Source organism: Photinus pyralis, unplaced genomic scaffold (genome assembly GCF_008802855.1).
Source record: "Photinus pyralis isolate 1611_PpyrPB1 unplaced genomic scaffold, Ppyr1.3 Ppyr1.4_LG7, whole genome shotgun sequence".
Lineage (NCBI taxonomy): Eukaryota > Metazoa > Arthropoda > Insecta > Coleoptera > Lampyridae > Photinus > Photinus pyralis.
This window is the reverse complement of record NW_022170738.1, coordinates 19,372,770-19,516,948: the sequence shown is the minus strand read 5'-3', so window position 1 is coordinate 19,516,948 and position 144,179 is coordinate 19,372,770. Positions and strand designations below refer to the sequence as shown.

Here is a 144,179-nt window from a genome sequence, read left to right as displayed (position 1 = left end):
TTGAAAAACCTTTCGGTCACCCTTTTTGTGCACTGGAACAACTTTACTTAATTTCTTCTTAATCTCTTCCATTTATCACACTTATAAATGCAACCTGCATATATAGTCAATCAATTGTCAGCAGATTGTATTGAGCGCATCACGATGACATTAGCATAGCTATAGTGAAAATAAATTACTCCGCTATAATAATATTATAATTGTGTGGTTTGAGATGATTCATGATCATTGTGTATTACTTTGTTATAAAGTCAAATAAGTGTTGGATTGGATAGCTATGTAGGTTTTTCCCTTTAGGCTTTACTATTGGTGTTGCAGTATTGATACTTTCTCTCTTCGTAACAATTTCTTCTCTACTGCATGATGATAGTTCTTTACATATTATGTATGTTTAATTAACTGTCGTGTGTAGGTATTTTGTTATTAATTTTAAGTTGGTATGTAATGATAATGTTCGCACATTATTATTTAACACTAGATTTCACTTTCTTAGGCAGTAGAAGTAAGCAGTAGAAGATTGTTTAGCGAAAATAATATAGGAGGACACAGTTACCTGTGCAACATGGTTCACCTTCCATTCTATTTGCAAAACTCTGGTTTACGGAAGGTTAAAATCGCGCAACAGACCTCCCAATATCATCGTAAGATGACGCTCGGTGGATGGAACGATGTTGACGACAACGTCAATATCGCCGGAAATAATCTGCTAGTTCGATCGGTAATTAACCAACACTTAAAATTCCCTGGTCAATATATAACTGTTTTAGTTATCAAGTCGAAGGTTATCTACTGAAAGTACCCTAATGTCTAGCACAGAAAAGTTGAAATTTGCACGAAAGAAATCTCTCAAATTGAAAATATCAGATTCAGTTGCAAGTTCTATTGGATCCAATCTTAATAAAATTGGAGGAGCTCAAGATCTCACGAAAATGTTGCTCACTGACGATTATTTCAGCGACGTTAATCCAAGATCAATGAGACGGCTTATGAACGTTGTATACGTCACAGGGCGCCTTCTGAAGGCATTCCAGATAGATTTTAACTGGTACAGACTTGCGTCATGGATCAATATTACCGAACAGTGGCCGTTCAGGACTTCGTGGATAATTTATCATTACGACACATTTGAGGATTCGCTCGAGGACAATACACCATTAAAATCTCTATATGAAAAGTATGACTGTCCTCTTTTCCGTCATTTATTAATTATTTGTTATGCAGAGTTCGTCCATTCATACCCAGCTTGAAGGACATCGAGCCCCTATTGGAACTGGATCGGGACGAACGTAAATTCGACATATTCTTAACATACCACAGATCTAGTTTACTAGTAAGTGATCTTAAAATCTTTTTACCATTCACAATAAATTTGGATCCTTACCTGAAAAAAGTGATAAAAGGTACTGGACACTGTTTGTTTGCAAAAAATCGTTAATAAAATTATTTAGAGGAAACGCAAGGAATGGACGACGAAGGAATCATGATGGCTCCCGTCCGAAATAATCCCGTTATGTCCAATTATATGGCAACTGGGACTACCCCCTGGACCAACGATTGGTCTGCGCCGAACACTACCAGTGCTAAGAAAGTGAGAGGCTTCGGGAAGAGTTCTGTTCAAGTGCCACCCACTGTGATATACCCGCCTAATACGGGAATGATTAACTGGCAGCGGCCGTGGGAGCCTCCTACAACTTTTCATCATTTGGGACCGGTGACCGAACTATCGGTATGTACCTGGTTTATTCAATTGCGACGTCAATCGACATCCTCTTTCAGCCGGAGATATTAGAAACCAAGCTATCTCAGTTAAATGTGGACGGCGTTTGCAAGCTTCTTAGTAAAATCGAGGACTTAGATTTAAACGCGATCACAAAGTATAAGCAGGTCATCAAGGACAATAATATAAATGGAAGAGTGCTTCTACATTGCGATTTGAGTGAGCTGAAGAAGGTTTGGTACTTCATTGTTATACACGTGCGAAATTATATATTCATTTTTAGTTGTTAAACATGAATTTCGGGGATTGGGAAATGTTCAGAGTACTTATCGTTTCTTTAAGAGAACACGAAATGACTACAGTTGTTAGGCATGACGAAAATAAACATGTTAGAGCACCAGCGCCAAAGCAGCAAGCCACTGTACCACCACGCGAACGAAAAGGTAACATTACAGCATATTTATAATCCTTTATCAATGTTTGTTTCGTCTGCAGCAAGTGCGCCTAAAGTTACCGCTGGGTTGTCCGACAAAGACCTTGGGAAACTACAAGGAGAGATCAAGAACAAGCAATGTATAATCGAAAAACAGGTGAGTTCATTTTGTAATTATCAATTGCAGATACGAATCTTTAGCTTGGTGTCTTAATTTTTAGTCACATGGTCAAAAATTCACTCATGGTGAAGCTTCTTTAACTTTTCACAACCGTTAGTGATTATGTTTCCCCAAAAATTGCTGTATACATTGATCAAACAACTAACTGTGGTAATAGAGTTTGAGTTATAGACATTTGAGAATTGAGATCGTACCAAGAACTTTAACTGCAGATAGTGGAAAATAAACAGGTTCATATTTGCTGTCTGGAACCATTTTTTGGAAATTGTGATAAACTAGTATTAAAAGTGTACTGATTAAAAAACTGCTGTGTAATGAAAACCCAAGCCCTCTGACTGTGTTTTCAAATTTTTTTCTTTATAGTGTTCTAGTTAATTTCTGGGATGGCTTGAAAAATTATCCTAATTCAAGCCCAAATTGAATATAGGACAAACTCTGCTGGAAAGGAATTCTTCTTTTTTATTTTTAACTTTCGACAGAAACCCTACCATAAATTCTGTACTATATGGGCTAGCTGAAAGGAAACTAACAGCTAAGATGTTAGTAATACGGCGCTGATAAATCGATTGTTAAGTTTTCTCCTTCTACTTGGTCTCTATAAATGAGTACCCATACACTAGAAGACTAAGGAACGTAGTGCTTGCCACACTATTACAGTCTGAGTCAGATACACCTTAACCCAATCTGAAGTGGGGCCTAGGGGGAAACAAGTACCATTTTTGGTGTACACCAAAAATTCAAATTCAAAATAATTCACGAAAATTCAAATCAATTCACGTTAATTCAAATTTGTTCACGTTAATTCAAATTAATTTACGTTAATTCAAATTGAATCACGTTAATTGACATTAATTCTCGTTAATTCTAATTAATTCACGTTAATTCTAATTAATTCGGGTTAGTTCAAATTAACACAGGGGGGTGTACACCAAACATTCAAAGTTGTTTCCATTTAGAATTTTTCCAAGGCAAATTTTTACCAGGACTAGAGTTTGGGAGTAAAATATTTCAACGGCGGATTTTTTCTGGGGACAAATTTTTTACACAAGTATACCAGGGAAAAATTTTCCAAGAGCAATTTTATCAATCTTAAATTTTCAAGACGACCATTTTTCCATAGAGAATTTCCCCAGGGCGAATTTTTCGGAGACGAGATTTTAAGTGCCAAATATCCCAATGCCTATTTTGTCGCAGGCTAAATTTTCCGTATGCAAATTTTCTGGAAATGAATTTTTCGACGACAAATATTCCCAAGACGAATTTTGAGGGGACAATTTTTGTGAGTCAAATATTTCAAGGGGGATTTTTTACGTTTCTGGAGACAAGTTTTCCACGCTAGTTTCCGGGGCGAGTTTTTGAAGCGAGTATTCCAGGGCATAAACTTCCAACGCAAATTTTTCTTTGACGATTTTTTGGGGACCAAATATTCGAAAGATGATTTTTTCAACATTTTCTGTAGACAAATTTCCTTTTCTGGACGAATCTTTCAAGGGCAATTTTGGGAGCCTACATTCTCCGTAGGTAAATTTTTTGGAAGAGAATTTTTCCATAGCGAATTTTCCCAGAATAATTTTCCTTGGAGTTTTTGGGAGTCAAATATTCCAAGGACGACTTTATTCGGTAGGCGAATTTTTTAGGAAAGAAGATTTCCAGGAAGAACCCTCCCGAAAATTGTTGGGGGTGAGGGCCGGTCCGTGTGGCGCAGTTCAGTTAAAGCTGAACTGTGGTGCTAAGGGTCCCTGGTTCGAATCCGGGTTCGGGTATGGGTATTTGTAAATGTATAGTAGGTTGGGTTGGTAGAGCAGCCTTGGCTGAAACCCCGCCCATTAATAAATAAAGGCAAAATAAAATTTCACGCAAATATTACGAGAGGAAAATTCGTAGAGGCGAATATACCCTGTATGAATTTACGGGTTGAATCTTGCACGGAGGCAATTTTTTCATAGCGAATTTGTCTCGTATGTTTTTTTCGGAGCACAAGTTTTTGTGAGTCAAATATTCCAACGGAGCTTTTTCCGAGACTAAATTTTCTGGAGGCAAATTTTTCACGCAAGTATTTCAGGGAAAAGTTTTCCAAGAACGATTTTTTCGTGTTTAAATTTTCAGGACAAGAATTCCATAGCGAATTTTTCCAAGGCGAGACGTGTTTTTAATGTCAAATATTCCAAGGGCGATTTTTTCGGGGCTAAATTTCCAAGACAAAAATTTGTTATACAATTATTCCAGGAAAGAATTTTTCGGTGCGCATATCCCCAAGGCGACTTTTTCAAGCCTACATTTTCCGGAAGCGAATTTTTCCATAGGGAATTTTCCCAGAAGAAATTTTCCGGGAACAAGTCTTCGAAGATCAAATACAATAGTGATTTTTGCGAGGCTACACTTTCAGGATGAGAATTTTTCTATAGCGAATATCTCCAGTGAGAAACGTTTCCGGGAACAAGCCTTTAGGGAAGAAACATTCCAAGGGCGATTCTTAAACGCAACCAAATAAGGTCAATTTTTTCAGGAATTGATGATTTTTTAGAAACGAATTTGTCTTAAAGGGAACAAGTACCATTTTTGGCGTACACCAAATATTCAAATTCAAATTAATTAACGTTAATTCAAATTAATTCACGATAATTCAAATTAATTCACGTTAATTCAAATTAATTCACATTAATTGTAATTAATTCACGTTAATTCTAATTAATTCAGGCTAATTCAAATTAATTCAGAGGAGTGTACACCAAAAATTCAAAGTTGTTTCCCCCTAGAGCAGGGCTATGAGTAGTTTCATTAAGTACGTACAGTGTTCACAGGAGTTCATGTGCCTTTTTAAATTTGGTGAGAATACGGTTATTTAGTGATTGTCATGGAAATAAGTCCACTAACCTCTTATTTAAATAGGTACATTTGGTTTCAATGGAATTAACCGTCAGAAAGGTTTAATAATATGATGAAAGAATAATTACGATGATAAATTATTCCAATGCTTTGTGGATGGATGTCTTAAATACGCATATGTTTCATTTAGACATATTGGACAATTTTTTGGAACCTAAAAACCAGAATTGTAAATTAATTTGTTCCTAACATTGTGAAGACCCTGACACCCTGTATAGTGTATATCTGTCAGGCTGACTTTTTAAATCCAGAATTGATTTGTATATGGCATGGTTTAGTGAGAGTACTTCCAACTACAGCGTTGGATGCTGATCTCATTTTCAAGTGAGATATTTTAGTTTCGCTATACCCTACGTGTTAGGGTACCTATGCTTTAATTCCCCTCCACTGCAACACAGTTATTTTTGAATATGAGTTATTTCTTACATGACGTTATTAAGCCCCCCAGCTACGATCATGAAATTAATAAAAATGGGCAGAGGGTGCCTTAATTAAGTGTTTTTAACAAAAAAATTTGCAGGAAAAACAAACTTAATTAAAAGTTTCCTTCATTATTGTTATGTCTCTGAATTAATGATACGTATAATGCATAGTTGGCATCGCTCTAATTTTTCGAGATGTAATTTTTTTATTACGAATTGAATAGAACGAAAAAGTAACAACTTGCAACTTATTTCATTAAACGTGAATATATAAAAATGGCGACGAGGATGGGATCAAAACTCGAGAACGTTTTGGACCGAATTTGTAATGTTTTACAAGATTTACATGAAACGCAACGAAATTCCACGGGAACAGGAAATGCAATTCCAAAACGGAAGGTACATTTTCACTCCTACGATGAGACAAACGAAACGATGGAAAACTTTATCGATCGATTAGAAAACTATTTAGAAAGAAAAGAAATCGCAGAGGATAAGGAAAAGGTGGGAATGCTGCTTGAACTTATTCCGCCGTCAGTATTCCAAACGCTCACAAATTTGACAGTTGGAAAAGCCAAAGGCAAAAACCTACGACGTATTAATTAACTTGTTGAGGACACATTTGAGCCCGAAGCCGAACGTATTTGCACAGCAACATCGCTTCGCAGTGCGAATACAGAATGAGAGTCTATCATGAAGTTTATTGAAGAATTGAAACGCCTCTCCATCAATTGCTCTTTTACATGTACCGATTGTGGAAAATCGACCATCGAGACACATTTGCGAACACAATTTATTCGTGGATTACGTGACGACGATATTCGGCAGGAGTTGTTGCGTCTAAAAGAGGACACAAAGTTCGACGAAATTGTACGGGAGGCGACAGCGATTAACACATCAAAAATTGAAACTAAAAAATCAGAAGTGAGAGCTAATTTTTGTAGTAGATTATGTTAACTTCTTAGCCTACTAAATTGAAATATGCTGGGTTTAACGTGTATATTAGCAGTGAATGTAATAAAAGTAGTCAATGGAAGATGCGAGAGATGTCCCTTCCCCTTTCCAGTGATAAGGCGGTCGATGCTAGTCACCGGCTGATATGAAAAAGTATTCGAAGTTAATCGGCGGTCGATAACAAGGAGGCGGTCTATGGAGCATGCGAAAGGTATCCCTTGCCCTTTTGAGTGATGACGGTCAATGCTTGTCGTCGGCTGATACCAAAAAGGCGTTCGAAATTAATCGGCGGTCGATAACAAAGAGTGACCAGGTGGTCGATGCTAGTATCGTCGTTTTCAGGTCGCATCAACAGCCGTCTGTGTGACGACAGTTGTGGTATAGCTTCCGGGACCAACAGCTTTACATGCCCTCCGAAGCATGGTAGTCAGGTAGTCATCGGCTGATACGGAAAAGGCGTTCCAAGTTAATCGGCGGTCGATACGGCAGAATTGGTCTATGAAAGAAGCGAGAGAAGTCGATACAGAAAAGGCGATCCTTGTCAAGATGTAACCCTCTCTACGACGTTCTTCTTTTTTAAGACGTTCAAGTTGAGTCTGCCTGTGAGTGGTTTTATTAATGTGTAGCCACATGTAAAGTGACGATTATTTTGTGTATATTGAACTAAACCTAAGATTGTATTGTATATTATACTTATTATACCACTTCTATTACATTAACTGTTAATATGCACGTTAAACCCAGCATATTTTAATTTAGTAGACGAGGAAGTGAACCTTTTACAAAAACTAGCTGTCACTTCTGAAACGATCGGATTTATCAATTTCACCAACTTAAGAATGACGAAGTATAAGTAACATAACCTCAGAAATGAAGTAAACTTTTAATTAAGATTGGGAAAAATGTCGGGCTTCTCCCGCAAATTTTTATGTTGAAATCGCCATTTTTATTAATTTCATGGTCGTGGCTGGGTGGTTTAATAAGTACGTCAAGTACCCCTATTTCTTTTTGGTAAACAGACATTAGTAGAGTTAAAGGATAAATACGAAGGCGCGTTTAGACGACGCGAAACTGACTCGCGAGGTACACCGCGAATGTGATACATGGTGAGGCAAGCCTCACCCTGAGCCGCCAGTATCCGGGAGGCAACCATGGAAGTGGTACCTCCACGTGCGCCTGCAGCATTTGCCATCGTTTCGGCATGTTTAAAAAAAAGATCGAACGTCGTCGATATCGTCAACGCTGTTGGTGGACAAAATATTTCGCCAGCGCCTATTTTTTTAAACTTCTAATAATTGAACTTATTGATTTTAGCCCATTTCAATGCACCCTTGTCGCCTAGTTTACACTGCGCGAATCGGTCGTGCGGATCACCTTTGATGCGCGTTCGAGACCGACGGACCAGCCGCTCGCGGTGCATCTGACTCACGAGTCGTGATTCGCGCTCCGCAACCGTTTACACTGCACGAGGGTTGATTCGCGAGTCAAACTCGCGTCGTCTAAAAACACATGAACACTCTTCTCTAGGTCGTCAGTTTGGATTGAATCACAAAACCAATCATGTACAGATGAAACAAATTTATTGAACATAAAACAATCTGGCCTAAAAAAAATAGGCACTCAGGGCCAGAATCCTACCACGCAAACAAGCGACCGATAGACAATTAATTAAAGCAAATCTTACTTTAAAGTGCCAATAATGCAAAATCTCCGGTCGAAACTGCGATTTTCAAACAGACACAAAATGATGATACTTCGGAAGTTCACTTCTTCGATTGCACTCAAACATCGATCTAAACGACACTGGCTTCGTTCTAATTATAAGTATAGTATTGGCCCTTTGACGGAGGACAAACTCTCTTTAACATATACTTGAAGACCTTCTCTTAAGCGGCAAACGTTCGATAACCACAGCACTCTATTAGACTTTTTCGTAAACGGGAAAATACGTCTTAAAAATCGCGATTCACGTCTTCCACAAAAAAAGCCACCATCAAACAAACGCAATGACCTCGTTTAACGTCCGTCTCTCCTATTTAACAACTCTTCCTTTTCCTCAAATGCCGCCTCTCCTTCCTTAACACTACACTGCGCGTCTTCGAAAAATCAAACCAGTCTTAATCTCGACATTTAATTAGCGTGCGCAGCGAGAACAACTCTTATCGCAACGACCGGAGATAAACTTTTACCAAAAGAAAAAACTTCATCTTTTGAATGCATACTTTGAATTTACAATTAAATAAACAAGGCAGTTATTTAAACAAACTTGACAACTAATAATTCTTATTGTATGTTATAGAGTGTCTTCACAGACTCGGTCAAGACTTTTATGTTGATTAAATTGGCCGCAGCCACCAAAGTTTCATTTTTTGCAATTTTTGCTTCTGGAATGATTGAATATGGTTGAAGCAATTGTCGCTGGTTACTCGTAACACACCTACAAATTTCATACAATTCAAATCCCTGGTAAAATTACAATAAAACAATCCTGCGCATCCATTGGGCCCACATTATTCTATTAAACATCAGAAACATCAATAAAATTTTTACACACAACTAAAATCATGCATGCTATCACAATAATATACATGGCTGCCCGTTCAAAAATCGTATTTCGGTTGTTTTTCTGATTTATAATATGAAAGTTAGCTGGATTTAGTTGGAGCATACTGTATAGCAACATGATTACTGCTATCGCAATTAGGTTTACATCTGGCAAAACACATGTTTTGACATCAGCAAATGTAATTTAATGTGACAATATGTAATTCATTGGTATAGACACAGATCTACACATACAAGTATAGATAATGACTAGCTTCGCTTCCCCATACAGGGTTGACAATTTTATATCAGCGCGTATTGTAATTAAAGACAGCATTGGTTTTTCGCGTGTGTAATGAGGTGATACTAGCAGAGATAGAGATAACGAGTAGAATCACCTAATTTAAACCACTCTGTTAATCAGACTGATATGGAAAAAACCATTCAAGCTGAAGTAATGATATTTATCTGAAGATATAACAGTCTGCCTTTGATAGCAAGATGTCTGATTAGTACATGAACCCTGACTATAGCACTCAAGCATTCAAAAATCAGTAACCCGCATTCAAATTGGGTTTGCGTTTTCCAAAATTCAAAGCGCTAGGCTCTGATCACATGTTATATATTGCTGGGTGCCCCACGTTGGGCGCCAAATAATAATGCTGTGTGCACTGGTCCGTAGGCCAGAAAGACCGTACACAAAACACCTAAACAAAACCCTAGTTAGCTCTTTACTTTTGTTATTTAACACAGTACAAGACTTCTCCCCAGCACAGAGGAGAGATTTGAGTCTGCTCTCAGTTAACCTGTTAACTTCTAACAGATAGTGGGTCAATCCAAATACCTTAAACTCCAAACTGGACTGCAAAATTTTGAATAATTAAAATGGACCTTGGGCAAGCATTCAATTCAAACACAGGTGAATTCGAGGGTGACTTAGAAATGAAGTCATTAGAATGAAACACACGGAAATTAAGTGAAAATTACAAAAGTGCGATTTAATTCTAACACACACCAGGAAAATGATACAAAAACAATTATTACACAAAGACTAAAATTAAATCTTAATTACTTACTTACATTACATTACATGTCCAGAATTGTAATCCAACTAAAAGGTATCCGTACGTACACAAAACACATTCCAAATTTCAATTCAACAATTACACTTTGAACACACGTTGAAAACACACTCATGGGGGCGCCGACAACCTCTTTTCTTTGAAGCACCTTATTAGATGGTCAAAACTTTACGACACTCCTCCAGCATGAACAAACGTGAAACGTAGAATAATAATTAGCCGCGAACGCCCTGACTCTTGGCTTAAAGCTAATTTCAATGACGTAGTTCTGCTTACATTTGCATAAAGCGAATTAAATCTTCAACAAGACATAACTACGTAAACTGTGCGTACAGCGAATTTTAAATTGACCGCACTTGGGCCCTGAACTTGGCTTAAAATCTGATTTCAATGTTCCAACAAACGTAGTTCTTTGTTGACTGTGGCTAAAAGCGACGCTCTCCCTCTTCCGAATCTTGTTTAAAGCGAAACCCTTCTTCCAAAAATCAAAAATTATAACAGCCAATCATACACACTTGACAACAGAAAATATCCCCCCAATTTACGTTAAAAGACTAAAATAATAGAGGTCCAATAATTTTACTAATCAAATTCTTATCAGACAAAAATACTAGGAAAAATAAAAATTCATCTCTTTTAACTACACCGAAAAGGCGATAAATCACATCCACTTGTGCATTAAAAGCAAACAAAATTCCCGGAAATTCTACGTTAAATAAAAATAAATAAACAAAATCAACCTTGACCGTTTTCTCGTATGACAATAATAATTTCCAAGTCGTTACATACACCAACAACAAATAACAAAATTTAATTATGAAAGTTAGTTACATAAAAAAGAGACCGCCCTTGTCCGTCCTAATTATGATTTCCAAAATTTCATCCTGCCAGACAAAATAAACAGCAATATACCTACAATAGCCGGAATATATGGGGAAAAACAGAAAGAAAGGAGTGCCGACAATTTGAATAATTTAAATAAATAACAGCTCTAAAGAGTCATGGTTGCAATAGCAGTAAAACATTATCATTCTCTTTTCAAACTGTACTAATATTTCAATTGTAATATGCTAACCACTGGATTGTAGCATCAGGTACTAATAGTAATGTGTTGCGATAATTTTGCACTAAAAAGTGAAACCGTTTCAGATAACTCTGGAGGATCAAATGATATGTGGGGCGTTACAAACCTTAAACGAGGAGGCCTGCGAAGATGTTCTGGAAGAAACCGAAGATATCAAACTGGAAATTCCGCAAACGTCAGTGATACCGCCTAGTCCCGATGGTCTCCAAGGTGAATCTTTGCCTCACTTTGACTTTAGCATGTATAAGTCATGTTTAAGCATGAAACATGATGGCCATGAAAAAAGTGCAAAAAAAGTTGCTTATGTAGATGAAGAAAATCCGTACCTTGAACCCACAATCACTATTTTAGAATCACAATCATTTAAGTCTAACAGTGAAGGTTCTAATAGTGGTACGGCAAATTCTACTGTCGACACAAATGCATAGAAAAAGATCTGCTTAAACTTTCTTGTTAGTGAATATTTGTTTGATTTCACCTATTTTATGTAGTAGATTTGTGTGATCTCAGTAAATGAAACCTTTATTTATTATACTTAATTTTTCACTGTCATTTATTGGCATGGTGGAGTTTGCCCATATCCTTCAAAATCGATTTTACATATCATGTACTTAATAATGCAATCACCCACCATGCCTTAAGCTATTGCCATTTAAGTATTCAAATTATATTATTGTTATCCGATTATTGAATTCACGGATAACTTTGTATTTTATTCGAATGTAAAATATTGTAAAATATAAATTTAACGAGTATTACGTTATTTTTTTTTCCTTTTTTTTAATTATTTACCTTTGGCAAATTGTTATTGGTGAATTCAATAATATGTCTAATGTATCACCATGTAATATATATTCACAGAAAACAATTAATTTATCATAATTATAGATACAAAATTTGTTCGATCACGTTCACAAAGTACCGCTGGAGTAGAGGAAACTGATTATGTAATGTTACAATCGTCTCCTATTGGCTTTATGCATTGGCAACCTGTGAGCATATCTGTTCATGGTAATACCGAAAGTTTAAGTGATCACAGTTCGCATGGAAATTCTCAGCCTTCGTCACCAGGTTAGCTATTCTCTCTGAGTTTCACTGCACTGCAAGCATAGCACGTCTCAGTAATGCACACTAGTAACTACTCTCTGAGTTTCACTGCACTGCAAGCATAGCACGTCTCAGTAATGCACACTAGTAACTACAGTAAAAATATTTCCAGTTGGAGAAAGATCTCGAAAATATGGTCGCGCCGAATGGGACACAGTGACACAACGACGAGGTAGCAAACACGTGATTATTAATCCCGATAGTATACTTACTGCGGATAAAAAGGCCAGGCCAATTTCATTAAATTTACTAAAAGAAACTAAACCGATATATAGGCATAGATCGAAGTCGATTGACATCGATGGTCGACGACATAGCCACTCTAAAACCACATCTCTTAATAAATTAAGGGAAAAACTATTACATTCCAATCCCGACCTAAATGAAGAAAGTGATTCCGAAAGTACGCCTTTAGTGTCTCAGTTAGTCACACCGCTAACGAGTCCCGAAATGAAAGTGGAGGCCTCAAGTTCGTCGACCGATAGCGCTATTATTTCCGCTCGTTCCGATAACCAAATTCATTTACCGCCAAAGTACTGTAAATATAAGGAGAGTTTTAGCGATATATACAAGTTTAGCCCTACCAAATCGTCAAACGATGAAATCATTAGCGATAACAGTTTGAACGACGAGGCCCACACGAATTGGTACCGTGACCCGCAAATTAGACCTCGCACAATGTCAGAGTGTGCCGATTCCGTAGCATCTTATAGTTTACAACATGGCACGCCATCTGCTAGCGCTAACAGCCTATGTTCCCCGAGCATGAGTTTTCTGAGTCGACAGAACGCTTTAGATTCAGAAGAATACATTGCCGATGTGTATTGTGATCCAGAAACTAGAGTTTAATATTGTCAGTATTTCCGTTAATAGTTTATATGTCAGTATTTTTAATTTTAAGCTTAGATTTTAGTCAACAGATGCCTGCCTTTTTACCATAAAATAGTTGAGTTACCAAAATATTTTAAGGAATATAATATATTGTAAATATTTTATTTATTTACTCAACAATAAACGTTCAACAAAATATTTTGCCTATGTGTGTGTTATATTGTAGACATTTGTTTAATAATGGAAATACTAAGAAGAAAGGTCAGGAAATCTGTTTTGCTACATCTTATACCTCTAGGAAAACCATTGCCATTATTTTTCACACACAGTTTTTGCTTTCTTTGTTTATGCAGAAAAGGTTGGAAGTTTAGTTTCAAAATGATACTTAAGCTAGCGGAGGCCTATGATGTTTTTTATGAAAATCTCAATTACGTACATTTGATTGAAAACGCAGGGTATCGGAAAGGGATACAAAGAATGATAGAAGGCTAAATTTTTGAGTGAGTGCTCTTACTGCATCGTATGCAATTCGCGCTTGCGTTTCAATGATCTATTCTATTCAGATTCGTCTTGCTCCAATTATCCAATTAAATGCGCGAGATTGTATTAGATGGCAGTAACGCAAGTACGATAGAGAGAGCCTCATACCTTGCATGCAATATTGCTTTACAAACTAACCAGGTATGTCCTTTTAAATGCAATATTTTCATCAAATTTTTAATTTTCTGCAACATGTATCATTGACATACTGTCAAACGTGCTGTGTATGATACACCTACTTCAGTTTTTTATTTTTACTCTCCTTTCATCGTGCCCAAGCAAAAATTTATGTTATTCAGATTTCAATGATGCGGGAAGACATGTGGATATAGGGCAATTGGAAATCACTAATTATGTATTTGTGTGGATTATGCCGGGGTTTTTGTCCTGAAGGTTTCCCTGGTATCGCCTTGTGTGTATATAGTATATTTATCTGTTCTTGTCTTTTCTTACGGACAAAATTTTGCATTCTATTAAAATACCTTCCCGATTATGTCTCACGTCCCAACACACAACGTACCATATTGCCGACTGCTGCCGAGATTCAAAAGTGCCGCGAAACGTCGTCGTTTTGATTTGACAGTTAGGTGGTTCTGCTCGTAGATTTCTCCCGAGTTGTGAACTGTTATATAGGAGAGTCAGGATTGGAGGTACTCTTGGAGGGCCCCTAGGATCATTACAAATTCAAATTAATTTTATTGATTCTTAACTAGTAGGTATTTATATTCATGATTCATTATTATTCAAAATTCGACCGAGACATGTACCTATTTTCCTGAGGCGATTCTTTCTGAAACCATATAGTATTGTGTAAAATTGTTCCCAAATCATTATCAATTACATTGACCTTTGGTAACGTCATCATCAATCAACTAGGTTCGCGTTGAAACAAAAGCCCAATTTTGTCAAACAATTTACTGACAACAGTTGTTTCGTCACAGATATTCTTTACGTATATCTGTGGTTTCGTAAAGTCAAATCAGTTCCAGACTAGTCAGACAAATGCAATTTTCTGGTTGCGTTTGTAGTTGTATTGAACTGTAATGCAGAATCACATTTGTTTCCGTTAACCTTTTGGTCTGAAATCGTTTACGCTTTTGGTGTAAGGAACGTTGGCTTAATTTTTGTTTATGTTTTAATTACATAGTCTTTACCAGAAGAAATTTTGATCATTCTTTTAATATGAGAATTGTTTGTGTGTGCTGACATGTTGTTTGTAACTAACATTTTCTCCGCGAATGAAGCAGACACGGGGGAGGCAAAAACTGGAATCAAATTAGTTACAACACCTAATTCCGTGATTGTATTCGACATTCAACTGAAGGCTCGAAACCCCGAACGAGAGGCGAGTTACATATCTCGGGGACGAGATTATGCTAATCAAAATTCTTCGGTTTAGAATCTATGTGCGTGTATAAACATACTGTTATGGCAAGTCTCTGGCAATAAATAAGTTGCGATTCCACAATGCCATGTAATTTTCCATCTTGTTCTTGTAGTGTAAAGTGAAGCATAGAACCTGGGGGTTAAGTACACTACAAATCTAAAAAAGTTACTGGTTTGGATGGAATTTCACTATACAAGGGGCCCGAAAAGGATGGAATATTGTATATATCGATGTAAATATCCATTTCATAACAAAATGTTTCAAATAAAAGTTATTTTGTATTTCATTTTTTATCACATGTAATTTTTTATTTATTTGGAACAAAAGCGCAACAGATAAGACCATTTTTTTAAATGACATATATCTTCTGCGAAATTTTTTGATAAGAGGAATTACTTTTTTCAAACATGCAAAATATTAATTACCCTTGCTATAGTACAATTTAGAGAAAATCGCGAAAAACTGTGCGTAGATGTGTTGAAATAAATATAGATAGGGAGGTTTGTGGTCTCCCTGGGGTTTTTGGTGGGAGGTTATTTCTCTGTACCGAAATTGTTGATATGCCAGATTATTAAATCGTATGGCGTATTAAGAATGAACAAAACAGAAGACCTACCTACTTATTGCGTTTGTGGCGCTCATATTATTCAATAAAACATTGTGTGATTACTATCATTTTATTATAATTATCACAAATAATATTGTAAACACATAAATAATTTAAGCTTACTCTTTAGGACTATAATGAGTTAAGAAGTATTGGTCCCATGCCCACGTTTTTGAGTATCAAGATAATCTCCTGCATTTACTTTACACAGTGTCTGTCTTTGAACTTGCACCTTGAAAACTAGAGATGGGAACACCGGAATCGAGACTGGAATATTCATCTTTTGTTTTCCATAATTTTACCAAAAAATGCCAAAGTTCTTATATGGTCTCAGAACCCAATTTGGTGATTTCACAATAATTGCTTAAATCAATATGGGTTCTTAACCACGGAGATTAGGTAAATTCAATCCTTTTTCAAAATTAATTGGTAGTGCAAAAATCGCTTTAGCGCCCTATAATGAATAACATATTTTTTCTTATGGTCAATAGAGTTTAATAATAATAATATTTATTGGTGCTGTTTATACAGAAAATATTTCCACACGTCACAGTAGGGAAGCACAATTGCCACTTTATTGTTCGGAGTCATCAAATTTGTAGTTCAAGTACTCATCGATGCTATAGAATGCTTTGGCACCAAGGAACACTCTGATTGTTTTTCTGAATTGTTGTTCTTCCAGATCCCTGATGTAGTCAGGAAGAGCATTGTAACATTTCTTCATGTAATAGTTAATGTCTCGGCCTTTTACCGTCCGATAGCAGTCTTCCACAAGGTTGTTTTTAGTCCGTACATTGTAATGAGATTTATCACTGTTTTTACGAAGGGTTGGAAGGGCCTTCTTGGCGTGTGTTAGGCAGGTAAATATATATATACATGGGAGTGTAAGGATGTTAAGTTTGGTGAAGGATGTTCTGCAACAATCTCTATATTTGCGGTTGTCTATGATTCTTATGCACTTGCGCTGGACGGAAACACTTTAGCTGCATGGACGGAATGTCCCCAACACAGTACTGCGTAGCTTAATGTGGAGTGGATGTACCCATAATATGCTTGTAGTAAGACCTGCTTTGTTACTCTGGGCTTTAGATTTCTTATACTGTAGTTCATTTTAGACAGTTTACTGGACAGGTACAAGGCGTGCTCTGCCCACGTCAGCTTGCCATCGATATATATACCCAACAGTTTCACTGGGGGCGATTTATCTGTATTATGGAGGCCCAGTAACAGGGATTGATTTTTCAGTTCATTAATACTTAGACCATTGCTCGTGAACCACTGGGTTATTCCTGACAGTAGCTTCTTACACGATTTACTCAGAAGTTCCTTGCTGTCAGCTGTAGTAAGGGCGGTGGTATCGTCAGCAAAAAGAGTTAGGTACTGATGTGGTGCTGTTGAAAGTGATGACAGGTCATTAATGAAAACAAGAAATAGGATTGGCCCCAATACAGATCCTTGAGGAACACCCATCTTCACGGCTGCATTCTTGGATTTAAGTGAGTTAAGTGTAACATATTGGGTACGATCATTGAGGTACGAACGAATTACTGCTATACTGGTCGCATCGAATTTATACTTCGCAAGTTTCCTGATCAGTAACTCATGGCTCACACAGTCAAATGCCTTTGTTAGGTCAAAGAGAGACATTTGTGCCTCGTTTAGATTCAAACCCCTGCTTCACAAACTGTAGCAAGTAATTTATGGCTGTAGTAGTTGACCTGCCATTGCGGAAGCCAAATTGACAAGTGCTGAATAGGTTGTTCTCTTCAAAATACTGCTGTATTTGTTTTTTCATCGCCGCTTCAAAAATGTTACCAAAAATTGGGATGATGGAGATTGGTCTATAGTTTGATACCTCATCTGTCGGACCTGTTTTATGGACTGGAACCACCTTTGCAATTTTTAGGCAATCAGGAAATATGCCTTCGTTCACAGACTGGTTGATGAGTTTACAAAGGGGATAAATTATTATATTTTGCCCCGTTTTAACGATTTTTAAATTGAGGTTGTATGGGTCCCTACTCAAGGTATTTTTTAGTTTTGAAATAATCTCTCTTATTTCATTGTACGTTATTTCCCTAAATGAGAAATTTAGGTTTCCAGGAATATTGAAGTTTTCAAGGAATTTTAAAGGATTCACACTAGTTTGTGGTAAATTGTTCACTATTTAGTACCCACATCACTAAAGAAAGAGTTAAATATGTCAGCATGCAGACTGTTTGGAATTTATCTTTGTTTTACTGGGTTGTAGTTCTGTATGATGTCCCATGCAGCTTTTTGAGTGTTGGAAGATTTCTTCATGTGGTTATCATTAGCCTGTTTTTTGTACTTGTTAATTTCGGCTCTGTAGATCCTCCTGTAATCCTTTAATGTTTGATGTATGTAACAAGAGATTATGGACAAAAAAAGCATATTTCTTAAAGTGGTCATGTAAATTTTGCCACCACCATGTTCAAAATTACAAACAAAAAATTTTTTAATTCAGTTCAGTGCGAGGTTCAGTGTGAAGTTTGAGGGCAAAAATTTGGTCCCTTATTGTCCTTTCTGGTTTGGAAGAATTCATCAGCTGGAAGATCACACATTTCAAGCTGCAAATGGGATTCTTGTTTTTCAATACCAAGAGGATTGCAGTCTAAGTATGTTTTGGGTGACCGGAAGGAAAGGCAATGCGCACTCACTTATAGTTATGCAAGTTCAATTGGTGTCGCCACGTTCGCACACATGACTCGACAGGCAGGTTGCATCAAGGTAAATGATAAATGAACTTGGTTTAGAAGGATCGTGATTGCGAAGGAATTTATTGTTTGCTTTGCATGCAAGTAGAAGTACTCACACCATCTTGAGTAGGTACCTCGTTTGCAAAAATCGAGCATTTTCGATGTCTCAGGAATTCTAATTTCACTCTCTAGAATTGAGGTCACACAGTTATCTATGAACTTGCTGGTAGCAATCTTCACAGCAGTTTTTTAGTGGGCAGCTCCCATAAACTAAAATTAATAAATGAACCAAAATAATTACATAAGTTTTTTACATTCATAAAATATAACTGTTTAGTTTAGAATATTTGCTCTTAACTTGCCTATTTTCGATTGTTTTCGAAATAGTGTTTTTCCGATTTATAGCAAAAATTAAGATTCAAAAATTACTTGATTGCAGAAATTCGCGGCACCACACAAATGTGGATTATTTATGAATGCAACAAGCTGAACCGAATAAAGTGAATCTTCCCCAGTACATATTATCCTCCCTCGCATACCATTCTTCCTTTATACCCCTTTGCCCCTAGCGAGCCCCAACAGTTGTTTAATAAGTTTATTAAGGCGGCTACAGACACACAAACATTCCTTGAGATATGCACGCGCGTACATATCCTTAGGACTTAGGTGTGTAAGACTTCTCTCTAAAATATCCGCTGCTTGAATTTTCGTACGCGCGTACATGCCTCAAGGAATGTTTCTGTGTCTGTAGACTGTAGCCGCCTCACTGCTTGAATTTTTGTACGCGCGTACATATCTCAAGGAATGTTTGTGTGTCTGTAGTCGGCTTTAGCTATGACAGTTGTTGACTGAATCAAGCAGTGTTGCCAATAGGAAAATTGAAAATTTCCATTATTAGTACAAATTTCTGAATTTTGTCCGCCATGGAGTAGTTTAAAATGTTTGGAGAGATGAAAATAATGTTGTTTGGTGAGAAAAACCTTAATCATATGAAAGAGCTAAGAGAAAAAGATTTATTTCAAAACATGTAATACAGGGTGGGGCAAAGGAACTTACTGATTTGTATTCGGTGCCCTTAGGCTTGTCTCACAGTGGAAGCGTTTACGCGCGAACTGAAATACGCATGTTAACGTCAGAAATTGTACGTCCGTGTACGCACAAATCGCATTCGCACATTAGCTGCGTATGCATAGTGAGCTGAGCAATACTGTTCACAAGCACAATCGTCTACAACCTGCGAATTCGCATAAAAATCCGAACAAAATGGGATCGGTTCGCACGTCGCAATTACACGCACGTATACGGACGATTTATTAATCGCTAATGTGCGAAGGGCCGTTTGAAATCGTACGTTTGAATAGTTCGTCCGTAAACGTAAGTATTCGTACGAATCCCAGTTCGCGCGAAAACGCTTCCACTGTGAGACAAGCCTTAAGACGACGGTTGCTCCGACGAAAGTGGGGATAGGTATATTTTAGAGAAGGACATATAAAGTTTTTCCGCCGCGTGGTGTAGTTACCATTATGGAGTGGACGAAGGCGGAACGCGCGTTCGCCGTCGAGGCATACTTTTCCAACGGTCGCTCAGTCATAGCCACGCAACGTGCATTCCGTACTCATTTTAATATCGCGCCACGTGAACGTGTTCCTGGCCGGCAATCCATTGTTTCATGGGTAAACAATTTTAGGGAAACTGGTGATGTGAAGAAAAAATAATTAAAATGAGTACGGAATGCACGTTGCGTGGCTATGACTGAGCGACCGTTGGAAAAGTATGCCTCGACGGCGAACGCGCGTTCCGCCTTCGTCCACTCCATAATGGTAACTACACCACGCGGCGGAAAAATTTTATATGTTCTCTCAAATATACCTATCCCCACTTTCGTCGGAGCAACCGTCTCCTAAGGGCGCCGAATACAAATCAGCAAGTTCCTCTGCCCCACCCTGTATATATGTATTATAACCTGTATAACAGCATGAACATGTTATAAAGTGCGGGGAAAAAGGCCATAAATCTAATTCCTGTTCAAAAATAAATCTCACATGTTCCTTTTGTTCCAAAACGGGACCTATCGAAAACGTTTGCAAATGCAAGAGAACGAGGTTTTCCATGCAAACTGTGCATAATTATGGAGAATGCTCGGATATTTTCCACAGATTGCGCGTACGGGGGTGCCAAACGTAAAACCGTCGCGTTAGTACTTTCCCCCATCTGATATATTCTCCACAATAAATCCAAAGCTTGACTCAACAGAAAACTTATAGATGAAATGCAGTCTAAACGCGAGCGCAATATTTAGCGAGTACTTAAATAAAATCGCAATCGTCGCGTGGTTTACCATCCAATGGCAACGCTGTAATATATGCGCAATCTGTGGGAAATGACGAAGCCTTCGCACTTGCCTGCATGTTTAGGCATTTCGCGAAATCCCTAAAGAGAGGCAGGCAAAGTACGAACTGCAGCTCCGTTTCTCACTTTGCCTGTTGCATTCGCCATTTCGCGAAATGCCTAGGCATTTTGCAAAATGCCGGATTTCTCAAGGTAAGTTCATAGCTCTCCGTTCATACGTTTCCGTTCGTCCATTAGCCAATCAGAAGACAGCAAATTTTTAAATCGTACGTTGTCCGTTTACGACGGAAAAGTTGGTTGAAGTTGAACATTTACGTTTCCGTTGGTCCGTTTTTAACAAGAGTGAGGTTATGTTTGGTACGTTAACAGTGTTCACCTATTCGTTCTTCAGGGTAATAATCAGATAGCAACGTGTTCTTACTTTCGTACCATTTTTCAATAGATACTGAAAATCACGGAGGGTACAGTACAAAATAAAATTTAGGTTATGGTTATACGTTGCAAATGTACAATGTGGACGGATTGCTATGAACCACGGTGTAAGAATAAATGAACCTTAACGAAATGTTTCCGTTTAACAGACCAACGCAACGGATGAAGAAGGTGGGTTCATAGCTCTCTGTTCATACGTTTCCGTTTATCTGTTAGCCAATCAGAACACAATAAATTTTTTGTGTCTCCCTGCTTCAATGCTTTGTTTTCTGTAGCCAAATTAGTCCAGAAAGTTATGATTTGCTGGCCTAGGCCGGCAAAAATATCACTAAAAATTGGTTGGTGGAACTAATTTAATTTGCAAATGACATTTCTAAATTTAAATTAAATTGTTAGAATGATAGGCATATTTTTTGTGCAAATTCCATTTTAAGCACTTTATGGCTTGGTAACAGTAATACGTATATGTAAATGCGGTAGGTAAGTACCCTATTCAAGAATTGTACGTTTCACTTACAAGTTTTGGTTTAGTGCGGTTATGACACTTGTACCTACATGTTTACCAATGGGGATTTACGATAATTCAACCGGTTTAACCGGGTTGGTAGATTTTGCTATGGTTACAATTATTGAGACAATTGTTTCTATGGTGATTTCTACCAATCCGGTTAAACCGGTTGAATTATCGTAAATCCCCAATGGTAAACTTACGGTTTATGGCAAAAAACAGATAGGTAATTGAAAGTATAGGAAATTGAAGTTTACCTACTTCCACACTGGATGCCACGAATGCCAAAAAATGGTTTCGCATGTAAATTAACGCAGTCAAAAAACACAACACTAAACGGATGAAGAGTAACGACACTATATGATTTGTAATTACTATTGTTTCTGCCATTGTTAACATTAAACTGTATACATTATTCCATAAATTATATATCTACAAGCAAGTATATTTATCTGAAGATGACAGTTTCCGAAAAGGAGGTGTACGCATATGAAAACGGTTTCTTGTCGATATCTATGATGAAAATTTCCGATATCAGTTACTTCCGTATAGTAAGACCATAATAATCAAACGACACTGCATACAACAAATTGTAGATTTGCACGAAACAATCATCGGCCCTCTTGCTGCTCTCCTCGTAATCGACAGCCAACGAGAAGTAGATATCCAAACAAACTTGTTATCATTCTTATATGTAATGGAATTAATATGATAAATCAATTTGCAAATGAAAATATTGCAACCCAATTCCCAAAATAGGTGCAAGCACTAGCTGAAATTGAAATAAATTTCAAGGTTATGTTTCCCATTGAAATCAACTTACTACTTATTAGTTTTAGCGCAGCTTCTTTTAAATGTTATGAACTTCTTAAGACTGCGCTAAGCGCTTTAGAAATTTGTAATAATAATTAAATTAACGTAAATGCTTTGTTTATTCATTTAATTAAAAACTGGTAAATATCGGTTGTGAATTGACATGCTTGTGCTACCAACTGCCGACTGGTCTGTGCTACCGACATAACATCAAAATATTCGAAATTTGAATGCAAGTATGACTGCTTATAATTATACGAGGTAGAAATATAAATTTTAAAATGAACGTTGTTCCCTCAAATTTTTTACTTCGACACAAAAAATCTTGTGTATTACACGTCCATAAAAATGTTTTGCGAGTATTCGTATTGCAGGCCTCAGCTCCGCTTCGGCCTGCAAGCTTACTCACACTCGCAAACATCCATTTTCTGGACTTGTGATACAAATAACTATTTAAACCGTACGTCGTGTCGTCCATTTACAACGGAAAAGTTATTATTATCGGTGTTTCTTGTGAGAACTCAGGTCTAGCCTGGTTAACTAATCGCACGGATTAAAAATCAAGTAACGATTAGTGTCTGTGTCTGTGTCTGGTGAAGTTATGTAGGGTCCTTAAAAAAAAAAAATCACACACGTACATTGGACATCTAGGGATACTATGTAATTCGTACTTACCAACATACCTATTGATGGGCACAATAGCCAACGCTATCAGGAAAGAGGAAAACAAAACCAAACAAAAAAAATCACTATAATAATTCCTGTAATTTTAATAAATGGAGTTTATTGTGTAAGTGTTTCTTTGGCTTTGCGTTTGGGTTGAATACGAGTGGGTTGTGATAACGTGGTGTGCTTCTGTGAAGAAGGAGTTTTGTGTTTTTTAATTGTATTTATGGTGTTTCTTTGTTCCTGAGGTCGTATTTGTGTATTTTTATTTTATTATTATTATGGTCGGTGTTTCTTGTGAGAACTCAGGTCTAGCCTGGTTAACTAATCGCACGGATTAAAATCAAGTAACGATTAGTGTCCGTGTCTGTGTCTGGTGAATTTATGTAGGGTTCTAAAGAAAAATAAAAATAAAAATAAAATAAATATTCACACACTCACATTGGAAATCTAGGGATAGTATGTAATTCATACTTACCAACATAGCTATTAATGGCCACAATAGTCAACGCTATCAGGAAAGAAGATTATTATTATTATTATTATTATTATTACGTTTCCGTTGGTTCGTTTCAAGGTTATTTCTTGGGTCCGTTTTTTAACATGAGTAAGGTTATGTTTTGTTATAACAATGTTCGCCTATTACGTTCTTCGCGGTGATAATCTGATAGTAGTTTCCACGTACTGAAGATCACGGTGGATACAGTACAAAATATAATTTAGGTTATGGTCATACCTTGTAATTTGTAAACGTACGATATGGACGGATGGACACGAACCTTAACAAATTGTACCTACTATCCGTTTGACGGATCAACGCAACGGATGAACGGAGAGCTATGAACCCCCCTTTAGTTCTCAAAGATTCTCATCTCACACCATACATAAATAGACTTTAACATCTGCAACAAAGATGCAAGATTGGAATTGGATCCTGGTTCTCCAGTTACTATCATGGACTTACAGTCATTCCGAAGTATAGTGAGAGCAACATGGCCGTTGCCTCCAACATCTACGGCATTCCGCAGTTACTCAAACACGCCTATCATTCCTGTAGGAGCTACAACGGTGCCTGTTATGTACAATAACAATTCCTAGCCCAGCACTGAAGCAAGGAAGAGCCTTCGAAGCTACAAGCCATTCCCGATTCCGACTCGAATACCGTTAACCGACGCTAAATTTCTTGTAAAGGTTCGTGTCCAAAAATCCCTTTTCTCCCGCATTTGCGCAGAACGGTCCTACTCGAAGATTTCATGGTTGTTTTATACATACGTAGAGCGTTTAGTATTTTTCCCCGTACAGCATTCTTTCTCATGTGAAATGAGTTGCCTAACCATAGGGGTATTTTATCACAAGGAGGTTTATATATTGAATTATATGTAGTTCCCAAAAAACGCGATGTTTGCCCAATATTTCTGAGAACCAAATTTATTTAGATCCAGTGGGGCATTCGAAAACAAGATCGGTAAAGTAAAAACGTGCCTTTATATTGTTACAATAACTGAATTAGGTTAATTGTGGAAAAGTGTACGATGTGTTGCTTGCATCAGTTCTAGGGAGTCCTAAAATTGATCTAGGAACTTTCGGTCTATTAATACTTGTTGTTAGGAATTTTTATACCCTTACTTAGTGTTGGCAATAACTTGTGATCAACGAACATTTTCTAACGTCAAAAATTTGTCATCCTGTGGAAAAAGTTAATAAATACAATACGGTGAATTATAAATTAAAATTAAATTAAATAATTGACTCTTTAATTTGAATGTTGTGACAAGTTTTATTAATAAGAATTCGTTTTCGTTAACCTTAATAATATAATGGTGCAATTTCTAACAATTTAGCCCTTAAAGGCACTATGAAATGTCAAAATGTAAGTAATCTTTTGAATTTTAACATATAAACATTGCAAAATTGACCAAGTTGTAATCTATCAATACAGAGTTGTATATTTCTTTTCATTTGTGGAATTACATAATGATCATTGACACCAGCTTCGAATTTTACTAGGAAAAGATCCTTGTCCCAGTGGAGGATAAGTGTCTGCATTTTTGTAAATTAATGCACTAGTTGTCATGCTAGATTATTTTACTTGGAATTGTGGTTTATCATATTTGATAAGGTGTAGTACATTAGGTGTACTTTTGAATGTTGCAGACGAGAGAAATTTACTGAAATTGGTGTATTTTCAAACTGGCAGCCAAAGAAGAGGCAAGTTGCGCTTCGCGCGCACACCTCGATCGTGCCTCTTCATCTACCCAAGACCAGGGGACTATCACAGGTATGATTAATATGAAATTTCGTTTCGTGGAATCATCCTGATCATTTCTCATTTGAGCAAAGTTTAAGTATAGAACAATCCTATTTCATTACAAAAGTAACCCCGATTAGCTGTATGTAACGCTTTTATACTTACCTTCTTGTTAAATTTCAATCAAGATTGTTCGAAGGAAGCTTTAATCTTTTAATTGCGAATGTCGATCTTAGTGATTTCTCACCGAGATATTTTTATCTTTATTCCGTTGTTTTAATTAGATATGTAGAGAAGAGTTTTTGGCACGCATGTTAATCGTATGTAATTAATGAGTCTTAACACACAAAGGTCCATTATAAATAGGAAACTACTATTTCCTACGAGTAAATGTACCAATTCAATGGAAATGTTTTCATTAATGGTCATGCAGAGAGAACTTTCTTTTCAGCTTAAAAATTAAGGTTGGCTATTTGCATATATCTAATATATTAATTTGCCTGAAATTGCAATATCTTATTGTAATTTTATGGTAGTTTTGACAATTGTTAAAACATCAAACACTTTCACACTTTTGATATGGTGCCATACTATGCACTGCTGGCACGAACGCTAGTCTGTCAGCTGTACTGTGAGGAAGGTTGACAGCACAGCAAATTGAATCAGTATCGGTTGGTTTTGTAAAAAGCAAAAACACAAGAGGTGTACTGCTACCGCAACGCCGTTAGTAGATGAAAAATGACAATTGGCAACATTGCACTTTTTTGTGAATAGGAAAGGCAACACTGCGTGCGTGTGTTTGTCTCTGTCGTGTTCTGTGTTGTCGTGCCAGACGTTAGTGGCTACACTACTCCCGAGTACCTATCCACTGATATATTTTATATGTGTGGTATTAAATGTAGTTTTTAGTGTGTGTGTTTCTTTTTAATTCGTTTCTAATAACAGTGTTAGTTTTAGTTGTTAGGTTAGGTTTTTGTTTGCAAATGGCTGCTACCAACAAAAAATCCTGTTGTCATTTTTCAATAGCGAAACGAAAGTGCCTATGTCTACTATAAATGAGCCTTCCACCTCACTTGTCATGTACCAAGCTCAACATTGCAAGCTCAAAACATGTCATGTTTGGACAAGAGATGTGGGAATGAAAGAAACGTGTTTGCTTGGTTAGATTGTTGCAGTGTATAACTTGGTGCATCTGCAAGAAAGTTGATGAACTCGGAGCCTTTAAAGAAGATTGAAAAGATGACACTAAAAAAGAAATAATAGAGAGTGTAATTGATGAAGTGATCAAAAGACAACGAACACTGACTTTCGAACAGCTTACTTCATTGCCAATTCTTCTGAAAATGCAAAGGTTAATTGATGTATAAAACTCGGTATAAATAGGTTGTGTGATCCTGTTTTTCATTCCTGGTCTTGTTGAGGTATCTTAGTAAACATCGAAGACTGTATTTTATTTATTTATTTATTATCCCTCTCTTGTTCTGGGCCCAAAACAGGCTTGCGCCCAATTACAGAGTGACCCGCATAATGCTTTTTAGAGGTGCCTCTGCAGAAGGTCTTAAGTTGTTCTATACTACTCCGGTATTTACCTTACGAATTAGGAAAACTGCAGGAAAACCTAATTCGGAGTAGCCGGCAGAATGCTCGAAACTGGTCTAAGGTAATTTCTATCTCTGTAGTAGCTGACACTCTTCTCAATTAAAAAAAAAATGGTTTGACAAGATTGAGGACAAGATAGTAGGTATATTAAGGGACAAGAGTATAATCAAGTCTTTAATGCACGGGCAATGAGTTTAAACGTTGCAAGTGTTTCTTATAGTATTTTTTTATTATATCTGCAATATACTTTAAAAATAAGGGAAATGAAATGTTTATTCTTAATTCCATGATTGCCATGGAAGTGTCACCATTCAATGGTGTCACTTGACGTTTGCTTATAAAAATCACAGTCTTCGCAAATAACATGATTGTAGTTGAAAAAGATGATACAGCGTATTTAAATCTTCTATCCTTGGTGCATTCATTCAAAACTTCAAACAAATACTGCTATTAAGAAGTGGAAAGGTTTGGCAGCATACCCTAAATTGTACGCATCTATGACAGCTTCAAACGAAGGATAAGTACAAGCCAAAGGAATCTTTTGCATTTACAAAAAGCGATCTAAGACGATTCTTTAATTCACCCAGATGACGTTAATCAGTTCCAAATATTCATGGAGAAACGTCATTCCAATCGAAGAAAGGTAGCGGAATGTACCCAAGAGTTAGACCAAGAAATAAACAAAAAATGACAGTGTATATACACTTGGTATGGATGCAGTGCACTGTATAAACACCTTGAATTGCTCAAGGTTGATAAAACTAGAACTGTAGAAGTAGTTGTTGTACAGGGTGTCCCATTTTCGACGCTTTTATAGGGTAATTGTTAGTGTTATCAAAAAAGTAATATGGTGCTCTTCTTCGGTCAAATTTAAAATGGTGATATATTGAGATACGTGGGAAATAAAAAAATTGGCAATTTCGGAATGCCCCTACATTTTGTTAGTTGTTAAAAGAGATACAACAAATAATTAATACAAAAGTTGCTTTATAGTGATTGTTGAATAATCTGTTGTTTTCAAAATAAGTACACGGGGTCAAGTGAAAAAGTTATCGGACCTAACCTCTTTTTTAAATAGAACACCCTGTATATTTTAATCTAAAAGATAGCATATTAAATTCTCAAAAAATTCAATATTCGTTCAACAAGAATTAAGTTAAATTCAAGTATTTTTTTAGATTAAAATATACAGGGCGTTCCATATATTTCCGTATTTTTTTACCCGAACTCGTATACTTATTCCTTGACTTATTCTGAAAACAATTATTATAAAAAAATTTTTGTTATAAACATTTTTCTGTTTCTCTTTTAGCTCTGAAAATATAGACCCATTCGTAAATTGACAATTCGTTTGATTTTTCCCTAATTAACGTTGGTATCTTCTATGGTTTCCGATATCCTCATAGACATCCTTATCTTGGACACAGTATACACATTACATTGATATTTTAAGATATTGATATTTTATCTCAAGTTCTTCCCATTAAAACTAAAAAGAAAGCAACAACCAAACTTACAGGGTGGTTCAAATTCGTGGCTCACAACGCATTTAAAAATTGATCGAAAATAACTGAGATATCACTTTAAATATAAAAGTTGTGGGGTTTATCATAAATCGCCAAGTAAAGTAAACAAAACAAATGAATATCGTAAATTTAGTAAAAAATGCGGAACACCCTGTATATTTTTAAAAAATTGTACACATCTTTTCTTTTTAATTTCCAAAATTAATATGTTGACATTTGCTTTAGCCGTTTGTGAAATATTTGCATTTATAGTATAGCTTCAAATTGTTTTCCAAATCGCAGTTGCCATAAAAAAACAAATAGCCATTATTATTGATTGCTAATTAATATATTATGTTTATCCTGAAAATAACCTAAACCAACTTTACTTTTTAATGTTTTTTTCAATAAACAAAATGTAACAAAATTTTGCAAATGCTGGATATGGTCACCATTACTTCCAATACATTGTTTGTAGTTTGAAGCATGCTCATAAACTCAGGATGTTCATTCAAAAACGGCTAAAGCAAATACTCTCAATATCATACAGAGTGTCCAACATAAGAATGAAGAGCATGGGTAAATCGTAAACCCTCGCGTAAACAAACCATAAGTGAGTCGCTTAAATTAAGACAATTACGTGTTTTAGGGTTTAGTAAAATGGTATTTTAAAAATTCAGATATTCCGATTAGTTCAGAAGATATTGGCGAGGAAATATTGAAGTGCGAGGCCCCTTTGGGGCCGAGTACTTCAATTTCCGAGTCAGGTAATGTCATTTTACTGACGAGTTTTGTATTACATTTTACCCGAAATCGTCTTTTAATATATAATTTCAATTTTTATATAGAACTTTTGATTAATGTCAATCTCTCAGTTATGACAGGAGTCATTATAGACATTTGGAAATGTCACAAATGCGGCCGGTAAAGTGACAAGCGGCAGGAAACGTAATCTTGTCTGGAAACTAAAATTTCCTGACAGAAATTACTCATGTAAATGAAGGTTTCAGGACGATTTTGGGTAAACGAAATTAACCATATTCGTTGTTATTGTTTTCTGGCGCCGTTTGAAAAGATATAAAAAAATAAATAACACTTCCTCATAGGAACTTTTTAAGCTCTACAAGATGGTGCCCACAGATTTTCACTGCGACGTTTCGTCTTTGAGAAACCATCAACTTCATATATGGACCGAAATAAAGTACCTATATACTGCATTCAATTCAGAATCATAAAGAAAAGATCTATTCAATTTTTAAATTTTTCAAAAATATACAGTTCAAAGAAATTTTGGACGCCAATGCGGAAGCATATTATAACTGAACTGTTCAAGGAAAGCTAATATGTCGTCGCGGATTTTTGTGGGAGGTTGAATTGTTTACATTTTGTGTTAAAAGCTATTTTCGATTAGGCTACATATAAATTAAATTGTAACATGTCCTATACATAGGTTTATTTTAGTTATAGATTTGGTATGTAATAAAACACATATTTTTAGTTCGCGATGACAGATAAGTTGAATGAACATTGAAATTTTATGCAATGAAATTTGGCCTGTTGAGACTGATTTAAGAACACTGAATACGCTACGCGAGTTGGATTGCGGAATAAGTTACGTTATTGAACTCAGTTTTTGACAATTACAGCCTTATCATTCCTAAAATAAGTTAGGTGTCCCAAATTTTCAGTGATTTACAATCACTTCCAATTTATGCACTAAAAACGAAAAAAAATTGTCCAAATGGGCCCATAGTAAACAGTTTGCACGTTTCGCAACCATTTCCAGCCATGAATTTCATCTGTCAACCACGTTGTTCCTTCAAAGTGCTCGAACGCGATCAGTGGCCTACTGACAAACTTTGAGGTTTCGTAGATACCAGATATTCAAAACCTGTGTAAAACGTTCAAGTAGCAAAGATAATACTACACCTCTATCTTTGGGTGTAGGGACTACTTCTTCCAATTTCGAAACTTTCTTCTTATATCCTCAACTTGTTGATATACTTGATACTTTGACATATGCCTGGCGTCGTCTTCAAATATTTCTTTCTTCTCGAATTCTTCTTCTGTTCTTTGTCTTTAATTCCAACTTTTCGTATAGTTAGGATTTGGTTATTTTTCTCTAATTATCATCTGCTGTAAAAATGCTGTAATATAATTCTGGTTACTTCTATTTTTCTTATTAACTTTTTTTACGGATTTCGTAATTCTTCTACTTTATCAATTTCTTCTTAACTGTTGCTCTTCTTTCTTCTTTTAATCTTACTTCTTGTTCAAATGTTCTCGGTCCAAAATACCGATTTTCTCTTCTTCTTTAGTTTAAAGTTAACTCTTGCGCTCTAAGGATATCTTCTCCAGCTTTTGTTGAATGCTTCCGCTCTATTTTTCCAAATCCTATCTTCTTGTACTACTTCTATTTTCTTGGCTTTCTTCGATATTCTTCACCATTTTATCTTGACCTTATATGGGCATCGCGATCATAATAGTGGCTGCATCTCCCCTGGCACACAGTTGGTTTGTGACTTCAGCACATGGTCTTCATTATTGCTGCGTCACTTGCTCAGGGTTACTCCTGTTGCATTTCTTTATCCATTTCCCTCTCCTATCGACTTAAATCTTTATTTTTGTGTTATTTGCGACATTTTCAATTAACTACATACGAAATTAGATCACTCACTAGTAGGCGGGGGACATTTTGCCACCCGTAGGCCCAATCTTCAAATAGTATAACTTTTGTTTGAAAACTCATTTTGAAAAACTGTTCGACAATTTTGTTTCTTAAAATTTCACCACGTGTGGGGGTGGCTCCCAAACGAAACACGTTGGATCCTCCGTTTATCTGAAAAAAAATGCTTGTTTTGATCCCATCTGCCATCCAATTTTTTTTACCCTGTATAATTTTTACTGGTTCGTTTTGTGTTATATTTTTTTCAATCTCTTGTGAGTTGGGAGTCATTAGTGTTAAACATTTAATAGAATCTTGAAGAATACGAAACGGTTTACCAAAGAATACGCATATGCGAGAACGTTTTATATCTTCCATTTTGATCTCTACGATCTCCATTACATGTGTACGAGTAGCCAGGCGCAGACTGTCTGGCTTTAAATGGATCTCAGATACTACACTGCAGCATACTAGTTCAATGGATTGCGTGACGAATGTTCTTGCACTAGCTTCAGGTAGTAGAACTAGAAAGAAATAAAAGTCCATGATGAAATTAGCACCGTAATAGATCGGCTGACACGATTCCGATTTCAATGTATTAATTTCTGAAGTCATTGCCCCAGTAAACCATCGCACGTTATTGTATTACAGAAACGTTAAACCGCTTTCTTTGGTTAATTAATTAATCAAGATCTTCCCAAGTTGTAAACAATCCAACTTTCGGTACGACATTGATATCTCCTAAGAATCGAAAAGAGTGTGCGTTAAAACTACAATTTCCCATTGTTTAAATGTATCTTAATATTTAAATCATATCCCAAAGACAATGACTTTGTTTATTTCAAATTCCCTTCTTTCTTCTATTACCCCATGTCGCGACACCCAGTGGGAAGACCAATTTTAGCAGTTGGTTTCTGGTGCGGCACCTTCACTCTTGAACATCAGGAGGCAATGACTTTTACATTACCGCATTAAGTGAAAATGTAACAGATCTTAATTCTGTAATCTGTAATTATTGGATGCAGATTTAATGTGAAAGTTTTTCCACTTTTACTTTCAATAGAGTAATATTAAGTTATTAGTAGAATACCGTTGTTCGTAATTTTCGATTTTTTAATTGTTTATTTCACACTGGCGCATGAACAGACAACTTGTACTTTATAGTTATAAAAAATTTCATTTTGTAATCGCGATGATTCACAGTTTTTTTTGTAAAGCATAACAGGCAACTTCTAGTGTCAGATAAGTTTCCGAAATAAGTAGGTAGTGGACGATTGCCCAAATTTCCACAACGGAGGGCAGTTATCTGGCACTGGCAATTGACTTCTTCCTTGGACCAAGAGGAATGTATATTCTCAAGTCTATATGGATCTTTCGTTCAAAATTTGAGGCACGGAGAGACAGTGAGACGGGCAAGGGTACAATTTCAAGAAGGCCGAAATAGATCTTTATAGCTAATAGCTACAGACTACCGAGGATGGTGATAACAGGGTATGTAATAGAAAACCACCAGTTAGATAGAAAATGGTCGAAGAGGATTGTTTAAAAAAAAAGAGGTAGATGCAAATTTTTTCTTCGGTTGTAGTTTGTTTTTCTCAATTCTATGAATTCAAATTACATAGGAAATAATATGAAATGTTTTGTGGAGATATTTAATTTGCATACAATATCTAATTAGTAAAAACGTGGTTTTGTGAAGGCCGGCCATTATCAAATATTTATCTACAGTGGATAGGTGTTAGAGATTTTGAAGGGTATTAAAGTTTAAGTTCATGTTATTTGCGTACTTATTGCAACGTTGGTTTTCCATGATCGTTACACAGTCACCTCCTTAAAGTTAATCTTTTCATACTGTAAGAGTGTAAGCGTACAAAAATCCTCGAGGGTATTGCTCGTTGGGAAGCAAGTTTTTTTAGTATTCGATCAAACCTACATATTTAAATATTTCATCGGAGATTTTTAAATCGTAGGTGTGTTCGTCTTGTTAGAGTCGGTACTAAATAACGAGAAAGTACCCAGAACAAATAAATGCAAGAAGAAGTAAGGAAAACATATACGAAATACTTACAAAAGAAATAATAGAAGACTGGAGATGTGCGAGGATCTGCGACTATTCTGTACACAGGGTGTCTCAGATGCAGTGGGATCCTATGGGTAGTTTTGTTATTATACCGATAGATTAAATGGACGAAATTTTGCATTTTCATGTTTTGTTTAAAATTCTCTTTAGACTTTAGAGAATTTGAAAATTTAGGTCGTTTTAAAAGTTATTTAAACTGAATGGAAAAGCGTCGATACCTTAATGACATATACTAAAAAGACGTAGTATCATTCGAATTTGGAACCAAATACAGAGTGTTGCATTAAAAAAATTAGCTTTTTGTACCTCGGCTTTTTTAACAAAAACAGTCTATATTCATATGTCAGTAACCACCACCCTATCAAAATGAGAAACTTTCACACTAAACTTTCAACTTTTGTAATTATGGAGATCAAATTCAAAATCACAGGACCCGATTTTTAGAATTTTTGAAATTGAGTTTTGATCAGTTCACAACACGTTGCCTATTTGACTTAATCTTAGCCCTAACCTCTATTCTCGGTAATAACAAAGCTTGGAAATCGGGGAACTTCTTCTCCCTAGTTCCCTCTATGTCGCTCAGGCGCCACGAGACCAGGCATCACCCAAGGCATTGGTCTGACCATGGCGGAGCTATTATTACTTATGCTTTTGTTTGTCCTTCCCTTTCTCTGGTGCCTATTACCACATGGTAGTACTTTTCTACGACTAGCCAGTTTTTGTCGTCTCTACACACTATATTTATTGTATTACTAGAAATACCAGGCGGAGGGCCTGTGTGACATCGTACATCAGTGAGCAGCATTAGTCTGGTTAAATGTAGAAACGCTAAATAATATATAAAATTTAAAAAAATGTTACATCAACCGGGAATCGAACCCAGGCCGCCCGCGTGGGAGCTAAATTGTTAGACTCACGACGACGACGGCAAGCATCATAATAGATATGGATTTGGCGTTAGAGTTTCTTTAATGGTTTTGTTTAGCTCATTTCTCCCACTGTACCACCTCGAGCACTCGGCGCTTTGTTATCTTGTAATCAGCAATCCACGGTCTAGCCATTCTCTAACATGTGGGATGAGAGTCTTGGTCCAAGATGTTCTTTGATCCCATAATAATTGCCACTCGAGACATTTACTTTCCATCCCCACTTTCCAACTCTGGCCTTTACTATAACCTCAACCGGTGGGATACCAGCAACAAGCAATATAGATACTCACCAGCAATTTGAATTGCAAGTAGTCTTTGTATTTTATTGATCATTTTCTTGACACACCCCAACTCGAGCGCTCCCACTCAGACTTCGGCTCCGGATAGTCACCCTGAGTTTATTGGCGAGCATAGTACCCTTCTTCCTTGTTTGGCATGATTCGTAAAAGCGTCGCGTAGTGTTCCACTGCATACCTGACGTGCTCCATAATCGTCTCACTTCTCTCTATTACCACCCATAGTACTTTCATGGTAAATAAAAACCAGTTCCATAATCCGGATTACTTTTGATCCGAGTAGTAAGGATTAAATCAATTTTCTTTAAACAAAATTAAAAATTTCTAAACATTAAAAATTCATAATAAATAATAAATTTCTTCCATGGAGATCACATTTGGAAGCGTCGCCCTTACACTGACCGCGTTGCCACGTTGTATAGCAATACTTATCCTTTGGCGTAAGTAAGTGGTAGCTCGGGGTTCCCCAGTAATATTGGAAATGCTTTTTCCCGTTATTCAACAAAATTACGAGCTTCTCTACACCTCGGTCCCAATGTCTCTACGTCGAAAGTTTAAGTTAGTATTCATTGGTGCGTATTGGCCACTTCGAGATAGAGTCCTTAATTAGAGATGATTGATGGATATGATAATTACTACCCCTAATTTGACACGAAAGGACATACCTTGTGTCCCAGGCTGAACGCACCATAGGGAAAACAGGGTAATATATTTTTTCGCGAAGGATCCACGGGGCTTTTGATATAAATTTGAAATTAGCGTTCAACGTACATTATTGCGCTAGCCTGATGTTAGGAAGAGACTAGAGTAGTGCGTTGAACGCTAATTTCAAAGGCTTCGTGGATCCTTCGCGAAAAAATACATTGGTGGGTTCTACCTGGGACACACTGTATATCTCTTATTTAGTTCTTATTGGCACATTTGTTATTGCAGTTCCGTCTAGTGCGGTCTTACCTTCATTATGTGCTACACTTCAGAGAATCGAGGGACATTATTTCTGACCAAAACTGTACGTCTGTTACTTCAAATGATCCATTGTCCAACTTCAAGTGGTCCAAGGGTCACTTTAATAAAAATACATCTTGGAGGGCCGCAATCTTTGTATGCAACTTTATCAATGATATTGTACAGGGTGAGTGAACAATTGCGCGGAGTAACTTAATACCTTGAAGATAAGATTTTTCGATAGAGTGCTTTTGTATTATGATATGGTTGAATATTCTCCACATTTTATAAATATTTGGAATTATACAGGGTGCGCCTACAAAGTAGGGCGTCCAAATGGTACATTTTTTTAAATAGAACCCCCTGTATTTGAATACATTTTTGAATTCTACGTGTAATTGTACGTCTTTTTTATTATATGGTTAATATCCGAAAAGCTACTAATTTTATAGATAATTCGATTTTTAAGAAGAATTGGGCATTTGCAAGCGTCAGTATATTGTCAAAATTATTACCTACTTAAATTTTGATTCCAGGTTGTATATCTTTCATCCTGGGTTAAGTAAAAGTCATCTAGATCTACTATGAAACATTTAAAAAATAGCTTATAGGGTGTTTTTTTTGTAGATCTAAAGTTACAAAACTTCATATTAAAAATCTCTCTTTTTTTTAATGGAACACCCTATATATTTTTCTGTCAGCTTTTAGCTTCTCCAAAAACCTTCAACTTTTGATAATAATGTTCTATGCCTATCTCTGATAGTTTTCGAAATATCTTGGTTTTCCTGGTTTTTATATTCTAATCTTAAATAAGTTATATGTAATTTACATAATAGTGAGGTGGCCATGCAAAAAAAAGGCAATTTTTTTCTATCTCGTCCAAAACGAAAATCATATCGATTAATTTCTTTTTCAAGCAATTTATTTTAAGTCCAAAAACTGGAGAATAAGTAAAAACATTTTACTACAAAGCAAATTTAATTTAACTCCTAATGTCATCCAGTCAGTGGTATTAGTTTCATTTTTTTTTCATATTCATCTGGTTATTCTGTAAATTAGAACTTATTTCAGATTAAAATATAAAAAGTAGAAAAACCAAGATATTTGTTTATGTTTTTACTATCAAATTTATTCTCCAGTTTTTATAGACTTAAATGAATTATTAGAAAAATGAATTAATAAATATGATTTTAGCTTTGAACGAGGCAGATAAAAATTGCCTTCTTTTTGCATGGCTTAGAATATAAAAACCAGGAAAACCAAGATGTTTCGAAAACTATCAGAGATAGGTATAGGACCTTATTACCAAAAGTTGATGGTGTTCCATTTAAAAAAGTGAGAGTTTTTAATATGAAGTTTTGCAACTTTGGATCTACAAAAAAAAAACACCCTGTAAGCTATTTTTTTTAATGTTTTATAGTATATGTATTTATTTGACTTTTTCTTAACCGAGGATAAAAGATATAAAACCTGGAATCAACATTTAAATAATAATTTTCACAATATACTGACGCTTGCAAATGCCCAATTTTTCTTAAAAATCGAATTATCTTTAAAACTACTATCTGTTCGGATATTAACCATATAATAAAAAAGACGTATGTACAATTTACATGTAGAATTCAAATATGCATTCAAATACAGGGGGTTCTATTTAAAACAAGTTAAAAAGTAATCGTAAACGATTTACATAAAGCGCATTTTCACTTGCATTCATTTCCCATTTGTAAGATGCAACTTCTGTTAAAATCGTAAAAATCCGGCCACAAATATAAAAGATAGCGTTGCACATGGGCAATCCATTGTTGACGTGCTACTTCAATTTCAGTTTATGAGAAGAATTTCATTTCAATGCTTTTCTAAATAAGAAAGTTGGAACTGCGCATGCGCAAACCTAAATTTTAAAACTAATGTTAGATTTTCCTTTGTTCCAAGCGCCTAAGTATCACATTTCACTTAAATAGTTCCATAGATAAAAAAGTTGGCACTGCGCATGCGCAAAATAAAATTTTGAAACTGGCGCTAGATTTTCCTTTATTCCAAGAGCCTATGTATCACATTTCATTTAAATTCTTCCATAAATATAAAAGTTGGCACTGCGCATGCGCAAAGCCAAATTTTGAAACTGGCGTTTGATTTTCCTTTATCCCAAGTGCCTATGTATCAAATTTCGTTTAAATTCTTCCATAAATAAAAAAGTTGGCACTGCGCATGCGCAAAACCAAATTTTGAAATTGGCGTTTGATTTTCCTTTATTCCAAGTGCCTATGTATCAAATTTCATTCAAATACTTTTATAAGTAAAAAGTTTGCAATTCGGTTTATAAATGGTCGAGATGCGAAAAGGGCACTGTGAATTTTGAATCGATTCGATTCAACTTTTGGCATTGCGTATTATATGGCTAAATCTATGCCCATATTGAATTTCATGCAATTCAGTTCATAACTAAGGGAGATGTAAAAGCGATCGAACATTTCTAAACAAAGTTATCGTTCACACGGACAGATAGATGGACAGACAGACAAAGGAACAGACGGAGAGACCAACCGGCAGGCGACAGATAGCAATGCAAAATTATAAACGATCTCTAGGATCGTTAATAAACGGCAAAAGTGTAAAATTATGGAACATGTAAAAAACGGTTTTTTTGTTTTTTTACAATAACTTTTTTTGTAAGCGGTACAGAAAAAATTCCTTCCTTGGTACAAGACTCGACACCATAACGAACCAAATAGCGAAAAAAGTAGAACAATAGCTTTTAAGATAAAAAACTAGTAGCGTCGCAAAGTTAGCGGACGGACGGACGGACGGACGGACGGACGGACGGACAAAGTGGCCACAATAGCGCATTTTTTTTTTTTTTTTGTGGAAATGCGCTAAAAACACTACCGAAAAATCTTATCTTCAAGGCATTAAGTTACTCCGCGCAATCTTTGACTCACCCTGTACATATTTCGTATTTGAGGGAAATTATACATTTTACCCTTACTGGGCGCAGAAAACAAGGTCTCGTGGGCCTTATGTTATCTTCGACATTTGATGAAATTTTAACATGTCCAAAAACCGGGGATCACAATAGCTACCTACCTAGTTCGAGCTAGGAAGCTAAAACTTGGGCACCCAAAGTCAAAAGAGATCGTTCAAATTTTGTTGATTGATACAGCTGAAAAAACACAGAATTGCAATTTTATACGTAATGAATATTATCGGCTATCCAGAGCTTGTGAACAATACCTTCATTGTACGTGTTAAGTACCTCGGTTAGCTGATTAGTGATTAGCTCAATTAATTTTAATCGTTCATACTGCCGATTCTGTATACAGCACCAGGGGTAAGTCTAAGTAGCGTATTGAAACTAGCAGAAACTTCATTTAATTTAATTCAAAATGTAAAGTTTAAAAATACGCGGGTATTGCCCGAATGTACAAACTTGTTTTGCCGTAGTTAAAGCAGGCGCTGGAAATGTTACCTAGTGGAAAGGGAATTTGATATTTGATCTTGCAACGTAGTGACATTAAGCAAAATTTTTACTCTAAAACCTTGTGGTTTTGGTTAAAATAATTTTTAATTATTTCACGCCAGCGCCTGGTTTAGTTTGTAAAGTCAAAAATAAAGCCAACTCGTCCTGCCATCTTCTTTCACAACCCAACCCACCTACCAAGCAACCGGTGCAAAACCCCAACGAAAGGGCTTTTTACCGACTTAAAGAAGGGTAGCACTGACATAACTCAAATTTTCAAAAAGTACATGGGGGTTGTGTCTAGGGATGGGCGATAACTGTTTTCACATATCGATAAGTATCGGGTACTTACCTATCGATATATTTTACTTATCGATATTCCGATAATTATCGAAATATCGATAGTTATCGATATGTCGATAATTATCGATATATCGATAGTTATCGATATATCGATAGTTATCGATATATGATTACTATCGATAGGTATCGATATATCGATATGTCGATAGTTATCGATATGTCGATAGTTATCGATATATCGATACGTCGATAGTTATCGCTAGGGATGGGCGATAACTGTTTTCACCTATCGATATAAGTATCGGGTACTTACCTATCGATATATTTTACTTATCGATATGCCGATAATTATCGAAATATCGATGGTTATAGATACACCGATAACTATCGAAAGATCGATAACTGCCGCTATATCGATAAGTATCGGTATATCGATAGTTCTCGTTATGGCGATAGTTTTTAATATATAGGTATCGATATAATATTACCGATAATTTTTTTGAAAGCGTGTCTAAAACTGCATGAGTTTACTTTTATATTTTGGCGAAAGAGCCCGACAAGACAAGAGGGCTCTTTTAACAAAATATGAAAATAACCCAATGCAGTTCTTGCAACTTTAATGGAGTTACCATATAACTGTGCAATTATCGCAGGGCTCTTTAGCTTTCTACAATGCAATTACCGCTGTAATTAAGCGGTAATTGCACGTCTCATTTGAGAGAAATATTCGACGTATCGATAGTTATCGACAAGGATAGTTATCTTATCGAGTTTTATTAATAAAATCCATTTTCCGGTTTATTCTCGTGTAAAGTGACTATTAATAGTTACTCGACGTTTCTTTGCTACCTTTATCAAGAGTTTTTTGTTAGATTTCGTAAATGTCAATCAATTGAAACTGTATATCTAAATTTGAAGTGTTCTTAGCTTTTTCTGTTTTTTTGTGACTGGTCCTCTGTAACCATCAGTCAGATACCGATACATAGGCCATGATTACACCCTTTGATTGTCTTCTTTATTTTATCTAAAGAGTAGCCATTTTGATGCAACATTTTGTTCAAGTTTTTGAAGTGCTTCTTTTTTTGAGCAATCGTCAGTAAGACGAAAAGATCTATTTTCTAAAGATTTTATTACTGCGTTTATTTGGCATGGATGATGATGTGACGTAGCGCTTCTCTTGAGAAAGGGAGCAAAGTTAAGTTTCCGAAACTTCGAGCAACTAAAAATAGTAAATTTACACGAGAGTAAACCCGAAAATGGATTTTATTAATAAAAATAGTAGCGCTCGTTGAAATCTCAACAATAACATAATTTTATCGTACAGTTATCGACATATCGATATATCAATAGCTATCGATATATCGATAGTTATCGACATATCGATATATCGATAGTTATCGACATATCGATATATCAATCGTTATCGACATATCGATATATCAATAGTTATCGACATATCGATAGGTATCGATATATCGATAGTTATCGATCTATCGATATATCGATTTTTTTAGCTCTACCTATTGTTATTCGATATATCGATAACTATCTATCGATACCTATCGATATATCGAAAAAAATTCCCATGCCTAGTTGTGTCCCACTATTCTATTCTTTACAGTTTACACTGTACCCTGCATTTGTGAGTAGTGTACCGTTTTGAAGTAATGAAATTTACACTGATATATTTTACGAGTGGTGTTTTTCAATTGACCATGAAAAAATTCGAAAGTTAGGCCTTCTTGCTCCGTCGATTTTATGCGCGCTTGTTACAACAGTTGCTTATTATGCTCGTTCGTTAATCACATTGTTAATTCCTGTTTGTCTTTCATGAAACTGCTGCTCTGTGATATAATAAAAAAAGGCGTGGGCGTTCGTGCAAATGGAATTTTTATTTACATTTAGTCGGGTCAGAGACGTCTTTTCAAAACGTCAGAAAACGGTCGCGTCGTGTTAATTTTAGTTAATAGTACTAACTACCAAGATCTAGTATTTGTTGAGGCATTAAAAGTGGACCTCCTATTGGCCCACTGCCAAACTTGGACTTAAGGCTTTGTGGAGTTATTCTTGTACGTGAACGAACTCGCGGATATTTTTGCATTTTCCATCACTCACTCACCCATTCATCCGACCTGCGGGCATTTTTTAAATGAAGTTTACAGCATTTTATGATGTGCTTTTATAGTGACTGTTTAAGTTTTCATCAAAATGAATTTTCTTAAAGGGCGGCCGAGGGTGCGCGGCGGTCGCTCGGTCAACATTAAGGATTGGGAAAAACAAAACGAACTGCTTGCCACTTGGAACGATGGTATGTTTTCCAGAAGAGTTTCTATCAATGTGCTTGTCTTGTACCAAAGACTATCCTTGCTTGTACATAATTATATGTGTACCTTTTTGCTTTGCATTGTGTCCCGAAATCACTCGCCCCCCCATGATTCGTTTCGCACTTTCCTTAACGTGACATTGAAACGTGTGTGACTAACTTCTGTCCTGTCTGTTGATAGTTCTAATTACCTAGTAAATCTGTACCACTTTAATAATAACTTACGTAACCTAAATCTCGAAAGATTTTAATGTGGCGTCGAATTCAGAACGCCCCAGAGTGAAAATAAATACGGTGGATGCGTTAACTTTTATTTTTGAACACCTTTACAAGTTCAGTAATTATGTAATTAGTTTGTACATATTTTGTAGATAGTGTTTTAAGGTGTACAGTGTAATTTTTACAGCGATGTCACATGCTGCGAAGAAAAGTCTCTTCTTGGTTCATTGATTGGCAGGTGTTATTTACTGTGTAAGGCTATAATGTCTTGCGTTAGAACGGTCCTACGAGATCTCTTCTGATGAGTTACGTATCTGAACATCAATATAGACACAGACCTTCACCTATGCCTTCGTATAATCAAAATGGGGCACTTCACCTTTTGGTTATCGATGTTTATGTTTAGGCGTTTGATTTTGATTTCTGCATGTTAAACTCGTAGATCCCTAGAGCCAATTAGGAACGATGGCACGAAAAAGGCAACGTAAACAAAAACTGTTTAGCTTCTTGATAGGCTTCTTGGTAGATGATTAATGGATAGGGGGCCTTTTCCACAATCATTTAAAGGCCGCCTGGCACACATTCAAAATCTAAGAAGAATCAAACCCTTAGAACAATTATTTTCTGTAACATTGCGTTGAATTCCTTTCGCTGAGACCTTTCATTAGAGTACTACCGTAAAGAATAAAGCCAGTGCCTCCCCCTCCCCCTCAATTTTGGTAAGAGGGAAGGTCCCCCCCCTCCCCCCCGGCTACAAAATTTGTTGACCGTCTCGCACACTTTCAAGTTATAGGCCTACTGCAATAAATTCCAGGACCGCAGACGTGACTTCGGACGGACAGGCGTACAAAACCCAAAAACAGCACATTTTTTGTAATTCTTAAAAAAATATGGTAGGTATAGGTAATACTGACCTCCATCTCAACAACAAAAATGAAAACAATGTTTTTGTGATGGCAGAAGAAAAGTAGTAATACCCGACACTTTGAAGAACCATATTAATAATTGCTGTAAATCCTTTTTTTACACCTTTTGAAACACGCTTGGATCTGAATGTGTGCTTCCAGGATATCTTCCAGCGTACACTCGTGACCAGTGGCGTAGCGAAGGGGGGGTGGAGAGGGGCGGTCCGTGCCGGGCGCCACTTTAGTAGGGGCGGCAGGGTCATACCTGCCAATAATCCCGGGGCGCTTTTGAAAATAGCTAAAGTAGGAGACGATAAAAAAATCGTCTAAAAATATATTTAATTTTGATTTTGAAAGCAATGACGATGACCATCGACGGATTTGAAGATGCTTTATCTGAAAAGAAACTGAGGCGAAAATACATGACAAAGAGACTCCTGTTCTCAATACTCCAATCTTTTAGATGCAATGTATATCAAGCAATTCAAATATAATTATCTTTGATTCTTGCGTTTCTTTCTTCAGAAACAGTGGTGGGTATATCCTTTTTACCGCAATACAAAAAAAATTGAAAAAGTTAAAAAGTAATCGTAAACGATTTACATAAAGCGCATTTTCACTTGCATTCATTTCCTATTTGTAAGATGCAACTTTTGTTAAAATTGTAAAAATCCGCCCACAAACATGAAAGATAGCGTTGCACATGTACAATCCATTTTTGATGTGCTACTTCAGTTTCAGTTTATAAGAAGAGTTTCATTTCAATGCTTTTCTAAATAAGAAAGTTGGAACTGCGCATGCGCAAACCTAAATTTTGAAGCTAACGTTAGATTTTCCTTTGTTCCAAGTGGCTATGTATCGAATTTCATTTAAATCCCTCCATAAATAAGAAAGTTGGCACTGCGCATGCGCAAAACCAAATTTTGAAACTGGCGTTAAATTTGCTTTTATTCCAAGTGGCTATGTATCAAATTTCATTTAAATACTTTTATAATTAAAAAAGTTTGCAATTCGGTTTATAAATGGTCGAGATGCGAAAAGGGCACTGTGAATTTTGAATCGATTGGACTCAACTTTTGGCATTGCGTATTATATGGCTAAAGCTATGCCCATATTGAATTTCATGCAATTCAGTTCATAACTAATCGAGATGTAAAAGCGATCGGACATTTCTAAACAAAGTTATCGTTCACACGGACAGATAGAGGGACAGACAGACAAAGGAACAGACGGACAGACCAACAGGCAGACGACAAACAGCAATGCAAAATTATAAACGATCTCTAGGATCGTTAATAAACGGCAAAAGTGTAAAATTATGGAACATGTAAAAAACGGTTTTTTGTAAGCGGTACAGAAAAAATTCCTTCCTTGGTGCAAGACTCGAGACCATAACGAACCAAATAGTGAAAAAAGTAGAACAATAGCTCTTAAGATAAAAAACTGGTAGCGTCTCAAAACGAGCGGACGGACGGACAAAGTGGCCATAATAGCGCATTTTTTTAGCGCATTTCCACAAATATAAAAAAAACGCTATTGTGGCCACTTTGTCCGTCCGTCCGTTCGTCCGCTAACTTTGCGACGCTACTAGTTCTTTATCTTCTTAAGAGCTATTGTTCTACTTTTTTCACTATTTGGTTCGTTATGGTCTCGAGTCTTGCACCAAGGAAGGAATTTTTTCTGTACCGCTTACAAAAAACCGTTTTTTACATGTTCCATAATTTTACACTTTTGCCGTTTATTAACGATCCTAGAGATCGTTTATACTTTTGCATTGCTATCTGTCGCCTTCCGGTTGGTCTTTCCGTCTGTTCCTTTGTCTGTCTGTCCATCTATCTGTCCGTGTGAACGATAACTTTGTTTAGAAATGTTCGATCGCTTTTACATCTCCGTTAGTTATGAACTGAATTGCATGAAATTCAATATGGGCATAGCTTTAGCCATATAATACGCAATGCCAAAAGTTGAATCGAATCGATTCAAAATTCACAGTGCCCTTTTCGCATCTCGACCATTTATAAACCGAATTGCAAACTTTTTTACTTATAAAAGTATTTGAATGAAATTTGATACATAGGCACTTGGAATAAAGGAAAATCAAACACCAATTTCAAAATTTGGTTTTGCGCATGCCCAGTGCCAACTTTTTTATTTATGGAAGAATTTAAACGAAATTTGATACATAGGCACTTGGAATAAAGGAAAATCAAACGTCAGTTTCAAAATTTGGCTTTGCGCATGCGCAGTGCCAACTTTTTTATTTATGGAAGAATTTAAATGAAATGTGATACATAGGCACTTGGAATAAAGGAAAATCTAGCGCCAGTTTCAAAATTTTATTTTGCGCATGCGCAGTGCCAACTTTTTTATCTATGGAACTATTTAAGTGAAATTTGATACTTAGGCGCTTGGAACAAAGGAAAATCTAACATTAGTTTTAAAATTTAGGTTTGCGCATGCGCAGTTCCAACTTCCTTATTTAGAAAAGCATTGAAATGAAATTCTTCTCATAAACTGAAATTGAAGTAGCACGTCAACAATGGATTGCCCATGTGCAACGCAATCTTTCATATTTGTGGCCGGATTTTTACGATTTTAACAGAAGTCAAATCTGACAAATGGGAAATGAATGCAAGTGGAAATGCGCTTTATATAAATCGTTTACGATTACTTTTTAACTTGTTTTATTTTGAAATGCACTAAAAATACGTTGTTTTCTCTCTGTCTGTCTTTATTGTAGTGTGTTTTTTATCGGATGCTATACATGGATCATATAGGTATCAAACGAAAGCTTATAGACATAATGTCAAGAGGTGAGCCCCCATCCCCCCTATAGAATCGCTCGCTCTAAAGGTACTCAAGTCCAGAATACACAAAGAAATTTGAACTTTTTTTTTTAAATAAATGATATGGAACTAAAAATAGTCACCAGCTCCTAAAATATGTATATAGAGCGGAAAATCTTGATCGCGCCCCAGGCGCCAACGTGCCACTGCTAGTGACGCCAGCAAACAATTCCGGTAACGGTCTCTAAGAATAAACACTATATCAACCATTCCTGCTTGAGTTTGGAACATTTCTGCAACGTTGATTAAAAAACAATCATACACTGCCGACACTTTACTGTTAATTGTGAGAATTGAACATCTTTTGTTTTATCATGGCACACTTGGGTTCGGAAAAGACCTTTTTTTTACAAATTTGCGTTTCGACCTGGTTTCTCTCTGAAATTTTCTTATGGTATGTCTGGTTTTGTGTATATCAGGGGAAAATTTGTAGTTTTGGCTATCCAGAGGTATAATTTGGTTAGGGGGGTGCCATTTGAAATTTTAAAAAAATGACGAAGGCCAATTAAAATTTTTCCAAAAAGTCGAGGAAAAAGTACCTAACAAATATTATGTAATTGTGGCCTCAGTGAAAAAATTAGCCGCCTGCGCTATTGTTTGATACGCCACTGGTGATACAAAATATTTTAGAAACATGCCGGCGGTAATTGTGTACAATTTTGCTCTTAAGACTTTTTTCGGTATCTTTTATGGTAAATGAGTTATGATCGGAGGGATCTTAGGTGCTACACCCTGTATACTAAGGTTTGCGACATTTCAGTTGTTTTAGACAATTGACTCGTTGATGAAACATGGATTTTCCGTCACCCCCAAACTATCTTCTAATTGATTTTCTGCGCAAGTCTCCCACGTTAGAAAATGATGTGGTTCGTATTAAACCTGTCCTATCCGTTCAAAACCCTTCCTGAGGCGTTCAAAAGCTGATGGCTGTGAAAGTATAGCATATAGCACCATAATTTTTAGATCAATTAAAAAACCTCAATTCGCCGACTAATGACGGCAACATTAGAATTTGTCAGAGCGGAGACTTCCACGGCGATAGTCATTTGAGATGCGAACGACTTCCGGCATAGAATCGTGTCAATGCTGAATGAAAAGTCAACGCTTCCCCCACTTTAGTAAGGGGCTTCATCAGAACAAGAAAACAAAACTTACCAATGAGCCTCTGCAGAAGGTCTTGGAGATCTACTCCGGTATTTACCTTACGAATGAGGAAAACCTAATTCGGAGTAGCCCGCAGAATGCTCGAAACTGGTCTAAGGTAATTCCCATCTCTGCCACAGATGAAAAATTCACCTCAACCCAGGTTCGAACACCCGACCTCCGGATTTATAGCCCAACGCTTTACCAATGAACCACAAAGTCCGTTAGATGTAGTTGCAAATAAACAGACGATGTGTTACAGACTAAGGTTCCATTCTTCATATATTAACGAGTAGATATCAACATTGCGAACACGTACGCGAGTCAAAAATTGTACCTCCCTGCTCGGTACGTTATTTTGGTCACTTTGCCCGTTTTGCCTCGCGTTTTTCTGCCTTGGTCACTATCCGGCATTTGTCATCAAAATCTATTGACGTACTTTCTTCCGTATTTTATGCGCTAGGTCCCAGATGTGTCATTTTCTAGACCACTTGCACACATCAAACGATTATGTGGAGAGAAGTTTCTTTTCGAAATAGGTTAGCATGTTTGTAACTTGTCTCTTTCTTTTCACAGTGGTTTGATGAGCGCAAGATCGAGAATGAGAGGATTTTCGCGTACTAGATTATTAAAAATATATTTCCGTCATATATGAGTAAACAGTCAGAAATAGAACTTACATAATATAGCGATAGGTAAATAAGTTGTGGTAGTCGGACCTGTCTGTCGAGGTCCGTCCAAGTTCCAAACTTCTATCTATTATTATATCCTTGCCCTATGCCTCTGGGTTGACCATTCCTTTCACTTTGTACGAATATTCCACATTTTCGAAACCTGATGCTTTCAGATCGGGATGGTGCAGTAGTACTGCATGTGAGGCAACAAATGCTTCCTTTTAAGGGTTCAAGTACCTATAGATTTTAATTACCTCACTTAATACGTGCTTCTCACATTTATCTCATTTACAATTGCCTGTAGATGCGTGATTTCCGTTTACGATTGAAGGGAAATTAGTACCCTTCATTTAGTGTTGTCTTCCACACCTTAGACTGACGTGTTATTTTTAGCATTTTTGCTGGTGGGTTAGTGACCTTCTCAACGCCATAATGGCAGACGAGGAGCATTAAAATGTATTGTAAGTGTTTTATATTCGCCCTAAGGCAATATTTAAAACGGAAAATTTAATATCGTTGTATAAATAGATTTCTATAAATATTGTTGTCTTGTCAGTGTTGGAATCTTATACGTTTCGTATTTCTGTGGGTGCCCAAAACGAACTCAAATAGTTAATTTGAATTTGTCACACTTGATATTCAAGTTTAATTTAATTACGCTTAGACACGAAACAACCCTTATTTATCTATGTGAATCATTAAAAAGTTTCTTGTACGAAATGACGTTTAAATCGGGTTTTTTAAAACATTGTTTTTGCAGACTTAATTCCCAAACAGACATAAAGCACAGGCAGATTAAGAAGACATGTTTACTTTTTGAGGACATGTTGTTTCTTTTACCCAGTCACACACAGTGTGTGGCTGGCCCATCAAAAACTTTATTGTTTTTGTATATCTTATGAACCAAATCATCGAGCAAATCATTCACTTAAGTAAAATTCAGGATCTCCCCATAGAATATAATTGAAGTTCAATTGAAATTTCAATTATATTCTATGGGAATTTCAATTGAACTTCAATTGTATTCTATGGGAAGATCCTAAATTTCAAATTTCTGCTTACCTCACTCACTTTCGGAAGATTTTATACGTTACTCGCCAATTCTACCAAAGTTACACAGAGGCTCGCTAATTTGGTTAACACTGTATATCACGTTTTGGGAATCAATAAATCAACTTTGATATTTTCCCCATCAAAATTGGTTTTCCTGGAAAATTTGTCCGCGAGTGCACCGTGCACCATCCTGTTGAAACCAAAAGTTCTAACTTTTTTTTTGTGTGCCGTATATTGCTGTATTTGTAATAAAAAATGCTACTCAATATAGTGTGTCCTTTTCTTTACGGGCCATGTTAAAAAATAAAGTTGGTAATGATTTCTCCGAAACAAAACATTGTATTGAAAATCTCTCGACGGCAATGAGTTTTTCTCGCATATCTTCTGAAGTAATCAGATTTTTTTACTCTTCTTTAAATCATGATAATATATTAATAACTAATAACTATTTAATAGCGCATCTTTTCACTAATTTGACTATCGTCGTATCTTCTATGGTTTCGGAGATCCCCATGATACATAATGAATGGCTTCTTTGATTTTGAAGCTCAATCAAGTCCATTTACCTTTGAATGACAGGGTTTAATTTCGCACTGTATGCCATAATGGAGCGGATTTTCTTGTCTTTTTTTAAGAATCATTATAATAAATCTACTGCTTTACCCTATTCGTGACCGCGATCCTATCCGAGCAGCTGTCTATCTTACTTTAGCAAATCCTGAAAATAATGGGCCTGTTTCGTTTTGTAGCAAATATTCTAGACATCCAGATATACATCGAGGCGTCATAAAGGATTAGTCGCCGTTGATAATTAACAAAAGCCCATGTGAAGCGGTCTTTCCGGAAAATGCGAGAAGTCGATTTCGGAGGTATTCGGAATTCTCGAGAATGTCCGAGAACGTTCTAGAAATTTTCTATTTGCCATATAAGTGCATAACGCGTTTAGTTAGTTCCAACATCGATCCCGAAGTGAAATATTAAGTTCGCGCTCGTGTTATGTGCTAAAATGTGAGTGGTAAAATAAAAATTAACTGCTATAAATTAATCCATTTCAAGACCGTTATATAAATAAATAAATAAATAATAACCTAATTAAATTTACGCTACAGTCTGTTTTATTCAATTTGTTTTGTGACAGTGCGTACAGGGTGGTTCCAATTCGTGACTCACCATTGGCACCTCGGCGGTGAGATATACAGTGTAGGTTAAATGGGGTTAAAATGGCCTCTTTGTGTGAGTAAAAAAACGCATTTGAAATTTGTTGAAATAACTAAGATATCAACGAAAAACTAGGAGGACATAAATGAAAAATAATGGCATAAGTCTCACTCTATACTTTTACATACCTACATTTACAAGAAAAATTTCAAAATCAAATGTCTTACATTCATTTCTCAACAAAACATCTTATTCCGTAAAAATACAATATGGCGTCCATAAGAAATAAGAAAGTAGTAACCTGTAGCTTCCACATCTAACTGACAAAATAATTAATTGATTTGAGAAATAATAATCTATTATGAGCTGATTTTGAAATTTACATCATTCATATCTTGCCTATGCTAATAACATATTCAAAAAGTGAGAGGGGAGTTTTTTTCACGTAGATTTCATTGGTGCATGCAAATTTTTTATTAATGTTACCTTTTTAAGGGTTATACAATCAGTATCATTAGATCATTAAGAAATAGCCAATAGAAAGAAAGGTATGGTTCATTGGTTAGCGACGCACAATAAACCTTTGTTTCTATTGGCTATTATTAATGATTAACCGTGAACTAATAATCTATAAACCCACCATATAATACATAAAAATCTGGTGTCACGATGGTTGTGGTTGCACTCCTCCGAACCGGCTCCACTGATTTTTATTAAAACATTTTTTTTGTATATTTGGAAGCGAGTTTGGAAGGGATGAGAATGGGTCGTGAAGTATTGTTGTGCAAACAACGTCATATAGACGTTATTTCGGTCTAAACACCAAAAATAATAACGGGGCATCCTGTATATGAGAATATTTTTATTTATTAAGTGTAAATCTGAATAAGCATAAAGTTGGTTTATTTTACTTCTATTTGTGTCTCACTGCGTTTTTCATTTTTTGAATTGTTTATTTAGATTTGCGTATTTAATTGTAAAAGCGAAATTGGGTGTGAATGTAGGGACGTCTGGTCGTTTGCGGTAAGTTTTGTTATCAGAGGAAATTTAATTAACAAGTGATCGCTGATAAGAGAAAAGGTGTTTCGAAGAATTGCGCGTTATTTCACCGTAAGTGGGGACGCGTTCCTTCGAAGATGGCGTTATCAAGTCTGATTGGTTATTGACGTTTGTTTAAATACCGGAATCAACCAGAAACGAGAAATTTGTTTACGCTAATTTCTCGGTTTCGAGGATTTTTTTTATTTTTAAATATCGACCGCGTGCGTGCGGGGTATTATGTCCAAACAAGGTTTATACGCTTGTATTTCTTTCAGATATTTTGTTTTAACTGATATCATATTGGTCAGCAACGAGTTACAAAGATGCCACGTCTTTAAATAAGTTTTGGGTATACCCTAGTTCCGATTTTGCAAAACGTACTGATCCATCTAATTTCGCATGTAGTTAGTAGAAAATGTCGCATATAAAAAAATTAACGATTTAAATCTTATGATGCTTAGAAATAATTGGATCATTAAATTAATTAATTAGGTATATAACTCGGTATATAAAAAATGGTATGTGTCGATTCCAAGAAGATGTAGATTGTGCGTGACTGCGGGTAGTGGGATCTTTGTAAATGTTATTTAAGTAGAGTTCCATAACAATAAATTATTAACAAACAAAGAAATGAAAATTTCACCCCTTTTTTGAGTGTGGCTGCCAAATGAAACACGTTGGACCCTCGGTTCATTTGGAAAAAAGCGGCTTGTTTTGATCCATTCTACCACGCATTTCTTTTACATACTAATGTATAACACCGTGTATGTTTCGTAGATATGAGAATAGATCGTAAACTGTATTTCAAAGTGCGTCGGCGGCGTGCGAGGTGAGGCGGCACAGCTAGGGAAATCACGCGTATATCCCCACGGTGTTTGCGGTCGCACTCCTCCTAAACGGATCTCAAGCCAAGCGAGCATATGTCCCATCGAAGAACACGGGATTTCCCAAATGCGGTACGAGGTTCGCGGTATCTGCTAGTACAATATACAGTGAGCGGCTAAAGTATTGGACAAATTCATTTAAAAACCAGGTGTTGGGTTTTAAAAAAATGGTCGCATACGTCTATCATAATTTGTTGTTGCGCATTTTTTACACTAAAGACTAAGTGTGTGGCAAAAAGTTGATTTTTTAAACGGAACAGTATTTCTACGAAAATAGATTTAAATACTGTTCAAATCAAGTTTGGTATCAAAATCTACCTTTGGGGCACACTGTATATTTTCTCTTTAGTGGAAAAATCCGCAAGAAAAAATTATGATAAAGGTGTGGGAATATTTTTTTTAACCCAACATTTTTAAACGAATTTGTTCAATATTTTTGCCGCTCACTGTATATTTTTTTTAATTGAACACCGATTTTTTTACGTTTTATATTTTTTAAAGCATTCTAATAAATAATAATAGTAGTAGTTCAAATTATATGCATTAATGAATAATTATATGCGTAACTTAAATCGAAGCAAATTATTTGACAAATAACAATTACGTCACCAGTTGATTACCGTATCCAAGCTGTACAACTCCAACACGGCGTTCAATATTCCTAAAGCGCTGTGAAAAATCATATTTTCTTCAATTCTACAGTTATTACTTGAAAGGCCAAATGTTTTATGTTTTTGGGAAGCTTGAAAAAATGCAATTGATATAAAACATGAAAATGGATTTTCTTTTAAAAAAAATGTGCTGTATTTCTTTACTATAACTATCTATGGTTAAAAAGTTTCGGTGTACAAATGAATTCCGATGGCAATGATTTCCTATGAATACCGACTGAATACCGATGACTTCCTATGAATACCTGCGATTTCCTATTGAATTCCGACGATTTCCTACACCTACGAATACCTGCGATTTCCCATTGAATTCCGATAACTGGCGGCGACTTCCTGTTAAGTTCTGTGAATACCTACAGCTTTAAAATGGATTTGTATATTGTCCAATTAAAAGTTTCATTAAGAGTTTTTTTTTAATTGAATTTCGAGGGTTAAAATTTCAAAAAAATGTCTGCGTAAATAAGACTGTTGAGTGTACCTTTTCATTCCTAGATATTTTTAGCATTCAAAACATGCAACATTTTCAAAATATTTCCCATGATTTGCAAACTCCCTCTCTACACATTAGAATATTTTTAAAATTTGCAAAACATTTGATACTTTTAAACAATTTCATGAACAGTTTTTTTTTTCAAAATTCTCTGCTAATCTCAAAAATCTCGTGCGCATTTCACAAATTTCCGATTTTATACTTCTTCAAATTTGGTTTGAGAATGCACTCTTGGAATTTGGTACGATTAAAGGAGTGTTCTCAAAATGGGATTCTCGGTAGTAGATTCAAAACTAGGGAATGTGCTTAAGTACTACGTTCGCACCTCCAGGTGCAGTGTAGGGTCTGATGGACTAACTAAATGCATCTCTCTTACTACTTGCGTCATTCTCCAATAACGTAAGTATTAAAGCACAACATAGGCTTCGTTCATACGCGGCGATAATCGCGCGATTCCCACACCGATCCCGCACGATTTGGAACATTTTCATGGTTGACAAGCATGTACTGTATCTCCATAAGCACCATACTTGATATTTTGCCATTAAATTGTGGATATTTCTTTGGAAAAAAATTGCTGTTTATAAATACCTAATACACGTAAGGCGAAAATACACTTTATCCTGTAACTTTTGCTGAAAAACTTAGATGTTGATGTATATTAGTGGAACAATGTCTGTCCCAAAAAAGTATGGGGACTACTTCGAACGGTCGTTGACAAATAAATGAGTCAAGCCTGTATAAATAACCGTGTGAGTTACACGCCCTATTTTTACACCCCGTAATACATAGCGTTAGGTTAGTATTATTAATTTTACTGCTTGGATCACCTCAATTTCGAGCCGGCGACAACTTGTAGATATTTCAAATTAGTGTAAACATTCTAATTAAATAAAATACAGCGCGAATAAATCGCGGTACGGTTAGTCTAGTACACGAAAACTAGTATGTAATTTAACACGGTTTAAGAATTTCTTCTCGAGATGTGTACAGTTAGTTACTACCATTTCATTTATTCATTTATTACTTGAGAAAGTTAGGAAAATTACGGAATATGTAATTTTATAATGTCGTTAATTACTTGAAACGTTTTCGTGCGAACGTTTTTGTGGGACCCATTCTTCTCGCCGTTGACGCTCGCGATACTTATACCATTTCGGTTTTTAGAAACCGACCGACTACCATTTATAATTTCACGAAAAAAAGGGCCATTTATATATTGCGTAAAGGAAACAATGTAACGCTTTAATTCGAAATCGTTCTTCGAAATTCACATGATTTTAAGTAGCACGTGACCGGCAAGGTTACGTTTAGATTAACCTGTGAAGTTATTTCTGGTTTTGCTTTGTGCCTAAGTGAACTTATACTTTGTGCTAAAATGTGTGAGAAGATGGTAAGTGCAACTTAAAAAGGTGTAGGTACTTTATTAGTTTAGTGTGGAAATGCGTGTAGGTAATGGGCGCCGGCGATTAATTGGTTTTGGTATAGGAGGTGAGTGCGTTTCCTTTTTCATTGCCGAATATTCAGGAGAGAGCATTGAATCAGAACCGTTTCGTTTTTTTTAATAATCTCTGTCGATCGCACTTTTGTTTTGTAACAAGGGCGTTCCCAGTCAAGGTTGTCACCAAGAGCGCGTCGTGCCTTTCCGAGATTAGTTCACATTTTTCTGTTTTCAATAAAATTGTATGTAAACCATGGCTGAATTAAAATGTTTCAAGATTCTTAAAGAAAATCGTAAAGGTGTAGAGTTTCCACATTCGTTGTACATCCACGGATTACATTTAAGATTTTTAAATTTTAATTTAAATATGGGCCAAAGGGAACCTTAACTAGATGAATTTCACTTGGTCATAGATGCATTCGTCCTCAGCAAATCGGGGTGTACGTCAAAATTGTAATCGGTTCATAAATAAGAACGATTGGGGCACAGCGCATCGATCCGAAAATTCGAAAAAGAAGTCAAATTTTAATGTTTGCTCTAACCTCAGCCCTAACACTCAATACCCATTGAGTTTCAAGAATTTTTCCGTGCACAACACTATCATACCGTGATCAGATTTCTTCACAATCTTTGCTTAGGGCTCCAAAGGGAAAGGGTGGGAGAGAGTCAACGTGTTTGATTCCTCCGGTACCCCGATGGCTACTGGGGGCTGGTTGCTCAGGGTTTCCTGACCCCCTTCAGCAAGTGAACGGGAATATTTTAGGATGGGAACGGAGTTATGGTGCTGAGAGGGAAGAGCTCCAGCATTCGCCTCGTAGATTTCAACATCATGCTAGCATTATGCGAAGCTACGTATAGAAACTGTGGCAAAACTCCACACGGGCCGGCATTATTCACCACCACCAATAAATATATATGTCTCGCTCAGAGGATTCATTTTTCCTCTGAGTACTCTCCTCCCATAAACCGTTTTCGAGATATTCGGTCTTGGTCTTTTGGCAGCTCCAATGAATATATTTCTCCCAGACGCCCTAATCGCCCTCTGTAAGTACCCTCCTTCGACAATCCGCTCTTGAAGTATAAGGAAATATAAGCAATCACGATAAGGGGTCGATGAGGAGGAACCCGTCAGAAAGAAGGGCGATAGTTGTTAGAAAACAGTTCCTCGTTGAGACCTTTAATTAGAACACCATGTAAGATAAAATGATTTTATACCCCCCCCCCCCCCCACTACCCTTGAAAAGGAGTCGCGCGTGAAAGTTTCGTTGGGACCTTTCATTAGAGTACCATAAAGGGTAGAACGTGTGCTCCCCCCCCCCCCCCCCCCACATTTTTCAATAGTTTTACGCGTCTTGACGATCTTTCCGCCCTTTGATAGTGCCCTCCTCAGACACTCCGTTCCGCAGATATTGGCACTGAAAGTTGTGGCATCATCAGTAGATATGTCTCTTCTTGTCTTTCCGCATTTTGTATTCTTTATTTTCATCTCGAAAAGCGTCCACATACGAAATTTCGTGGAAATCAACACTTTCACATTTTGTGTCCATGCATAGTAATTTTATCCCAGAACAAGAGAAGGATAATAAATAAATAAACGACGTCATCACCAGAAGAAAATGGCATACCACTTTAAATCAAGATTTGGCGTATTTATATTCATTATTATTTAGTTACTTTTTAGGAGAGCAAGTTGGCAGATTCGGAATTTATTTTACAATGTTGCCAAACGTTATTTTGTTATTTGTTGACATTTGACACTTTGGTTCGGTTTTTGCGTGGTTTATAACTTCCGAAACATTTACATAATGCCGCAATGCCCACATTCCTCATTTTTCTGCTCACAACGGCAGCGATACGTTATAAACAAAATGCTAATAATACTACAGACTTAGTAGACTGCACATTCCTTGAACCCGTAGCAGCACAGTAGGAAGGGCTTTTATTTATGCACAGTAGGTTGGTTTCACACAGAGAGCCCAAAAAATTATCTCTGAATTTTCTTGTTCCTCTTGACGGTAGAAACATAACCTAAAAGTGTTTCCTAAATAAAAGATTAATATATCAGCATTCCTTAGAAATATTTGGCAATGCCGTGTATTGTTGACGTCATCAAATCAATGACGTGAAACCCTATATGTAACGCGCCCCTTTTTAAAACCCCACCGTTGAGCGTCAAAATGTAACAGTTACATTCTAGGGTTGAAATACCTTGTTTATACGATTTAATTTGTTGTATTTTTAAATACTGTAAAATTTGTACAGGATGGTTGAAATTCGTGGCATTGGAATCTTCGCAACGGGGAGAGATATAGTGTAGGTTAAATATGGGCAAAGTTGACCTTTTTGTGACTAAAAAAAACGCTTTTTCAAATATTTCAAATACGTTTTTTTTGTCACAAAAAGGGACAACTTTGCCCCAGTTTAACCTACACTGTATCCGTTACAGAGATCCCAATGGTGAGCCACGAATTTGAACCACCCTGTACAGGGAGAATTTTTCCGTCGGCTAGTTCACGATTTTAATTGCAATTTGCTTTTTAGGATAGTGGACCTGTTCTATTTATCTGAAAAATAAAATTACTTGCTTGCATTTCTCAAGGAAATTTAAAAACACATCCAAATAATGACATATATTAACCCAAATTCGAAAAAAATTAAAGCTACCTTCATTTACTAATTCTACTTTCTTCATTTAAAATTCTGTTATCGAGTCGTGTTCTGACTAATAAGTGGCCATCTCTTTAATTTACCCAACTCGGAGTAACAAAAAAAAAACAATCACTAGTATTTAGCAAATTGGCATTTCTACATACGCTAAACAAAAAGTCTACTTTTAAACATATGACGTATACACTCCAATACAGCACTGAATTCACTACCCTATCTTTTAAAAGACAATTCATGAGCTTAAGAAATAGAACATTTTGAACCTAACTATTATGTATGGTTTTCATTATTTTTATTTAAAATGAGTGTTCAATGCAAAATAGATTTATTTCCTACGAGGTGGGTTCAATTTAGGATCTAAATAAATAGATTTTGATAATAAAGTACCGTTCTTTAAGGACTGATCAAAATTAATTCTGTTTACCCTTAAAGGCACGTGAATGGGTTGAAATACAAATATAAACAAGTATAAATTGTACCAACTCTTGTGCAGATAAAGCGCATTTTTTAACCGAAATAGCTTTTGTTTTCACCAATGGATATATTTCTTGCAGACGTCTCAATCGCCCTTTCTGAGTACCCTCTTCCGACAATCCATTCTTAAGGTATAAGGGAATATACCCGATAAGAGGTCGAGGAGGAGGAGTATGGTTGGTAGAATTAATTCCTTTCGTTGAGACCTTTCATTAGAGTATCATGAGAGATAACATTAATGTTTAAACCCCCCCCCCCTCAGGCCACGTCGCATGAAGGATAGAGCATGTGCACCCCCAATTTCCTAAAGTTTAACTTAGTACCACTAAAGGCATGCGTATGCAAAATCTGAGACCAATTGGCTGTCGTATGTAAAAGCTAGACAGCGAAATTTGATTGCCGTCTGGCACACCTTCAAGGTATAGGCTACCGACTGCAAAAAATTCCAGGACTCTAGGACCATTCCCCTAGAAGTAGTTCAAAACGGTAGAAGTGGGTTCGGACGGACGGACAAAACGCAAACAATAGCACATTTTTTTTAATTCTTAAAAAATGCGCTAAAAATGAGAAGTATAGTATCAACTACCCCGTGCTTCTTGAGCATTTTACTCAATCACGGACTTCTTGGATAGCGTATTTCAAAAGGTAATTCCAGTACTTTTCTCGGACATTTTCAAGAAATTACACAATTTACGGCATCCAATAGAAAATTTAGCGATGAAAACTAATTGATTGAAAGCAACTGGTGAAATTTTACGCCATTTACCGTCCACATTTCTACGATTTCCGGTATCTGTATTTCGCGAGTAATTTTTATCTTACTTAAAACGTCCAAGACTTATTTCATATCCACTCGTATAGTTCGAATTCCCGCACTACATACGCTCAACTACTTGCATGAAATTTGTTCGACAAACTTGTTCCAACTATTTCACGAATGTTCTTTAGCGAGCCTGCACGCAAAGAAAATATTCCTCGACCTAACTGGATTTGTTATATCTCGTCAGAAATGATTTAATTTTTTACGCCAAAAATCAGGGATGGTCAATTTAAATTGTTTCTTCTTTTACCGCCGCACCCAACCGTTTTGCAGCGGATTTCCCTTCTTGTTTTAACTGTAATCACCCCGCGGCTGAACTATAACACAAAATACTATTACCCTGCTATACTTCTGCGGACTGTCGATTTGGTTTTTTGACCGCACAACGCGATTCTCACATGGTCTAACCCCTAATTTCTTCCGAATTTTTTTTTCGTCGCACTTTCGGGACTTGACGCCTAACTTATTTTGGACCGCGCACCTAACGGTTCGACGACCAAAAACGGAATGCCTGTAGCTATCTCCCACCACTTACTTCCCAAGTATCTTCAACTGCATGAAAATACGCTCCAAAATAGCCGCTGATCGGTTCCACCAATTGGATTCATTTCTGTTTACCATTTTGATCTTGAACCCAATATGCCAAAGCGTCTATTGCGAAAACCACGAACTCAGTGGTTCTTGTGCTTTAAATAATAGCGGATGGGAATCCGCCCTACGATCACGCATGACCCATTAATTCTGCTTTATCTCGCGACTTCCTGCCTCCACCAAATTTTCACACGCAAATACCAGTCAGCCCCGTACTCAGGAACTATTCGCCCAAAAATGTACGCAAAAAATTTTGAAGAAACAACACTTAAATTACATAAATTTCTCACCTAAAAAAATCGAACAAATATAAAAGCTTTCCCGGACTCCCGTTACATTTGCATTTTATTCGTATTCGTCATTCAAACTAGGTCTATGAACTTTTCAGATTTAAAGATGCAGTTTCTTATATTTAATTGTATATTCTATTTAATATTACTTTTCCGGTTGGGTTAGAGTGGAAGATTCCGGAAAAAGTTGGAACAGGACAGGTTAAAAAGGAGCGCGCCTTTAATACTACTTTTACAACACTGCATACGATCAATACGACCCTTGGCATATGGTGTTTGTGATTGCATATAGAATAAGAGTTGGACATTTTGTTTGGAACACTTCAAAACTACAATTTTTGCAAGTTTTTTTATTGTATCCAAAATTATAAAAAGTTTGCTGCCAATCTACGTACGTCCTATCCAAGAAAACATTGACGGACAGGGGGTATGTACTTGTAGTTGCTCGGTTTCGGCGGCTGAGCCGCCTCACCTCGCACCCCCCATCCAAGAAAACGAAATTAAACTATGTGTGTAGAACTTTATAATTTTGAATACCATTAAAAGTCTTCTTTAGAAATGTTGTTTTGAAGATATATTCAGTGTTCCAGAGAAAATTTCCACCTTGTATGTACACCCACTAGTCTGTAAACCCTTGTTAAATTTGTATTTGACATAATGTGGACACAATAACAAAAGATACAAAACTAAGTATAATTTGCGAGTCTGTTCTGTTTGTGGTATGTAACTTCGGTTTATAGCATGTGTATTGTCGTGTAAACTACGCCATGCGGACGTTTTATTAGGCACCTACAGTCATAATGGGTCACCGTGTATATGTATTTCAATTATTTTAAATGTTAAAACTTTGTTGCAATTTGAGATTGGGCACCGATCAAGTTGAATTCGAGGTCAATTTTGTTATAAATCAAGAGTTATTAGTTGATCACCTTGTATTTTATTTGTTTGTTCAAGTGTATTACGTGTGAATTTAAACATCTGGAAATAATTGCGTAGGATTTGTAAAAGTTTATCTCCGGTCATAGATAGGAAGTTTTGTTATCGCGGCGTAAGCTAATTAGTTTCCAGATAAGAAAGCACAGGTGCAGTAGATCATCGAACGAACCATTCATTCGTTAAGGAAGTGAAGACGGATGATGACCAGTTGTTTAAGTCTAGTTAAGCGTAGGCGTATATTACGTTTGCGAAGATGTTTAGTCGAACTGTTGCGTCTATCGCTTAGATAAAATATTTCCCAGTGCCAATGAGTTTTTCTGCCATCAAAAAGCCAATTTTAAATCAGTAATTACAACGAACCCAGTGTCGTCTTGTTTTTATCGATCGCTTGTTGCGTGGGGTTGGTCTTCTGTCCTTAAGTACCATTCTTTGATTAAGGTTGAATAAATTTGTTTAATCTTTAATTTATCTTTAATTACCTACATTGGGTGTTAATTAAAAATGTGTTAATTTGCTGAATTTCTTCTTGTTAGTAAACTCATTGACGCATAAAAAGTGAGCGAGACTCAATTTGGTCATTGAATTTTTACTGAATTTCCATTGAGATACTATGGAAGTCGTGTAGTCTCACTAAAATTCTTTGCAATCTGTTCTACCAACCAAGAAAAATCTGTAGTTCCAATTGAGGTTTGTTGGAATCTCACTCTTGTCACTTGAAAACAAAAACTCCAAGAATAGTATGGAAAATTCGAAGTGTTCAAATTTCTATCCCCCTTTTCCATGTGACTCCAGTCAGTCGCTGACTGACTGTCCAATTACCAAAGTAAAGTAAGTGAGAATGTTGTTGTCATTATGTCATTTCTATAGGGTTGAATTTAATGGGTTAATTAGAAGGCTATCACAAAATCCCGATGAAAGATGCCTCAAATTCTGGGGAAAGTCGTCGTCGGTGTCCCGATACAATCTCCAGACTTTTGTTCGCTCGCCTTCGATTCCCTTTCAATTTTTGTTTCGTAATGAAATCTAGCACGATTTTATTATTAGTAGAGCATTTAATTTCAGGTCAATAGATTGAACGGATCCCTTCTAAAAAAACTTTGAGGGCAGTCGTGCGCAATGAACAATGTAAAAAATGAAGATAAGTAAATAATTTAATATGATTGGCATTGCAATTGCTGTGCGCTTTCGCGATCCGTCTTCAATAATTTTTTTAAACAGCGTGTCATTGTTTACGTAATAGTAATGCTGTGAACGCACACTCGCATGCACGCGACTCGATCTGAAAACTAGTTGAGAAAGACGTCGAATTCCATTGATAACTTACCATAAACTCCTTCCCATGTGCTCGCTAGTGGAATTCGAAGCCCGTTATTCCCATGCGTTTTAACGTCCACGATATTATTAGATTACTTTGACGTTCTCTTAATTGACATGCAGACGTTATCATCGAGTGTCGCGTGGGTTATTGACGTACAAAGTGTAAGTTGTGGCTGCTAGTAAAAGGGGTTTGTTCATTACGCATTCTATTTGAGTGATATGAGTCATAAACTTAACTCGCGCGGATTACTGCCGGTGTGAGGTAAGCCTTGATTAGTAATTGTGCTTGTATGAAATGATCGACGTTACTGCAGTGGCATATCCGACCATGTACTAAAATTACAAACACGTCCTTATTAACTTAAGTGATTGTCCATGTTACAAAAGATACATAGATTTTTTTAAACAAAAAATTGACAATTCGGTGTTCCACAAGGGTCCACAATCAGGTTCGGTGCTATTACTAATTCTGTCCTTAACACACGTAAAGAAATTAAAATAAATTAAATCAATTATGTAACTGTGTAACCACAATGCATCTATAGAGAAGTTGTCCAAGTTGCGAAATTTTGAGAGCTGATCTCGGGTAAATTATCTTAATTAAAATGACAATTAAAATTAACTTTCCTTTTTGTTCAAAAAAACTGCATAAGTACAATCATTAAATATTATTAAAGATTTGGTTGACTTACGTATCTTAAGTGTATATTGTAACTTTTTTTTTTCCTGCAATAAAACCGAGAATAAAACAATCAAAATTTGATTAACAAAAATACGGTTTAAATTGTCTAACTTTTTATTCGGCATTAATTACCTCAAATAATTTGTATCGGTATTATGATTTCCTTCATTGTCTAAAAATAGACACTATTTGCCTTAATGTCCCCAACATTTCCTGTAGATTTCCCCAAAATTTCCTCAAATTTCCCCCGAATTTCCTGTAATTTCATCCATTTCCTACATGTCCTCGAAATTTCCCATATGAGGAACAAGATTACTTATTTTAGGGAACAAATATTTTCTTCATTACCAAAAAATTGCCACCACTTCCCTTTAGTTTTCCCAATATTTCTAGCATTGCCTTAAAATTTACACAAAATTTCTCCGAATTAACGTGAAATGAGTAACGAGACTTTCTTATAGAAACTTTATTTCCCTAAATTTTCTTATAGATTTTCTCAAAATTCCCTCATTCCTTTGAAATTTCCTCATATTTCCCCAAAGTTTTCCAACATTTCATTGGGGAAAATAAATTTTATGCACATTAACATAGCCGGCGGAACGGTACGGTAGTCTCGAGCGCCACCAGGAGTTGTTTCAAGGTCGGTGGTTTCGAAACGGTGCAGTTGCCACAGGTAAGCTAATCATAGAACGGTCACCCAGGCCAGGTGACAACGATAGATCACTGGCGAAACCCTAAACAAAATTACGGCACACTGAAACGGTAGCAATCTTTTTCAAGCGGGAACGGAAGCAAAATTAAGTATCGGTATCTACTGGGAAAACAACATTAAGGACAATAAATGCCCTCTATAATTAACGGAATGTAGTAACACATAGCGCGGTTGTCATATTCATTTTTTCAAGAGAAAGGAGGGATTGGAATCGGATAAATTACATTAGATATGGATTGATGGTATTTGAGGTTAGCTCCGATAATTTTACAGCCAACAATTTTCAAATATGATTCGGGCACATTGTGTAAAGGTGAAGTGAAATAACCTACCTATAGCACAATAGGAATGTCTTGTAGTGATGGGTAGCTGGGAAATTTTTACTGTCACAGCGGTAGTTCGTTCTGGGCACCTACCAAAAGAAATTCTGGTTTATTCACACCAAATATTAAATCAAAAATAAACTCCACAATGGGCTAGCGTAAATATTCAAAATTATAAATTACATTACACACAAACCTTAGCATTTTGACTATGCAATGAAATCCCCTCAATTTAGCATAACCCCCTAATCAAGAAAGATCGCTCAATTTGATTCGAATCTTAAAACAAATTTCCACAAATGAATTGATATTCCGGACAACAATTCGGCCATAGGACCAAGTACAAGTAAAAAATATAAGGCAACTCTTACCTTGCATAAATTATGCTGACGCTTAAAGGTGACCTCAGTTCTGGCATCCAAAACCTGCAAATAATCAAAAGAAACTCCAAAGCTGCAGAGCTCGGTACTTAATTAAGTAAATAATGCCCGAAGGGCCTCGCTTTACACGTATTATGGCTTCTACAACAGGTAAGATACTTAATCGGCCAACATCTCCAGGAGGAAATGGTGGACTATAATAATATTCATGTGGCAAACTCGATCATAACTTAACCGAGATGTTGTCTCTTTGTTGAGGATCAAATCTCGGTGATCCAATTGAAACCCTAAAAGAAATCGAAGGTAACCCTCTTCGTTGATATCATAAATTTGCAATTTAATGAATCCAATTGCCGGAGATTAATAAAATATGGATGATGGCAGTTACAATTCCATGCGTTCTCAACTAACACTTCAGCTGTTGGTTTTAACGAAGTGTAACTGGATAAGGGTTTCCACAGAAAGAAAGTGAAAATCGAAACGCACTGCGCGGTAAAATGGCGTTGTTAAAATTCCAACAATAGAGTTCAAAAGTTATTAGGATCTTTCAACAAGTAAATGTTGGCTGCTTTGTAATGGAAAAAATAAACCGTTACAAGTCGTCGCTGCCACCTTGATACTTTAAGGGACGACCACACGACTGATTAGTATGCGGTTTACACAATTCGAGACTAAGCTTAGTTTGAGGTTGTCGCGAGCTGCTACTACCCGACCCATACCAATTATTATAATATCGTGGACATTTTTCAATTCCCATAACCAAAATATGTCAAAATCGCAACGCCAAATTTCAACTTGGAAAAAACCGCAAGACTAACGTTGTTAGAACTAAATATTTATTTTCCTGTATCAAGTCATTGGTGTTGACGGAGAGACATCAAATATGGGCCAATTTTGTTGGGAAAACGCCAAGAGTTATGCGTGGTACAAAAAGAGGTGTCCACAATTATAAAGTACACATGGAACCGAAGTCGTTTCTAGCGTAACCCTCAAATAAATCTAATTATTGTGGTTTAGTAAGGACTAACGACACGAAAATGATAATAATCTCGTTTTTGGTGTATAACGTTTTCATGACACGTTCGACTTCTAATGGGAATGTGTAAGTGTGACAGAAATTATATGTAACTTTTCGGATTTGTACTAGTACAGTTCAAGGTCTGCGTAATTACACTGCATTCACAGTGCATCAGTTTGATATTTTACCTACTCACCTCGTGAGCATACCGTTTGTTAATACAAAACGAGTAACAATTTTCGTTCCGTCTGAGTATGCGACGCGAAAGTAGGTAAATTTAGATAACGCAAAAGGTAAAATCGCGCCGAAAATATTCCATTTATGCATCTAGTCTAATAATATGGAAACAGTACATAACTGTTAAAAATAACTTCAAATTTTAGAAGGTATGTTAACCTTAATCCTCTTATTTTGCTCATGCGACGCTGGCGAAAAACGCGTAGAGTAGGTAGTTGAAAACAACGCCATACCAGTTGCCAATACTGAAACTGTAGAAATTGTTATATAAGTTGTATATATTAAATCATTTTTATGTCGAAAGAACAATACGTTGCGGCAATTATCCTTGTAATTAATACTCATTAAGCTATCCTGTGTTTCATTTTCACCTGTACAAAGAAAGGTTCGCTTACAATGTAAGAAGTACCTACTTATTCTTTTTTTTAGGTTTGCAATTATTAAGTTTAATTTTTTTTTCTGTTCTTCCAGAGGTGTGCAGTGGAGAAACAATACCTGAGGTAGAAATAATTAGTCTACTGGAGGAACAAATTCCTAAGTATCGTCTTAGAGCTGATACACTCACTAAATTTGGCGGTAATTTTTTTTAAATATTTTTCTAATAACGTATTTTTTAAGAAAGCAATTTTTAACGCTCTGCTACTGGTTAATAATGTTGCAATTCGCTAGACTAGATACCATCTCATTGCTGACATTCGCGGTATCTGCTTGTTCATAATTGTAGAAAACTTTACTTCAAGGTGGTGGCATAATTGTTAAAAAATTTCAAGCTTAATTAATATTTTATTTGTTTTGGGCCCCATATTGAGAAAAATCTATTCCTTGTAACAACTTACCCAATTACTTTAACGATAGTTCAATTAGTTCCAGTTTAAATTACCGTTTTTTGCTTTCTATTTATTTTCTTGTCAAAAATAGATAGGTACAGCGTGTTTCCCCATTGACTTTACTATATGTGTAATTGATAAAAAATGTTTGAATCTCGTTTTGATGCTTTGGGATCCCGGCGTGCTTGGTCTGAAAATAATTTCAAGCACATTAAATCCAAGATGGCCGTGACAATTGAGAAAAAACGCAATTAAACTAAAACGTTCATAAATACATCTAGTCTTTGTGCACCAGGAGTTCTAGATGCGCTTTCGTGACCGCTTCCGTTCCGCCCCCTGGACTTGGATATGATTCGGAACGCACGGACCGACTACAGACTTCTGGGGCGGTGGCTTCTTGATAAGGTGCTCCACTGTCAAAATTTTCAATTTTTTTTCTTAATTGTAACGACCATCTTAGATTTTAAAATGTATAAAATTTGCTTGAAATTCTTTTCAGACCAAGCAGGCCGGGATTCCAAAACATCACTGTACCTATGACTCGATTTGTTCAAATCAAGTAGGTACTCTTTCAAGGATCGGAAATATTTCTTTTGCGAACCACGTTCTAAATTTGTGTTATTTTTTTTAAAGAACAACGGTTTAAGAAAATGTGTAGGTGACATCAGAGCAAGGACATGAAAACCTATAAATCGCATTGTAATTTGGGTTTATAGGATATTTTAGGACCTTTAAGGACTTTTTTAAAAAACCCAATCTTGTGTATTTATCAAGTGCATTGAATAAATTCTATTTGTCTATTCCTTTTAGTATACAATTTCCAAGATGGCGCCGCTTCCGTAAATACGTGAAGTTGACGCCATCTTGGTTTTTAAAATAGAAACATAACCATTTTCTAAATGCGCCATGTTATTCTGAATTGAACGCATTTAAGATTTGCGTCCGGGTCTGTCTTAGTTTTTGACATGTTAATTTTTCTCTCAAAAAATGTCAATAACTCGAAACTACTGCATATAGACACACAGAATGTTTAATCTGACCTTAAAAAATTGACATATCTCAAGCGGCGCCATCTTAAAATTATTATATTTCATTTCGGAATGGTTGAGTTGAGTATGGCTGTGAGCCAAATTTCAAGTTTCTACATATTTCAACTGCAAGTTTAAAAACGTCTAACGAACGAGCTACATGTATCTCCCTGTATAACATTGTCATCTGAAAACCGAAATTCGGTAATTTATTTTTTTTATTTGCAATAAATTTGAAATCAATATTATTTTTGGATAGAGAATGAAGGGACCTTTCAAACGATATATCACAAGGCCATTAAAAAATGGGGGTTGTAACTGACACTTGAAGGGGGTTGAAGGAAGGGATCACACGAGGGATCACATTATTACATTGAAAATATGAATCTTTATAATTTAAGCTTCACGTGTTTTGGGATTTTCTATAATTATGTACGGCAGGCATGTCAAACTCATTTATCGCCAAGGGCCATTAAGGGTCCCACATACAGCTGCGGGCCACATAATTAAAAAGTTCACATTAATTTTGATTTTTTATTATTAACATAAAAAGTAGGTATGCAAAATAATACAATAAAACGAAAAAATACCAATAATCATCAAATCATGAAAGTATACCCTGTGTCCTATTTTTTTGAGACTGCAGTCGTATATCTCAGCTGTTTTTAAAGCTAAGAGACGTGCGGTTTTCGGGACTCTGTGTCATTTTTTTGTTAAACTTGTCTACTTAAACAAACAGAACAAACAGAATCAATCCAACTAAATGCGTTTGTTTCTTATTAGATACATGTTGACTTTTTGGGATGTTATCAATCATATCTTACTACCGATGTATGATAGAAAAATAGGTAAAAACTACCTATATTAGATATATTTTCGTAAAATCCAGTAGTGTAGTAAAAAAATTTGAATCACCGTTTCTGAGATTGAACCCAAACTTGATATTTTTTAAATCTAACACCCTGTATTTTAACGTCAATAAATAAAAATAAATAAATAAATGAAAATAAATCATATTTTTCAAAATGACATGTTTCTACCGCCATTACCATGGATCCAATAAACAGAACAAAATCTCCATGACTCCATTGCTTACTATTTAAAAAAGTAAAAAATAAGGTTTCTATTAATTTTAATCGATAAGATTTAAAAAAATATATAGGTTGTGACACATAATAGTCATAATAATAATAAATGCCTCTATTCAATACATCAATGTAATCAGGAAAAGGCATAAAAAGCAATTGACGTTAAGATATACAGGGCGTTTTAAAAAATACCAACTTTAGATCAAATCTCAGAAACAGGGATCCAAAACTTTTTTTACTACGCCGCTGGATTCTACGTAACAATATCTAAAATAGCCAGTTTTTATCTTTTTTATATCTTAATCGGTAGTAAGGTCTGATAACATTCCAAAAGTCAAGCTTTTCGTTTTCACCCAGTATCTCAGAAAAAAACGTAGCTAGATTGGTTCTGTTTGGGGTATTATACGTTTCACCAAAAAGTGGCAGAGGGTAGCGAAAACCTTAAGTCTCTACCTTTAAAAACACTGCAGTTTTAACCAAAATAGGACACACGGTACAATTAACTTTTATAATTTGCAAACATCGTTATGGGCCGCAGGTTTCAAAACGGCGATGCGGCCCGCGTGGTTGACATGCCTGGTGTACAGTAACCGAAATAATGAATTTATTCCATTTGAATTATCCACCCTGTATATAAGTTCTGGTGTGGTACTTTCTTTGCAGATCCCACGCTGGTAATCATCCTGTATATAAACTGTAAACGTATGTCATTTAGATTGTGAAGTTCGTTAATTTATTTTACTCTGACTATCCCAAATAATTTTGAATAAAGGACCTGTCTTAATGCTGAATTTCCATGACTTGGTTGATGCGGCAATTTCTACGATGCAATGAAGAAGTGTCTGACACCTGACTACTAACGCGCTTGATGCTTTCTTATTTTTGGAGATATCACTAGATTCACAAGCCACCCGCTGATAAAAAGTATTACATTGAATCTTTAATTTTTATTTTCCCTGATGGCCTTTAATCCGCACTAACTTTTGGTTCCCAAAATATCTCTCTTCATATGTCTGATGCCTGTGACTTGACCGCTATCGTCTCTTTGTGTATACCCAACGAACACTATTTTCTAGTAACCAACGAAATTGTACCTTAGTTATTACAAAATGTTGAAATTTTAATATAGACGGTACGGAACAAAATTTAAAGAAAAACCTGCACTATGGCGCCGTCTAAATTTTTCTTGGTTCACTCAAGAAGCTTATGCTAGTGTTCACAGGAATGATATATTTTGGGACGCAAGTCCCAAAATTTTCGATTCTTCTTTAAAATATGGCACTAAGTATCAAACAATAGCAGTGAAAAGATGTCTTTCGACACTGTCGTGTGAATTTGCAGCTTTGACCCCACCAACTAAAGCACATGGCTGAGATCGACATTTTCCCTTTGTAAGTACACTTTTTGTACACTTTTTTTTATATACCGGGTGGTGCCTAGAGCGACGCAGCATAGGGATTTCAATGGTAATTTCTTTATAGCCAATTACTAGCTCCCCTAATTATTTTAGAGCAAAAGTCTAAATACGTTTTTTTTAGAGAAAAAAAATACTGCATCTGTTCATACGATTACTTATAATTTTCCGTTTTTCAAAACCGTAGAAATCCACAAAATAAAAAATTACATTTTTATAAATCAGTGATGCTTTGGAATCTTTTAACAAACTACAAGCGCATCGCATCTAAGTTATCGTTGTTTGACGTCCAACGATTTTCATATTTAATCCTGTTTCAACTATCCGACGCAAGAAAAAGCGTCTATGGGGTAATGTTTTTTTGGAGAATGTAATGCTGCATCTGCATCAGATACCATTTGTGTATCATTTTCCGGAACCAGTAGAGTACATAATCGAAGAAAAAGAAATTGATTTGAGGAAGAATTGTTCTTAAACGTATATTCGGTTTTTCCGCTACTGCAGCCAAAACAATGAATATATTGTTGTTTTCCGGATGCAGTGATTTAACACTGTTCCTGTTCTTAGAAACTTGGGCACAATTCTGTCTACTGTGGTACTGCTTGGAATCGGTCGATTGGGGTACTTCACAGTAAATAAAGACGTTATTACCTTAGTGTATTCTATTCTTACACTATGTTATTACTTGGCGGGCATAAAACAACTTTAACTTTAACTTTCCTCTTTTTCTTCAGTTAAATTGATAAACAATTTTATGATTAACTAATTTATAAAGTACAAATTTAATATACGTCAAAGGCAAATAATGAAAAGTTATCACTGTTTTTTTAGTTAATTCCAAGCCATATCTTCAGATTTATTGTAAAATGAACCTTTTTATTTTGTCGATTTCTACGGTTTTGAAAAAGGAAAATTATGAGTAATAGTATGAACAGATGCAGTATTTTTTTCTCTGAAAAAACCTAGTTAGATTTTTGCTCTAAAATAATTAGGAGAGCTAGTAATTGACTATAAAGAAATTACCATTGAAATCTCTATGCTGCGTCGCGCTAGACACCACCCTGTATATGAAAGATTATAATCAATCCCCTTTTGCGGGACGTACAGGGGGGAGATGCTGGAAGGCGTGTGCTCCCCCCCCCCCCCCCCCGACTTCTATCATACTCCGTCCGATTTTATTGGGGTATTGTTGTTGTATGTAATACCGTATTACATACGTTGCGGACTAAAAACAGTAAAATTGCGCTCTTGCATTTTTGTCTTTTTTTTTAAATTTTGACCTTGACACTTGACCTCTGGTCCTCAAGTAGTGACTCGGCATATTTTATAAACAAACGCATCATTTTACGTTAAAGGGTTCGGCTTAAAATGAAAGTACGGGCGGACAGACTTCCGACAACGCGTTTTATCGTTTCAAGAACATTTTATCAACTTGTTATCAAAAGTGCGCGGAAATCGTTTCTTTGGCATAGATAATGTGTTTCCAACTGTTGCATTTGTCTCAATGATCTTATCGTTTTCCTCGTGTTGAAATTTCCTTGAAGTTGTTTTAAAATTGATTGTTTCATTTAACGCCACCAAAATAAACATTTTTTCACAGCAACCATGACACTTAGAATGGTTGAACTATCGGCCCCACATTTTGTAACCATGCCAACGCTTGTGAATGCGAAAATCTGCCATGGATCCCGATTGTTACTGAGCATAAACAAGAAGTTACTCAAACGGAGGTACATTCTGGTATGAACAGTGGCGCACCCAGAAAAAAATTCGGTGGGGGTTATTGAAATTAGTAAATCCAAAATGTTAACATAAATTATGTTTTTAATAAACAAAAGATTACACAGTTACATGGTTGCTATGGATTAAACATGCAAATTATAGTGCGCGAATTGATCACTTTGCGCACGCGATTTGCGTACGGGAATGATTAATTCATAAACGATTGTAGGAAAAGATTATTTTTAAAAAATGTATCAGTGCTTAATTTCGGGGGGGGGGGTTAACCCCAAAACCCCCCCCTATGGGTGCGCCACTGGGTATGAAACGGTTAATTTGTGAGAGCAGATCAGGACCAAACTACATTCATTTTTTTTTTATTTAGAAAAAGCCGTTAATGGCCCATATGAATAAAATGCTTATACTTGCAAAATTCAAAGTAAGTACTCGTAAGTGATCCTTCATCCTGGGCGATTTAGCAGCGCTGCTGAGCAGCGGTACGGGACGCAGTGCAGCGCTTCTGAGCAGTCCAGTGTGAAGGGGACTTACGAGTATTTACTTTGAATTTTGCAACTTTGCACCTTTAATCATATGGGCCAATGTTCCTTGTACTTAAATCAAGCACCATCTGTATTAAATGAAAAAATGGAAATAATGTCAACCAACTATTTCTTCTTTACTGTACACCATTTTTGCCTGCGGTACTTCAGAACTGTGTGTCAATGGGGATTTTACTGCTATTCAGAATTCAGATGTGGTGGAGGTGAATGAGCAGAGGGAGACAAAAATCATTGTCAAGTATGTCTCTTTCAGTAGTCAAACATTGCATGAAAACCACATCATGATATCATATTCAGTTCTGCTGTTAATGAGCCTAATGAGGGTGGGTTGTTTCCGTTAGAAAAAAGAAAATAATCATAACAAAAAAGAATCGTTTTTATACAGGGTGTCCCATTAGTGCGATATCCGGGTGATATCTTTTGGCAGGGTGATACTCCAAAAAATACAACATTGGTTTACTGGTTTAAAGTGCATAACGCAAAAATATTTTTTTATGTACAGGATGCTCCATAAATTTGGAAATCAAAAGATTTTTAGAAAAATCATTATTGTAACACTTCTTAAACCATTCCCAAGTTTATTGTAGTAATTCTAAACTCTAAATAAACTTTTGACTGTTCCTTTGTTAATCGATGCGATTTAAGTTGCCCAAATTCTCTAATGCTTCGAACCATTTAAAAGAATCTCTCTGTATGTATTCATAGTTTCCCAAATGATCTAAATCCTTCTAGATGCTTAGAAAAAACCAAAATCTCCACAGCATGAGCAATAAATTGTTTGATTGTGTAGCAGGTTTCTTGAATGATTTTATAGTTGTTTAACTGCCAAATCGTCTTATTATTCCAATTCTGTTGTTGCAGGTTACGAAAATCAAGATTGGTTTATTCCCAGTCCCGCACTACAAGTTGAGGAGGCCGATCTGAAATTGTCCCCGGACCAAATCCGGGAAACTCTTAACTACTTTCGTAAGTATCTTGCATCTGCGTTTCAAAAATAAAGCAGAGCACATTGTGTATATTATATACAATAAAATGTATTTTATAGTAAACAAAGGTGAATTTACGGTGCAATAATAGTAAAATCATTGTAGGTTATTAGGTTAAACTTGGATGGGTAGCTTAATTGCGACTGTTACATTAGAATAGGTAAAGGAAAGATTGCGTAAAAAATAACAATTTCCTCTTCAGCTGTAGATGAAGAGAAACTGTGGGTGATTTTTATGCAGTTTGAAGTCTACTTAAGCAGTGTCTGGCGATGAGTTTTGATGAAGATAAAGTATAATTACTTAGTTGGATGAGTGTGTTGATTTACTTGTCAGTTCTACATTTGTTATCTTATCACTTTATACTCGAATTAGCGTAATTAAGGAATTGGTTCTATTTCTCACTCTTTTTCTCACATTCTCTCGCCCTATCATTATAGTATGGGAGGTAACCCGCAATTTTCTGTTGCAGTTCTATGTAGTAATCGGGTGAGCCAAATGACCAAGACCTACGATGACATAGAAGCGGTAACTAGGCTTCTGGAAGAGGTTAGTACACGAGTATGTTTTATCAAAATTAACCTTAGCTATAAATAGTGTTGTGTTAATTGCGGAAAGCTAATAAATGTGATAACTGTGCAGCTTAGTGGTACATTTCCATTTCAGAAAGAGAAAGATTTAGAACTGACTGCTAGAATCGGCAAAGAACTACTTCAGCAGAATAACAAGTTTGAAACGACAATTTCGTCTTTGGAATCTGAACTGAAGAGCGCCAATGAGAAGATCACTCAACTCACGCACGAGTCTGCGAAGAAAACAGAACTCATTCAAATTCTTACGAACGATATGGACGAATCATGTCTCGAGAGCGGCATCACTAACGGACGTATCAACTTCGAATTGATGCAGAAGAAGATCGGTTCTTTGGAGGAGGAGAATGTAGCCCTCAAATCTGAGTACTGTCGATTGGCTGAGCAAACTGACGATGTGGAGGCGAAGGAGCAAATGCTCTTAAGCGACATCACTGGCCAGCTCGGTATGTTGACCACCTTTGTTAAGTTACGCTAACGACGGGTTTATAGCTTGTGCGAATTCAAGTATGGGACTATTGGAAGATGAAGTCGATCGACAAAAGGAGGAAAATCGTTTACAGCATGAACAAATTTTGGCTTTATCTGCAAAGTTGAGAGATACTGAAATGAGGCTGCATAAGGTATGTCAATAAACTACTAGTAGGTGTGAAAGCGTCCCGGGAGTTACAGTGCTTGCAAAAGCGTGGTCACTCTGTGATAATTGTAGATTAGATCATATCACATATTATACAAGGAGAGTTAGTGACCCTTTTGGGGTGCTGCGGCAGACAATTTTACAAGGGGTTTGGAATGGTTCAATTTTCACACGCGATACCTCTTTTGAACACATCTATTAAAACTCTTTTTTCATAATTATACAGGTACTTTCCACTCCCTAATAAATCTGCATCTTAGAACAACCAAATTTAACATGACCACCCTTTGGTTTTGTTTTGGGTTTAGTTTTGGTTTCCATCACTTTAAATGAAATGAGATTACAGGTCAATATTCCAGTTGCTGCTGTTCAAAATGTGTTCCTTTGTTTGGACCAGAGATGCAAGGGCTCAGGCTACTCACTATCAACTTCCATGTTACAAGAATCTCCCACGCAGTTTGTGCAAAAGTTAATAGTGTGTTCCCTACAAATGTGTTTGAGACACTCCCTGGTCCTGAACTCGGCGGGATAGGTATGGTTGACTGTTTTGGACTATGAATGATTCATTTATGCAATTCCACAAACCTTTCGGAATGTTTAGCATTGCTGTGGTGTTATTTTCTATTCGCAGTTGCGAGAACCGCCATGTTTTGACTAAGTACACAGGATTGGTTGAAACCAAGGTAATGAATTTATCTTGTTGGACACAATAGCGAAATCTAGTAATTTGGTTAAACCAATCCGCTCAATGATAAATTGGAAAAATCATTGCCGACACAGAGCATTATGGACACTGTCTATATACAGTCACTGTAACTGGTTCTACAGTCTTACACAAGACAGTGGCGACAATAGAGTGTCTAATTTTTGATTGGTTGTTTCGATTGAGAGTCATGTTGCATCGAGTTTCTGGTACTTTTATATGGTTATTGTGTATTATGTGTATTGTGTGTTGCTTACACTACACTACAATGAATTTTGGATGCAACTTTGCGGCTGGGCGAAGCTTCTAGCCCTTATTGTCGTCACTGCCTCGTATAAAGTCACGGGTTCTACAGTGACTATACTATAAACATTGACGACAATTGATGTATCGATTTTTATTGGCCTGACTAAAGGTCCATTTCCCCAGCCCCGTCCATTGCTTCCATTTTTGAAAAAAAAATTGGTTTCGATTGTGCTGCAATTATTTTCGTTTGTACTACTCGCTTTCCCGGAGAAACGATGGGCGGAGCCAAGGAAATGCTACCCCCACTCAACCTTACTATTGTAAAACAAACTACTGGAATCGTTTGTGCTGCAATTATTTTCGTTTGTGCTACTCGCTTTCCCGGAGAACGGTGGGCTGGGCCAAGGAAATGGGACCCCGCTCAATCGTACTATTGTCAAAAAAACTACTGGAATCTTTTGGGCTTCATTTGAGCTCGTTTGTGCTGCAATTATTTTTGTTTGTGCTACTCGCTTTCCCAGAGAAACGGTGGGCGGAGTCAAGAAAATGCAACCTCCGCCAAATCTCACTATTGCAAAACAAACTACTGGAATCGTTTGTGTTGCAATTGCTTTTGTTTGTGCTAGTCTCCGTCTCAGACAAGTGGTGGGCGGGGTCAAGGAAATGTGAACCCGCCTGATTTGACTATTTTCAGAAAAACTATTGGAATCGTTTGTATTTTTTTTTGTTGTGGTTATTTTCGTTTATGCAACTTTCTCGCCCAAACAGTGGTGGTGCATTTTTCTCAATTATAAATTATAATACGGAATATTAGTAGTAGAGGAGCCACCTGAGCCAAACAGTCACATGACATGCCAGATTTGCGTGAAAGTGAGGCTCGCGGGTACGAGTATGAGACATGTCCGGGGTACGAGATAGGCAAGAATGCGAAAATATATGTCAACGGCAACAGGCCTGTTTGTCAGAAAAAAGGGCTGTTAAACTAACCCGATTGTTTTTTTGATAATAATAAGATTGGGCGGGGCGGGGCGCATTTCTTTGGCCCCGCCCACAAATTCTTTGGGAAGACGATAGAACAATCGAAAGTAGTTAACAGCACAAACGATTCCAGTAGTTTTTTTGACAATAGGACAATAGTAAGATTGGGCGGGGGTCGCATTTCCTTGGCCCCGCGTAGCACAAACGAACATAATTGTAGCACAATCATATCCAATTTTTTTTCAAAAATGAAAGCAATGGGTGGGGCTGGAGAAATGGACCTCCTGACTAATCAAGTTGTAAATGGCCGCAATTAAGAGGCAAATTTTTTTTGTTTACTTTTTATCAGCAAGAGTTTTGTATTAGGATTGACTCCTTTAATCGATTTTAAGCAAAACATTTGAAAACAATACAAATTTGCCTCCTAATGGCAAATGGGCGGAGCTGTTTGTATTATCTCGAAATATATCGCTCTCATTCTGTAGGTGTATAACTTTAAGACACTGCTAGCGCCATCTGTAATTTGCCCTCAAAATGGTAATAATCTGGACTCGAGGCATTCAGTTCTCCACCACTCTGGCAGTACGCTGTTAACATTTTGGAAATGAACCATTTTTCTAAGCAAGCTAACAACTGCGCCACGAGACAAGTTTTCTTTTTCCCCGGCAATTAGAAAGCGTACAGACGTTCTATAACAGTCAAATGACTTTTTATGCCAACCAGGGAAATTTTATTACTAATTTTTCGTAACAGATTTAAATAATAATGTAAAAAAATTGTGTGCAAATTGTTATTAAGAGTGGAGAATGGTCTGCGTCAAAGGGCAGACTCCTGGGCAATCAGGATGTTTGCCTATGGCACTTGAACTGGTACTAGAAGTCTGAAATGGTTTGCTTTTGTACTTCACAGAATGAAATTTAACTGAACTCTGACCTCCACTGGCAGCTACTCAGCTCCTCACTCCCCTTTTTGGGGTAAGCAAAGTGACAGTAAACATTTTGTAACCATTCCAAACTATTACTCATTTAATACCTGTAACTGTAAATCATGTAGTGTGTAATAATGACCAGTAAACGCTTGCCGCTTAAAAATACGCAATATTGCAAAAGATTTCAAATGTACCCATTGTAATTTTGCAACAAATTTTCAACATATTCTGAAACATCTCTTAAGACACAACTCTTCAAAGGATTTCAAATGTGCATAGTGTGATTACTACTGTACATAAGCATATTAAATGATTCTTGGTTTGAAATCCGCATTTTAGGAAAGATTACAAATTCAAAAAACTGCACTTTCTGAATGTAAACACAGCAGAATAATTTACAAATTACGGTTGTTCATAATGCATCGTGTTTCAGTTGTTTAATTTTCCAAGGTCTACCTAAAAGTGTAGGGTGCTTTTCCAAACAATCTTTCGCGCCATCAACAAATACCGGAAATACGTCAAAAATAAATTTAAGATGAAATTCAAGCATTTTTATTAATTAATAAATTAATCTCTTTTTCCCAATATTTGATGTTAGGAACGAGATTTTGAAAAACGGTTTTCACTGGCGTCTTTGGATGTTATTTCGCTACTTTGTCATAAAGAAAAAGTCATATGATTCCATATGATTTTTTTAGGATTTTAGATCACTGTCAAAAACTAGCCCCCTGGCGGAGAATGATTCAACTAAATTAACTATATTTTGGTTGATTCTTATTGCCCAAGGAATGCTCCTTTTAACGATACCAAATCGGTCAAACGGTTAAGAAGTTAAAGCAGGTTATTGCAAAAACAATTGAACGCCCCACACCATCTTTTGTTTTTCCAAAAATGATAAACTGGTTCTCTTTAAAAATGTGAAAAAAGAATTTTTAGTTTATTATGCGAAATGGAAAGAAAATTTTAACATTTAAGATGGCAGTTACGCCCTCTGGTGGTCATTTTTAAAACTTGAAAATATTTTCCAGCGATTCTTCATAACCGATTTACCCAATAATTTTTTACCCCTAAGTCATACAACGAACGGTTCCCGAGATATGGCCGAGGAAGAGTCTTATTGGGTCACCTGGTACAATAGAAAGCTAAAGATTACACCATGCGTCCCCACTATTATTCTATTATGTGCACCTATTAGTGCGCCACGGAGCGATTTGGCTCCTCCTACAGACTAAACTGCTGCTATCCTGAAAGGGGATCTCTTAACTCACAAAACGTCAAAGTGTACACACTGTAAGTAATGGCATTACATATATAAAAATGTTGGGCAATTTCAGTGTATCCGTATATTTCATATATTTTTGCAAGCATGTAACTAATAACTCCTACAATATTAATGTACGCTTTTGTAGCTTGCAACAGAAAACGATGAGGCGAATAGTTTATTGCACATCACAAAAGAAACTCAAAATTCGTTGGCGCTAGAACTTGCAGATCTGAAAGGAAAATACTTGGAAGTCGAAGGTCTATTGCGTGACGCACAAGAGCAGCTGCGCAAAGCGAGAAGACGCGCAATGCCGTCGGCGCGTAGTTCCTTTTTCCCTTCGTTGGGTTCCAACGCGCCGATTCCGTTTGACAGTCTACAGAATGAGCTGGAATTATCGATGCATTCTGAATTTAGTGCGGATTCCGGATTTTCTGCCGTAGATTCTATGTAAGTTTTGGAATTGATTTTTAATTTTCGTTTCACTCATTGTGTCTTACGTGCAGTCCCTACTTCAAGAAGGTGTTTGACACTGTTAGATGCGCATCACAAAGTTCCTTAAGTAGCGGCGATAGTATGGGTAGCTTGAACTACGGTTATGGTGGCCAGACCTCGTCGTACACGAATGGCCCTCGTATGAGTAGTCGAGCTCAAAATTACAGGTTGAGAAGATCGTCCGGATCTATTTATAGCAGTAGTTCTTTAGGCTATCCCAGCCTGGATTCGACGGGCCAGTCCGATACGGAATCCAGTCAAACCGATTCAGATGACGGCTATCCGTAAGTACATTTTCTTTCTATAGGTTTTTCAAGTTGTCAACTTGAAGCCGACTTTGATGATTCAGTTGGTGTACAGTGTGTAATTTTTGCGTTTGTGTTTTCAAGCAGTGGTCTTCCAAAGCAAGGAGTTCCTGGCGCACCCGGTGCAGCTGAATTAGAAGCGGCACTGCGCAGGTTGAGTCCAGGAGAGGTGCTGGCACGTAGAGCAAATTTACAATATGGTCCTACATATAGTGGGTAAGTCATATGGAAAACATTCCTAATTTTGACAAATTTGGTATTAAACACATATAAAATACTGCAGGTAGAATTGCTTTTAATTTAAGAATCTAATTGAATGGTTTTGATAATGAAGTGGATGATGCATATGTAGTGCAAATTTACTTACAGTTGATGATGTGCAGGATTACTCAGGGTAATTAATCATGACAACTAAAGAAACACTTTGGATCTTGACATGACGGAGTCATCTATTACACTAAATACATTACAAAAAGAATACTACAGATGTCGCTACATCCTATACATACTAATCCTGAACTTTTGATATTCATTTCCAAACCATATTCTTATATTTGGGATGTATAATTAAGAAATCCTTTTGGTTTAGCTTTTATGTAGAGTAGGTTATAATACAAGTTTCTTGGTTTACTCATCTACACTGTTCTACAGTCATTTTCATCACAGTGTCGATTGTATCATAGTTAGATGGTGGCGCCTTAAGGAACGAGAATGGTACAATTTCACTTTTTTCAGAATGAGAAATTACAGAGTTGTTCAATCCAGGTTGACGATATTTGGCGGTTGGTTTTATTTTTTCTTAACCATTTCTCTACTGCATTGAAGGTGGAAACCTGGAGTTATGGCCTTGATTCCTCCCATGCTGTGAAAAGTGTTGTGATCCATCAATGGTTGCAACATTGAATTCAGTGTTGAAGCAAATTTTCTGCTTATACATCTATACAGGGTGTCTTAAATTGAGTAGGATAACATGGCAAAGTTGAATTTGATAGACTTGTTAATCGCCAATATTACACTTACATTTTCGATTACGAAATCTTTGCCTACTTCTGAAGATAGTACTCCACATAGGAGTGGTGTGGGAGTGTCCACAATTTCCCACAAGCTTCTCGGCAAGACGGGAATAATCGTATGCTGCCATGAAAACAGATATAATATAATTTGAAGTGCTTCTATGCATGACGAAAGCTTGCTGAAATATAAGTACATTTTTAAATACTTCGTCTTATTGCCTAAGCATCGTAATGTTAATATTGGAAGCAGGCAAGGACGGATTAATAGGAATATGTGGGTGGGGGCGGGATCTCGTAACGAGAGGGGAAAGACATGGGGGGTCCGGGTTTTGAAAAAAATACCTTAAAAAGTATAAGATTTAGTGGTTCTAGACCGACAATTTATATGTAAAGAAATATTAGCTTGAACTACTGGAAATGCAAATATTTCAAAGAAAAACAATATTTTGCCAATCGCAGTCATTTATAGAAAATCAAGGAATTACCTGTTTGGGAAAATTATATCGCAAAATGCAGGGAATGAAACATACAACTCTGGAATTATGAATCAATACTACATAATTACTAAAGCCCTTTTGGATATTACATCAAAATTTCAAAATTAATATACCTACTATTTACTCGTAATTTTTGTCGTTTGCTTTATTTAAAAGAACATTTATTAGAAACTCAAACTAAAATTGAATGAGCGAGGTACATTTTTTGTGAAAATACAAATAAAATATTGCCTTGTTAAAGAAACTGGTAAACGCAGAAGAGTAGTACTTCTTGAACTCGAAAAGCACTGGTTGATACCTACTTCATTTACTGACCAACTCCGCTGAATTAGGTAAGCATTTTTGTGTCATTTTGTTCTCCCCCCCCCCCCCCCCTAATCCGTCACTGAGCAGGAGTAACCATAAAATGCTCTTGAAGGGTTACAACTGATCGTAACTTTTGAAATTGTTCATTCATTTTCCTTTTTAGCGCATTTCCACAAAAATAAAATAAAAATGCGCTATTGTGGCCACTTTGTCCGTCCGTCCGCTCGTTCGTTGAGGCGCTCTAGTTCTTCATCTTAAGAGCTATTGTTCTACTTTTTTCGCTATTTGGTTCGTTATGGTGTCGAGGTTTGCACCAAGGAAGAAAGTTTTTCTGCGTTTATTGCTAAAAAAGTTATTGTAAAAAAACCAAAAAACCGTTTTTTACATGTTCCATAATTTTACACTTTTTCCGTTTATTAACGATCCTAGAGATCGTTTATGATTTTGTATTGCTGTCTGTCGTCTGTCTGTTGGTCTGTTCCTTTGTCTGTCTGTCCATGTATCTGTCCGTGTGAACGATCTTTGTTTAGAAATGTCGGATCACTTTGACATCTCCGTTAGTTATGAACTGAATTGCATGAAATTCAATATGGGCATAGCTTCAGTCATATAATACGCAATGCCAAAAGTTGAGTCGAATCAATTCAAAATTCACAGGTGCCCTTTTCGCATCTCGACCATTTATAAGCCGAATTGCACACTTTTTTATTTAGTAAGTATTTAAACGAAATTTATACATAGGCAACCAGCCAAACGCCAGTTTCAAAATTTGGTTTTGCGCATGCGCAGTGTCAAGTTTTTTTGTTTATGGAGGCATTTAAACGAAATTTGATACATAGGCGCTTGGAATAAAGGAAAATCAAACGTCAGTTTCAAAATTTGGATTTGCGCATGCGCAATGCCAACTTTTTAATTTATGGACACATTTAAACGAAATTTGATACATAGCCACTTGGAACAAAGGAAAATCTAACGTTAGTTTCAAAATTTAGGTTTGCGTATGCGCAGTGCCAGCTTTCCTATTTATGAAAGCATTGAAATTAAATTCTTCTTATAAACTGAAATTGAAGTAGCACGTCAAAAATGGATTGCACATATGCAACGCTATCTTTGATATTTGTGGCCGGATTTTTACGAGTTTAACAGAAGTTGCATCTTACAAATCACTAATGGGAATTGAATGCAAGTGAAAATGCGCTTTTTGTAAATCGTTTACGATTACTTTTTTACTTGTTTATAAATTTGTCAATATTTACTTTTGAAATCAGAAAAAAAAAGATCTTTTCAGTTTTTGAAAAATATACAAGGCGTTTCATAAAAAATTTCCCAAACTTGCTTTGCGATATTGAGTTCTGTTTTTACTTTACATTTTCTGGCGATTTATGATAAACCCCACAACGGTTGTATTTAAAGTATTTTTCTATCTTTTATAATAAAAGCGCTGTCTAAATACAGGGTGTCTTAAATTGAGTAGGATAACATGGCTAACTTTGTTATTATTATACCTACAGATTTGGTTAAATTGGCAAAGTTGTGTAGCTTTTAGATGCTAATGGATATTCTGATGTGATATTTTGAAAAAAATAAATCGTTTCGTAGATAATTGGAAAAAAGTAAAAGTTCAAATATTTTAGTAACAAAAAGAGCTATCAAAAAAAGTTTCAAATAAAAGTTGCAAGATTCGATGGGCTCAAATCAATGGGTGTAGAACAAAAATTTTAAAAATGGCGGTTTTCGAGATAATGACATCAACTTCCTTATTTTAAATGGACGCCATATTGGATTTTTACGTCACTCGAAAAAAATTACAAAGCCAGTGATAGTCTTTCATTTGGGACTCAACCTTGCATTTTTGCGCCTCGAAGTTTACAATGTAACTCTTGCGGTAATAATTCCATGCCAGTGTCAATAGTGACTATGCGAGACAATAAACGAACGAATTTGGTTTCAATCACAATTCACAATCAGGCATGGAATTATGGCCATAAGAAATACATTGTAAACTTCAAGGCAAAAATGCAAAGTTGATTCCCAAATGAAATACTAAGTGTTTAGTATCACTGATTTTGTAATTTTTTGTGTATTGAGTGACGTAAAAATTCAAAATGGCGTCTATTTAAAAAGGACGTTGATGTCAATATCTCGAAAACCGCCTTTTTGAAAAAACATTTTTTACGTCCATTGAATTTATTCCATCGAATCTTGCAACTTTTATTTGGACTTTATAAAAATTGCGGTTTTCACTTTTTTCCACTTATTTACGAAACGAATTATTTTTTTCAAAATATCGCATCGGAATATCCATCAGCATCAAAAACTACACAACTTTGCCAATTTAACCGAATAAGTAAGTCTAATAATAACAGCCATGTTATCCTACTGAATGTAAGACACCCTGTATATCTCTCAAATGATTAAAGTTAGAACAAAACCTGTACGTTTTTTGTAGGAAATTTACTGAGCTTTCATTTCTAAATATGAGTGGTTGTGAAAAGGTTGATATTGATATTGAGGAAAAACCGAAAAAAGTAACATCAAATTCAAAATGGCGGCATGTTGTGCTGCACACCCCTAGATATAAGGGTGTTTGGATATGTTCCTGAGGACGGTCCAAAGAACATTTTAGGCCAAATTTCAAAATTAAAAGTTTTTTTATTTTTATTTGGTGAATTTGTTAATACTGGGCTACTGCTACTAACAAATTTTCTTCCAATTTTGTTTTTGTATGCGGTACAGCGTTGTATTCGTAATAAAAAATGCTTTTTTTACGGGCCATATAAAAAATAATTTAAGTCTAAAGTTTGAACTAGTGAGTTAGTCCGTAGCCTACCGATAGAACTAGCCGTGACACTCATCCCCACTATTGCGTTGACGTCACAACTGACGGCGGCCGTCATATCGACTTTTAATGTAATTAATTCCAAGTAGTTTAATGTTGTACACTTAAATTAACTGTATTCGAACAGAATAAGTAAGAAAATCCCAAATACGTGCTGCGTCTGCGTCCCTGGTTGCAAAAGCAATTATAGTTCAAGAGACAAGGTTCCTTACGGTTTTTCGTTTTTCGAAAAATGAAGACGATCAAAAAAGTGGTTAAGATGTATTCACCGGGACAATTTTGAAATTACTAGTTACTCCAGGGTTTGTATAAATGTAAATGATGAGTAACGGGAAAATATAGACGTTTGCAACTACAAATGACCGAAAACCTGTAGTCTCTAGGTGGTCCAGGGGCCGAGATCTCGATGGAACAGACAGATAGGCAGACGACGGAATAACGAGCACATAAGCGTTACCTCAACTTCGTTTTGTTATGCTAAAAAAGGCAGATGTGTGTATTAGAATGTTTAAATTTTATTTGTTTTCAGCTCAGTTTTCAGTGAGTATTTGTTGTTTATGTACGTATCTAATAAAATTTTTGCATAATAACACGTGTCTATAGTTAGGAAACAACATATAACAATCCTGCGGCTCAAAATAAGTAATTACTAAATGTTTTCGCGTTAAATGAGTACGCACGCGAATCAAATTGCATTTAAACACATAGTATCGCGTTGCAGTGGCCCATCTCCAGTTGTGACGTCACTAAATCAATGTCACGGCTGGATCTATCGGTAGGCTACGGTTAGTCCTACGATTGAGGAAGTCGCTGGGTCGAATTTGACTTTTAACATGGGAGTTTTGTAAGCATATAAGTTGACGTAGGTCGAAACTCTGCCTAACAATAGTAAAAGACTAGTGAAACAAAAATCGGTTTGCACAATGTTTTTTTTAATTACCTGTAGTATTTTATCATGTGATACTGATAATATGTGAATACTCAATGTTCACTACTATTTGGCAGTTACGAAAGCGACCATTATCTACCAATTGGGTATAGAACGCCAGACAGTCTGATGTCTACTGGCTCCAGTAACTACCCGGGATGGAAGTTACCTGAGAAGCTACAGATAGTTAAGCCATTGGAAGGTTCGCAAACTCTTCATCATTGGTCGCAGTTGGCTCAACCTACATTTAGTGGATTATTAGAGGAACGGCCAGGTGTTAAAATACGGTAAGTGGCTCTTCTTTTGTAGTTGACGGTAAATCTATTACTTGCATCCTTCACCCCATCTTATTCGAGTAGACTCATATAACCAATAATAATTAAAGGCGTGTTTATAACCACATTCTTATTTCATTAGCGGTGGAAAAGAACTGGAAGACATGGGCCTAGAATCTTACGCCTTAAGCGACTTAGAAGAGGACGACGAATACTCAAATCCGGGTAAAGGGTTCGACTCATCCACTCCCATTTATACGTTAACCAACAGTACGGTAATGCACCCTGACGATGGTACCTTCAACGTGACTAGCGTCTGCGGAAGTTGCGTACCTTCCGTATGTTCTAGTATCCAGAACTCGCCTCCACAAACGCCGAACATGCGTAGTCGTAGAAACTCAACGAGTACTTTTTCGACAACTTTTGGTCTCGCGAGGATGCTTAACGAGAGAGGTAGTTAATTTCGCCTTTGAATTGGCGCGTTTAATTGAAACAATATTGTAGGTATAAAAGCCGTAACCCCATCAGCGATTAATACACCGTGCGATGTAAATAGTTTCACTCCTACTGCAACGCCTTGCAATAGTCCAGATAGTAGTCCTCCGCTAACGCGTAGCGGCTCCCCCGAACCATACGAAGCATTTAGCATACCTCAACTGATACTTAGCTCCGTTCCATTTCTACAGCAAACTGTTACGGGAGGCGTCAAGAAGAAAAGTAGTGCGAGCAAACAACAAGGAAAGTCGGAGGTAAGCATCTGCACTTACTTTTACCTGTCTGCATAACGGTTGATTTCAGAGCATCGTTAGTAAAATTGAACGTATAGGAATTTCAAATTTGATGAGTACGCCAGGAGGATTATCTATTTCGTCGGGAATGTACGCACGGCCGGCATTAACAAGTCCAATGGCGCAACTAACCTGTCTACTTCCGAACCAGAGTAATGAAGAAGTGAGGCATAGTGAAACGAAGAAACAACTTAAGAGCCCAATACAGTCACCCTCAACAGGTGAGTTATAAATTTCTAATAAATAGATCACGAATAGTTTGATTGGGAGTCTTAAGATCTTTGAGCATTTACCAATTGTGTATATATACCGAGACATATACAGTGTGTCCCAAATCGCAAGGGATTGCTTGGGTAACTTTCTTATTATTATAGATAGAGAATTGGTTAAATGGACAATGTTTTGCAGTTTTAGATGCTTATTTAAAATTTCTTTGTGGAAATTCAAAATTTGAATAGGTTTGACGTGAATTCGAAAAAACTAAAATTGGTCATTTCTTTTAATGTCTTATCGAACGTATAAGAGATATATAAAAAAAGTTTTATATAATAGTGACTGTCTTTGATACGCTTCATTTAGAATTGATGTTTAAAAAAAATGCAAGATGGCTACTTTTGAGGAACATTTACCAACTTCCCTAAAGTTAAATAGGCGCCGAAAGTCGGGTGTTCGAACCTGGGTTGAGGTGAATTTTTCATCTGTGGCGGAGATGGAAATTACCTTAGGCCAGTTCCGAGCATTCTACCGGCTACTCCGAATTAGGTTTTGCTGCAGTTTTCCTAATTCGTAAGGTACCGGAGTAGTATAGACCATCTTAAGACCTTCTGCAGAGGCACCTCTAAATAGCATTATGCGGGTCACTCTGTAATTGGGCGTATGCCTGTTGAGGGCCCAAAACAAGAGAGGGATAATAAAATAAAATAAAATAAAAATAAAATAAAATAAGATACCAGTTATATCAACGGTTTTTATATTTTAATAAAGTAGTCTGGGATGAATTAAAAAAAACAAAAGAAAATCTATTGGACGCAACAAAACAATGAAAATAATTACATCAGATGTTTAAAATACTGGCCATTATTAGTGAAACACATTTCAAAACAGTTTATTTTAGTTAGGCAACGTGTTGCCATTGATGCTATAACACGCCTTTAGAACGCCTTCGCGCAGTTGTGTACGTTATTATTATTATTATAGTTATAGCTACTGCCATATACTTTATTCTTTAATGTACAATGTACAGACCTGGGCAGCCAGCTTAATTGTACCTACCCTTTCTGCGAACCATACGTTGTCTAGAAAATCCTTTAGGGAAGTTTATTGGAGAATTTGTAAATAATGGTGAGCAGTTAAAGTTCCATCGAAGATTACCGGTCCAATTACATGACTTTCCATTATGTCATAAAATACATTAATTTAAAACCTTGCTTGATTTCGGCGTGAAACTACCTACGACATGTAGGTTTTCCTGTGACTAGTAATGTTCATTATGTCGATTTGAACACTCCACAGTTAGAAAAATAAGACTCATCTGTCCATATACTCGGACTCGTAAAACTGCAGTTAGATTCGATATTCTTACGGATAAACCACCTACAAAATGTGACCTGGGACAATGCATCAATGATAACACATTGTGTAAAGTAAATCAAATTGTCTTGAAATGTGTTTAACTGGATAATGGCATGACATTTTGTCGAGGGGATAGTTTGTACTTATACCACCATTTTGTAGGTATGTAAGTCAATAAATGACGTCATAAAAGTCAAAATTTTTCTGGGCCTACTTATATAAAATTTTGGAGGGAGTTGTAACGGCCAAACCCCCCTCCCATGAGTGCGCCCCTGATATTTTAAACATCTGATGTAATTATTTTTATTGTTTTGTTTCCTCGAATAGATTTTGTTTTTTTTTAATTCATCACAGACTACTTGATTCAAATATAACAACCGTTGATATAACTGGTATCTTATTTTCAATCTTATGCTATGATAGCTGATAATAATAATAATAATAGAGATTTATTGCCCAACAGAACAGACCTTCCAATTACAGGACAATACATAATAGTTAACGCGCAATGATTTAATGTAATAAGAAAAAAAAAAGAAAAAGAAAGAAACACAACAAAAAACTCAAAATCTTAACATAACTAAACAACAACAAAATAATTAAATTCATATTTAAAAAAAAAACCAAATTAAATTGTCGACAAACTGCAAGTTACATTCTATGCATATAAAATAAAGAGAGCAGTAACGTGACATTTTCACTGTGACATGTAACTACGAAGCACGGCTGATATTTGAGATAAAGTGTCATGGTGAATGTCGCACAAACTGGAAATGTTATTAAAACTGTGACACATCTGCTGGATAGGTGTCCTCTTCAGTAAACTGGTGCGCGCCTTCTCACAGTAAAATGTGTCTACGTGACGAGTGTGGTACTTCGGAACCAGAAATTTTAATGAAGAAAGCAATCCTATGCAGTCCACTTCATTATGCAATAACTTGTATAGCAGCCGTAGTCCCATGATGGTTCTTCGATCTTCCAAGGTTTGAAACTGGAAACGCTCCGTTAATAACCTATTGTCACATCCTTGTGGAGGATAGACCCCATCGCACCTGAATGACATAAATTTCAGGAATCTTCTTTGTACTGACTCAATCTCAATTTTTAAATATTTATAAATCGGGTTCCAAATGATAGAAGCGTATTCAAGTTTGGAGCGAACATAAGTGACGTAAAGTAATTTTGATACATCAACTGTACTAAAAGGCTTAGTGTTACGAATTATAAAACCAAGCATTCTCATGGATTCACGTCTAATGTTAGAGATGTGGTCATTAAAGTTTAAGTGGTGATCAAACGTAATGCCTAAGTCAACCGTACTAGTATGTCGTCTCAGTGTAACATCGCCACATGTGTAGTTGTATGTAATGGGTAGCCTCTTCCTCGTAAATGTAATAACTTTACATTTAGATGAGTTTAAGCGCAGACAATTAGTATTGCACCAATCTTGTATAATGTTCAGTTGAGTTTGCAAAAATTCGCAGTCTTCCATGTTACTAATACGTGAGAAAATTTTTAGGTCGTCGGCAAATAGTAGATGGTGACAGTTTATATAATTTGATAAATCGTTAATAAAAAGCATAAAAAGTAGAGGTCCAAGGTTAGAACCTTGCGGCACACCTGATGTAGCGACAAACGTTTTTGACCGAGAATTCTCGACCTCCACATACTGGACTCTATCACATAAATAAGAACGGAAAAAGTACAACAGATTGATATGTAAACCACAGTCACTTAACTTGCTCAGGATTAGGGATTGTTTAATCGTGTCGAATGCTTTCGCAGCAGCGGTAACTTATTTAACAGTATTTTTTCCTTTTGCTCAGCCTACGTGTGGCAACCTATTAAATTAAAAAAAAACACAGCCTTCTCTGAGATCTCAAACTCTCAGACGGACGAACGGACGGAATTCATGCAGATATAAGCTATATTTGGAAACTTTAAATTCCGTGAATGTGTAATTTTTATTCGTAGATAAATTTATTTATGGTGGATGTGTAAACTGCTGATTTGGAATGTAGTATGTTCTTCGTGTACCAAAAATCAAGGAAAACACATAAATTTTACGTAATTTGATTTCACATCTGGTGATTTGACGTTGACGTCTTGGCGAACTGCCAACTTAGAGATGAAAAGTTACCAAAAACAATGTTACAATGGAACTCATTGAAACACTGTTTTTGCCGAAAACAGTTGCACAAAATTCTCATTGTAACACCGAAATAGAAAAAATATTGTATATAACGCTAGCGCGAAGTTATTTCGCGCATTTGACTGATATTTTAACTCGGCTTTGCCTCGTCAAAATACCTTCAGTCTCAATGCGCGAAATTGAACTTTGCGCTCTTGTTATATAAATAACTATTTTTGTTGACCGGTCGACCATTTTTTTAAAATTTATCGATTGACTATCCATTAATCGATAATTATCGATAAGTTATCGATTAACCATTGAGAACAAATTTCAAAGGTCAGAATTTAAAAGAAAAGAGGTTAACGACCTTTTTATTTTGTATCAAAATTGCCAGGTGTGACGTGTGATCCTAGATCAGGGGTCGGCAACCTGCGGCTCTTTTGATACCTATAAAGTTGCGGCTCTCCGTATTTATCTAAAGAAATTGGTTCATTTGTTCGAAATTCGCCTTTTTAATTAATCTTATTTTGTATCAAAAGTATACTTGCAGCAAATAATTATCTAATTTTTGACACTTGTTTACTTTCTGGTATTCTTTTGTTTTTTTTATTATAGCCAGCCTACTCCGATGTATAAACACGTAATTAATTAATGAGTAGGTACTTTTGTGAAAAATATTGAATAACCTAAACACTGCGGAGTTTAAGCACAGGGCACCCCTTATAAACATTTAAGAGAAGACAAAAGCGAATAGCGAAATAAAATAGTGGTAGTTCCATTTGAAAAAGAATAGTTATAGCACTTTGAACAAACGGCATTGAAACAACCAAATATTCAGGATGTTCTATTTAAAAAGATCAGTTATTAATTGACATCGTAAAAATGGAACACCCTGTACATTCAAAAATAATTTCTGTAGATCCGCAACCACCAATATTTTTACCAGGTATCTATCAGCTATGTAGGAAAAACCGACGGACTGTTGCAGGACCCTGTATATAGCCAAAAACTATAATATTCAATCAAAAATTATTTGTGGCTCTTTAAGAACTGGGAAATTTTGTAAATTGTAATTTTTGTCTCTTCCGTTTCAATAGGTTGCCGACCCCTGTGTTAGGTAGTTTATCCGGTGGCAACGGTTTAACCGACACACACAAAAATTAAGAATAGATAGGTAGGTACATTTAATTTCTGTTACAGTGATCAAGGATGCCTGCGTATTTTTTGCTTTCCTGTTCAAATGTAATTCAATCTTCCTTAAGGAATGTTAAGTAGGTCACGATTCATGAAAGGAAGAATGTTTATCTTACGTCATTCAACATCCTGTGTGCCACATAAATGCCTTATAAGTACGTTTCTTGGGTATCTAGAATTCTGTATACAACAATTACAAATCGAGATAGTGGGTTCATTACAGATTCCTGTATAATAATTAACAAAGGTAAAAAACTGACATTATTATTCATCTTTCTCGATGGTAGAGACATCTACGTCTTGTAATTTAAACTATTAAAAACAGTCACATATCCTGCCATTTAACCCCGCGCTTCTGATAGTTATAAATTTAATGGTATAACCATAACCTAAATTTTATTTTGTACTGTACCCACCGTGATCTTCAGTACGTAGAAACTACTATCAGATGTTCACTGTGAAGAACGTGATAGGCGAACACTGTTAAATTTGCTCTTAAATTTAAACGTAAACAATATAACAAACATAACCTTACTTTTGTTAAAAAACGGGCCAACGGAAACGTAAATGTTCAACTTCCAACTTTTCCGTCGTAAATGGACGACGTACGATTTAAAAGTTTACTGTGTTCTGATTGGCTAACGGACAAACGGAAACGTATGAACGGAGAGCTATGAACCCACCTTTAGATGCAGTTACACATGCCTCTTAAAACATCAAATCCGACAAACGTCATACCCTCGCGCAATGTTGTCGGCTCACTTCTACGTGATTGGTTGTAGGTTTGTGACGTATTTAGACTGAAGCGTTTCAAATTCGGACTAAAAACACAGCTTTTCAATAATTTATTTTGGGTTTATTTGACTCGCAAATAAAAATTGAGGACACACGGGTCTTTTTATTTTTATTTTACTTTGTAGATCAGAAATAAAAAATGAAGGCTGGATGCCACCATTGATAACAGATAAAGACCAATGCAAAGTTCTCGGAAATTTCTACGTTAAATAAAATAAAAAGGTAAACAAAAACAACCTTGACTGCTTTCTGGTATGACAATAATTTCATAGACCAATGACAAATTAATAATTTTTAATTACAAATGTTAATTACACAAAAGGAGTAGACCGCCCTTGTCCATCTTAATTAGGATTTCCGAAATTTGCATCCTGCCAGACGAAATAAACACAGCAATATGAAGCTATAAAGTTGGCTGTAACGCAAAAAAAAGACATTGGGTACATTCAGCCGACACAACTGTTGAGTATGTTGAGACGTTGAGTTACCTGAACGATGAATGGTGATTTCTGGTGGAAGTCTACGGTTGGTAATAATTGGCACCACAAATTTGTGGTGTCAACAGAACCGTTCCGGCATATGTTGACGTTTGCTACTAAAACACGTTTACGGTGTTAGTCAACAGTTGCATCGGCTGAACGTGCGCAAAGACTTTACATAACAGAACATGTTAGGTTATGATATTACGCCAAATTTGTGGTGCGAATTATTACCAACTGTTGACTTCCACCAGAAGTCACCATTCATCGTTCAGGTAAGTCAACGTCTCAACACACTCAACAGTTGTCGGCTGTACGTACCCATTATGTTCATTGGTTCTCAGAAGTGGCTGTTTAAATATCCTTTAAAAACGTTAAACAATATACAATTAAACAAAATTTTCTAATTAGAAGTCAAACTCAAGTCGACATCTCTTTTCAGTGATGTAGTATTTATTGTTGGATATGGTATCTTGGTAGCGGTGCTGTAGCGCTACAGCAAGGAAATTAGGTGTCTGTGTGCAACAAAATACTAGCGGCTCCTACTCCTAGGTGATTTTGCAGAGCAATGAAATAGTTTTCAGAACACTTCATATCCCTAAGAATAAGATAGGTCAGTTCATACATATTGCTGTGTCTCAACGTTGCCTGCCAAATAAATCATGCTGTGTGCAATAGTGTGCTGTCACTGCACCATCCACAAAACACCTGACCAGCTAGCTCAATCAAAATTTAAAACTTATTATTTGTATGATCTCTTTTCGTACATCTCCAGGATTTGCTACAAAACAAAGTCCTATTAATGACTCGTAATTAGTAATTTAGAAGACTCAGTAGCCTCAACCAACTTCCAACACAAATTTAAGATTAAATCTTGGGCATAAATAAAAACTTGAACATGAGACTCTATCTGGATCGTAAAATGGATTCAAACAAACACACAATTAATTATTTGACAATGACAACATAATTTATTTCGAAACTCAAGCGACTGAAGAAAAACCTGAAATAAAGAGGGGCACAAACCCATCACATTCACTCCACACCTCGCTCCACACGCAGGTGGTCGACATAACTAAACAAAGTAAATCTTAAAATTAAGGCGCGTTTACACGTATCCAATAGCTGGCGCTAGTTCACTGGCCGCAATTCTTGGCTGTCCATTGCATAAGCATTTCTGTTCTCTGTATATTTCAACAAGCTTAGAAGTTTTCACAATACTTTAACTTAATTGCATCTGCACAGATTATTTGAATATCGACGAAACTGCGTTTTTAAATAAACTGAAAAGCTAACCACTTCATGAATTTAGCGTACAAGACGTACACGCTCTTTAACCCGTTGTGACTTGAACAATGGTACGGCTACTCCATCTTCACCTGAACAGAGCAATGAATAAACCAAGAAGCTGTAGGTGGACCAACGGGCGCAGGAACGACATCAAAGAGGCTAGAGTAAAAAGTATTGCTCAAGAGAGTCAAGGCGAATTCAAGATTCCGGGGTAGTATAGACCAATGTGGTGGTAGCTAAGAGAGTGAAGTGGGTCCAACAAGTCACACCTAGCAGTCTATGAACCTAAGAAAGCAGCAATAAACTGCAGGGTAAGAAAGATAATTTCAAATAGATGTTGGCGGAGGAAGTCAGTATGATCTCATAGCATAAAGAGCTCAGTTTCAAGTATTGCCTAAGACTGGATTTGAGATTCTTAAGAGCCAAGCTCCAGAAGATGTAGGTGACGCCTAAGGAACTAAAGTGGTATCATAAATAAAGCTCCAGGAGACGTATAAGAAATGGTGTTGGTGTCTAAGAGAACGAAGTGGTACAGATCAGGATGCCGTAGGGAAAGAGGCCGAAAAGTTGCAGAAGGTATCAATGAATCCAGGATTCTTTTTTTGACCCTCAAAGTATATTATAAATGTGGTCAACTAAATATGGAATTGTCTTACTCTTTGCATGCAGAAACCCAAAACACCAACACTCGATAACTTGTAAGGTCTGCTTTAAAAGTACCATAAGGTCCATGATTGATCTTACCCTTTCACGAACTTTTTCATACCAAACATGGCGGACTTTGTAGTACTTTATATATCTAGGGACTTTTACTGTGCTCTGTCTATATCTCTTTAAGTTGAAAAAGGTTAGAGGACCCTCTTATTATAACTTGCACCACTGAACAATGCACAAAATAAAAATAATAATTCTATTTGTTTCAGGTCAACCTCCACCCGACTTGGGCGTTCCAGGCAGGCCGGGAAGCGATGCGCTAAAACGCCGCTTAGAACAATTAAACTCTCGCAAACAGCGACGCAGCGGCGGCGCGCAACGCTCCGATCTCGGCACTGTATCAACAAAAAAACTACCACAACCGGAACAAACGTCAACACTAGGTACACTTAGCTCGCTACTGTTCGGTCGGAAAGGAGGTCTACTTTAAAGAGGCGAGAACTTTGATTAGCAGCTGACTTTATACTGTGATAGAAGATTAGTGTGGTTGTTATTAAGTGGTGATGCCATATGTTATTATTAAGCACGATTAGTTAGGTTCAAATCGAATAACCGCAATTGGTTACCAAGGCAAGGATTTTGTGAAACCATCATTTTTTATGTAGAATTGTATATAAGCAGTATTTTTATTTATATTTAGGTATAAGAATATACATTGAAGCAAACAGTTAATCCAGTACAGTTTTCTGCTTTAGTGCAAGACCGACAAAATGGTGCTATTTCACATTTACTCTTTTAATACTTGTACTTATTTTCAGAACATGATTTTGCAGTTTAGCAAACCATGAACAACTTGACTGTTTTGCTCTGGACTTTCTTCAAATATGATTGATCGGCATACGCAGGTTGTTTCCAAGATTGTAATGGTGGCTTATTCTGAACTCAAATATAATGTCGCTTGAAATGTTTACCTAAGAATTTAATGGAGAAATTTAGAAAATTCGTTCGCATTTCCTTTTTTAGTGTGGTAAAGAGGTAGAAAATTATCCACCCTTGTAGCTCACGACAAGTTCATAAATGAAATCAAATCAGAAAGTATTCAGAAATGGAATGTTGCAATTTTAAGAGCTGGTTGAACCATTGTGATAGAAGGAGTCTGGTACAGACGGGTCAATGTTCAGGTAATTCAGAATCTGACCACAGTTGCATAGTGTCACTGAGAGTGCAAACGGTATATAAAAAATGTGTAGCACCAAAATGAAATATATTGTTGATTTTAAAAGGAATATATTTTGATAGGTACCCCAAAAGGTGCGCCATGAAACTGAGATCATTTTGCTGTTCGTTTTAGTACACAAATGCAAAGCTATGCAATAAATTTAGAAATCCAAACCTATTGTGTACGTGGTTCTAGGTAAAGGTTCAGTGCGATGAATATTTTCCTAGGATATTGGCCTAGTTTGGTGTTAGGTTATGTGCTACACAAATGCGTTCCCCGTGGACTAAGGAATTTTAATGAAAGATGCTTAATAAATTAGTTATAGCAACCTACTGTAGTACGAAGGGTGAAGATTCTGATTCTGATTTTAGCTAATAAAAACAGAAAAAGGTGTAGAGAAGAATTATTTTATTTTTTGACAATGAAGAGCAGTCTACATAAAAATTGATATGGACAAAAGGAGATAACTGTACTAACATTTATATCATGGATTAACCATAAGGCTCTAGTATGGGACTAGTCATTTTAAATTGCACTTGTTGATCTTTAAAAACGTATTACTTCCAAATGTAATCATCGTGCATGCAATGAATTTTTTCCAAATTTTTATAATATAAAATGGCTTTCCTTGTACGATTTTTGTACTTATCTAAATTGGTACAGCGCTGTACGTAGGATAATACTCGATAAATAAATAGGTTCCCTAGTGGTGACTGATCTACTGTGAGTTTGGAAACAAAGAGAGTTAAATATTTATTTTTAGACGATGTAAATTAGATTAACGTAGGCGGAAAGGTAGATATGACACTTTTTCATCATCGTTCACCCCACCTGCAAATTTGTTCATCCCATATTTGTCAAATAAATTTTGACTGTTTATTAAATTTGTGCAGGTATAAAACTTAAAGCACAGGGTATTGATGAATATCGACCCAACCCTCTGTGTATGGGAAATCATACTTTCCAAAATGCTTCAAATGCGATAGCCAAATTTTCCTTTACTTTCTATCATTGAAGCAATATTTTTGGGCAAAGCGCTATTCTTTATACAACTAGTAACCAGAAAAATTTGTTAAGGGGTTGGTATCGCCATATGGCACTTATTTAAAGTACACATTTTATCATACAATGGTTTGGAAATGTCATGATCGGCAAATTACACTGGTATATGAGATTTGCTAATTTTTATTGTATTCAACACAGCTAAACATCTAATCTGACCATATCAGTAATTATGATTTCATGATAATAGAAAGTTCATTTGGTTTTATCAATCCCCAATTTACTCACTGTTGAGGATTGGCAGTGATCGTTTCTTGACAGTAGCATTTCCTCATTTTATAAAAATGGACTTTTTTTCTTTTTGTAGTTTATAAAACAGCTTTGATTACAATAATTAAATGAAAGATAGTGAGTTTTATTTTTCATAATCCATTCCAGATATTAATACAGGGTGTCCAAAGACTAGATGAGTGAGTTTTGACTCCACCATGAATAAGATCTTGGTCGAAGGTTACCACATTCCCTTGGTCGATACTAGTGCTGAGCAATAAATTAAATTGTTATCGATAAGTCTTGATAACTATCGATTAACTTTTCATAATTATCGCTAACTTTTGATAATAATCAATAATGATCGTTAATTGTCGATAATAATAGATTATTATTGACATCTGTTGAAAATTGTCGATCTCTGAATGTTATCGATTAATCGAATAGCGATAATTATCGAGAGAAAATTATAGATACTTTTTCATAAATCCTATCGATATAAATATATTCTCAGTGCATACATTTTTGGTATTGATATTGATAATTTAAACAAAAACGGGATGTTTTGAAAAATATTAAAACAACTAGGTATTCCGTAGTTTTCTGAAATCAAAGGTGATCCACTAGACAGTAATCCTCAAAAATTTGGTACGTCCTTCAATAACCACAAAATTATTAGTTTTCAACAGAAACAGTAATTAAACATAATAGTATCTAATTCACGTCAACCAGCCTAAAGTAGATTGTGAATTGTGATCATATTTTATAAGTGTCATGCCAACTCCGGAATACTCTTACTTGATCGCTTTTGAGATAAATCGATGTAAGATTATCGATTTATCGACCAATCCTTTAAAATCACAATTAATCGATACATTTTTCAATAATTTTCGATAAATTATCGAATAGTAGACCATTTTTTAAAATTAATCCACTATCTATTAAACGATATTAACGATAAGTTATCGATTAATCGTTTTTTTGGAAAGCACTACTTTTAATTTACTAGATTTATCGATTAATCGATACATTTTTTTTTAATTTATCGGTCGTCGATTAACTAGTTATTAATAAGTTTTTTTGCACAGCACTAGTCCGTACCCACTTCCAAGATCCCATTCCCCCCCATTTGCGTTTGAAGTTTTGACTAGACGATCAGTGAGATTTACATGGACTACTAGCTACTACAACCACATTCCCTTTGTCGGTACCTATTTCCGACGTCCCATTCACCCGCAATTCGAATTTTGGTGGATTTCCCTATAAACCCTCCACAAAATAGTAAATTTTTGGGGCACTTCTCTTCTCATAGCTCAAACTTCTATTGGCGACAGGAGAAAAAGAGACAGCGATTCGAGCTCTAAGAAACTTATGAGCGCCCAAAGTCGACGACCTCGATTTTGTTTTTTTTTTTAAATATTAAAAGCTGCCTTTTCACAAATACATTTGCAAAAATGCGCCAAAAAATTTTTTGCACTCCTTCGTTCTAAATCGCGTTTTCCCAATAAAACACGAAAGTCGGGAACGTCATTTTTACAATTAATTAATTAAAATATCTACTTTCGCGCACTAGTGCCTAAAAATTCAACGAAATTATCTATTTAGTGCGGATCATAAACTAATAAGTAGTCTGATGGAAGAGTAAAAAAGAAAATATAAATACACTTTACATCATTCCCTGTAGTACAGAGGCAAAAATAAGCTTAAAGTAGTTAGAGCGCCTAGGTAAAAGTAACAAGAAGTTGGTGAAAATTTGGTCACTTATTCTCTGAAAGATGCACTTCCTAATGGTCAAAAGAAAAAAGTGTTCCTATGTGCCGTTTGTGAGATATTTGACAGTAAAAACAGGGTATTTTAACATGGGCTCTTATGGACAGACTCAGTTTTTCTGAGCTAGCGAAGGTTTTTGTATCAAGACTTAAATGAGATGGGTCTCATTAGAAGCGAAATTTTGTGACGAATCTAAATATGCACGGAAAAGTACATGTTCATGATGAAATAAGGAAGATATTTACCGCCGAAGCGGCGTCTGCTCTGACGCGGCGGCACGCTATGCAGCACGCGTTTAAATTTCATGACTTTTCCACTAGGTCTAGTATATAGCTGAGCTAGGACAATCTTTTCCTTCTTCTGCTGAGCACTTTTCTTCACAAAACGCATGGTGTCTTTCAGAAAGAACACCAAAACCACGTCTTTTTGACACACTGATCGGATCGAGATCAAGATAGCGGCTGGGGATCTCTGGCGCCAACATCGAAAAACCAAATCCACTACACCGATTTCACATAAAACGCCAAATTATTTAGTTTCCCGGCTTTTACATACGTCTCGCATACGTTTTGATTAAAAATAAACATATTCGTTTAGTTAGGATTTACCGTTTACACTGTGAATATTTAGTCGCGGTGTGTCGTCAACATTTAGTGTGCAAAAGTTTGAAACAGGGTCGAAAAGTAGGGAGACTAGTCAAGTTGACTACTTTATATACCTTTTTAAAAATCATGTATGACGTTTGCATTGTGCTGAGGTACAAAATACCACTCATACCGTATTTCTAATTATGTTTCCTTCATAACAACATTTTTTTGGGGACATTTACCGTAAGGAATAGGTAGGCCGAGTACATTGCTTGACTTCAGCCGAACGCGCTCTAACTACTTTAAACCAGAAATTTTGAACAATAAATTGACATTTTAAATTTCTAGATTTCTACTTATCGGCATAGAGGACTTGATTTTTTCAAAAGAATTATAATGTCGCAAAAAAAAGGATTTGAATTTATATACATTCGATTTAACTAATCCGTGCAAAAAATAGAATACATGTTACGTGCGTGAACAGTATTTGCTTGATTCGCGCGAGATGCGTCGCTCGTGCGCGTTGCGCACTCGCGCCGCCAAACTTCGCGCTCATCTGCAAAATAACTGTTCCCGCACTAACAATGTAAATAACTATTCTATATACTGCGAACTTAGTGGACAAACTGTATAAGGATGTACAGTTTTAGACAAACGTAATTATAGATTAAAAACAGGTTTTGCGAACTATATGGGTCTAAGTAAGCAGGTACCAAGATTCTAAGAAAGGGTGAAATACACAGGATGTGACTCGTCTTTGGTGCAATAAAGTCCTTTTTTTAAAAGCAAGATGGAAAATTACATGGCCTTGTAGGCAAATTTAATTAAAACAAAATATGTGAAAATTACGAATCATAACTCATTTATCGCACATAGATTCTAAACTGAAGAGCTTTGATTAGTGTAATCCCGCTCCTGCAAGATAGGTAACCCGTCCCTGGTTTCGGGGTTTCGAGCCTACAGTTGAATGTCGAAGACAATCGTGGAATTAGGTGTCGTAACTCAATTTGATTACAGCTTTTACCACCCTCGTGACTGCTTCATTCACGGAGAAAATGTTAGTTACAAACAACAAGTCAGTACATATATCAAACGAATCGGTAATTTCAACATACTAAAATAAAATGATTAATATGAATGTCACTTCATGGACAAGACCAAGTAATCAACATCAATAAACATAAATTAAGGAAGCATTACACAAAAAACGTAAGCAATTACAAACAATAGCATAACGGTATCACATATGTGATTCTGCACTGCGGTTAAACCAAGTAAATTTCAAAAACAAAGAGTCAAACATACAAAAAATATAAAAAAATACAAATCACAAATACGATATAAAGAAATGCAAAGATTACTACCTGCATTAAATAACACGAAATAACAACAAACATTTATGGAGTGACGCATTCACGACCGCTATTCAAGACAAGATGCCAAACGTAACCCACATTCGTGCTTTCTCGGGACCGGGCATTAGGCCGCCAGACAAAGGACGCAGACATTCGGACGCGGGCATTAAGACGCAGACATTGGGACGCGGACATGAAGACGCAGACATTGGGATGCGGACATTAGGACGCAGATATTGGGATGCGGGCATTAGGACCCAGGTACGTAGTTTCATCCCTTGGTGCACTTAAAATAAAGCAAGGAGCCATCAAATTGGCGTTCTCCCCCTCCTCCCCTCGATTCCCTTCTTTTTCGCGTTTCAGGATAAGTCCGCGTTAGTGTCGCGAAGGGAGGAGAAGGCGCGGAGCGACGCTCCGATTCCGGACTCGGAAGGGACCGATCCTTCATCTGAGACCGCTTCGGCGATCCCCGAACCCCCCGTTGGCGGTCGAAGTTGATACTAATCATTTTACACGGATTATTTGTATTGAGGAATCAAAAGTATATGTAATAAAATGACATTAAAACCTTTTTACACAGATGAAATAAGTAAAATAACATTGGTTTAATTTCATTATACCTTTTATTGTCCTACCTGCAACCTGATGTCTGCTTTGTAAAGTAACCTGTATGATGTTTGCGTTCTAATGTCAGCAACACAATATCCGCATCCCTATGTCTGCGTCCTCATGTCCGCGTCCTAATGTCCGCATCCAAATGTCCGCGTCCCAGTGTCTGCGTCCTAATGCCCGCGTCCCAATGTCTGCGTCCTAAAGTCTTGCGGCCTATTACCATAGCGCCGTGCTTTCTAGATCACAGACCATCAACGGTTCTAGATGGTGTGTTACTGGCTAGAAATTGCATGGTTGCCAACTCTCAAAAATGTATGTATCGTCGTAAGTTGAATATACAGGGTGGAACCTCTCAGATGTATGTTGGTTATGTGTATTGTTGGCTGCCTTTCTCAATATGGAAGCGAAACACGTTATGTGGAGTGCACATTTTGGTCATATGGTCATTACGAATAAAGAGTTCAACAATCATTGTAATTATATGTTATGACATACCGTGTGTCCCAGGGAGAACGCACCATAGGGAAACGGAATTAATGTATTTTTTCGCGAAGGATCCACGAAGCCTTTGATATATATTTGCAGTTATGTTATTGCGCTTGCCTGGTGCTGGAAAGAGAGTAGTAAGGTGAACACTAATTTCAAAGGCAAATGGCAGTTTCCCTATTGTTGCCAATTTTTTTTTGAAATATTTAATTGTTACACTCTGTACGTTACCAAAATTGCACAAACGAACATGCACTTTGCGTTTATGAGTCAATTCGTCGCAATGATTAACGAACTATTCGCTACCCTATGGTGCGTCTGTGCCGGACTTCGCCGTGATATCGGTTTTAGGGCGAATATCTAAGCAAAATTATCTTTGATCAAAGGAAAATTGAACGAAATCGACGATTTGGTCACAAAAGCGAAGTGAATCAACGCATAATGAGTAAGAAGTAATGAGTCAATTCGTCGATAGGTGTTTCGCATCAAAGCATAACGAGTACCGGCCTTTATGCACCTTAACAAGCAAAGTAGTATTGCGGGTAGAATAACGTCGATTTTCGTTTGTTTTTACTACGAGTTCGTTGCATCGTATAAACTCGAGAGGCGAGAAATAAAAATAAAACAGTTTCGGTGAGTAGTTGAGTGACAGTAGCAGAAAATTAATTCCGAATTTTAATTAAAAGTGGGTTTTATATGAAGAATAAATGTAAGTATGATAAGTGGATCTTTTAGTCGCTATTGGATGCGCTTTTGAAGATGTTATGTAAGTTTTGTTTTTATTTTGTTTCAGATTACACCTGTTGCTTGTAAACTTAACCACACCACTTGCTCTTGTTTTGGTTTCACCTTTAAAAACATTCTCACGCTTCTTCTTTCTTTCAAAAGTAATGAAGTAACATTTAGTTCTTCATCTTAAGTGATCAATTTAAGTGCATAATTAGGTATAGGTACCTATCTTCCAACATGTAAGGACAATGTATAAACCTCCCGAAAACTCAAATCGTGTAAAAGCCATCACAAGTAAATTTGAGAATAATGTCAACGAAACCAAAATACAAACCAAACCCCCATTACGAAAATCGAGAACGTTACAAGACTTTAAAGTCACCAAACGAGAAAATCAAGGAGAAAAAATAACGCTAAGACATATAGAAACAAAAAATTCTCAGCAAACATTATCGAGACAATTAAGCGATCCTACAAAACGAAACATTAAGCGTTCACCGGCCTTTCGATTGGATAAAACCCCAGATTCTTCCAATCGTATTGTTCAAAACAAAACACTGTATCTGGAAAAGATTGTCAAAGCCAACAACAATCGTGACGACACGGCTAAAACACAACCAAAGTTGGAAGAAACTACAGTCTCTGAACTCCGGAAGAAATTTAATGTCACTTCGCCAACTAACAAACCCGATAATCTGCCATTTCTCTACTCTGAACCCGTGCCTAAATCGCAAAGAAATAAACAGTTTCATAATGCTTCCACTTTAAAAATTTCCGACCATTGCAAGAATGGTAACAATACAGAAAACAAAGTGCCAAATTATGGTAGTTTAAATGTTAAAAAGAATATCGATAACTTAACAGATACCTTAAAGAACGCATTAAAAAAACCACTCCCACCGGGACCAGCACCAAAAAAGCCACCACGCACATTTTTGCATACGCCGACCAAGTCACATGACGATCACCAACCCATCTCACGTGCAGATTTTACCAAGAAGTTAAGTTTAGAATTGCAAAAACCTCCCTTGGAAAATAAAAAGTTGAAAGGCGATCCGAAGTACATGCTAGATAAACTCGAAACTGCGTTAAAAAGTCGGGGGGTATTATTAAGACGACAAGTAAAAAGCGACTATACATCGGAAGACGACAGCGATAGCGAAAAGCAAAAGTTGATTAATTCGCGCGAATTGCCGACATTACCGTACACTCCCGCCGAGACTTCGCCCAAATTTAACTTCAATTGCTTACCTTCGCTCAGCTGCAGTGGTAGTAATTACGCGACGGTTAAGGAATCTAACTCTTCATTTTTTGTTACTTGTAAGAAAGAAGAACCAGTGTACGCGGAACCGTTCGAGTACCAGCCGGATCTCGATGAGAGGCAGAGTGACGACAATAGTAGTGCCATAGAAAGCCCCACGGGAGAATCCGCGGGTAGGAGAACTATTCGACGTAGTGTGCATTATGCAGTAAGTACACATTGTCAATTATTTGATTTATTAGTAGTACTTGGAATTACATCTGCATTCAATATGATTCTGAAACAAATCCACAATGTTTTGTGCCAAGTAAGTAATGCGTAATTCCTATCTTCCACCAAAGTTACGGTCAGAAACATAAGTGGAAACTTGGTGGGAGAGCGGGATTCTTACTAAAATGTTTGAAGAGAAGCTCTACATTTTTTAATCGCGTAAAGTATTGATTTCTTTACCTAACCTTCGGTGCCAATGTAGGTATCATGAGCGGAGATTTATAGATCCGCTCGTAGATCCCGTAAGATGAAATTCTTCCTCAAGCTGTCAAGACGAATATTGTGAATTTTGTAGATCGCGTAAATTTAATTGTTAATTTAAAGTTCGAACCGAAAGCCATATAGTCGCATGGTGTGGGAGATTTGTGCCACCTTTTTCCGACGATTTTAGTGTCTTACGTAATTTAATTGTATGTTCAGTAAGCTGCCCTTTCGCGAACAAGACAAATAATAAGATTATAAGTTGTTTTTTAAGCAACGTCGTGTATCGAAAACTAATGGTCGGCTGATATAGTTTTCAACCGCGAACAGTGCGAAGTGTTACCGTATTAATACGTAAGCGAACATGTTCGTTTCAGTGTATTGGATTGCGGTGCTCGTATTCCAATAACTTGTTACCACGAAAGCGTTGTGGTCCAAGATGCAAAAAATTGCGTTGCTTTATTTTTTGGAGTGATTAGTTAGACAAGCTTATAGGATGTCGTCTCCTTCCTTGGGCTTGTGAACCCGACAAAATACTCAAAACAGGCATCGACGCGTGCGCTGCCTTCCGAGGTCCGTGGTTGACGAGCGCTTACAAAGAGGAGCTACGATCACTTGGTCATGCGCATTTTGTGTAAATTTCGTTGTTTTGTGTAAGTTTGCTTTTAAAAAAAAATTGGGAAAACAATCTTAAACCTACAAATTGTACGAAAGAATCGAAGTCGGGCCACCCGCGTGCAAGCCGGGTGTCCTAGCCACTAGACCTTTGTGGCACACGTTGAACCGTGACTGAACTAATCGCTTGATTTGTCGAATAAAAAGACTTACATTTGTGCTATTATTGTCTTAATCCATAGGTTTTAAACCTGCATGAGAAATCCAGACGGAGATGTGATGTGCATGTAGTTGCTATGCAACTGTGGAATCCCACACTAAAAAAAACTAAAACTAACCTAATTTTTTAACGGAACACCATGTATATTTTAATTTAAAAAGATAAGATATAAAATTGTCTTTTCAAAAATATCAGGGACGAGATCAGGGATGATATTCAACAATGATTCAAGTAATTGATAAAAATTTCAGAAAAATTCAAAAAGGGCCAAAATACTCAAAAATGCTAAAGAAAAGGTCCAAATGATTAAAAAATATAGAAAAATTTTAAAAAGGTTATTGAATTTTTTAATTTTTCTAAAAACTTGTTTGAATCAATATTGAATGTTTTTCAATTTTTTTAGTGTTACATTTTTGAAAAGAGAATTTAATACGCTATCTTTTTAGATTAAAATATACAGGGTGTTCTATTTAAAAATTAGTTTTATAGTTTTACTAATTTGATCATGATTTTATCTATCATATTTAAAAAAGTTCATACTTTAATAATACCTCACGTGAAAGAGTGCTTTTCATTATAAAAGCGACGCTCTGAGTTCTGTAGACGCACGCCACTGTAAATAATTTTTATGCATGTCGATATACTTAAAACTTTTTAATGATTTTTGATACCTACAGTAGGTCTAACAAAAGAATATCGTTTTTTTTCAACGCAAACTAGTGAACTTATAAAATTAATTAATACAATTATTATTTTCCTTAATTTGAGACTTTCAGTTTTTCTCTTAGTAAGTTTTTTTTGCTGCTATATCCAAAAAAATGTACTAATATGCCGGCCCGTGTGGCGCAGTTCAGTTGAAACTGGACTGTGGTGCTAAGAGTCCTTGGTTCGAATCCAGGTTCGGGCATGGATGTTTGTAAATGTATAGTGGGTTCGGTTAGTAGAGCAGCCTTGGCTGAAACCCCGCCCACTCAAAAATAAAGGCAAATAAATTTAAGAAAATATGTAATGAAAAGTAGTAGGTAGTTGCCATTAAATATGCCCCCCACCGGCCCAAAATAAAAAACCGAAAATTGGAGATTCTGATTTGATTGGCAATATTACGCAAATAGAGTATTTCATTGCACTATGTCATTGATCAAGAAAGTTAGAGAATAAATTTCTTACTGCAGCGAATATTCTAGAAATCACAATCGACATCGAGGCGCCATTAAAGATTAGCCATCGGCGATGTTAGTAAATAAAGGGTGCTGCAACAGTGCGTCGGTCTTTCCTAGCTCTGTACAGGTAAAAAATTATTTCGATTTGTTCATTTCATTTGTTAACATCTACATGGAAACCTTATTGACTTTTTGGTTTTTTGTCAACGTTGTCATCTTAATAAATTTTTTTCCGAATTATTCTTCAAAAGCAAGCCTAACTTTGATGAATCGTAGCTACCTTGATTTTGAAGTAAGGAAATACATTTGATGTTAATCCGAGCAACACTTTTGAGAACGAGATTGGACTTAATGATACAGAGTGTGCATAAGGAGATGGTAAAATCGAGGGTAACATTTTCAAACTTTAAAGTGCCATAGCCAAAGCGCACTATCACAGGACCCTGTATAACTGGTTTTTAGCGCATTTCCACAAAAATAAAAAAATGCGCTATTGTGGCCACTTTGTCCGTCCGTCCGTCCGTCCGTCTGTCCAATCGTTTTGCGACGCTACTAGTTCTTTATCTTAAGAGCTATTTCTACTTTTTCCGCTATTTGGTTCGTTATGGTGTCGAGTCTTGTACCAAGGAAGGAATTTTTTCTGTACCGCTTACAAAAAAAGTTATTGTAAAAAAAACAAAAAACCATTTTTTACATGTTCTATAATTTTACACTTTTGCCGTTTATTAACGATCCTAGAGATCGTTTATAATTTTGCATTGCTATCTGTCGTCTGCATGCTGGTCTGTCCGTCTGTTCCTTTGTCTGTCTGTCCATCTATCTGTCCGTGTGAACCATAACTTTGTTTAGAAATGTTCGATCGCTTTTACATCTCCGTTAGTTATGAACTGAATTGCATGAAATTCAATATGAGCATAGATTTAGCCATATAATACGCAACGCCAAAAGTTGAATCGAATCGATTCAAAATTCACAGTGCCCTTTTCGCATCTCGACCATTTATAAACCGAATTGCAATTTTTTACTTATAAAAGTATTTGAATAAATTTGATACATAGGCACTTGGATAAAGGAAAATCAAACGCCAATTTCAAAATTTGGTTTTGCGCATGCGCAGTGCCAACTTTTTTATTTATGGAAGAATTTAAACGAAATTTGATACATAGGCACTTGGGATAAAGGAAAATCAAACGCCAATTTCAAAATTTGGTTTTGCGCATGCGCAGTGCCAACTTTTTTATTTATGGAAGAATTTAAACGAAATTTGATACATAGGCACTTGGGATAAAGGAAAATCAAACGCCAATTTCAAAATTTGGTTTTGCGCATGCGCAGTGCCAACTTTTTTATTTATGGAAGAATTTAAACGAAATTTGATACATAGGCACTTGGGATAAAGGAAAATCAAACGCCAATTTCAAAATTTGGTTTTGCGCATGCGCAGTGCCAACTTTTTTATTTATGGAAGAATTTAAACGAAATTTGATACATAGGCACTTGGAATAAAGGAAAATCAAACGCCAATTTCAAAATTTGGTTTTGCGCATGCGCAGTGCCAACTTTTTTATTTATGGAAGAATTTAAATGAAATGTGATACATAGGCACTTGGAATAAAGGATCATCGAGCGCCAGTCTCAAAATTTTCTTTTGCGCATGCGCAGTGCCAACTTTTTTATCTATGGCACCATTTAAGTGAAATTTGATACTTAGGCGCTTGGAACAAAGGAAAATCTAACATTAGTTTTTAAATTTAGGTTTGCGCATGCGCAGTTCCAACTTTCTTATTTAGAAAAGCATTGAAATGAAATTCTTCTCATAAACTGAAATTGAAGTAACACGTCAAAAAATGGATTGCCCATGTGCAACGCTATCTTTCATATTTGTGGCCGGATTTTTACGATTTTAACAGAAGTTGCATCTTATAATAATGGGAAATGAATGCAAGTGGAAATGCGCTTTATGTAAATCGTTTACGATTACTTTTTAACTTGTTTAAAGTAGACGCACCTAGAACGGCAATGGACGGACGGTACGGATCGAAAAAAATAGTTTTAATGGAATTTGTTTCGGCGATTCCGATAACTTATGTGCGATATCCTACCAACAAATGCGTAGAATACCGTCCGTAACTAACCGTACCGTTCGTCCGATGCCGTTCTATGTACCTTTAGCAAGATTAGCAAGTAGGAGTCCATGTAAGTTTAATATTATGATTAAAGTCACTAGATATAGAAAGTACTACAATCATCCGCCATTTTTGGGCAAATTTGCTGCCAACTTAAAAAAATTGACAAATAAAATCTGAATGGCTGTAATTTGTAAACCTAACTTCATAGTAGTCATGTTTTATAAAAATATATACAATATCTCCAAACAGTTGGAACAATCCCTAACATTAAAGTTACTAGAATCTGGTAACTTCCGCCATTTCTGGGCAAAAATCATGCGTTCTCTCTCTAACACACGAGCCCCATGGATTGCGGTACTTTCTATCTAGTGACTTTAATTATGATAATAGAAACACGCCATTCTATTAAATTTTCAAAAAAAGTTACATATTCACAGTAGTAAGAAAATGGCCCATTTCAGGAGTGGTTGACACTTACACAAATTATAAGTAATGCCAATATTCTACAAAATAGTAGTTGAGGCACGATGTAAAATAAGAAAACGACTAAATCTTTAAAAATGCGAGAACCGTTTATTGATTGTTTGAACACCTTTTTCGAGTGACAATTAGTTTTTTTTTTGTAGAAAATAGCAATCAAAATCATACGCTTGTGTAAAAGACAAAGTTGGCTTTGAAGATATTCTAAAATGTCGCAATAGTGATATTATTAATTTATTTAAAAAATGCTAGTTAGATCAAGATGTAAAAATCAAACGTGTTTGGGTGTGCGAACAAAAGAATTAAACAAAAAGGAATTTTATTGACTTTTTGAACACCCTATACAAATGGTAAGTTGTACTACTCTTTATAGAAATAAATAGCAAGTGAAGTGTAGAAATGAGATATGTAGCATTTATCACATATTCCTGGAATTTACTTAAAATTCGTAACATCGCCTAAAAAAGGGGGTGTATTGACGTTTTTATTTCATTCCATAAATTATATGAACTAATTTTCTTCATAAAATATATGTTGATGCAACAATCAGGTCCTTCTGGAGTAATAGTGTTCGATATTAACTGTCTCAATCCAATTTTTGCAAACCGCAAAAACTTTGATGAAAGACATTTGCAGTAAAATGCACTAAAGCTTTATAAATAGCGGCAAATTGAATGTTTTACATAATTTAATACTTAAGTATCTATTTGTGGAAAGTACAAGTTTAAAAAAAACTATGATGCCTGGAGGCGTATGCCGAATTTCCTTTTCAAATAGTAAACACAGTTCGTCAAACGGAAGGACCGGCACGGTGTCTGTACTTTCCATAAAACGTCACCACACCGCCAAGCATTGACATCTGAACTGACTGAGGCAACGTCAATAAATAATTAATTGCCAAGCTGATGTGATGAGTAATGACCTTGTGGGAATTGTTTCTTATTATAGTTTTATTCCGTTTTCTGTGTTCCGCGGTCTTAATTCGCTATTCGCACGTCTTCGGCGAACGTATCTTCGGTTTCGGTTATTTACATACCTATCACAGGAAAGTACAAAACGGAAACTACAGGAATTCCCTACTAGCCGCATAGTTGACTGACAAAAACCAGTTTCGGTCGCATCACGCACCCAGCAAGATTAATCCACTTCAAGCTAATTTATTATACCGTCCAGTGGACTGGCACAGTTTTACTGCAAATTATGTTTCATTAGTACATAAAACGTGCATGAGGAATTTAAAAAAAATCCAGTTTGTGTTTTGCCTGTGGATTGATTTTGTGAAAGTAAAAGGTAAGTGTCTTCCTTTTTTCTACTATCACCCCCTACTTCGTCTTTAAATTCGAAATTGATTTCGGAAAGTTGTTTATAGTCAACCGTGTGGAATTACTTCCATTTATTTTTTGGACTATGAATATGGGCCAAAATTCCATTGGAATCTCTGATAAAAAAAACCGCGATGCGTATAAATAGATCAGAGTAGTTCCTGCACTCCTTATCAAAATCACGTTATCAATTGTAATGGTTTCCGTTGCAGAATTTGAAAAATCATTCTTTCATTGTTCATTTTCTGATAGCATTTCCGTCTAAATTGGAGATCTCACGATCACAATTAATCGTTCACTAAAAACCAACCACTGCTCAGTGGCGGCGCGAGTTGGTGGCAAGTGGATTTTGCGAACCATTTGCGCAAAAAAGGCGCCAGAAAAAGGCCCTTAAATGGACAGGTACAATTGCATAAAAATTAGAAAAAAATGATTAAAAAACAAAAAATTATTTGCATAGTAATTTTACATTACGAGACGAGTTTTTTGGGGGTAAGGGCCAACAATTGTTTGGGGAGGCAACAGGCAAAGTTTTCATCCCAGAATCAATAGGCGCCTATTCGAGTAACTGCCAACGGCGCGAGCTCGCCACTGCCACGGCTACATGTTCGGATCAGTTTTTTTAGCGCCTTCTTCCGAAAAATGGTAAAGGTAGCTGTTATTGTGGGCCCCGTTGTGGGCATTTTATTGGCCTGTGCGTCCTTCGAAAAAAAAATTCTATGTAAAAGTTTTGGGGTTCGTCGATGTCTACTAGGCAGTAATCATTTTAATTATACAGGGTGGGTCATAAAGGCGTGGCCTCCAAAATTGCATTTTCTATTGGAACACTGTATGTCATTCGATATTTCAATTCTTCTCTCAATTTTAAACAGAATTTGTAAGAAGCATAGTGTACCTAAATTCAATTTTTTCCAGGTTATCAAATGTTGAAAATAAACGCTGATAAGTTTGGAAACGCTCAATTATCGGGGAAAATATACAATGGATCGAAAAAAGCTTTAGGTATACAATAGTTTTAGGGTTCTTCAACGTCTACTAGGCAGTAATAATTTTAATTATATAGGGTTGATCACGGTTGGTCATAAAGGCGTGGCACACCAAAATTGCATTTTTTAAAATGGACCACCATGTATATTATGCCATACTTCAATTCATTTCTTTGTAAGAAGAATACGCCAAATTCATTTGTGATTCAATGAAGAACAATAATTAATGATTCCAAACAATCATAACAACCATAGCAATCAATTCTTTTCAGCGCCACAGAATGTTTTCAAAAGAAATTCGTGATTTCTTTAATTATCGTTCTTCATTCAATAAATTTTAAAACAATGGCGTTTATTTTCAAAACTCAATAATCCGGAAACGATTGAATTTAGGTACATTATGTTTTTTTAAGAATGGAAATATCACATAATATACAGAGTGTTTCATTTAAAAAATGCAATTTTAGTTTGCCTCGCCTTTATGACTAACCCTGTATAATTAAAATTATTACTGTCTCGTAGACATTAAACCATTTGTATAACATTTTTTTAATATCTTGTATATTTTCCTCGATAATGGACGGATTCTAGAGTTATCAGCGACACTGTATATAAAATTCTTTTGTACGTGTGTTTGTGACTGAACTCCCTAAACGGCTGGCCGGAAAATTTGTTTTATGTGCCTCTGTGTGTCCCCGGATAGATTAGATTCCCAAATGGGCCAGAACGTATTGTAGGGTTTCTTTAAAAACTTTTTTCGTTGATGTCGCTCTCTGTTATTTCGAGCACCGAATAGAATAGATACATACACCAAGTCACTTGCGTCGTACGGTGCCGATGTGTTTCCATTTTTAGATTCTGTACACTGGGTTTCCGTTACTATACAACCGTCAATATCGGGCGTACGAAGTCGAGTGGGAAAATCTATATGCCCCAAATAGTTAATGCAAGAAAAACTCTTTTTATACTTTTTTTGTAGGAAATTTAATTTGTATGCTAATTCTTTCATTTTATAAGTACAAGTCAATATGAAAATGTCGATAGTTTTCAAGATATTGAGGAAAACATGAAAAAATGGTCATACAATTCAAAATTGTCTGGACTACAGTCCAGCCTCTGTGAAGTTCTCTTTTCGGTTTCGCTTATATTGCCATCACATTGTTTTTAGGTTGTTCTCAATTCTATCCTTAAACTTTTCTCGAGTTCCTCTTCACATTTCCCTAAACCGCCCTCAAAATCTCCTCATGTGCCTTTCGAGGTGCCCTTCAAGTTCTTCCCGCGTTCCCGTTATACTTACCCCTAAATTGTACTGATCGGAACTACTATAGTGGGTTGCGCTGGGAACAGAGACATTTCTTTCCTTCATTTGCCTACAAAAGTTCAAAGTCTTTAAAAGTCATTAATTATTCGCGCTACATTCCTTACCGCCGTACGGTCTAATTTTAAACAAGGATTTTGCCCTTATGAATCACCAACCTAATTAGTTCGTGCGTGTCGTCGACCAAGATGGATAAACCTATTTTCGGTGTGGCGTAACCCCCTCCCACCGTTTCGAACTGCCGGCGCGATGATGACGTTCGGAAATGTAATTGTTATCATAATGTCGCAAGTCGATTCACGTCAAATTCTTCAACCACAAAACGAAAGGTGTGTGGTGAAGGTGGTGAGTAAATCTATATATCAAAATGTATAGCTGTCCCTTCCTTTTTCGTTAAGTAAGAACGAGAGGGAGAAATGTAGTTTGATCGTTGAGTAAAGGATATTTATTACTCAATGGTTTGATGGAATAGATTCTGTGCAATCCATAAAATATCATACATGGCGTACCATAAGGATCGATCGCGGGGTCGTTACTGTTTATGACGAGGTTTATGATGTATACGTATACTACACTATTACTAATTTGTTATCGGTCTATTTTAATTTATTGCATTGTTTGGCATAAAGTTACATCGGTAACAATGCTTAAGTGGCATGAACTTAGAAGATAAAGTTTCACCTTTTTAAAGCCCCCGTGTGCCCACTATAATAGACAGCTCTGCCCCTCTGCATTTACCCGACTAAATACCTATACAACAACCTCGTCAACAACAGTTTGGAAGATATAAGACAAAATGCGTACTAAGATGATGAGTAAAATGTGTCACGTGGTCTGACAACAGATAAATATTATAATACTTAATTACCTACACCCTACTATCTTGCCCATGTTGGGGTTTCAGCGATAAATAGTGAAAATCTCGGTGAAAAAAATAATGATCTCTCAAGATGCTATGCTTCTACAGTCAAAAAAGCACCAAACGCGCCAAGAGATAGCCATCGAACTTGTTTTCCCAAAAATTCAATTCTTGACCATTGAGTTAATACGTTGGATTTTTTCCCAACCAAATTTAGTGCATAAAGTTACTGTGTCTGTAATTTGGGACGTACTGACAGAAAACATGATCTGATATAGAAGCTGTTCAACCTTAAAGCTCTCACTACTAAAACGTAAACAAAAATACGACAAATATGCGTTATAGTAAAAAAAAAGGAAACGTACTTGAAAAGGAAGTCATGTTTAAAAATGAATAGATAACGTAATCACATCAGTATCAGTATTAATATTTCGTTTAACAACATTGTCTGTTTGTAGCATGTCATGCACCGGACATATTACACAAATTAAAAGGTTATTAATTTGTTATAACAAATTTAACAAAAGAGGAAAAAAACTTAAGATCTCAGTCTTAGAGAAGGAAAGAGAGAGAAGGGATAAACGATGATCGTAAAGTGAAGCGAATTAATTTGTTTGTCACCAATAACATGGCCGCCTACAGGTCATTGGCGCAGAAATGAATGTAGTATGATCTTTGATTGGCGTAAGGTGCACAACTCTTGTGCGCGATATATTAGCCAGGTTGCGGACAGCATTTTCCGTTATGTTAGACGGCCATTTTTTCTTATAACATAAGAAATATAAATTTTTGTAGAAATAATTTACGGTATGAGGGCTTTTTGTACGATCTATTTATAAATAGCGGGACCAATGAAAATGAAGTTCTTATAATGTGTCACTGCGCAGTACGTAATCACTCATAAATAACATTTTCCTGCTAACCTACAATTGTGCAGTGTTTATGTTGGCGGTAGTTCTTTTCTTTTTGTTTAAGAGCATAGCAGTGAACTTTGGACATTTTAACACAATGTAAAATAAAAGTGAGGTTAAGACTCCTTCAAACTTATAAGCAAAATTGAACACGCCCAGCACACACCGCAACTTAACTTTGCTATAAAAATGTTTTATACTTATAAACTTATATTATAAGGAAAAATGGCCGTCTAACATAACGGAAAATGCTGTCCGCAACCTGGCTATTACATGAACCGAAACGTTATAAATTTATGCATATCTTTTCTGTTCATTGTTATATTACACGATAAGTACAATGGATGTACGCACGCCTCAAAATGCAAACAGCTGACTGAGTAAACAAGATTTTTTTTGGGCCACCAAGAATATGGCCGCCACACGAAAGTTTGCTTGAACGCGCAGCATTTCTTTTCAGTGGGCGGAGTTTTAACCAAGCCTTCTCTACCAACCCGACCCACTGTACATTTACAAATACCCATGCCCGAACCCCGATTCGAACCAGGAACCCTTAGTACAGCAGTCCAGCTTCAACCGAACTGCGTCACACTGGCATTGCCGTTGGTTTATTGGTGTTTTTGTATTACTTTTTGTAACATATAACACGTGCCCTTTCTAGCTTCAAGTGATTTCATTAAGTACTCCTTCATGTACAACGGGTCAAAATCGATACATTACCTGAATTACATCTTCAAATCAATAAATACTGTCAAATGCAGGTTAAACATCATCTGCTTTATTTGTGATGCAAACGTTATAGGTTACGCTTTCAATAAAATTAAAGGCAGGATTATTACAACGAAAGCCTAACTCCAGCCTTACATCCTTTTCACGATCTGATCACCGATCTGAATGGTAATTGCTCCATCAATAATATCGACGTTGTAATGGCGGTCCTCGTACATCAAATCGAAGTAGGGCAACGTAAAGGTATACTAGATTAACGTTCAATTCAAATTTTTGAGTGAATTTTGAATTCTTGAATTCGACCACGCCTTGTGTGGGAATAATCAAATCTCGTGTGACAGATGCGTCTTGTGTAATAGTTGATTGTACTCTGAGTATTTATTAAATAACAAGGTATTAATTATTAACGAGCTCCCGACGAGTTCATAATGTTGCGGTGTCTGTCTGTCTGTCCGTTAGCACATCTCGAGAACGAGTGGCCCAATTATGATGAAATTTTACAGGTTGATTCTCTATCAAATTTGTAGATCGGAGTTCGTGAACTGGCAATGTAGGTCAAAAAATAAGGAATGTCCTTTTGGCATCTCCTTTAGTTATGAACCGAATTGCATAAAATTCGAAACGAACATAGCTTTAGCCATATAATACGTAATGCCAAGCAATCGCAATACCCAGGAGCTCGTTTGCTATATTTGTTTAGTTTATTAAATTCTAAATGGATCTCAAGAGTGCCACTTTCGATAATAGTAGTGGAGGCATTTGTTTTCTAAGTCTTCTAATCTTTAGCGCAAAATATTTTTAGTTTGTCTCAATCTGATAATTGCTATAGAAACATAATCCAAGTCTGTTATATTGTAACACAAATCAGGTAAATAAAATAAGAAATTTGCATCACGTTTCAAAACGGTTATATAAACTGAGACGTGAGTAGCCCGTGTAATGGGCTATATAAAATATTAAGGCCAATAACACTTACAAGTTATGAATGTGTATGTTAATAGTTCAATTAAAGGGTCAGAGATCAATTGCAAGTAGAAACGAGATAATTGGTGTTTCGTTGGAGTTCACATTTTTTATTTTCTAAGCTGCAGTATTTGAAAAAAGAAGTCTGGCACATTATAAATTACAAAGCAACAAGGAGGTTTGTTTTGGCACAATGCATGGATGTACGTGGAAGTGTAACAAATCTGCGATGCAACGGAACAATAAATGAAACGCAATTATAATTATGAGAAACTCGGATCTAACTAACAAACGTAATGAAACAGTGAGATAGCTATAATTGATTACCATGACATGAGAGAATATCGGCAACAACTTTAACTGGAAGAGATATGAAAAGGCAGAATTATGGCTTGATATATTAAACAGATTAAACATGCATAACAATGTCTCTTTGAAGTCCTCCAAACTGCAAATCAATATCTCGAATTGTTTCAGTTTTTCCATTACTTTGTAACCCCTCTGTATACAACAAATTAAATTTTCATTCTACAGCAGCTACACACCTTTTTCCCCAAACAAAGAATAATGTTAATTTTACGTCATATTCAAGTACCGAGGTTGTACTAACTGATAAAGTAACTTCAAAACTAAACTTTCGTTGACCAAATAGCTACTGTTCCCTTTACCAGCGATTTACAATCTGGAGAATTCTCGTTATCTAGCAATAAATTCATTGAAAAAAAAATCAAATTACATTCCTGAAATTTTACTGAGATTCAATAAGTCAATTGTAGTTATTAGGGTCACAGAATTTAATTTCGCTCTTTTAAAACTTCCGCTATTGTTCGTATTTACAGTAATAGTCCCACGACTAACAGGCGCCTTACGTTTTCAAACGCATTTTAAAAGTCAGAATCATTCCCCAACGAACAGAACCAAAAAATTTAAGAAATCCTGTAAAATCGTTACAGTCGAGAAATAAGTCATAATTGGTAAAAAATAGAAGTCAAAATCGTGTCATTCCACAAACAGCCATCACCCTCCCAACTCCAGCGCGAGGGTTGCTGTCGACTTGCTATTGTTTAGTGGCTCCTATGATACGTAGTAGTGCCGAACCACTATATTATTTGAAACTAACGCACAAATAGTTTATGGCTGTGTATTCTCTGAAACGTCTTGTAGGCCATTTGCCACCCGCGCTTTTACAACGTACCACCGAGAAACAAGTATAAATTGTGCACAACCGTTGTGCAGGTAAAGCGCAGTTTTCCCCCTCCACCCCGTATTTTGATAAGGGGACAAAAAGAAGCGCAGTAGTTTGTAGAAAACTGTTCCTTTCGTTGAGACCTTTAATTAGCATACAATGAGAGATTAAAAAAATTAATTTTTAACCCCCCCCCCCTCAGGCCCTGTCGCTCCCTGATCTCGAAAAAGGGTCACACGGGAAAGTTATAGTTTGTACAAACCAATTTATTTCGATGAGACCTTTCATTAGAATGCCATGAAGGGTAGAACGTGTGTTAACCCCCCCCCATTTCCTAAAATTGAACTTGGCACCACTAAAGGCATGCGTATGCAAAATCGGAGACCAATTGGTTGTCATATGTAAAAGTTATGCACGTTTTACTTTCAAAAACAGCATATCAGGAAATAATTCAAGGGGGGGACAGCGAAATTTGATGACCGTCGGGCACACCTTCAAGGTATAAGCTACCTACTACAAAAAATTCCAGGACTCTAGGGCCATTCCCCTAGTAGTAGTTCAAAACGGTAAAAGTGGGTCCGGATGGACGGACGGACAAAACGTAAACAATAGCACATTTTTTTTAATTCTTAAAAAATGCGCTATTGTACAAACCAATACGTTGACTAGTTGGCGCCACAATGAAGGGTAATGAAACCGGCGGCGGCGTAGCCGCAGCTCGCGCCGTTGGTAGCGACTCGGAATGCCAACTCATCGCCGAAACCAACCGACACAGTGGTTGTAACAATAGCATGTAAAAATTTATTTATTGTTATTAATTAAAACAAATATAAACTAATATATACAAAAACTGCGGGGGGGGGGGGGGTCGTTTCTGTAGGTTCAAACAATGCCGAAAATGAGAACGAGCCACCCTGTAATTAAAAAATTACTTGTTGTCGTAATTTAAGTTTAAGCATTGAAAATAACAAGAATTTGTCATTTTAATGTCAGTTTTTTAATTGTAAATTTAGAAATTGTTTAAGTCATTTAATGGTATTTGTTGTACTTAGTATCATAAATGTTGGCACCGAGGTTGGGACGCATAAGGAACATTTAATCGTAATTTAGACGTAAATTAAAAGTTTTATCTTGTCAGTTGTTTATTGTTTTGTAAAGCGTTATCGGACAAATTAATTGGATTTATTTACTAACAACGCCATGTGCTAGATAACCAATGTAGGTGTTTGGGGTTCGGCCGATGGCGGTGGGAATAGCGAGCGATGGCGGGAAACAACGTAATGGAACTTATGAATGGAGGTGGTATAAATACGGAAAATAGGAAATAAACGACTCTGTTTTTTTGGGTCGGTTAAAAAAGCGTATGTCATTGCTGCGCTAAATTATTACGAGCAGTTTTTGCCGTAAGGTTTTACGCATGCGGTTCCGCAGTTAAGGAGCCAAAGTCGTTGTCCAGTTTTATTAAAGTGTCGTTTAATTAAGATTTTTATATCACATATCACATCAGTCATTATCATTATTTGTTAACTGCATCAAATAAGTTATTGGATTACATGTTAAACAAAATGTGAGTGTAAAAGCTATCAGCTTTGTGTAAACTAGTAAAGATACATCATTTATCGCGATCCCATGTCCGGACCAGATAATTTAGAAACCGAATCAATTTTTATGGTCATCGTTTTTCATTTTTCCGAACATCCCTGACTACAGGGACGTCAGAGGAGGACTGCTCCGGCTTGCTTACTACTCTTCTCTGCTACTGGATACCAACACTTGTTTACTATTTCTGGTTATATACGTAGGCAATTCACATGTACTATCACTGACAAAATTAATGGTCGTAGGATGCCTGACCCGTAGGAAAGTAGGCCACATGTACTATCACTGACAAAATTAATGGTCGTAGGATGCCTGACCCGTAGGAAAGTACCATGTGATTTAATTTAGTTACGTTTCTAAATGTGGAAGGAATACTTTGTTTTAAGATATTTTTAGTGCAAAAATGTTTGTCAGATAAAGAAATGCTATGATGAACCCTCTTATTGTAATACAAAGGGCATGAAAAATGTATCGATTCCTGCGTACTTCTTGACATTAAAAAATGAGAGAATACAAACTACGTTAGAAATGTTATCTATATATCCTCTTGCGGATGTTGATATCGTATCACATGTTTTTAAACATTTTATATTCACATTTATGTAAAACTAACTTGTGGTTTTATATTTCAGAGCAGTCCGGTGCCAGACCTTAAAGCGGACGAAGGCGTCAATAATGTGAGTGACAATAAGGTCCAGGATCAGGTACAGTCCAACATTATTTCAACAACGCATGTCTGTTCTTCACTAAATTAACGGTAAATTTTTATGCTGGCTGTAGTGTTAGATCATGTAATCTATTGGGGTAATTGCTTAGTCCGGTTTTTATACTGCATACGGGGTGTTTCTGATCTCCAGTAGACAATGGAAAGTTTACAACAATGTTTAGTTGCACAATAATCGACATGCTTAACATACATCTAAAATGAGAATATACCTACTACAAGAGATCAGGAACATCGGAGATGGTGTTCTTGTGCAAGGTTTGGTCAAAATTTTAGTTTTTTCTGCAAAATATCCTTCAGTCAATTTTTGCTCTCTTGACATTAGTCATTTTTTAACGAACCTATTCCTCCTTCGATATTTTCTTTCAACGTCTATTCCTATCACCAAATTGAAAAAAAACATGTTTTGGTTGGTGTTATTACAAACCTGAATCATGCATCAGAAACAAAGTTGCACCAGCAGAGAACGTACAGGGTGGCCAACTAAGAATGCGAGGTACTGTATCTGAGAATGTATCCATCGTAGTAAGTAAAAAATTTATTACTAAAACGGCCACGAGCAAAACCTGGAAAATGTCCGGTCTTTGAAGTTGACGATAATCTGAACAATTTTTGTTTGACAATTTTTCCTGTATCTCTAAAAATGAAGTGGTGGGGGGTATTCAAAGGTTTCCGCAAAGAACACTCTGTATCTTCGAAACGGCTGAGCCGATTTAAACAAACTCGGGTTAGTTCAAAAGAGCTATTCTTCAGCTACAAATATTATACTATTTGAAGTTTTGTTAGTTTCACATATCACCGCTTGAGGGCTTTTTTCGATATTCCCACAGGAATAGTTAATTTTCTCAAAAAAATTAAATGCATTGGTTCGATTTTTTTTCATGAAAAAGTAGCTAAATGATGCCTAAACAAGTTCGCGAAAACAGCATCTCGATATCTTGAGATATATATATATATATATTTTTATATCGTGATGGCCAGCATTTCGAGCATTTACGGCGGCATTAAAAGCTTCCTTTTTGAAATCGATCCACCTTAGGGCCACAAATTATATAATAAAAATAATTCCGAAAAAATTAGCTTAAAAAAATAAAATTTTGAGGGTATAAAATTTTCTTTGGCCTAAATTTTAGGTTAGGAACAAGATATCGAGATGCGGTTTTCGCGAGCTTGTTTAGGCATCATTTAGCTACTTTTTCATGAAAAAAAAATCGAACCAATGCATTTAATTTTTTTGAGAAAATTAACCATTTCTATCTATCTATATGAAACTAACAAAACTTCAAGTATTTGTAACCGAAGAATAACTCTTTTCAATTAACCCGAGTTTGCTAAAATCGGCTCAGTCGTTTCGAAGATACAGGGTGTTCTTTACGGAAACCTTTGAATACCCCCCCTCCACTTCATTTTTAGAGATACAGGGAAAATTGTCAAACAAAAAAGGTTCAGATTATCGTCAATTTCAAAGACCGGACATTTTTTTGTTGGGTTAATATAGCGGAATTCACAGAAACATCACTATTTTAGATTCCAGATTGCAGTTACGCCCCCTAGCGGCCATTGCAGAAACTTAAAAATATTTTCCAGGTTTTTCTCGTGGCCGTTTTAGTAATAAATTTTTTTACCGCAAGCCTCTACGATGGATAGGTTCCCAGATACAGTACCTCGCATTCTTATTTGGCCACCCTGTACAAATTCCAAATTATGTTATATTTTGATCAAACCTCATCCAGCGCAAGTTTTGCATGAACATTTTTAGTCGGGGTCAAGGTAAACAAATTCTAGAAAAGTGTCATTTGTTTATTATAGAAACTACATTGGCAAAATGCATAGTATGTACTGTATAATCATCGCGCATTTGCACACTTCATTTTTGTTTAATTTTATTAGAAAGAGAAGTGGTTAAATGTCCCAACAATATAATGTGAATTAAGGAAGTTCATTTAGCGTATACACAATCAGAAGACTGGACATGTTTTTATTATTCAGCTACAGTATTAAGAAAAATCAAGCAGTTCATTAGATTATTAATGGACGTCTATAAAATTCCAGTCTCCTGGATAAAAGACGAGTGCGAGAGCGCGTCAAATAGCAATTGCATTTCTTATTTGCTCTATATCTCATCATATCACAAAAGGTCCACTAAGTACATAACTGTCAATTAATACTTACTATTTGTCCGTTGACAATAATAATAGCCCATTTAGTTCAATTTCTTATTGTAATCCATTTCGAGTAGCATATTATCATGGAGTGCTCTAATCATTATTACGGCGCATTTTGACCCAATGACCCAGTTTGGTCCAATGATCTGGCTTACTTGGGACTCACATGCTGTTCACTACAAGCAATCATAAATTATTGAAACAATCCATTTCGAACGTTAGGTTTTTCAAGGCAACACCGAATTCCATGTAGTCTCTTTTATAGGGGATTCCATACGCATACGACCAAATCGTTATGGTGAGTGGTTACGTTACTCATTTTTGGTGTACAGACTCCATTTTTTATTGACGATTCTCATGGAAATCATATTTCGATCCAAGTCGAGTAACTTGAGCGCATTTTCCATGCATTGATTAGTACTTCCCAAAAGGCGATAGCTGCGCGCCATATTTTTCTTTACTAGAAGCATCTATGGTGAAAATGCCAAAGACATGTCTCCATAAATAAGACAGTTTTGGCATTGCGCATGCGCACATCTGATTTTTACAATATGTCTTTACTCGTGTAATCTATTTCATGTCTACTTCATAACATAACATAACATTGTCCGGTCGCGGGCGGTAAAGTAAAGGGAAGGGCGAAGTCTAAGTCGAGTAGCGCGGGAGCTCAATTTCCCGTGGGATGAATTCACATGCTGCTGAGGAAGGGAAATTAGCCGGAGGAAGCCGGTGCCGACGCGCGCTCGCCATCATGGTCGCTGGTCGCCGAAGTTCTCCGGCAACGCCGCGAGAGATAACAAAAAGACGCGTATCATAGCGCGCCATCTGCAACTCGCGTTCAGAAACAACGAGGGTCGGGCGTCACCCAAGGTCCCGGCAGTCATACACGTACGATCTGAAAACGTCTGTACTTTGGGAGTGACACCCATACGATAAATAGTTAAATAAAGAAATACGCATGTGCACATGATCAACGCCCCCCCCCCCACCGTCTATGGTATTGATTAATTTTAACTGTAAAAAAAATGATTAATGAATTTATTTGAGCAGGTACAAAAAAAATAAAAAAACAAATAAAAAGTTGACGAGAGCGTATTTTCCTCCTAATAGTTAATGCTGTCCCATTCGCTTCATGAAACGCTTTTAAATGCTTTCGTAAATAGCATTGCGCATTGTCTACATTAGAAATTTTATTGAATACCTTCATAAATAAAACATACCAGCATGCGTTAACAGTAATTTTGAAACCGGTATTACTTTTAGTTTCATTCAAGGTGCCTACATATGATATTTCGTTTAACTCCTTTCATAAATAAGAAAGTTGCCATTGCGCATGCGCAAAACCAAATTTTAAAACTGGTGTTAGATTTGGTTGTATTCCAAGTGCCTATGTATTAAATTTCATTTAAATGCTTCAGTAAATAATGAAGTTGCCATTGCGCATGCGCAAAACTAAATTTTGCAACTGGTGTTAGATTTGTCTTTATTCCAAATGCCTAAGTATAAAATTTCATTTAAATGCCTTCATAAATAAGGAAGTTGGCATTGCGCAAAACAACATTTTGAAAATGTCGTTAATTTTACTTATATTCGTAGTGTTTACATAATATAAAGTTTCATTTAAATATCTTCATAAATAAAAAAGTTAGCATCGCACATGCGTTAAACCAAATTTTGGACACTGCGCATGCGCAAAACCAAAAAATATGGGTATGCACGGAATCCTTGAACCAAGCCCTTTCAAATCGTTCTATATCGGTTCAGTGGTTTAGAAGGAGTACGTGTGACGGACACACGGACGGACGGACATCATAGTGCAGCCAATAGCGATTTTTCACTTCAGGAAAATACTCTAAAAACACATTCTCATTGCCACTTTCTGAGCTCTACAAGATAACGGTAAGGGATTTTCAATACAACGTTTCGTTTCGGAGAAATCGTCATCAACTTTATTTTTTTGTATGGCTCCCAAAAAAATTACACACTGTTTTGAGTAACAGTTTTTAATATGAATGCAACGCCCTAGTCTTGCGAGAACACGTAGTGGACAAGTTTTCCCGATAGGTATTTTCATACGATTAGGATGTTGTGCTCAGGTGCACCACTCTGTTGAAACCAACACAGTTGCCAACTTTTGTTTTTTTTAATAAAAAATGAAATTCAATACAGTGTGTACTTTTTTTATGGGCGATATAAATAATAAAGTTGATGATTTCTCCGAAATGAGACGTTGTATTGAAAATCTGTCAATGCTATCGTGTAGAGTTCAAAAAGTGGCAATAAGAGTGTTGGGCACATTTTGGTTTTTCCGGCGTATCTTCGGAAGTAATCGGAATGTTCTGGTTTCCTTTAAAGCATGATAATAACTGTTTAATTGCGCAGCTTTTCTCTAATTTGGCCATCGCCGTATCTTCTATGGTTTCGAAGATACCCATGATAGACATCCTTATTTTAGACACAGTTTATAAACCAAGTTTATTTCAACCTGAGCCAAGTTTATTTCGAGGTTTAATTATTATTTCTGAAAGGTAAATAACGATGTCTCTGTAGTCGGTCATCAAAGCTAAATCCGTGAGTCTCTGGTGTCCGGTTCGGTTCCTCGGGTAGCTATTGATTCGTTTTAAGAACCCAAATGTTTGTTCAGGCCTCGCAATTGTGACTGGAGTCAATTACTAGCAATTATTTGATATTAGAGAAGAGCAGCTCAATGCTCATTGCAGTTGTCGTAAGCCTATAAAACATTCACAGCAACTTTTTGTCTATTTTGTTTCCACAAACCATGCTCTGCTCTTAAAGTTTCAGGACCTTCGACCTCTATCTGCAAAAATAAACATTATGCAATATTGCTATTTCCGAGTTAAAAAGCTGGCATTTAATTTTCTACTGATTTATCAATTTGCTACTGATCTTCTCACTCTTTGTGTGTATGAGGAGAGTATGATCCCTGTGACCCACCCCCTTACTTACTTGCTTGACAATATTTTTCGTTACTAGAAGCATCTATCTTCAAATTTTAAATAAATATCTATCAAGTAGGTATTGCGGTGTCTGCGCATGCGCACATCTGATTTTTACAATGTGCGATATGTTTGCCTTTACTAGAAACGTCTGTGATTAAAATTTCAAAAAAATCTATAAATGAGAAAGTTAGTATTGCACGGTTTGCGCACATTTGATGTTTACTGTATGCGATAAGTTTGCCTTTAAGGACTGTTCAGAGTGGGAGTGGCGAGCGTCGCGTCGATCGTAAAACACTCTAACGCAGTGGTTCCCAAAGTTGACAGGGCTCCGACCCATCTAACAAATTTCCAATCTTGGCACTCACCTCTTAACTTTCTTCCGTAATTTAAGTTTATTCAAATTTTTGGGAATTATAAATAGAAGAATGACGCATCAAATTTCTCACTTCTTTTTTAGCACATTTTTGCAAATTTATGGGGTCGGTGACATCTGGGCGCCATCCTTGAGCGTGTGGTGATTTTTCAGTTTTTTTCCATCTTCTACTGCGGTTCGGTCTGATGATTTTAAATTGGTCTCGTCAGAAAGATCTTGTAAACGCGCACAACTCCTGCGTGACGAACTTATGTTTTTTTGTTTCTAAGGGCGAAATTAACCACTTTTTCAAGGCGCGCGTCTTCTGTATTTGGGTATCTACCCAAAAATGTCTACCAGCTCTCAGGCTATAGGGTCTGTACAAGATGCTGTGAGAAAAGCGCTATTGTCATCCGCATACTTGTTGATGTGCCCAATCATTCATCGTTCACTTATAGACTTCGAAACTGCCAGACAGAAAGTAACGGGTTTTTTTATGTAAAGCTTTCTGGAGACCGTAGAGAGGGGATGTGAAAGTTTTCGGAAAAATAAAATAATATTACATTTCAACTTAAATGTTAGTTTGACTACCTAATGCATAGCGATGTCGGATAGGTCAGCCAACTCATCGCAGCAAGTTTCGTTTTCGGCTTGTACATGCAGAGTTTGAATTCATTTAAATTTTAATGTTGAGCAAGTATATGGATATCCCTCTTCCTGCTTCAAATCCACTTACCGACATTAATTTTCTAAATTACAGGTAAACGTTAATGAAGTAATCACTATCATCAGATCTTTATCTTAAGAGCTATTGCTCTACCTTGTTCGTGATTATGTTGAGGTTTGCATCAAGGAAGGAATTATGCAGCACTTACGAAAAAAGTTACAGCAAAAATTCCCTCAACACTTTTAAACGTTTGCCGTTTATTGTGTTTTTAAATCCTACACACTTGTTGCATTTTGATCCTTGAGTAGCTAAAACTCAAGCTTGCTCAGTTTTAGCGGCCATTTAGGACCGGAGAGACCCAAAACCTTGATTTGAACTCCAATATGATAGAGGATACGATTAAATCAATTCCCTACAGTCCCTACAGAAAAAAAATTGGGTTCGTTAGCAGTTATGCTTATTACTTGGGGCCATTCTTTCTTATGTGCACGTGTTACAAAAATGGACTGCGCATGCGCAAAAACAATTTTCTTATTTGTGGATCATTTCAAGCGAACTGAAAACACACGTTAAATAGTATATTGAAAGACAAGTGTTACAATGCGACTTATTGTAATACGACTATCTTGTGGCACGAGTGGCGACGCGAAGCGTAGCCACGAGTGTCCGCAAGATAGGAGTATTACAATAAAGCATTGTAACACGCGTTTTTCATACTATTTTTTCTATTTCGGTGCTTTAATTTAATTAAAAAAATCATTATCAGAAACTATAGGGAACATTAGAACTAACATGTTTTATGTTGGGAACACTTTTTATGCCGTTAAGTTTTAGGTTGGCAGCGTAGTAAGGGTGACATTTTGAAGTTCAAATATGGAAGTACTTAACGAAGTACCTACTTGTACTTACTAGTAACTGCCAACTTAAGAGATGAGTTATCAAAAAAAAACGACTATAATCACTGTCTTTGTACAACTGTTTCGGCCGAAAACAGTTGTACAAAATCATCATTGTGACACCGAAATAGAAAAAAATGAATTGTGTATACTTAGAGCCAACTTTCTTAATTGTTGGAGGGGGAGGGGGGCAGGGCCGGCCCAAGGGGGGGGGCGAGGTTAGGCGCAAAGGAGCAATAGACGCCTCGGAAAGGATTGCCGAAAATGTGCATTTGCATTTTATAAACAATCTAAATCTAAGTGCACTAAAAAACAATTGCTTGCGTTGAGAATATAGTAAGGAGGTTGTTTTTGTTTTATTAACTCAGTGGTGATATTCACAATCTTATTAAAAGTTTGATAATTATCTTCAGGATTGTTGTGTAAATTACGGAAGCTCAAATAAAGTAAAAAATACGAGAAAATGTTCTCACAGAAAAAGAAAACCATCCGGTTGAGAGAATCATAAACGGGGGACAAAGAGCGAGATAAGAAAAAGAAAAAAATTCGTTAAGCCGCTTGTCTGCAAGAGTGCATTATCAAATTTGTTTTTTCGATTTTAATAGCCCTCATGGACCTTTCATGCCTTAACGAGAATAAAAACATGAAATAATTTTTAATTTCTGATCGAATGACACCAATACCAAGTCTGTAAGTGGTGTAGTTCCGCAGCTTTTGTGACTCAGACAGACAGACATATCAAGACTCAAGACGCAAAAAATGAATTTGCAAGCCCCTCCCCCCCCCTATAATGAGCGCAAGATCATGTCCGCCTCACGGCGCCGCATATGCGTGGGCTGGCCCTGGGGGGGGGGGGGGAATTTTAAAAGGTGTTAATCATTTTGGTATAAAATGGGTGAACATGGTTAACACAGATCGCGTCCTGTAATTTTGGGATCAAGCGACTGATTACTGCAATTACTGAAAAATTTGAATAAAAAAAATTGATTACAATTTCGTACTAGAGGGTTTTCGGGGTCGCTATTTACAAATCCGCTGTGAAAATTGCAAACTTTAATATAGCGGCGTATTATGCAAAATATTTGAATTTTTAAAGAAATGATTTGCAAAATTCAAAATTGCGGATCCAATATGGCGTCATATTATGCGAAAAATTTGAATTTTTAAAGAAACGATTGGCAATTTCGTACTAGGGTTTTTTTTTGGGATTGCTGATCACAAATCAGATGTCAGGATTGCAAAATTCAAAATGGCGGATTGAATATGGCGGCGTATTATGCGTAATATTTGAACTTTTAAAGAAATGATTTGTGAAATTCAAAATTACGGAACCAATATGACGGCGTATTATGCGAGAAATTTGAATTAAAAAAAAATTACTTGCAAATTCGTAGTAGCGGGGTCTCCGATTACGAATCCGTTGTCAGAATTGCAAAATTTAAAATGGCGGATCCAATATGGCGTCGTATTACGCGAAAAATTTGAATTTTTAAAGAAATCATTTGCAATTTCGTACTAGGAGATCAGAATTGCAAAATTAAAAATGACGGATCCAATATGGCGGCGTATTATGCAAAAAAATTTAATTTTAAAGAAATAATTTGCAAAATTCAAAACTGATCCAATGTGGCAGCGTATTATGGGGCAATTTGAATAAAATAAATGATTTGCAATTTCGTACTAGGGGGTTTTTGGGGTCGCTGATTACGAATCCGTTGTTATAATTGCAAACCTCCAAATGACGGATCCAATTTAAATTAAGGGGAACAATAATAAAATCTTAGAAAGATTGCTAAAACGTCAGTGATATTAACTAATTAACTGATAGCAAAGTTTTTGTTCTAGGGAGAATGTATAGGAACTATATGACTATAAAGGTAATCGAAAATGCTATTAAATACAGGGTGTTATTTTTTCCGGTCCATAGAAAAATAATAAAAACATTAAGTTGAAGATGGTTTCTCAAAGACGAAACGTCGCAGTGAAAATCTGTGGGCATCGTGTTGTAGAACTTAGACGTTCTTATGAGGAAGTGTTATTTGTTTTTTTCAAACAGGGGTAGAAAAAAACTAGTTCTACCACTACTTAGCATCTCAGTTTGAGGGCAAGCAGCAACCTAGGCGGTTGGCTTAGGTACACACCTTTGTACTTGGGAGTGGCGATTGTAACTATCCCTTCGTCTCTCCCATTTTAGTCGACCACGCTGGTTACAGCGGGTACAGTAGTCAAAAACAAAAAGGGCTTATGTAGTGATAATAATCAATGACAAAGCGAATATGGGGGAAGTGTAATTAGTCAGTCTTTTGACGAGTCCATATCACAAAGCCTAGTCAATTTGGAGATCCTAACTGGCTCATCGCGTTAACCTTTGAAAGTTTTTGTAAGGTTACTACAATTGATAATTTAAAACTCTTTTTATTTCTATTACACTGAAAGTCAATTCGAACAAAGAGGGTTATCAGCGCAATTAATGAGTGAAATAAGATCATTAATTGTTGATAAATAATCAATAGAAGTCCTTTATTAATAGGGAGATTTATTATTCTTGCGGCAAACATTCTCATTTCCTTTGAAACTTCAACTTTCATATCTACGTTAATTAGAATATCTAAGTAGCCTTTTCCTTCATTTCGTAATTCTACAAATGACTACTTTTGAATGTCCTGGCACTTAATGACCGTGATATTGGCACGTATAACGAATGATATAAAAATCAGCGACCTTGTTTGATTTCCTGTCTATACCTTCTTACTTTTTTAAACGCACCGAATTGGGTATTTATAGATTTAAAACAAATAGACAATGTACATACGCAATTTTTCTAATATTAGACATCTTTAAAAGTCTGCTCTAGTTAGATTTGATGCTTGACCGCTTCCTTTCTCTTTCAATGTGTTTTTTATCGGTTAACAGTGCACTAACAAAAGATTCTGATTAGATTTTTGGAATTGAATCCTCGGCGTCGTCCACAACGGTATCAGATATGGATTCGATTGTTTCCACTCCATCGGAGGAAGGTAAAAATCTACCGTCAGTCAAGGACCTTGTGAAAGCGATTGAACACAGTTCCCCCAACCAGAGTCAATTGTATAAAATGAGCTCCAGTCCGATTGATATAAAAAATAAGGAAAACGCCCCCATAGCTTTAAGTTATGATCGCATAAAGAAATTTGAATCTGACTTTGCGAAGACATTACAACAAAGTCTTATCGCTCGTTCGGAGGGAAACATTTCGGAGCTCAACTTTAACGAGGACGAAGTTGAAGATAAACAACAAATTTCTCGGTTTCAAACTTACGTCAAGAACATCCGAAATCGGATAAAGCTCCTGCGCCCCAAAAAGGATCGACTTTTCGACTGTTGTCTTCTGGTAGCTCTTAATAGAACTACGCCATATGTCAAAAGCAAATATCCGACCACAGTAAGTGTATTCAACCGCTGAAAGTGTGCCTTAATCTTTCAATTTAGGTGGATGAACCGTATCGGATAGCCGACTTGTGTTTTCCCGAGGTCGAAAATGGTTCCATGGATACAAGCGTTGAGGCACAGTGTTACTCGTTAATCATCACCAACGAGCACGGTGAGCGTACGTTCGGATACTGTCGACGCGTATTACCTGAGGATTCAATCGCCTGCCTACCGCTCGCTTACTGTATCTTAAGCAAGCACAAAGCTCCAGGGTTTTACCGCAGGGTTCTTGAAGAATTAGAGCATCGGCACGGTTACCCCGATAAGTTTATAAACGCTTTCATCCAGGAACTTTACATGTGTAAATTTCCGATGCCCGGCGATACGATGGTTATTGACTGTTCGAAAGTAGTTAGTAGTTCCGGTTGCGATAGGATCAGTCTTCGTGTGCCCAGTGAATTTAATAATAGTGATATTAGTACAAATGACAAAGACAAAGATATCTGTGATAATTTAAGTAATAACAGTTTGGGGAAACAGGAGGAGAACGAATTAGATTTAAATAGTTACGTTATTGTTTGCAATAGGGGTGAATATGGTACTTTAATGAGAAATAGTAAGTTGGAATCTAGCATCAAGTCTAATCGTGGAACATCTGCTATTATCAACTGTAAGTATACTACTACAACGAACCTCTTCTGGTCTCCGAATTATTACCTACTCTTCTTGTTACATTTTATTTGTAGATCCACCTGAAATGCCTGCCGGTAATCTGACGAGATCGTCAAGTTCGCCAAACCTATTAGAATCTATCGAATCTTTGCCATCGGAGTTAGTACTTATGCGCCCCATTGATTCCCGCCATGAAGAAAATGATCTCATGCTTCTAGGAACAACGTTAAAGATGCCAGTATTACAAAAAGTTTTCTGTTCCCTATTGCTCGAAAGGAAAGTCATATTAATCAGCAATGTTCTCAGGTTTGTATGACTTTTTACAGCGTTCCAAACTAGAGAGTACATATAAAATGCCACTTGTAGGAAATCTATAGATTCAAAAGCTTTTTTATAAACAACTAGCATTTGCCCGCGACTTTGTACCCACAAAAATATTGTCCTGTCTTAATTTATTCCCTGTTCCTGTGGGAATTTTGGGAAGTGCTTTCGGAGTACAAGTCTATCTTCTGCAGTTCCGACTGTAAAACGTAAAGTCCCGTTTTTTCCCGTTCCCGTGGGGATTTCGGGAAGTCAGAAACAAAAAATAATAACATCAAAAATAAGCGGGGAACTTCCAATACGCGACAGAAAAAAAAGCTGCAACTAAAAAGATGTATGTGTACAGCAACGCGATTGTTTATTGTCTCGCATAGTCACCATCGCCACGGTCATGGAATTATTGCCATAAGAAATACATTGCAAACTTCAAGGCAAAAATGCAAGGTTGATTCCCAAATGAAATACGTGTTTAGTATTACTGGTTTTGTCATTTTTTTCTCTCGAGTGACGTAAAAATCCAATATGGCGTCCATTTAAAATAAGGAAGTTGATGTCTGTCTATCTCGAAAACCGCCATTTTGAAAATTTTTTGCCTACACCATAGAGGAATTACAATAAGAGTTACAAACAAATAGGCTAATTTTCGGTCAGGAGATGCTGTCATCTGCTTTTTAAAGGGGTGTAACTAACCGTAAAAATAGAAAATTGTATGTTCATTAGCATGCCGATATGCGGTCCCCTCGTTCTGAGATGGCGCTATAGTTAGTCGAGGAGTCACTGATTACTTAACTTTAAAACAGAGCAACAATCATTAAATAAAATCCATTAATTGCGTTATAATTAAAAATTAAAGATATGTCTACCATATTTACACTTTACGGTTGGCAATATGGAATAATCATGACCTTGTTCTTGTGTTTACATTTTCCCAATTGCCAGACTTGGTCGTTTACTTGCCTTTAAAGTTAAGTAATCAGCGTTTCGATATAAGAGGATCGATATGCTTATTTAATGGGCATAAGGTCAGTATAAGCCCGTAAAGAGGACCTATTTAAAAGTGATACTTAATGTATGGGGCGATAGGGGCCAATATCTTCGACAGTAAAACAGCCAAGTCCAGCATTTCGAATTTCCCCCCAAATTTGACGTCACACTAATAGAGTCTAATACCATTTTACATACGCATGCCTTTAGGGGCAAGTAAAACTTTTGAAAATTGGAAAAGCGAGGGAGGGGGCAACCACACGTTTTACCCATTCATGGTATTCTAATTAAAGGTCTCAACAAAAGGAACTGTTTTCTACGAACTATCGCCCTTTTTTCTGACACTATCGGCCGGTTGCAGGAAAGCGAATTATAATCAAAATCCTAGATTATTTGCCAAATTTGAGTTTCAACAAGAATTTTGACATTTGATTGGCTGCCTGCTGCAATATAAAACCAATCAAATGTCTTAATACCGGATTAAACAATAATCCTGGATTACTTTTTTTGTGCAACTGGTCGTGAAAAAATTAGAAATTACTACAAACGAATTTTTGAATTTTTAAGAAATCTTTTTTGAATCAATATTGAATTTTTTCAGTGTTATATTTAAAAAAAACAGAATTTAATATGCTATTTTTAGATTGAAATATACAGGATATGCCATTTAAATAAAATTAAGTTAGATCCAATAACTTTTTTACCCGATAGTACTGTATAATTATTTATTTTGAAAACGGCAGATTATTTATCAATAATTTTCAAGAAACATTTTTTTGTTTCTGTTTTTATTAAGAATATATACGGTCATTCTGAAATTGAAAATTGTTTGATTTATCTCCGTATCTCTGAAGCAAAAATGTGCAAATTTTGATTTTACCATTGCAAGTTTGATCCAAAAAGAGCCCATAACGCCTATAAAAGTGTCGAAAATGGGACACCCTGTACATGAAACAGTATGTAAAATTCCAAAAGGAAAATAAAAAGTATTTTCATTTAAAAGAAAGTTGTTGCTTTTAACTTATTTTTAAGTATGTGCTTTTTTTAAACTTTAAAACTTAATACGATAAAATCAAAATTTTTGCTCAGGTAAGAAATACAGGGAAAACCACAAAATTGTTAATTTCAAAATGATTATCGGTCTGTATTATAAAGCCATACAGCATACTTAACTATGTTGTCAGCTAACAGTGTTGTTCAGACATGTGATTGGATGTTTTTTCAAACAATAACATTCTTAAGCCGGCCCGTGTGTCGCAATTGAGTTGAAGCTGGGCTGCGGGTCCCTGGTTCGAATCCGGGTACGGGCATGGGTATTTGTAAATGTGTAGTGGGTTAGGTTGGTAGAGCAGCCTTAGCTGAAACCCCGCCCACTCAATACTAAAGACAACAAGCTAAAAAAGTATTCGTAAACGATTTACAAAAAACGCATTTCCACTTGCACTTGCATTTCTCATTTGTCAGATGCAACTTCTATTAAAATCGTAAAAATCCGGCCACAAATATAAAAGATAGCGTTGCAAATGTGCAATCCATTTTTGACGTGCTACTTCAATTTCAGTTTATAAGAAGAATTTCATTTCAATGCTTTCATAAATAAGAAAGTTGTCACTGCGCATGTGCAAACCTAAATTTTGAAACGAACGTTAGATTTTCCTTTGTTCCAAGTGCCTATGTATCAAATTTCATTTAAATGCTTCCATAAATAAAAAAGTTTGCAATTCGGTTTATAATTAGTCGAACTATGCGAAAAGAGCACTGTGAATTTTGAATCGATTCGACTCGACTTTTGGCATTGCGTATTATATGACTAAAGCTATGCCCACATTGAGTTTGAATTTGAAGTTAGACGACCGTTTTAGGATCGTCTAAGCCATTTTTTAGCAGCAAACAGTGATTTAACTTTTTTTGGAAGTATCTCTTTTTAACGCATTTTTTGCAAATTTATTTGTAAAACGGTGGCTTTTAATCTCACATTGGCCGGCGGGCTAGCTGGCTCGCAGCAAATGAGACCCTGTAGAAAATCGCTTGTAGAAAGATGAGGAGTGTACTTGTACCTACCGGGCCGCATAATTAACAATTCTTTAGGGACGGGGCTACATGATGTGGGGTCGGTGACATTCGGGCGCCATACCCGAGCGTGGTTTACTAACGTGGTGATTTTTCAGTTTTTCCTGCAGAAGAAGATAAAAAATCACCACGTTAGTAAACCACGCTCGAGGATGGCGCCCGGATGTCGCCGACCCCACATCATGCAGCCCCGTCCCTAAAGAATTGTTAATTATGCGGCCTAGTAGATACAAGTACACTCCTCATCTTTCTACAACTGCAGAAGAAGACTAAAAAATCACCACGCGGTTGCCTTTTGAAAAAGTTACTTTGCAACTTTCATGTTGCAATATAACAGGCTAATACTAATAGAAACTGGTCTACCACACAAAAATGCGCTGAAGTCCATTCGATCTCACACGATTTTTTTCTCATAACGTCATATTTAAATTCTGTTTACGTAGTTTCAAAATTTGGAAAATGGATATCAATAGTATGAACGGATGCGTAACATTAATTTCTACAAAAAAAAACTAAATAGACTTTGTTTGAAGTGAATAATCGGACATGAAGATTATTTGGAATTGTATCGGAAGTAAGTACGTGAGAAGTTTAAAAATTGGTTTGAAAATTCCAACAAGCAAACGATCAATTTATTAATAAACCTTATCTATAATGTGCGGTACAAATCTAGTAATTTTTATGCACTCGAATTTAAATAGGGACAATAAGTTTGTCAAAACCCTCAACAAATTTATTATTTAATGAACCTTCGATGCTTACTATTAATTGTTGTGTGCGTATTGGATTTCGTTTTGCACATTTTATAGAATTGCAAGTAGGTAATAAATTATTCGACAGAGTACAATCAATATATTTTTTTTCGGAATGCATCCTCCTGAAAGGTCGGGCAGTCAAGAAAAGTGAAAAATTCTTTGATTTATTTAAAGAGAATGTACGTAAATTTATCAGTTCAAGGTCAGACATTATAAATGAATTCGTAAAGCCGCAGATTTGAGTGGTTCATAAACGCGCTAATTCAGCTACCCAATTTAGTGATCTGTCCTACATAACAGGCGGCGCTGAATGAAAATTTTCCCACGCTTACATCGCCATCTATGTATGAGGTGTGTGAAAAGTGGTCATAAATTGTAGGTATAATAATAACAAAGATAGCCATGTTATCCTACTAAAATTTAAGACACCCTGTATTTAGAGAGCGCTTTTATTATAAGAGAGTACCTACCTTAAATAAAACTGTTGTGAGGTTTATCATAAATCGCCAGAAAATGTAAAGTAAAAACAAAACTGAATATCGCAAAGTAAGTTTGAGAAATTTTTACTGAAACCCCCTGTATATTTTTCAAAAATTGAATAGATCTTTTTTTTTTATTTCAAAAATAAATTTATAAAAAATGAATGAACAAATTCAAAACTTACAATCAGATGTAACCTACAAAAGCATTTTATTGTTACTCCTGCTTCCAATAGTAACATTACGATGCCTAGGCAATAAGACGAAGTATTTAAACACGTATTTATTTTTCAGCAAGCTTTCGTCATGCATAGAAGCACTTCAAATTATATTATATCCGTTTTCATGGCAACATACGATTATTCCCGTCTTGCCGAGAAGCTTGTGGGAAATTGTGGACACTCCAACGCCACTCCTATGTGGAGTACTATCTTCAGAAGTAATCAAAGATTTCGTCATCGAAAATGTAAGTGTAATATTGGCGATTAACAAGTCAATTTATCAAATTCTCTCTCTCAGGGTATTGTGGTTGATCTTGATGAAGGTACTGTATTATTAGAAATGGGCGACGAACACAAAATTCTTCCTACGTGCCTTATACATATACTAAAGGACGGATTACACTTAGCGTCAACTATAGCAGCGAATAACAGTGGTGCTCATAATATATTTTTAAGCGACGCCTTCCTACGAATTTTTATATATACTTGCGGTCACTATAAGATTTATACAAGTAGTGAAAATTTTGATGTAAGAATTGTTGCCTATTTTCAACATATACTTTAATTCAATTCTTACAGAGAGCAGCATTTATTCGACACGGTCGTCAGAAGAGGAGAATACGTGAATTCTTAAAATGGTTTACCGAAACAACAATGTTCCATCACTTCATAGATTTGGCATCAACTAAATCGCCAAGTTTGGATCTGTTCGATCAACGTATTCAAATATATACTTCCCAATCGGCCGGGGAGATTCTGAGTAAAATGAAAAGCAAAAACACATATCGGGGATTGCTCAGCCCAAGTCTGATAAAATTTCAATAATACAATCTTATTGACTGACTGGTTTTCTAAAGTTAAATATTCGTTTATGAATTACTTCGATAAGCAAATAGTACTTTTAGATGTAAATTATTTTTGTATGTTAATAAATACCTTAATAGTTAGCTTGTTCATTTAAGCTTCCTAAATTAATCAGCAATAAAACAATTCACTAAACATAATGGCACAGGCACAGTATATCTGTGATAATGGTAATACAACACAAAATAAAACCGCGTAATAAGGACGCTAAGTTTAAATGAAATAAAGACTTTAATTATACTTCGTGCATGAAGTGTGTGAAGTTGCAGCGCTTGAGGGCGGTTAAAAGCGCTCACGAGCGGAAAAAGCACTCGCGAGCGAAAAGAGCTTGCAAACGGAAAAACCGCTCGTGGGCAGAAAAAGAGCGCTCGAGTATCGAGCACCAAGCGGCCGCTCCGAAAAGTGCCCAGCGCTGGTACAAATAATGTTTTTCACATATTACTCAAATTTACGATTTTAAATGATGAAAATATGATCTTAGGTCACAAATCGTCGTATATAAACTGCACATGGTCTTAAGTTCTAAGATATGGTCGTTTATTTCCCACACAAAGAAATTTGACAGTTGCTGTTTTTAGCAAGTTAAAAAGACTTAAAATTTAAAATACAAACAAGGGTTGCCCCCTCACTACCACGAGAGTAGCTCTAGGGTCTTCATTGATTACAAGGCAGAAAAAATAGCTACTGAAAATCTTCCAGGCTAGGTACTTGCTTACTTTCTTATTTCTTTTCCAAGTTGCATTTTACAATTACATTATAATCACTCGACTTGTAGGATAACATCGGGGAATTTTATTTCTCTCTGTTTCGTAGCGATAGCAGATAGTCTCTAGCGAGCAGCTAAGACTAAGTCAACCTGCCGTAAAAGCTAACTAGCGGTTGAACCATACAATAAATAACAAAATATATATCAATAATTTTACATTGATATTTAAAATATTGCGGCCCCCATCTTCACGGCAATGAAGGTTTTTTTAAGGATGTTATGCAACGGAAGCCGACTTCACACCAGGGTCTCACGGCGAAGAGTACACATATTATGGTTAGAATCAGATTAGATGTCAGACGGCATCAGCCACCTGTCTCATCATATAGAGTTGTGTTTGGAAATTTCGAGATCTCTCCCATCCCAAATCATGGTATATTACGCCCCCATATAAAACAAACAAAAACCCCTCGACCCATGGCACAAGCCGATAACATAAATCGTAATTAATTGTATTGAGTTCAAAGTCACCTTCATGCGAATTATTAAAGTTGTAAAACGCTACAATGTGGAAAAATTGCATTCATTGCGTAACCACACAAAATCTACCCTGCTGAAAATTCCACCCACCTACGTACCCAAAATCTACCTACCCTAAATTATGTAAACACCCTGCAAACTAATCTTAAATCATTTCCTAACGAATGATAGATCTAGCTCTGTCACAACAATTAGGCGAAAGGAAATGATTGCACAAAATTTGCAATCTCTAAAACGTAATTGAAGAAAATGTCTACGTACGTATGGTAAGTACAAGGCAAATAAACAAAGCTGTCCCATTAGGGTAATTATACAACCCTAACTTAACAATAACGGTTAAGTACACAAACACAATAGGGCTAGACAGGACATAATTGTTATTTCAGTACGGACTATGTAAAGTTGCCTATTGTTAAATCGACTGTTCTAACAAAAATTGTCGCATTCCAACGTAAATTGCGTTAGTCATTGTGAGCACACAAAAAATACTACTTTTCCTATCCAAACGAAACTTGTAAAGGTACCATTGAACTTTTGTAATTGCCATTTGCGGTTTGAACAACCCTGATATGGACGTCTGACTTATGGACGCCATACATGTCGATTTTATAACCCAAGACTTCCAGAACAGGTTCGGTAAAGTTGCACTTTACACAAATAACATAAAATTGTTCGTGTTGTTAGTTGTTTTTATTTTACTTTTGCAAAAAAAAATAAAATAAAAATATATAAAATGAAAAAAAAACTAAATAAAAATTAAATTAAATAAATTTAAAAAAATTAAAAATAAAACAAAATATTTAATCTGAAAAAAAAATAAAGTTAAAATATAAAAATGTTAGAATTATGATGGCTGATGGCCCTTGATAATAAAAAAGTAAAATGGCAACGCAACAACTATTTGATAAATGTGGCAAGCTGACTGGTCAAGTATGCGCGATTCTGCACAACTGGGTGCGAGGCTCTTAAGTTAAGGCAGTTAAGTTGCGTACGCGCTCGAATGACGATCGTAAGGGATGCTAAGTGGAGCATAAGAACACTAATACTTGGCTTGTTGGGCTACTGTAAAACCCCTGGCAGATAGCCGGATATATTCCTAGATTTCCGAAATTCCTAATGAGCAAGAGTCTATGTAGGGCATCGAAAGTATTAGTGAGTTTGGCGCAATAGCTCTAGAAGTGTGTCTCGCACGTGTAGGTATGGTGCTGGCCGTACTTTGTTGTTGGGCCGTAAGATGGCCAGGCACGCTGAATGCAGCCATTCCCCTTTCGACCGTAGAATTATATTACGGAGAGGCGTCTTGATCAAAGATGAGTTCACGGTAGATTTGTCGCGTGGTGATTTCTGGCCCATATAACATGCGGTTCGGTTTATATAACTCGCGACCCTTCCCACCGCGCCATGTGTAGCGACCGCTGTTATTTGAAATTTCTACCCCCTTTATCACGGTCACTGCGTTAATTCAAACTAAAAATAAAATAAAAAAATTAAACTAAATAAAAAAAAGTACAAATTGTGCACAACCCTTGTGCAGGTAAAGCGCTACGCAATTTCTTCCATAAACAAGTAGGTTGGCACTGCACATCCTACGCAAAACCAATTTGGAAAATGGCGCTATATTTGCTTTTATTCTAAGTGGTTATGTATCAAATTTCATTTGAATGCCTCCATAAATAAGAAAGTTGGCACTGCACATGCGCAACACCAAATTTTGAAACTCCTGTTAAATTTTCTTTTATTCCAAGTGGCTATGTATCAAATTTTATTTAAATACCCAATGGTTATATTTCTTCCGAACGTCCCAATCGTCCTTTGTAGGTACTTTCATTTAACAATTGACACACAATTCAGGATTTATAACCGATCACGACAAGCGATCGAGGAGGAAGACTATGGTTAGTATATATTAATTCCTTTCGTTGAGACTTTTCATTAGAGTACCATGAAGGATAAAACTAGTTCCCCCCCCCCCCTTCCCCTTCCGCCCCGCACTTTGATAAGAGGACAGAAAGAAGAGCAGTAGTTAGTAGAAAACTGTTCCATTCGTTGAGACCTTTAATTAGAATACAATGAGAGATAAAATTAATTTCGAACCCCCCCCCCCCTCAGGCCCCGTCGCTCACTGCTCTCGAAAAAGAGTCGCACGGGAAAGTTATAGTTTGTACAAACCCATTTATTTCGATGAGACCTTTCTTTAGAATACCATGAAGGGTACAACATGTGTTTACACCCCCCCCCCCAAACACAATTTCCTACAGTTTAAATCTGAGACCAATTGGTTGTCATATGTAAAAGTTATGCACGTTTTACTTTCTAAAACAGCATCTCAGGAAATAGGGGGCCTTTTAGACAGCGAAATTTGATGGCGGTCTGGCACACCTTCAAGGTATAGGCTACCTGCTGCAAAAAATTCCAGGACTTTAGGACCATTCTACTAAAAAAAACGCTAGAAGTGGGTCCGAACGGACGGACAAAGCGCAAACAATAGCACATTTTTTTTAATTCTTAAAAAATGCGCTAAAAATAAAAATATGTAATAAAAAAATTAAATTAAAAATAAAATAAAAATAAATAATTAAATGGGAGCTAATTGTTGGTCAGAACTCGACTGCTTATCTATCCGCTACCATCGCCAATTAGATATCTCCTATCTCACCGGGGGGCGCGTCAGCCCCGAGCCAGCGCAGAATTCTCTTGAACCTTGAAACAAGCGGGTTGGCAATTGGGGTTGAATGAATGAATGAAAGACGGAGCTCATACCTATGTGGGAAACGGTTAAGGTTGCCGCACACTTGTCCGTTCCGTCATGTTACGCAGCGTTAAAAAACATTCAACATAAAAGACATTTAGATTTAGTTAAACGTCTATGCGCACATTAGCCCGTTCCGTCACGTGCGTTAGCGCGACCCGTCGCCGGTGTCGACGTGACCCAATGGACAAACGTGCGGCAACCTTTACATCACGCTCACGTGTATTATTTCCCGCCTCGGCCCTTTTACTGCAACCCTCGGTCGCGACCAAAAGGTCAACCACCGCCAATCTATGCCTCGCATAGGACGAAAATTTTGTTTTTGTTCTAAATTTCTCTCAGACGAACCGTTGTATGCTATGTCTCTCATTGCTCACACTTTGCCTCAAGTTCAATCCCTAACTCCTTGTGATAATATTAGGCCGAGGTCCACACCACTTTTTTATTTGAACGAATAAGGTCATTGACACTTAATCGTTACGTGCGACCCACGGCTGTCATAACCTTGAAATATATTCGAATATCCGCCATTAGTAATAATAATAACCCAATGATAAAAACAGCATGGCCAACTTGATGGCCAGCAGCAGCTTACTACATACGGGCGTCGCTCACATTACAAGACACAAAACTCACGAAAATCTGTGATGCTGTCGTTAGCATCCCTTAACAGCATTGATGCAGGCAAAAAAAATCTACATTTGACAACAGAATTGAATAAGCATGATTTCATAACGAAATTTTTCAGTCTTTCACTATTCAACAAAAAGAAGAAAACTGTTGAATATTAATTTTTGCAAAAAAACATTTGAAATAAACAGACATCACCAAATAATATCAAATTTTGTACTTTAACCATATTTGATGGAAAGAAAAATATAATCAGGTAAATCTAACAACAATATGTAAATCTCTTATTTACATTTAGAATTAAATAAAAGTAAATGCTAAATGTAATGATAGAATAATACAGTACAAGAGGTGAAACCACTTAAATAAAAATATCACATAATAGCAACGATCACTGCTGCTCTTTTTTAATGGTACCCATTTCTTCAAGCAACTCCTGTATACCATCAGGCATACGACCAGCATCAATTTCTCTTGCCCAAAACTGAAACTGTACATCACACTAATTAGATGAAAGTTACAAAAGTTCTTTTGGTACCTTTTCTAATTCTTTCTTAAGTACCAGCACAGCCTTTTCTCTATCAGCAACTAGCTCTTCTAAATACTGGTATCTTAATTTCTTTCTGGCCCTACATTCCCGAGCGCTCTGCCTGCTGCGCTCTAAAACATTACACTAAATATCAAAATTTAAAGAAATTGTAATTATACCTAATTTAGCTTTCATGTCAACCTTCTCTGCAGATTTTCTTCCCGGTTTACGTCCTCGCTTTCCAGATTCCTTGCGTTGAGGACCCTCCTCCTGTAAATCAAAATTGCACTGCTTTAACGCTAACATTTTCCACTGCAACGCTGTTATCATAATTTATGTGAATCAGGCAGAATTATCACATGCGTTATCTTATGTTGGAGAAGTAATTTTAAATGAGGGTCTTTTTTAAATGAACGTTTGTTACTAAGGAACGAAATCTTCAATGCCATGTAAAAGAGAAAGTACCTAAGAGGATTAACGCGAAGCTAATAATGTATTTAAAGAAATAATTCAAAATGTAATCGGCCGAATTAACATTTACGATTAAAGGTAATTAATTGCCTCGCTACCGGTAAATGATCACTGCGTAGCTTTCTCGCGACTGATAAATGAAACGCGAGGATTTAGGTTGAAAAACGGCCGTACGAAATGTGAATATTTTCGATTTTTGACCGGTCACATCGAGTAGGTACTACGTGCAAACAAAAGCGACGCGGAAGTGGACGAATAAAAAACAAAATTAACGTCAATTTAAGCGGGAGGGTGGAGTAAATTAAGTGCAATACCTAAATGCAACGCCGACTATGCTTAATTTTACTAAAATAATTTAAAAATAAATCTCACCGTACTGCGTAGCGCGTAATGCGTAGTAGACCGGTTTCAGAACGCAGTGGAAAGCGAGCCGATCCAGGCGACGTGACCAAACCGTTAAAAGGATATTGCGCAGTTTTGTAACGATTGTGTTGCTGTGGGGGTTCGAAGTCAGTCAATATTTCACGCAGTCTGGATTGTACGTCGACAGCTTTGTAAATGGTAGGAATGCACGAGACGAAGCGCACTTTATTTACAAACAAGAGTTTGTGTCCTTCGTGATAAATTGAATATCAAACGCGAGGTCAACATACTTATTGACACAAAAAATGAAAGAATTAAGTACGCCGATAAACGCCAGTTTACTACTCCACTAACATCCTTGAATGATAAAGTAAAAAATCGCAGTTATATCCTCCTTTCTCGAAGGTTAATTAACGTTTAAAAATGAGTAATTGGCTAACCTTTCGTTTTTGCTTTTAAATTTCGCGGGCAAATCACCGCGCACGCGCGATTTAATCAAAGCAATCACGAACCTTAAAGTGCCTCTTTAGAAATACAAATTGCAATATTTACTTTACTACAAGTATCACCTTCCCAATTAAAAACTATTTAAACGAGATATTGATTTATGAACCTTAAACACTTAAATGAAGATCTTCAAAATGAGAATGCATAATTTCAAAAGCATATTTACCGTAACGTTATGTTCGTTAATCACTTGCAATTCCTGGTATTCCATTGTCACAACACGAAACCGTTCTTATATTGTCTAAAACTGAAATATTTCACAAACTACACCTGCAGAAGATAAACGTGTCTGTGTGTTTACAAACATTGGCAAGGTCGCCCAAATAACGTAATTTAAAGGTCTACACGTGCCCGGTAAAGAAGGTATCTAAACGAATTATACTGCCCTCTGCAGATTTCTAGGTTAACTATATCGTCGGGAAGAAATTATAGAACCATGTAATTATGCTTTTATTGATGTAAAGCGCGTTTGACGGTTTTTATGTAAAATTAATGTGACTAAAAATAACTGCTGTGGTCGTTGAAGGTACATAAAGTAAAACAGACAGTAACTAAAGGCTTGCGCGCACTAGACCGACCCGTAGTGAACTAGTGGGTGTTTCGCGGTCGACGAAAAAGACGTTATCATCGCAAAATGGATAAAGGCTGATTTTGCTTGTCATCTAGTACAGGGAACTATGATATGATTTAACAAGGATAACAGCACAGCTGCAAATAAGAAATGGCGCTATTAATTCGTAAAAACGCAAAAAACTACGAACATACACTACCCAAGACAAAGTTTGCCAGACAAAAAAGAAGATATTTTAACAATATTTCAATAAATAGTAACTTCTCCGACAGTAGTCGGAATTTTTTCAGATTCAAAACTGCATTTTGTTAAGCATCAAAATTTGCCAAATTTCAACTACCTATATTCTCTTACAGTTTCCGGGATCCTGTACGCAGTAGGGTTTTATGTGTATGTTTTTCCCTATGTCTACTTTTAAATGACAAAATCTCTTCTGAAGGGCGCCTAATTTTATGCAACCAAAATAACTTCTTAAAACAAATAAAGATCTGGCCGTTACATTATTTAATTTGAAATTGTTGCTTTGGCTTCCGTATTTTTATCTTCGTTCGTATGGGATATTGTCAACTGGTATAGTGCAAGGAGCGTAACAAATTGTTAAGCCCATATTCAAATTAATTAATATGACAGCCAGATGTTTATTTATTTGTTTTTAAAAGTTGTTTTGGATGCATAAAATTAGGCGGCTTTCAGAAGAGATTTTGTCTTTTAAAAGTAGACATAAGGACAAACAATAAATGCTATGTCTACTTCTTAATAAGTATCACTGTATATGATTCAAGCAAATGTAAACAATGATACAAGTTATTACATTTGTGGTATGTGGTGTGTCACTACATTCTGTGAAAACCGTTTTTCGAATGTAGTGGTATTAAATTTGTTCCTTTCAATGAGAGGTCAGGTGCACTAGTAATTTGAAGATAATGCCTACGGTATCCTAAAAGGTGTTGCTCAAACTCCAATTTAGTATTTATCTCATAATCACATTTAAAAACTAGACTATTTCATGTTTTAAAAGGTGTTGTTTAAAGTAGTATTTGTTATTTGTCCCATAATCACAATTAGCACATTTAAAATCCTTTGAAATTCGATGTTTTAAAAGGTGCCGTTTAAGGTGGAATTTATTATTTGTACCATAATCACAATCACCACATTTAAACTCCTTCGCAACTTTATGTTTTAATAGATGTTGTTTGAAGTGGTGTTTATTATTTGTTCCATAATCACAATCACTACATTTAAAATCCTTCGAAACTTTATGTTTTGAGAGATGTAGTTTGAAGTGGTGTTTATTATTTGTCCCATAATCACAAGTATCACATTTAAGATCCTTCAAAACTTTATGTTTTAACATATGTTGATTGAAGTTGCATTTAAAATTTGTCCCATAATCACAATCAGCACATTTAAAATCCTTCAAAACTTTATGCTTTAATATATGTTGTTTGAAGTGGTGTTTCTCATTTGTCCCATAATCACAATCAGCACATTTAAAATCCTTCGAAACTTTATGTATTAAAAGATGTTTTTTGAAGTTGCCTTTACCATTTGTCGCATAATCACAATCAGAACATTTAAAATCCTTCAAAACTTTATGTTTTAAAAGATGTTGTTTGAAGTTGCGTTTATGATTTGTCCCATAATCACAATCAGCACATATAAAATCGTTCGAAACTTTGTGTATTAAAAGATGTTTTTTTAAGTTGCCTTTATCATTTGTCCCATAATCACAATCAGCACATTTAAAATTCTTCAAAACTTTATGTTTTAATATATGTTGATTGAAGTTGCATTTAAAATTTGTTCCATAGTCACAATCGGCACATTTGAAATCCTTCAAAATTTTATGTTTTAATAGATGTTGTTTGAAGAGGTGTTTATTATTTGTCCCATAATCACAATCAGCACATTTAAAATCCTTCAAAACTTTATGTTTTAATAGATGTTGTTTGAAATGGTGTTTATTATTTGTCCCATAGTCACAAACACCACATTTAAGATCCTTGAAAACTTTATGTTTTAAAATATGTTGATTGAAGTTGCATTTAAAATTAGTCCCATAATCACAATCAGTACATTTAAAATCCTTGAAAACTTTATGTTTTAATAGGTGTTGTTTAAAGTGATGTTTATCATTTGTTCCATAATCACAATCAGCACATTTAAAAGCCTTTGAAACTTGATGTTTTAATAGATGTTGTTTGAAGAGGTGTTTATTATTTGTC

General features: G+C 36.2%; 4 protein-coding genes across 17 annotated transcripts in view; 3 read left to right on the top strand and 1 right to left on the bottom strand.

Moving 5' to 3' along the window:
* The window catches only part of LOC116176834 (kinase D-interacting substrate of 220 kDa), a 54,094-nt gene extending 40,655 nt beyond the window's left edge, over positions 1-13,439 (top strand). For 5 of the 9 annotated variants that reach the window (XM_031495628.1, XM_031495634.1, XM_031495631.1 and 2 more), the window contains 11 exons: positions 494-718; positions 768-1,174; positions 1,222-1,400; positions 1,449-1,726; positions 1,777-1,950; positions 2,001-2,160; positions 2,213-2,307; positions 11,308-11,313; positions 11,369-11,513; positions 12,192-12,374; positions 12,523-13,439. In XM_031495628.1, coding sequence (XP_031351488.1) covers positions 494-718; positions 768-1,174; positions 1,222-1,400; positions 1,449-1,726; positions 1,777-1,950; positions 2,001-2,160; positions 2,213-2,307; positions 11,308-11,313; positions 11,369-11,513; positions 12,192-12,374; positions 12,523-13,259 — 2,589 coding nt within the window. In that variant the 3' untranslated portion in view covers positions 13,260-13,439. Of the gene's footprint in view, positions 1-493; positions 719-767; positions 1,175-1,221; positions 1,401-1,448; positions 1,727-1,776; positions 1,951-2,000; positions 2,161-2,212; positions 2,308-2,371; positions 2,658-11,307; positions 11,314-11,368; positions 11,514-12,191; positions 12,394-12,453 lie in introns of those variants that run through there. The other 4 variants (XM_031495635.1, XM_031495629.1, XM_031495632.1 and 1 more) reach the window with 4 other exon arrangements.
* An 11,995-nt stretch (positions 13,440-25,434) lies between these two features.
* LOC116176836 (trafficking kinesin-binding protein milt) lies at positions 25,435-95,045 on the top strand. 5 transcript variants are annotated; one of them, XM_031495646.1, is made up of 14 exons: positions 25,435-25,538; positions 65,057-65,161; positions 72,083-72,187; positions 72,677-72,753; positions 72,871-73,240; positions 73,287-73,417; positions 77,696-77,997; positions 78,054-78,326; positions 78,432-78,563; positions 84,008-84,217; positions 84,348-84,658; positions 84,710-84,954; positions 85,004-85,214; positions 93,381-95,045. In XM_031495646.1, the coding sequence occupies exons 4-14, from the start codon at positions 72,703-72,705 to the stop codon at positions 93,599-93,601; spliced, it is 2,457 nt and encodes an 818-aa protein (XP_031351506.1). In that variant the 5' UTR covers positions 25,435-25,538; positions 65,057-65,161; positions 72,083-72,187; positions 72,677-72,702; the 3' UTR covers positions 93,602-95,045. The 5 variants fall into 5 exon arrangements, with proteins under 5 accessions (XP_031351506.1, XP_031351504.1, XP_031351505.1 ...); XM_031495644.1 differs by lacking the exon at positions 25,435-25,538 and adding an exon at positions 41,534-41,598; XM_031495645.1 differs by lacking the exon at positions 25,435-25,538 and adding an exon at positions 41,536-41,598 and having other exon boundaries at positions 78,435-78,563.
* Positions 95,046-100,971: 5,926 nt separating this feature from the next.
* LOC116177514 lies at positions 100,972-134,971 on the top strand. Of its 2 annotated transcripts, none has more exons than XM_031496508.1 (9): positions 100,972-101,121; positions 101,206-102,610; positions 117,983-118,027; positions 128,053-128,535; positions 128,583-129,192; positions 129,269-129,500; positions 134,098-134,269; positions 134,323-134,553; positions 134,604-134,971. In XM_031496508.1, the coding sequence occupies exons 2-9, from the start codon at positions 101,390-101,392 to the stop codon at positions 134,847-134,849; spliced, it is 3,240 nt and encodes a 1,079-aa protein (XP_031352368.1). In that variant the 5' UTR covers positions 100,972-101,121; positions 101,206-101,389; the 3' UTR covers positions 134,850-134,971. The 2 variants fall into 2 exon arrangements, with proteins under 2 accessions (XP_031352368.1, XP_031352366.1); XM_031496506.1 differs by having other exon boundaries at positions 117,983-118,054.
* Positions 134,972-139,743: 4,772 nt separating this feature from the next.
* On the bottom strand, positions 139,744-141,716 carry LOC116177513 (REPTOR-binding partner-like). Its single transcript, XM_031496505.1, has 4 exons — positions 141,550-141,716; positions 140,222-140,312; positions 140,052-140,173; positions 139,744-140,003 (listed from the first exon to the last, which is right to left on the bottom strand). The coding sequence occupies exons 1-4, from the start codon at positions 141,592-141,594 to the stop codon at positions 139,905-139,907; spliced, it is 357 nt and encodes a 118-aa protein (XP_031352365.1). The 5' UTR covers positions 141,595-141,716; the 3' UTR covers positions 139,744-139,904.
* Positions 141,717-144,179: the final 2,463 nt, after the last annotated feature.

Coding starts and splice junctions, on each gene's coding strand:
- LOC116176836 (XM_031495646.1), top strand. CDS start 72,703: ATGACCAAGACCTACGATGACATAGAAGCGGTAACTAGGCTTCTGGAA. Junction 78,564..84,007: donor TATGGTCCTACATATAGTGG/GTAAGTCATATG, acceptor ACTATTTGGCAG/TTACGAAAGCGACCATTATC. Junction 85,215..93,380: donor AATACAGTCACCCTCAACAG/GTGAGTTATAAA, acceptor TATTTGTTTCAG/GTCAACCTCCACCCGACTTG.
- LOC116177514 (XM_031496506.1), top strand. CDS start 101,390: ATGTATAAACCTCCCGAAAACTCAAATCGTGTAAAAGCCATCACAAGT. Junction 129,193..129,268: donor AACATCTGCTATTATCAACT/GTAAGTATACTA, acceptor TTTTATTTGTAG/ATCCACCTGAAATGCCTGCC. Junction 129,501..134,097: donor TTAATCAGCAATGTTCTCAG/GTTTGTATGACT, acceptor TTTATTTTTCAG/CAAGCTTTCGTCATGCATAG.
- LOC116177513 (XM_031496505.1), bottom strand. CDS start 141,594: ATGGAATACCAGGAATTGCAAGTGATTAACGAACATAACGTTACG. Junction 140,313..141,549: donor TTAACGAACATAACGTTACG/GTAAATATGCTT, acceptor TTTGATTTACAG/GAGGAGGGTCCTCAACGCAA. Junction 140,174..140,221: donor TGACATGAAAGCTAAATTAG/GTATAATTACAA, acceptor GTAATGTTTTAG/AGCGCAGCAGGCAGAGCGCT.